The sequence below is a fragment of the Ascaphus truei genome, chromosome 4 (genome assembly GCF_040206685.1).
Source record: "Ascaphus truei isolate aAscTru1 chromosome 4, aAscTru1.hap1, whole genome shotgun sequence".
Lineage (NCBI taxonomy): Eukaryota > Metazoa > Chordata > Amphibia > Anura > Ascaphidae > Ascaphus > Ascaphus truei.
The window spans coordinates 395,756,301-395,891,231 of NC_134486.1; the positions used below are offsets into that span (position 1 = coordinate 395,756,301).

Consider the following 134,931-nt stretch of genomic DNA (forward strand, 5'->3'; position numbering starts at 1 on the left):
AGACCCAAACGTTACAAATGAGGAGCAACAAGAATTACAGGTGTACGAGAAACATGATGGCCTCCTGCACGGAGTTAGGAAGAGGAGGTAAGCGCATCTCATGCAAGGGGAGGCGTTTTCCGTTCTTGTGCACAGCTGGTCTCAGATCTTTCTCTTATCCTTTGGTTTTCTTTCACAACGGTTTCTGTGTTTTGCATCAGAGGAAATAGTCTGTGGAGAGCTCACATAATCCAGCACAAATTTTACTGTACTCCATCACTCAATTGGGCCATAGAAATTACCCTAGCAATTTTCCGTGAGATGGAGCAGTGGTTCTGAGTCTTCATTGGTCGTTAAATGATTTCAGGAGTGTAATGGGTAAAGACAAAATTCTCTAGGACATCTACAGATGTAACAGACCTTACCCCTGTAAAGGAGAACCGTCTCAATGGCACACGTTTAATGTTAAATATTGCGTTGTTCGCAAAGCTTCACGTTAATGGGTGCTGCTAACGTCTTCGACATCTGTGCTTTGCACATCCATCCCTCTCACACCGTGTGGCACCATTTGTGATTCTCCAGTTCATTGTTGCACCAGGTCACTTACTACATCAAGTTTTCTAAATGTCTACTGTCCAAATTGACCTTGGCTAAAGTAGGGCATTGGAACAGATTTATAGGGGGGGATAGTGTGAGGTCTCCCCAGTGAATTGGAACCAGCAGAGTAGGACATCTCTGCTAAAATGCTGATTTTTCTATATAAATACTCTGCCTACACTTTGGTGAATTGTAGATCGGGTTGCTAAACAATACTTGCATGCAGAAGCAAGGAGGTGTATTGATTTTGTCTATTAAATCTTCATAATCTTTCTCTACTTCCACAAACCGCAGGGAGAAAATGGTCAGCGCGGAGTTCATGCGCAAGTACATCCATGTGGCGAAAATCTTTAAACCCGTGCTCACACAAGAGTCTGCCAGTTACATTGCAGAGGAGTATTCCCGCCTGAGAAACCAGGACCAGATGAGCACGGATGTCGCTAGAGTAAGTATAGGAGGCTAGCGTGGCATGAATTATTGGATTGCATCAGAGGTGGCCAACTCCAGTCCTCGAGAGCCACTAACAGTTTGGGTTATCCCTGCTTCAGCACAGGTGGTGAGGTCTTCTACTAAGCTACTGATTTAGCCACCTGTGCTGATGCAGGAATATCCTAAAAACCTGACCTGTTGGTGGCCCTCAAGGACTGGGGTTGTCTACCCCTGGATTACATGTTTAATTGCCAACTAATTAATACTTAAACTTTTGCGAAGGTATAGTTAATTGGGCCGCATAATGTCGTTTTGCTACCGGACTCGAATTTCTCTCTAATTTAGACAGATTTTGTAGAACATTTTCATTATTTATAAATTGGCAAATTGAGTTTTTTTTTCCCTTTGCTTTCCTAGACCTCCCCCGTCACTGCGCGTACTTTGGAGACATTGATTCGTCTGTCTACGGCCCACGCGAAAGTACGAATGAGCAAAACGGTTGAGCTGCAGGACGCGGAGGCTGCCGTCGAACTTGTGCTGTACGCGTACTTCAAGAAGGTAAGGACCCCTCACCCCCGAAATGACTCCCGACACTAGTCACAGCTCTCATCAGGTTTTGCTTACCTACGGTTCTCGCCCCAGCAAACGGGCGGCACAGCATCGGTGTTCATAGTGAAACGCTGTTCTACAGTGTCTAAGTTGGTATCGTGCAAACATCTCACAATATCACCCCGACTGTCACACTACTTTAACTCGAGTTTGTCCGATGCATCGATTTTATACTGAAAGCTAAAGATATTGTTTTGCCTTTTGATATTGGGCCTTTATATATTGCTTGATATACTATCTTTTTGTTTTTCACAGTTCATGGTAAAGATTGAAATAAATATTTATAATTTTTACATGGACTATCAAAGTAAATGTTATTGGGTTGAAATGGCTTTAGGATTTAGGAAAGCCACATAAAGGTGCACGGTTTAGCTTGTGGTACACGTTGGACACCTGACTGATTTTGTTGAAAAGTCCATAAACCAAATATGTAAAGAAAAAAAATAATGCGTAAAACTGAACCGTGAAATCCCAAACTTGTCATCTTGTGACGTGGTAAATGTTCATAATGCAGCGGGGGGGGGACACGGACTCCCACACCAGGTAATTCCTGCTGTGTGCTTTCAGGTTCTGGAGAAAGAGAAGAAGCGGCGGAGAAAAGATGCCGATAGTGACACAGAGGGCGAGGAGGAGAGGACACAGGACAGAGAAGCAAAGAGGAAAAGGTCAGTTTATGCTGAAATGTCAATTAAGTTACTTGGTTCACTTTTGTGTTCTGGCTGATCTAGTCTCGCAGCCTTGATTCTGGATTCTGTGAAATATTGCACTAATGCAAACCTATAATTCTGTAATTGCAGACATTTAGTCTGTGGGCCCGTCTTCCCTGGAGAACTAAACTAGTTTACCCAACATCCTTGCATTTGTATTTCTGTTCCTGACAAAGTGCTATATTATCATTGGTGCTGGCGTTCCTACAGTCCGCAGTTCTAACCTCACCAGTTCACACAGCCACATGTACATTGAGGCTAAAGACTACATATCATTTCTTAGTCTCCTGTTCCCATTCCAATTTCCACAACCTCTAAACGTGCTCAAAGGCACCGGCCAGGGGTTATTTCCTGTGTTCCCTGCGACATGAACCCCAGCGCCCCCTTGTTTTGTAATTTCTATGTCCTTTATCTCCTTGGTTCAGTCGTCCCTACTCCCAACCCATATGCTTGGTAGACTTCATGCCAGTGCCAGGCAAGCAGCCGCTCCTGGTCTCCTCTGCTCACTGTATAATATGAATGTTTGTGTTTAGTAGGAAGAAGATGCGGTCAAAGGCTGGAAAAGAGTCACAGAAGGATGGGGAATCTCATGACCCATACGATTTTAGTGATACAGAAGATGAAACCCCGAATGGTTCGTTTATTCCCACTTGAGTGACATTGCTGCAACGCGTCCTAATTACATCTGAGTACTTATTATTCAGAAGTGTTTTTAGATATTTTTTTTAAATCTGTACCAAATAGTGTTAGGTCGGATTAAGTTTATTCTTTTGAATGTCAGAAGCCATAACATGTTTCTGGTCTTCAGCAGGAGACCTAATTTAATAGCTTGTTGGCCTGTAACTATTTTGCATGCAGAGTCCGATGCGCTCTCGTAGGATAGTTAGATTTGAGAGGGAGTTTGGGTGGAGGCACCGCTTGCTGTGGTTTGTTCTACAATCTATCGAGTAGGAAAAGCAGTGCGGTGGCCAAAAAATTGTTTACGTAATTGACCTTTTAGACGTGGTAATTCTTATTAAACAGTTGCAGATTATTAGTGCGCAAATCTAGCAAGGTAAGGGCAATGTATCCTGTTATAGCCGTGGGTTCTATAGCAAGTATAGTGATTTGTCAATTTAACGTAGGTTAAAAGCCACATTATAACAGCAATGCAATATAAGAAAAATAAACTCTTATAAAGTTTTCTAGTCCAGTCTCTGGATAGGAACCGATGTGGGTGTCCTGAGCTGTGCGATTATCCGCTCCAGGAAACCCCCTGATTCCAGAGATTCCAATCAGGGATGCTGCTGGTTTTATGGGGATTTAAATGTGTGGCCAATACAATCCCGCTGCCAGTGTGACGGCCAATGCCTCTGATTTGGCAGCCATTTCCATAAAGTGATCAATTTGGTGATGTACACTGGTCAGGGGCATGTCATTCATTTTCATTGCAGGAGAAAAAAATGTGACAAATGCTTTATGTAAGTGTGCGGTACAAGTTGCATTCAGTGTATTTCTTGTGGCTCTCGGTCCTTCTATTGCACTATAGTGCGGTGTCTGAAATACTGTTACAACTGAAATAATAAAGGCTCATTCAGCATCCGTGACTTCCTGGCCTGTTCTCCAGCGGCTGCTGTTTCGTGATGCAATGTAACTGATCCTTGCATAGTGCTGGGCGTGCGTGTGCTGGTTGAAAACATTCAAATGCGCAGATTCCTTCTGTTTTTACAACTAGTTCACCTATAGCCATATTAGTTTTGTTTAATTGCATATTTCCTCCCCTGCAGTTCTGACCCAAACCCCAAAGACCCCTGAGCATGTGGAGGAGCCAATGGAAACCGATTCTTCTAAAAAGACAAAATTGTCCAGCGAGAGGTGAGCTTGCACAAATGCACTCAGGGTTTTTTTACTGCTTATGAGAAGTCCTTTCTATAGCACTTCTGTAAATACCATACTGTATATAGCTTAAAAGTCAATATTAATTTTTTTGGGGATTCCAGATATATTTATCAATGCTTGTACTATTGTACTATTCCTAATATTTAATAATTTTCATAATAGAAGAGCAGGTTACTTGCTAGAAATGTAGATCTTGTTTTTGGCCGTTGCCTTGCTCATCGTTTTCATACTTTATGGTAGACTTAGTGTTAGATTTCCGGTTCGGCCCATTGGGGCCGGACCTAAGATGGCAAAATTTGGAGGCAGCAAAAAATTTCCGCCCCATATAGTTTTGCCACACTCGCTCCTATCGGACCGAATGTGAAGGAGGTACTTGCCTGCGGAGTCGCCTTTCCATGGCAATGCGGCGTCATTTGGCGCTGGGATGCCAAAGGAGAAGGTGGCCACACAGGCAAGTGCATTCCCATTATTTCTGATAGGACCATGGGTGCGGCAAAACTATATGGGGGTGGGAATTTGAACATGCATGCGGTGTGTTTAATGCTTTGTAACTGCCAATTAAATGCAAAGGATACTGGTATAAACATATCCCAGTCTATTTTTACAGGTGTGCAGTACATGGGGAGAGCTTTATGGTTACAATTGCAGACAAGTGTTTAATTCTCGTTTCATTTGCCAGGCTAAAGACTTTCAAGGTGGCTCTGCTAGATGCTTTCAAGTCTGCTCATGCCCAGTCGATTGGCATGCGAACAGTGATGGAAACGATCAACAAAAACAATGAAACCCCCTTCACGCAGGTAGAAGTGAAGGCCGCTTTGGACCATATGCAAGATGCCAACCATATTATGGTTTCTGACGAAATAATTTTCTTAATCTGATCATCCCACTCATGCATTGGTTCTCCTGAAGCTAGCATTGATCTCCTGGATTATCGCATGTAGATCCTGATTGGACGCATTTCGTGTCACCTAATCATTTTATCTCCAGGCCGTTTCCTTAGGAAAAATGTTTCCTTTAGCTTCTGTTGCACATTTTAGGAGCGTGTCTTTCTGCATAAATTCCAAGGGTTTCTGTACAGAAAGGTCTTTTATTACAATTTTATGATCCGTTTGGATGCAAATCATTTTATCCGCTTAACAATTGCCTACCAATTTTAATTCGTATCCTTGGGAACGTCCTACATGGAAGAGGGTGCGGCAGAGTAACGGGAGCTGTGTGTAGCTGGAGGCTGCGTGTAGTAAGAGTGGCAGTGACATGTTTGGTGCTGATCTCTTCTCCCCTCTGTTTAAATAAAACAGTGTGAAGGGTAGAGGTGCAGTGGCAGGTTAGGGGAGAGCTGTATTATTTATCCCAACATCCAGAGAAAAGGGGTTCTCAGGTTCTCCCGCAAGGAACTTGAAAGCGCCACTTTACTTTACAAAAAAGTAATGGTCTTATTTTGTACTATTTTTGTAGATCTTATTTACCTCATTCCAAGAAGGTATTAAAAATCCAGTGTGACATAATTGTTCACTTAATTTGAATGTAAAATAATGATGCTTTGTACGCAGCTGCGTGGGAAACATTACTAGCTTGTTGTGCACAGTTGCAATAGGTTCCTGATGGAGTTTATTTTGCCAGTACAGTTCTCTTGCAGTTACAGTGCTTCATGCAGGCTTCTGTTTTCCTGCGGGTATTATCGTGCAATCTTATTTACATTTTGTGTAACCTTTCCATGCCTATCGATTTTAGTGATGTCTTATAGTAACCAATTTATCAAGATTTCAGTAATCCAGTGACACTTCTGTATAATTCCTTAACACCATGCCATAGCTATCCACAATAAAACCTCTCCATGTGTTTCTAAGTCATTCTTTACAACTTGTCTTTGTTGCTGCACGTGAAACATAAAGACTAACCCTCTGCAATTTATTGCTGCGTCAAAAGCGGTCTGCAGCTTATGGAGGCCGTAACCTGCAGAGTTCCTCATTAGTAAGTGTGAGCACGAGTGAGGTGTATAGCAATCAGTAAGGGAGCGTGTGCCTGAGTGAAGATACTAGTGTCTGGATTTTGTTCTTGGTGACCAATTAAAACACACATGGAATTATGGAGGTTTCACCTACTTTTTATTTTTCCTGTACAACTACATAACTGCCCCATATTCCAAAGATGGATTTGTTTTTGTTAATGCTAAAGTGTAGCTATAAAAACAGTAATTGCTATTTCTGTCACTTGGACACAGTAGAGAAGGTTGAAAGTGTTTCCCTACCCCTGCACTCAGTGTGCTCCACACAACTGTTTAAAAATGAAATGTTATTAAACATGAACATAAGCCACAGTTCTGGATAATGTGCCAGAGACTAGTCACCAGAAAAGAGTTAAAAGCAATAAAAAATAAAAAAGCTGGGTGTGAGCTAAGGTCTCACTGCAAATAACTGCTGAAAAGATGGCAGAAAAAGCCTGTTCTGATTTTATAATACAAAGGTCAGCCTACAGATAATTTAAAGACTTTAAAGTAGTAGTCTAGTACTGGAGGGGCTGGTATTGCCTCTGGAAAATAACTTTTAAGAGTGTTGTGGTAAAAGCACAAAGTAAACCTTTACCAGCTGTAGCTGAATAAACTGAGGATCATGTCAGGCAAGGGAAGAGTATGTTGTATTCACGCAGTAGAAGTCTGAGTGGAATAGGACTAAAATGCAGTAAAAACGTGTCTGTCTGTCTCTGTCTGTCTGTCTGTCACCGTGGGGTGAAAAAAAAGGTCGCACAAGCAGGTGGGGGACGTTTCGATGGGTATATATAGTATATGCAAGTGATCCAATGCTAGGTAAAAACCATATCTGAATGCTGTTTTCTGTCTACCCCTAATCAAATTAAGTGTTGCCACCTAGGCAGGGAACACCCTGTGTAGAAAACCATTTGTTTGAATGTGCCTCAGATGTGCTAATTAAGCAGACAGAAAAACATTGTCAGGTGACTTTTTAGGCCTATATAAACCCAGTCAGAACAGCTAGTCTGCTTGCAGCCCATATCCAAGTGGCCCATTATAAGTGGCATGACTACAGAACAACTGAAGTTTAAAAGGAAGTTCAGAAGAAGTGGACACCCCCATCAGGCCCTGCATCATTACTGCTGTGATGCTGCCTTTACCATTTATATTTGCTGTGACTTCACTTCTCAAATTATGCACTTCTTTTTACCAGCCTCAGTATGTCTCTAACTCCATTCATATATCTCCATCTCCCCTTCCTTCACCACTTCTCTGTTAACATGAACTCCTTTCTTACCTGCGTCCTCTGACACCACAGATCTATATCCCCTGCACTAAAAAACACCCTTACAAATCATCCTCACACATCCTCTTTCTATCCATGCTTCTCCTCCTTGCTTCTGGGGATATCTCTCCCAATCCTGGTCCCTGTCTTATTCCTACATGCGCTAGTCCTCGCCTGCCAACTGCAACCTCTACTCCTCTACTCCTTCTGGTGTCAACCCCTCCAACCTCATACCCATCCCCTGCCACCCTCCCTCCTCTCTCCCTTTCTCCTGTGCCCTTTGGAATGCTCGCTCCCTCTCTAACAAGTTCCTCTCTGTGCATGACTTCTTTCTCTCTCACCCCCTGCTTCTCTTTGCTATAACTGAGACCTGACTCTGCTCCGGAAGCTGCCCTCTCCTACGGTGGCCTTTCCTTCTCCCACACTCCGCGCACTGATGGCAGGGGTGGAGGCGTGGGGCTCCTGCTCTCTCTGCCGTTACCGAACTATTCCTATTCCTCCATCTCTTGCTTTTCCCTCCTTTGAGGCTCACACTGTCCAGATTTTCTCTCCTCTCCCTGTTCATGTGGCGGTCATCTATCGCCCACCTACCTCTACTCATCCCCCTTCTGCCTTTCTCACTTTGAATCCTGGCTCTCTTTCTTCCTCTCCTCAGACTCCCCTGTTCTTCTCCTTGGGGACTTCAATTGCCACATTGACCCCTCTCTCCCTTGGGCTTCCCGCTTTCTTTCTCTAACTTCTTCTTTTGGCCTTAAAACAGTGGACTGCAGCCAGCACCCACAAGGATGGCCACTACTTAGACCTGGTTTTCACTAAGAACTTCTCTCTCTCTGATTTCTCCATTTCCCCTTTTCCTCTCTCTGTCCATCATCTCATCTCATTCTCTCTATCTTGCTTCTCCCCTTCTCCACCTCCATCTACACCCCGGTTCTGCAGAAACCGGCGCTCTATTCACTTACCTGACTTTGAGTCCACTTTACGCTCCTCCCTCTCCTCACTCAGCTCTGCTACAGACCCCGACAACCTGGTCAGGAACTACAACTCTGTCTTGTCCTCATCTCTTGATCTACATGCCCCGCTTTCTCTCTGCCGCACTCGCCCTTCTAACCCTAGACCCTGGCTAAATTCCCACACACGCATGCTGCGTTCCTCCACTCGTTCCTCTGAACGCCTCTGGAGGAAGTCTCACACTATTGCAGACTTCCTTCACTACAAATTTATGCTATCCTGTTTCAACTCTGCCCTCTCGCAAGCTAAACAAGCCTACTTTTCTGCACTAATCAACATGCACAAGTCTAACCCACGCCGACTGTTCTCTGTCTTTGATACTCTACTCAAACCACCCTCAGCTGCCTCTCCTTCCTCCATCTCCGCTCAGGACTTTGCTGACTATTTTAAGGAAAAGGTGGAATCCATACGTCAGAACATCCCCTCTGTTTCTTCTTCCCATCCTACACCTCTTCCTAACTCTCCTCCTGCCTTCCTTGACTCTTTTTCCACTGTCTCAGAGGAGGATGTCTCGCTGTTGATCGCCACTTCTCCCTCTACCACTTGCCCTCCTGACCCCATTCCCTCCCATCTCCTAAAACCTCTTGCTCCTTCTATAATCCCTACGCTCACACACATTTTTAACTCCTCCCTCTGCTCTGGAACCTTTCCATCCTCCTTCAAACATGCAACAGTCATACCATTACTCAAAAACAGCAAGCTTGACCCTACCTGTCTTTCTAACTATCGACCTGTCTCCCTCCTGCCTTTTGCCTCTAAACTCCTTGAACGTCTTGTATTCTCTCGCTTGCTCCATTTTCTCAACACCTATTCTCTCCTAGACCCTCTACAATCTGGCTTCCGCACTGCTCATTCTATGGAAACAGCCCTCACTAAAATAACTGATGACCTCCATGCTGCCAAAGACAGAGGTCATTACACTCTGCTCATATTACTCGACCTCTCTGCAGCATTTGACACCGTGGACCACCCTCTTCTCCTTCACATTCTCCATACTCTTGGTATTCGGAACAAAGCTCTATCCTGGATCTCATCCTACCTCTCCCATCGTACTTTGTGTCTCTTCTGCTAACACCTAATCCTCCTCTATTGATCTCTCTGTGGGGGTACCCCAGGGCTCTGTCCTGGGACCTCTTCTCTTTTCTCTGTACACACTCTCTCTAGGTGACCTAATAACATCTTTTGGGTTTAAATATCACCTCTATGCTGACGACACACAAATATACTTTTCAACACCTGACCTTACACCTGCTATACAGACCAAAGTTTCTGAATGTCTCTCTGCTATATCATCCTGGATGGCCCTCTGTCGCCTTAAACTCAACATGGCTAAAACAGAGCTCCTCATACTTCCTCCCAAACCTGGCCCTATTACCTCCTTCCACATTACTGTTGGAACTATGATCATCCACCCACTAGCCCAAGCACGCTGCCTAGGGGTCACACTCGACTCCTCTCTCACATTCGCCCCTCACATTCAAAACATTTATAAAACTTGTCGCTTTTTCCTCCGCAATATAACAAAGATACGCCCTTTCCTCTGTTGCTCGACTGCTAAAACTCTGACTCAGGCCCTCATTCTCTCCCGTCTTGATTACTGTAACCTCCTGCTGTCCGGCCTTCCTGCCTCTTACCTGTCTCCCCTACAATCTATCCTAAATGCTGCTGCCAGAATCACTCTACTCTTTCCTAGATCTGTCTCAGCATCTCCCCTCCTGAAATCCCTCTCCTGGCTTCCAATCAAATCCCGCATCTCACACTCCATTCTTCTCCTCACTTTTAAAGCTTTACACTCTTCTGGCCCTCCTTACATCTCAGCCCTAATTTCTCGCTATGCACCATCCCGACTCTTGCGTTCTGCTCAAGGATGTCTTCTTTCTACCCCCTTTTTATCTAAAGCCCTCTCCCGCCTTAAACCTTTTTCACTGACTGCCCCACACCTCTGGAATGCCCTTCCCCTCAGTACCCGACTAGCACCCTCTCTATCCACCTTTAAGACCCACCTTAAGACACACTTGCTTAAAGAAGCATACGAATAGCACTGTGAACATTCTGAACACATGATACATAAAGCTTGGCCCCCTGCAGACGCACTTACCAGAACTCCCTCCTCCTGTCTCTGTACGTTCTCCCTACCTACCAATTAGATTGTAAGCTCCTCGGGGCAGGGACTCCTCTTCCTTAATGTTGTTTGTCTAAAGCACTTATTCCCATGATCTGTTATTTATATTATCTGTTATTTATTCGATTACCACATGTATTACTACTGTGAAGCGCTATGTATATTAATGGCGCTATATAAATAAAGACATACAATACAATACAATTGGGTGAGCCCTTTCTTCTGGTCTGTTTCCCAAGATTTAAAGTAATCTGTGGTACTTCCTGAGTTGTCCTCTGGTGTGCCTCCCTCTGAAAAAAAATAGTCTTAAGCTAAAAACAAAATTGACATTCCAAACAGATGCTAAATAGAGGAGACTAAACACCTCACTAACCCAATGCCTAAATGTAAAGCATAAACATTACCTTTACCCAGAACAAGCTCGTGCAGTCAGTCAGCTAAAGCACACGATGCATAGTTAGGGCACAGGCAGACGATCCGAGCACTGTGGCTGAGGAACGCCTTATACAAATAAGTAGTGTGAGGCATATGCCATCAAGATATTTGTCTGTTGGGTTAAATAATGCAAACTGGGGTTTTAGTCAACACTTTATTTTGTTCATGTCGATTAAATAAGTGAAAATAAAATAATTTACATATGGTTATTGTTTACATTGCTTCAGACCAATTTTGTTTGCTTAATTAGAGAAAAGCTTGAATACATATTTGATAGACAACAATACGTACGACTGAATGTATTTAACAATGTTAATAGGTGATAACAAAAGCATCATGAAGATCAGGCTGCAATGCGTAGCTGGATCGCCATTTAGTGATTACGACGCAGACACCATTTTGCAGCCAAAACGTTATATGTTTCACAACTGAAAATAAAAATGTTCTCTTTCCTTTAACATTAGAAACCAAGCAACAGAGAAGACAAAATAAAGCTGTTTAGTCCGTTCCACAAGTAGGACAAACGTGAACATCGCCACATTTTTAGCTACGATTGAATATCTTGGGCTGCGTCCATGCTTGGCACCGAAAACAAAAGGCCTTACCTCAATGAGGACGGCGATGGTGCGCTGATTTTTCGCGCAACAAAATCATTTGATTTTGTGGCGCGTCGGTCGGGTCACGTGAGCGTTTCAGCCAATGAAGGCAAACTAGCACCGTGACGTCACGTACACGCCTTCCCGTCGCGTCTCCCCCAAGGCTAGAAATCGCTTCTGTGGCAGGTGCGCGCGACGCCACACGCTCTGTCACGCGCCTAGCCTCAGCCTTCTGAGGCATTGTCAATGCATTTGTGATCCCGTAAGTACAGGAAACACTTTTACATTCACATTGTCCCCAATCTGAGAATGTATTCAGTGTGGACATGCACAAGATAACACTTTTATTTTGCTTCCAAATACTTTTTTTTTTTTTTTTTTAAAGAACCATTTCAAACTTCTGCAGTAAGAAGCTCATACAGCAAATCCTGTGCTCCCTGCAGGGCCAGCAGGCGACTCGGATCTGAGCTTCCCTTATGGACGTCACAGTTTCTTTTGCCTGTGCAATATGATGTTTGTAGTCGGCTACACCCTAAACATACAGTAACAGTACTGCTGTATTTGCTGTTGTACAGCCGACTTAGGCCAGGTCCCCGCTGGCTTCTGCAGCGCCCGCTGTGGCGGATGCTGCAGGGACACAAGATACGCCCCACAATGGGGCCGGGCCCACTGCGCCGACAAACTCCTGTTCTCAAGGAAATTGAGAGCAGGAGTCGTGACTGAGCGCTAGGCCACGAGCCCGGCGGTTCAGTCAATGAAGGTGAACCTGCTGGGTCACAGCCCCGCCCCTGTCACGCCTCCCCCTGCAGCTCTGCAGACTGGGGGACGCGCTGGCCGCAGGGCCGCAGCCTTACTGCAGCAAGCTGAGACTTTAAGGGAAATCCTGATTACAATTAAATTGGAAGCCAAGTCCAAACAGAACTAAATCTCCTTTCTGCTGTATGGTATTTGTTATAAAGCTCTCTTGACTATTTTAGAAAGATTTAAAACTCTTTATGCTGTAAAAAATAAAGGGGGTGGAGGCTTTAGAAAAATAAAATTAAAAAAATCCCCTCTGGCAAAGAAAGCAGATTTGTAATTGCCCCAGGTCCAAGTGCTTTGAAGCCATTTTGCCTCCTTGAAATTGTAATAATTATGTTGTTACTTAACTATAATTTTCTGTTATTTCATGTTTTTTAGAGAGGACTCTTGCTATGCAAAGTTAGCGATTAGATACATTTATTTGGGATAGTAAAAAAAGTTAATTGTAAGGTTTTAAGACATCTTTAAAAAAAAAAAGCCTTTCTTAAAACTGATGCTTTCTGACTGCTTACTGGGACTAGTGGTGTGTGAAGAGGTCCAAGACAGTCCTATTATCCCTAAGGTTTCTGACCCTAGTGTGTAAATACCAATTTATACATACAGTATCATCCAGCAAATCAACAATAAAACACAGGTTGTGGGAAGCTCTGTGGATTTCTTAAAGCATTTTGTAAACAAAGATGCAACATGTTAAATTCTTATTGAACAATGCAAACGGTCTGTAAAGGAGATCCAGTTTACCTTGCAAGAGTCTGCAGTGTTTTGGAATTTATTGCTAGTCCACCTTGTTTGTGTAACATGGTCAATTTGTTGACAATACAGTTTTTGTTTTAACTGAAACGCTGACATTCTTATCTGGTGCGCATTGCTTTCCACTCGGCTGTTTCGCTAATTTACCTTAGTGGGGACTGCCTAATGGTATATTCCCAACACATTTTAAAGGGAAAAGTGTAAGAATGGAACCAAACCACGAGGGTGGGAGGGGGTGCAAATGCTCCCCTAGAGTGGGGAGATGGCAGGAAAGTCCCGATAACGTGCACTCATACCGCTTGCTAAAAGTATAATAACGGTCTAATCGTTAGGTTATTCATTAAGTGGCTGGTCGTGGCTGAAGAACAATATGCAATCACCAGTGATAATGACAATGACAGTGCCGGATGGATGGATTCGTAGGAATAAGGATGAGCCCTGGAAAAATGGAATCAGTTAAAGTCCCCTATGGATGGATTATGGAATATGAATTATATTCAAATCAATTTAATAGTAATAGATAAAAGGCAAGGGGCAATGAATAAGACCAAACTGATATATAGCTGTGTAGTTACATAACAAGTATCAAGAGTATCACATAGCTAGTGTATCGTAGTGACTCGTAGAAGACCAATGTGCTAGTGTGCCTATGGAGATCGGACAGTTAGATAACTTCCCCTAAACACATGGGGACAGTAGGACTGGGAGGGATGGAGTATGGAGCAGGACAAGGAGGAACGAGGGAAGGTACCCTAATCATTATAACTCAGCTTGCCCTCAGTCTGAATCCCAACCCAAAAGAAGTAGGTAATTACCCTCCAAGGCTAGGCTTCCACAACGGGCAACGGTATCCCCCTATGGAATCAGAATCACCTTACAGTGATAGCAGTGGATGAATGTCTATTGTTAGTGGTAACCAAAGCAGGGATTAATTTACTCAGCTGTAGCTAGCCACTGTTGGAGGTAAATCATTATACAAGCAGCCAGTCTGTATAATGTATACCTGATGCACACCAGGAATTCTACAAACTGTATGAGGGTAGATGAAGCATGCAGTTAAAATAGTGCAATGGAGATCAGAAGCGGAATGAAAACCACAATAACTCACCCTACATACATAACCTACACACAAGGGGAGGGAAGGGGTTGGAAAACCAGGAGGGAGATCCCCTAGTAACTAAGACTGAGCTTTCCGTTAGTCTGCAAAATCCGACCTGCATATGGTGAACCACTCATGGATTGCCTTTAGCCGGAGCTAAATGCTGATTGTATTGTATGTCTTTATATAGCGCCATAAATGTACATAGCGCGTCACAGTAGTAATACATATCATATAAATAACAAATAATATAAATTACAGATCATGGGAATAAGTGCTTCAGACATACTGTAAAAGTAACATTAAGGAAGAGGAGTCCCTGCTCCGAGGAGCTTACAATCTAATTGGTAGGTAGGGAGAACGTACAGAGACAGTAGGAGGGAATACTAGTAAGTGCGTCTGCAGGGGGCCAAGTTTTATGTATCATGTGTCCATGATTATCCACAGTGCTATTCATATGCTTCTTTAAGCAGATGTGTCTTAAGGTGAGTCTTAAAGGTGGATAGCGAGGGGGCTAGTCGGGTATTGAGGGGAAGGGCATTCCAGAGGTGTGGGGCAGAAAGTGAGAAAGGTTTAAGCCGGGAGAGGGCTTTAGATACAAAGGGGGTAGAAAGAAGACATCCTTGAGCAGAACGCAAGAGTCGGGATGGTACATAGCGAGAAATTAGGGCTGAGATGTAAGGAGGGGCAGAAGAATGTAAAGCTTTAAAAGTGAGGAGGAGAATTGAGTGTGAGATACGTGCAGATTCACCTGCATATAAAACTGCATGTGCTGATCCGCTTAGGAGGGGCCTTCTGGTGGAACCGGTTGCTGGTATCCCTTCATATACAGCTGCGTGTGCTGATCCACTCATGAGTAGCCTTCGGTTGGAGCCGGTTGCCAGTACCCTAGAATATACCAGGTCGTATGATCGATGACGTCGTAGAGACACCTATCTTCTGACACACGTTTCGCTCTCGCTTTCTCAAAAAAGGTACGAACAGGGCTCATCCTTATTATTCCTACGGATCCATCCATCTATTTGGCAAACACTATCCTTTGTCATTATCACTGGTGATTGCTGATATTGTTCTTCAGCCATGATCAGCCACGTAGTTTATTCATTAATGATTAGACCTTTATTAGACTTTTAGCGAGAGGTATGAGTGCACGTTATCAGGACTTTCCTGCCGTCCCCCCACTCCAGGGGAGCATTTGTCGAGACGACTCCTCTCTTTTGTTTAGCAACTCATTGTAAGTAATGATTTCATATAACTCCCAATAGAAAATAAATAGATAGGTGTTGAGATGCATATAAAGGCTGATTCAGTGAATGCCAACTTGCCAGAACAGCTTTATACATAGACATTTTGCTTGCATTTATTCGTTTAGGATTTTGTTTTACTTCCACATATACTAATTATTAGGAATGAGGCTGGGATACTATCTGTGGGAATGGATAATGCCTTTTCTCTCATTTCTTTATTTAATGGGAAATTATAGTAAATTAATGCTCCAGGCTTGGGAAAATTTTCCTTACAAAATCTACGCTTTCCCCAGGCTCCTTGCATCAGCGCTGTCCCAGCCCGGTCCTAAACTGCAACTAGCAAGGTCTTCTGGGATTCTAGTCAGATCAGTGATGCCAGTGCACTTATATCTAGCCATTTAAGGGCACTCTGACATCACAGACCTGCTGCAAGGGTTTATGGGAGTTGTCGTTTCTAGCCGGGAAATAAATACCCCTGCTAGTGTTGAACTCCCAGGAACCCTTGCGAAGAGGTCCGTAAACCCTTGACTTTTTGTTAATTGAAACTTTACGTCCGTATTCATTAAGATAACCCTCTAACATCAGCTTCCTGGGGATTTAAATTGATACGGTCGAAATGGAGTATCGTCTCCTGCCTAGGAAGTGTATGAAACTGAAGGCTTTGTTGAGGAAAGTTATGGGGCTCAAGAAAGCCACATTGAGGCGGTTCCAGTCCCTGCTGGGCCATCTCAACTTCGCAACCAGGCTCCTACCGATGGGAAGGGTCTTTGGGAGGCGACTGGCGTTTGCAATGTCGGGGGTAAAGTCACAGCACCACTTTATCAGGTGAATTGGAGGGACTAACTAATAAACCCTATAACTCAGCGCTATGACCAATAAATGTGAATATCACAAGTGAAATGTGTATGTTATGAATGAATGTGACCAAACTCTATACGTGATTGGTGAAGCTGCCGTGGGGTTCCTACCTAGCAAATTAACTCACAAATTCGTATACAAAATACAATGATATACAATATCAACCCCGGCGCTAAAGATTGCAGTTTACCCCAGTCCAAAGAAATGTCCATAAAGCTCTAAAAGTTCTCTTGATGGTTCAAGCGAAAATGAAGTGGAGAATCTGCTGCTGGCTGGCACCTCGGTGATCCTCCTATAGATGGATAGATAAGGGGAAACAGACGTTTTCTCCTAGACTCCACGAATCCCACGTGTGACTGAGGATTGACCACACGTGGGATTCGTGGAGTCTAGGAGAAAACGTGGGCTAAAGAACAGATTCTCTCAATTGAACATATCATCAATATTTTTGTAAGTTGACACCTTTCTAGTCCTTAGAACTGAAGCCTGGTGCTCGTTACTGCGCAATGGTCTGTTCCCCCTTATCTATCCATCTATAGGAGGATCACCGAGGTGCCAGCCAGCAGCAGATTCTCCACTTCATTTTCGCTTGAACCATCAAGAGAACTTTTAGAGCTCTATGGACATTTCTTTGGACTGGGGTAAACTGCAATCTTAAGCACCGGGGTTTATATTGTAGATCATTGTACCACTTTATCAGGGTTTAAAAGCAAATTAAGGGGGACCTCCAAGTGGGAAATACAATGGGTGTACGCTGGCTTTGCAGGGATTGAAGGCGAGCGGGCAGATAGAGCTATTTATGGATGCAGCTGAATCCAGGCGTTTTGTGGCTTTTTTCAGGGCCGATGGCGCGCTGAGCGATGGCCGGAAGAGTGGGGGGAGCAGGGGTTTATGGGGAACTTAACATTCTTAGAGCTCTTTCCGCTGGTGGTGGCAGTGGAGCTATGGGGGACGGAGCTGGCCAACAGGGAGGTCATCTTCGAGACGGACAACATGAGCATGGTGGAGGCCATGAACAGGCTATCAGCGTCATCTCCGGTGGTGGTCCGGTTACTGATGTTACCCAGTTCTAAATTGACTGGATCATAATATATGGTTCAAGGATAAGCGCGCGCTGGGATTGGATAACAAGATAGCGGATGCCCTTTCTCATTTTCAGTTCTCGGCGTTACGGGAATTGGTCCTGGAAGTGGCTACGAGGGCAGAACCATGCCTGCAGCAGCTGTGGCAGGAAGCATTGGTGCTGGTGAGTGCTTCTGTAGCTCTGGGTACATGGTCAGCATAAACCAGGACTTGGGACGAATGGCGGGCCTGGTTAAGTACAGATGGGAAGAACAAAGGCCCGAGGGTATACTGATAGAGGCATCTAGGTTCCTGGTAAAAAAAAAATTGTTAATTGGGACGATGAGCTTCAATGATAGCAAAAAATTTAGCAGGCGTCTCCTTCCTCAAGTTGATGGGAGGCAGAGGCTTTACTGATAGGGCCCGATTTCAACAGCAATGCTGAAAAAAGGGGTGACGCACGAAGCATGTTTTTTGAATTATGAAACGCAGCTATTTGGAAGGTTTTTTGCTTGGCCTTCTTTGGGGCCATGCGTATTAGCGAGATAGTGAGTACCTCAGGATGTAGGATCTGTGAGGTTTAGGTTCAGGAGATCTAAAACGGACCAGGCAGGAAAAGGAAAATGGGTTCACCTGGGGGGTGGTTATTGGGGCATTTTAAGGGTTATGTTATGCCCTGTACAAATTGTTAAAACAGTTCAGTGGTTTTTTTTGTTACTTGTTTTGTCCAGGTCAAGCCCCTCTGGAAGTCTGGGGGATTCCTATGTCACTGCGCAGGAAGGCGAGCTGAGCGTAGGCCAAAGGGTCGGCAATAGCGGCATTCGTGCTGTATTTAAGGGGAACTGCAGTAAGGCATGAGGACCTTGAAGGGGGGCTGATAGGCCTTATTTAGGGAGGATAGGACCATTTATCAGACATCAGGAACAATATCCTGATTTTAGCATGGCAAGGCATGCTAGAAAAATCAGTGCGGCTAGTGGCGACTCGTTTAATGCCTGTTCAATAACTGCTGGTGGCGGGAGTAATATTACTCTAGGAGGGGGACTCCGTCAGTATTGGCATCTTGACTATTCCATTGGCCCTTCCTAGATAAATGCTCAAAGAACTAGATTGGTCAACACTAGAGTCTAGGCGCAAAGTTCACCTTTCCTGTCTTGTCTTTAAATTCTTCATGGGCAAGCTACCCAGCTATCTGAACAAGCTCCTCACCCCTACCACATGCAGACCTATCACCTGAGATCAGACTCCAAAAGACTGTTCATGGTCCCAAGGCTCAACAAAGTATCCGGACGTTCCTCCTTCTCCTACCGTGTTCCCCAAAACTGGAACAACCTACCAGAGACTCTCACATCCACCACCAGTCTAAATTCTTTCAAATCTAAGGCTGTCTCACATTTTAACCTGGTCTGTAACTGTTTCATACGCTCATAATATATATTTTCTTTAACTGTGCACGAAATGTCTTGTATATAATGTATACCCTGTTCATTTATGTAACTGTACTTGTAACCATGTATTATTTGTTTTACTCTGTGCCCAGGACATACTTGAAAACGAGAGGTAACTCTCAATGTATTACTTCCTGGTAAAATATTTTATAAATAAATAAATAAGGGACACGCTTTCCTAGCTTCAAAATAACAAAAGGTGACCATACTTTACACATGAAGTTGCACATATAAGACATACTCTTTTCACACTATACCCTTAACACAGGGAGACTTCCCTCCTCGTGTGTCCTCCAGGAGCCAGGGGTCTGGAAGCTTCTGCAGCTCCTTTTATACTCCTGTATGATGTCATCATCCTACCCCTGTAACTGGGCAAGATACAGACACCCATAGCCAATTAGGATTCATACATGTCAGGTGACTATTCTAGCAGGTTCTGGAACTGCAGAGTGGCCAGACACCTGACAGGGGTTACTTTGGCAACATGGAATAAACTACATAGAGTTAGCTACGTGGAATAAACTACATAGAATTAGCTACATGGAATTAGTTACATTTAGCTAGGGCCTTTCCTAAATATTAACCTGCTAACTCCCTATTAACCCCTTCAGTAGACAATAGTAATCCCAGTAGAGGGTTACAGCCTTTTAAACCCTTGATAAGACCTAGTTGATAGGACTGATGAGTCTAGAGCAGTGTTTCCCAATTTCAGTCCTCAGGGAACCCCAACAGGTCAGGTCTTAAGGATATCCCTGCTCCAGCACAGGTGGCTCAGTCAAAATGACTGAGCCGCTGATTGACCCACCTGTGCTGGAGCAGGGATATCCTTAAGACCTGACGGGGTTCCCTGAGGACTGGAATTGGGAAACACTGATCTAGAGATAAGAATATCTGTTTTATCAGAGGTGGGAGTAAATTATGGCTCTGCAAATATGAACGTAAACAAGACCCTGTTTTAAAGGTACTTGCAAAGCATTTTCTGGAAGGTTCTGCAAGGTTCAGGGATAATGGCTAAGAAAGTATTCAACACAAGAGAGAATGTATTAAAAATGAGAACCTCTATTCTAAAGTATAACGTTCAGATATCACGTAATCGTTGCAAGGAGACGCATTGCAGTGAGGCCAGACGTGATGCCTCGAAGGTATCCATGGACAGATATCCATTTGTCACTCAAATTTAGGATCGTTGGTCATAATTAGTCTTGTTATGTTCGTCAAATTCGCCCGCATCTATTGATAGGACTCATGTGTATTGGGGAAATTATGTTATGAGTGTTTATATATTGAGTCAAGATTTGTAATCTGTAACACCCTTATAAGAGCTCTACTCTTCTGGGATAAGTGCCACATGTTACCGGTGTGATGGTGCATACCTGTTGGCTAACAGCAGACTGAGTGCTCCGCAGATGGTATGAGGGAGTTCTGCAGGGCAGGTTCACAGTTAGCTCTTCAGTGCAGCGCATCCATCTTGCAGGACTCCTGCCAGGGACAGAAGTTCTCCCCACAAACCCTCCTTCTCCACAAACACACACAGGCAGGTGCTGGTACAACCAGTGTTTATTTAGGGGTTACAGCCACTCCATTCTCCTTCTTCCCTGGATTAGGCCCAAGTGGCTTGAGGCCCCAAGAGGCCATCCTTAGCCCTCTTACCCCCTGATGGGGAAAGGTAGAATAGCTCCCACCCCACAGAGGGAGGGGAAAGAACCAATACAATTTAGTGGAGTTCCCGCTTTTATACCTGGGGAGGGGCTTGTAACACTGCCCCATAACAGGGCAGGTTCAGGTACTGACATGCATCACACCACTGGCATGTGCTCTAGTCAGTACCCTCCCAGGCATGATACTCCAAACTGCCGTTAGGCCTGCACCTGGATATGGTAATATTGTATCCTATCCAGTCTGCAACTCACATGCTAGGCCTCTGTGCAGGAGTTTAACCCCAACACTGCCTGTTCCTATCAGGACTTATAATGTTAGGGCCAAGGCAAAGGGTATAGCCAGGGGCACTAGGCAACACGTCTTTTGAGGAGTTTTTTTTTTTCTAAAGTTGTAAAACCGTCAACCTAGCGCTGATTTACGACAGGCGTGGGATTATGTTTTTTTCAATGGGGCTGATTGGGCTTGCCCTGGAGTTATGAAATCAGAATTCAACAGAGGTGTGTTTGGGATCAAACACATGAGTTATCATCTTTCTTTGCGAGTGACCTCTCTGGGAAAGACCTATGACATACTGTATGGTAACGTACTGTATAAGGATTTCTGTGTAATGTTTTATCCTGTTATTTTAAGAAACTGTTCTGCATTTATTGTAACTTGTAATAATCTTTTCTTTCTGTAATCTAAGCACTGTATTTTTATATATATATATATTAAATAATTCCTTAATAAGTGATGCTTTGGGGCTCTGAATTAACTGTTGCACGCTCTGGAGAGAGTATTTACATTTACGGACACATTTTTAACACAGATTTTCTGTGTTAAGGGCATAGTTTTTTCTATAATAAATAGAGATCTGAGACACCGGCAGATATATATTAATGACATATTTTGCATATTTCTCGGGTGTTAGCACTGCCTAGACATGATTGCAATTGAGTAAGGGGTTTGTCCTAGAACCTCTCTGCATGTTTAATTTCCCTATTCTGAGACTGCCAGCACTCCTCAGTGTAAGGCTAAGGTCCCGCTGAGGTTGCTGCACGGGCGCCTGGCGTTCTGGCGGCATGTGCACAGCTGACAACCGCGATCTGCGGTCTGCTAGCAGCGATCGGAGGTGCCAGGGGCGTGGCCCAAATGGGGCTAGGAGCAGAGTTTTTCCGATCCATACAGTTGACTAGAATGAATCCTGCAAGCGTGGATACAGGGGGGGTCACTGTTTGTTGGTCAATCACACAAGTTTGAACGTATTGACTCCAAAGACAGATTTTCTCTGCCCCTTTGCACCAGAGAGACACAAACAGACACGGTACCAGGTACAGGGTTAAACCATGACACTCTGGCCCTCACCTCCTCGGTTACCGGATCACTTAGTTCCCCGCTCACTTCACCATATAAAAACCGTAAAACAGGGATTATAAACAGAGTTTTACTGTAGTTTCCAAAATCCAGCCTCTGATTGGCTCCCTGGCGCACCATGTGACGCGTCGCCGCACGGGAACACAATCCTGTTGTAGCCCCTACTGGCTGACGCGTCACAGTGAGCAGTGAGCCAGGAAGCGAGGCGTCACCGGGGACAGCTAGGGAGAAGATAAGGGGCTGGTGAGAGGCGCGTGCCGCCGGCTGCACTGGGGACCTAGCTTAAATTGCAACATTGTTGCTACAAATATAGCCTCCCCATAGCCACTAGCCTGTTGCCTTGACCACCCTCTGCTAAAACTTCAGTTGGTTTGGCTGTACTCCCCTGCCATGTTTCATTAAAAGGTATAGTCCTTTCTGGCCACATCCTCTCCGACGGAGATTAGGTAGGCCAGGGGAGATCTGGCTCAGCCTACTCGGGGTTAGGTACCATTGAAATAATATGTTATATATATTTTCTTTTATAGTAGTACAAATTGAAGTTTTGGTTGCCGATTCCCAGATATCCTCCAAGTCATCTTTATCTATTTCCGTATTGAGGTCCCACATGATACATAAAGCTTGGCCCCCTGCAGACGCACTTACCAGAACTCCCTCCTACTGTCTCTGTACGTTCTCCCTACCTACCAATTAGATTGTAAGCTCCTCGGGGCAGGGACTCCTCTTCCTTAATGTATAAAGCACTTATTCCCATGATCTGTTATTTATATTATCTGTTATTTATTGGATTACCCCATGTATTACTACTGTGAAGCGCTATGTACATTAATGGCGCTATATAAATAAAGACATACAATACAATAAGCCCATTTTTTTCATATATCTATGATTGGCGGCTACTATTGGCAGTGATATTCCCGAGTAGATCTCCGATATCAGACCCTTCTTATATATACCGCTGGCACATAACTTTTCACATTTTGTTGGTTCTGTACATTTTGTTTTTTGGGAAATAGCTAATATAAAATGTCTGATCTGGAGAAAGCTAAATAGCGGAAAGGGATGGGGGTGGAATTTCAGTTGAAGGTCTTGGAATGATATTATTGAGCCTTTGTCCATTAAATCCGCCACCTTTTGGACATTGGCCTCCTTAAAATGTTTAAAATCATTAGGGGCGCAACCCGGAGGGAAATCCGGATTACCAAAAATAGGAGTCAACATGGAAGGAAAGGGTGTCAATTTATATTTTGCTTTGTTCTTGGTCCATATCTTCCACGTACACCTCATTGCTCCCAGGCCTGTCTTACCCGGAACCATCTCACCCCCTCCCTCGGGACCATAGTATCGCTACGAGAGTGAGGGGAGAGACATATCTCTCATGGTACATATCTGGTGGTTTTGTCCCCAGATCCAGACTTTCTGGAACATGATTAGAACTATGATCCAAGATGTTACTGGGGAGAGCTGGACCCGCTGTCCTTTCTACTAGCCAAACCCCTAGAAGGACTTCTGACCCCTCAAAGGAAATTGGCGGCATTCATTCTCACCGCAGCACGCTGCTCAACAGCAGTTGCATGGAAAAAACTGAAAGTCCCATCAAAGCAAACGGTTATCCGCAGAGTTAAGGAGGTCAGAATGATGGAGCTCCTCTAAGCCCTCCTAAGCCAGAAAACAGACCAGCAGTATAAGGTCTGAGACGCATGGCCTGAGAACTAGAAAAATAGAGCCCAGGAATGTATCTCAACCAAAGGGAAAACCTAGTACCGGAGCCGACACTGGGGAGATAAAGGGGACGAGCCCCTTGTCTCCCTTCCCCCCCTCCCTTCTTACCCTTTCCTCTCCCCCCTCTCTCTTCTTCTGTTCTTTTCACCCCTTTCAAGTAATAAAGCGATTAAAGACTTTGAAGGTAGCCGCCTCCCGATTGGAGGTCCAGAAGTATCTAAATGTTCTAAAGCTAAGATGGAGTTTGTGTTGGCTTTAAAGAAATGTTTTAAGACCTTATGACCAGAATATATGTTTAAATACAAAGAAAGATAGTTCTGTTGTTCGAACGAAATCTATGTACATTGTTCTTCCTGTTTCAAAGTCTTAATGTGATACCACAAAAAACAATAAAAACGTTTGAAATTAAAAAAAAGGTATAGTCCTTTGGTTGTTCCTGGCTGGACAGGTATGTGTGCTTTCGTCTGTATCCCATCCCTGGTAGAATCCATCTTAATTCACCTCTCCCCCACTTATGTCACTTACCCACAGTTCCCCTCCTTTGTTATTATTGTTTATTATAACGAAAAGAAAGAAAGAAGGACTCTGTGCATCTAAAGGGAGTGAGTGAACTACCTGCCTCTACCACTTGCCACAGTGTCCAGGAGTCAGAATAGAGTTAATATTAACTCATTGAAAGTACCTTGCGCAGCAGGAAGGTGAGTTAGCTAGAGTAGCCGTGTGTACTAACCTTGGTTGCATATCTAAGTCACATGCTCACAAGTGTCCTGTCTGTGACAGATGGTATATGGGGACGGATTGAGGGGAGATATTGTTAATTTGAGCGACCTCTGCGAAGGTGAAAAGTGGGCCAGCTAGAGAGCTGTGTATTAACCCTTGTCCCGTATGCAGGTCACATGCTCACAGGTGTGCCGTACGTGACTCCAGGTATGCAGAATGTGCCATTTATTGTTTCCGACGCCTTCACAGGTGACCGGCCTAGTAACAGCACAAGAGTAGACTTGGGAGGGGTGTTGTGCCTAATAAAAAAAAAATGCAGTTGTTCAGCAGGTTGGTGGGGTATTGTATTTGAGCTGTTCCATGCTTCACAGCTCGTGTGAGAACTGCACAGGAGAGACATAGTCCCGGAGCATGGTAAGATGATGGGTTATTTTTAGTTTAAGGTTGTTGGACATCTAAACATTATTTGGCCTTTGTCCCTGAAGGGGCCAGTGATGCATTGCATGCGGCGCTGGTCATATCTTCTGCATTGACATGTTTAACATTGATGATCGTGTATAATAGGTTATCAGACATACAGGATCAGCACTAGAGAGCAGCTTATTCACTACTCCAGGGGTGAGCAACCCCAGTCCTCAAATGCTACTAATATGTCAGGCTTTTAGGATATCCCTGCTTCAGCACAGATGGCTCAATCAGTGACCCTTTCCCAAGCCCGTTGTAACACTTGTATCATAGGAGTGAAATCAAGATTCAGAATAGAAAAGCGGATGAAATAATTAGAATGAAGTACTGTATATAGCATAAGGTTGTATTGTGCAGTGCATATATAATTATAACACGCATAGTATAATTATAATGGGTGTTATTAAGGTAGTGAGTGGATTTGGTATCCTGGTAGAAGGTGTGTGTTCCCTGGCTAGGTGGGCACTCTATGGGACGGCCTTCTACAGGAGTAGTGGGAGTAATACAACATTGTAAGTGAGTAGTGTTTAGGACGGGTACATGGCAACTATAGGTTTTAGCAAAGACCAGATAGGGTTTATGGTTGTACAGTAGTTAATCAAATTGGAATACTAAAGGGGTTTTTAGTGTCTCCTGGCTGCAAAACTGGAGCAAAGAACCTGCTGTACACCAGAGTTAACAAATAATCAATCCCATTGCTTTCAATGGAAACATTTTTCATGGATAAGTCTGGAGCTGTTTTTTGCCCCACTGTTGTAGACCCTGATAAATAGCCCCTTCCGTGTGTGTGTGTTCTTTATTTGCTATTACATGTCTGTGTATATAAGGTTGGCCAAATATATCTCATCCAACATGAGTTTCTATGGTCCTATGAAAATTAGGGTAGAATAATTTGTGAAATAACCAGATATATGAGAACCCCTTATTATATACTAATTTGAGGATGTGATGGGATTTAATTATTCAGAAGTTCCTGAGTGGGCAATAGAATACAATTTGGGAAAGGCTGAGGTGAGAGGCATGTTTCTGAGATTCAGCGCCTGCTCGTTTCGCCTCCGGTACTAAACTTACACAGTGATATCTTCGTGGTAAGGATGTATGGTGTCTTTGTTATACTTTACTATATACCAATAATCATAATACATTGATTATCAATTCCAAGAAAATACATTTTGTTACCTGTTTTTTCAAAATCTACAGTACAAGCTTTGTACACATCTGCAGATTTCAGAAAGATAAGTTTGGGATCCCACGGGAATAAAGATTGTGCTTTGTCCTTTCACACTTTGCAGACCTCGTAGTTACTCTAGTCTAGTAGATCTCTCTGATTGTATTCTCCATATTCAGTATGTTGTCAATGCATTATTGCCTCATTAGCAAAGCTAAACACTTAACAATGTACTAGTAAAGGAATGGTGTGTGTGTGTGTGTGTGTGTGTGTGTGTGTGTGTGTGTGTGTGTGTGTGTGTGTGTGTGTGTGTGTGTGTGTGTGTGTGTGTATCAGCAGTCTCTTAAATTGTGAGAAAAATACATTGATTGCAAAATCTATTTTATGGCCCCCAATACATTAGGACCTTTATCTTCATAAATGCCCTATTTTAGACCGAAACGTTCATTCTGTAATAAATCTAAGTATTTTTCTCACAATTTAAGATACTGATGGTTCCTGTTCTAGTCCGTCCCATTCCGTGCACCTCGATGTGACTGCTGTTTCAAGTCCTTAACTGTCGGATGTACGTGTATATGTGTATCTATCTATCTATCTATCGTATCGTATCTATCTATCCATCAAATAAACAAAGCCCTCACAGGTCTTAAAAAGTAGATTTAAAAAAAAAAGTTTAATGCAAAAAGAAAAGTAGCAGCACTGTATCACTATTATATATCTTGGAACAGGTCCAAAGTGGGACCGAAACATTAATCACACCCGTTTAATTAAATGTATTACATGTTTGATACAAGTCCCAGGGGAGGGCCGCCCACTCTTTTCTTCTCTTGCTAAATAATTGCCCATAACTCGTTGGACCTTATTTTCCAGAATGTTAGGCTATATTTAGACCAAGTGAGTGTTTAGTATCAGTTTATCCTGGATTTTTATTACCAATAGCTTTCCTGGTATACCATCTATGTAGAGTGATTGTTAAACGTCATTGGGCGCAGAATCAATCCACGTACCACCAACCTGTCATTGAGTTGCACATACAGTGATTATATCTATTAGCTTAAATATTATATTTAGTAGCAGGACACTGACTTGGGCTATTTATCAATACAGGTTGGGTGCTCGGTACGCTATGCCACATGACGCACAATACTCATACACAGGGTAAGCACTTTTGAGCTTTCTGAGCTGAGTAACCAACTCCCCAATTAAGGCCAATTTGGTATCACTGCTTTTGCTATGTACTATTAGGCACTAGCATACCTTACTATATACTTCGGCCATCTATCATCTCCTCATTCCCTCCCGCCATAGTACATTATATGTAGTTAATATTATCACTTTATGTTAAGAACTTATTTTATTCTATTCACCAATTAAATGTTAAGTTTTAATGCCTAGGAGTGCACTTCTAAATGAGCTTCTAGTTGCTAAGTGGTGGCAATAAATATGTCTTCACTTCTCAGCTGTAGTTAATTATATTTAGACCAAAAGGACAAAAGAAGAGACTGCTTAAAAATGTTTTCCCTATTCTGAAAAAATGTTCTTCTGTAGGTGGGTACATTTAAAGTGGGGGCACCCCGTACCCCCAACCACCACCCGACTCTGATCTAGCAAGACTATCATGAATTATTATTATTATTACTATTGGGTTATTTTATTATACAGTATCATAATACGAGATACATCTACAGCATTGGATAAACAGGACAACATACTGTACATGTATCTTCGTGTGTGCGTGTGTGTGCATGTACATTTGAGACATACATATATAAGTATGTAAGGGGAATTACTACCTTAAAGAGCTCACAATCGAAGTAGCACTGAGTCAAATACGGGCAATAACATGATATAAAATGTACAGTAAGCGCATATGGGAAGGGGCCCCTGAGGCTGATAGCAATATCACATGTGGGATATAATTGTAGGACAATAAAAGAAAGTGGCCGAATGATTGAGTCTCTGTAGGTCAAGATTAACTCAAGTGAAGAACAAAATCATGACTTACAAGTACATTGGTAGAAATATTTGAATGCCCCTTGTATGTTATCTATGCAATATAAATCAATACCAAGTAACACTGCTTTGTAAGTTTAAATGTATGACGCCTCCCATACAGAACAGAGAGAACCAGTTACTGTAACACTATAAACATGACATCTGCTGACCCACACGGCCAGTCTGTAATGTGGGTAGCTTCTTTAATCCTTATACATACAACCCCCTCCAATCGGAATAGAAGACCCTGCTGTGAAGGTCCGTTATTAGTGTGTTACTATGTGGTGGGAGCAGGCAACTCTCACCAAGTCCGTGCAGACTTGGCACCCACCGATAGATTGGCTTTAATACCGGCAGGCGTTATTTCTGGAAGAGTCAAAGACATTGAAGCATTTCAATAGCCCGGACTGTGCTCCCCACACCAACACAGAGGAACTTACCCCCCCCCCCCATCATGCTCTGGCTTTCACCCCTTCCCCTTCTGTCTCTATCTCCACTTAGATTGTAAGCTCTCTGGGGCAGGGATTCCCGTTCCTATTTTTTGCTTTTATGTAGGGGGCACTTATTTTATTGTATTTCACTGATACTTTAAAGCAGTAATCGTGCCAAAAATAACACTGGATTTATTACAGAATTGGAACCGGTGGGGAGCGGAGGGGGGGCGGAGGGGGGGATTGGATCCTCCAGAGACAAACTTGTGGGTTATTTTTTAGCTTGGAGGACCCCCTTGTTCCTGAGATATTACCAGTCTAGTTACCAGTGTTTCCTCTGAGAATTTAAATGTCCGTTCTATAGGACATTGAGACTTCCTAATGGACTGCGGGATCCGCAAATAATTACAGCCATTGTCTTTCCCCATGGAGGGCGCAAAACACCAGCAATTACACCAATAAGTATCTCGGGAACCGGGTGACTCCCACCTCGCTGGGTGACACCCACCTCCCTGGGTGACCCCCACCTCCCCGGGTGACCCCCTTCAGTTTTAATGCTGAAAGTGATCGGGTGGAATTGCTGCTTTAAGTGATTGGAGCTTTCTAAGGAAGCCAGTGAAATGAATACTTTGTTTCCACACTGAAAAAAATGCCTTAGGATGTAGACCCCCCACTGGTCACTTTCCCCTTCTGTCTCGATCCTCCCGTTCTGCCCATCTCCTTTTTGACCAGTCTGGTCTCTGCCCTCTTCCTCCAGCTTCTCACCAGACCACACATTTCCATGCACAAGTTCTTGCTGAAATACTGGAAATGTTATCTGTACAATCTGTGACTTGACAAACAACTTCTGTGTGTTACATAGTAACTCAGGTCCTTTGCATGAGGTGTCTAGGTAACTCAAACCCCGCATACCTGATAGTCACGCAATGTGTTGTGGCAACTCAGCAATTTGAGTATGCACTGACAAAGCAACTTGCGTATCTGTTTAAAGCAGCAGTCCGAGCTGCCGTTTAAAAAAATCCCTTTAATATGTGCATCAATACCATCCACACAATGATAAGTAATTAGCTTAAGATACAAAGTACTGCGGAGAAGGCCCGTTTTATAGTGCCGGGCGCGTGCTACGCCGTTCGCGCGCGGATTTTTAGTTGGCTGACGTTAGTCAGCCTTTCTATAGAAGGGCCGCGCGCGCACGGCAGGGAGAGGGGAGCCGACAGACAGCGGCGAAGATGAAGAAATTCATCTTTTCGCGCTGCTGCCTGCGCTCAAATGTATGTATTGGTGTGTATGTATGTATGTATGTGTGTATGTATGTACTGTATGCGTGGATGTGTGTGTGTGTGGGGGGAGGGGGTAAATAAATGCACACACTCAACAAAAAAAAATCTTCCTTACACTCACAACATATACACACACATACACACACATACACATTACCTGCAGCTCCCGGCACTATATACAGGAAAAGCATGCGGCACGTGCACGCACGTTCGCATAGGAACGCGCGGCCGCACGGCTGCATCCTGTATGTAACAGCCCGAAGGCAGTAACTAGATACAATTGATGCACTGCTAGAGAGAGGGCAGGGCTCAAAAAGGGGTGTGCCAGAACCTGTTTCAGAAGAGGAAGGGGATGTGACTTTGTAAATACTATAGACTTTGCTATAGAAACAAAAATGCTTGTTACATTATAATACATTAAGAATGTCATTCAGAGTTGATGTTTTTTTTTAAATAAAGTATTTTCTCATATTACAGAAAATAAAAAATAAAACATGTAGGATATTGCATAGTGTACAGCTTTAAAAGGAGCAGTCCACATAGAAAATTACTAAGCACAGTAATTAGCAAGTTAAATGTACAGCAGCTGAATGACACTTAAAAAAAAAAGTATAACTATTTAAAAATATTTTTTACAATTAACATTTTTATGATGAACAAATGGTTTTACGGTGTTTGCCAAATTATCCCATCATTAACACACATTATATAGCCATTAACATTCTTAGCTTTGTTCTTTGGTTTATAAAATAATCACAGTGCCACCATTAGTCAAACAGATAAACATGTGTAACTGACAGACTTACATCCAGTGTTCCTGCTGACTATATCCACTACCTATTTATCCCAAGCTAGAAAGAAGTAGGACCACAGGAAGAACTTTGTAGGTTTGTGTCCGGAGCAAGTTCCCTCTGACCCAACCACACAACCCCCCCCCCCCCCCCACTGTAATCCTGTACATTTTAACAGCATTTATGAATCTTTTGTATGTTCTCTCCCCCCTTTTGCACACACACATACACACCCCTCTCTCCCCCTTTTTTCTCTCACTTCACTTTTCTCCCTTCCTCTCACTCTTACTCCCCCCATTCTCTCTCCCCCCATTCTCTCTCCCCTAACCCCTCATTCTTTCTTAATCTCCCCTTCCTTGTTCTCTCTTTGTTCTCCTTCCTCCCCCCCCCCATTCTCTCTCTGTTCCCTTCCTCCCCCCATTCTCTTTCCCCTTCGAACTCCTCCTTCATTATCTCTCCTTTCCCTCCCCCATTCTCTCTCTTTCCTCCCCCCCCATACTCTCCTCCACATCTTCTCCTCTAATTCTCATTCCCCCCATTCTTAATCACCCTCCTTCTTCCCCCCACATTCTCCCTCTTTTCCCCTCCCCTCCATTCTCTCTCCCCCTTGTTCCCCCATTCTCTCTCATCCCCCCTTCTTCCCCCCCATTTTCTCTTATTCTCCCCCTCTCCCCCCCACCATTCTCTTACACCCCCCTCCCCTCTTGAAGGTGTTAACGGCCAGTTACAGAACCTTATCGAAATGATCAAATGATGCTATAGTGATGCAGTGATTTGACATTTCCCAGACAATTGAGAATAGCGGGTCTACATCTACTATACTGTTCTTCTGCATGCAGCTGCTGCTGGGTTTACTGATTCATTAATAGGTGAAAAGGTAAAGACAATTTCTAACACCGGAAGAGGCACTGGGGCCTTAAAGCAAAACTAAAAAATGACTGTCTGATAACAATGCCATTGTTGGCCAAGTCTTGACTTGAATTCTCTCATATTTATGTAACCCTGTTTCCCCCACCCAATCTCACATAGGGCCTCTCTGTGGGAAACTCGCTCCGGTTGCATGGCTTAGTGTGGTGCATACCTGATGGTAACAGGGGGCCCTGGGTCTCCCGCATGGTGGTATAGGGGAATGGCAGCACAGGCTTCTGGGGTCTTGCCCGAATAGTACTCACAGCGCCTTCATCTCGTGCAGCCCCCAGGTGTATGGGGAGAAGTCTCTGCAGAAGAATCTCTTCCCCTCCTAATAGACTTCACTCTCAGGCAGGAGGTATTATAAAACAAAGTGTCCTTTATTCTGTATTCAGCAGCAGCAGTTGATAGCAGCTTAGAGGGTGCCCACACTCAGGATGTCCCTGGACTCACACCCAGCCAACAGCACCGAGAGTGGTCCTTGCTCTTCCCTTATCCCCTTGTGGGATAAGAGGTATTGGTTTTCCACCGCTCCCCTAAGGGAGGGCCTCAAACTGCAAGAGCCCTGACAGCTTAGTTGGGTAAACCAGCCTCTATCATGGTAGAGGCAGACTGGCTAAATCAGGAAGTATAATGCATTAAGTACAGATCCAGTAAGCACCACCCTGTGCCTCTGATTGGACACAAGGCCTGATGACACTACCTACTCTGACTCACTGCATTGCAATTAGTGGGGAAAACCCATGATTACTCCTGGTATACCTACCCTTACCAGGCATTACTGCCAGGAGGAGGACAGAATAATAGCTACAGGGCTACATTTATTCAAATTATTTTCAAGCATCTAGTTCTACTATTCTGTATTAAATCTAGTTTTGTAAATAGATTTAATGTAGAAAGATGCATAACGGGGACATCGTGCATTGCGCTGTATTCACAATGGATATTCTGCATTCATTTGTGTTATCTTCATATCATTTTAATTTTATGTTTGCTCTTCTTCACTACAGGTCAATATCAAATTGTGCTAATCAATTCCTCGGACATCACACTCTTACCATGACTAAAGCAATTGTTAAATGTATTAGCGCTCTATCCATCAGTGCCCAGCAGATTTACCGCCTGCCCAAGCTCCTAGAAGATGGCCTTCCAAAGATGCCCTCTACTGTCAAGGACTCCGACGTCCCTCACCTTTTCCGAGAACCCTACATCCAGACAGGGTATCGACCAACAGATCAAGACTGGCGGTACTACTTCTTCAGCCTCTTTCAGAAGCACAACGAATCAATCAATGTCTGGACACATCTCTTGGTGGCCTTGGTGGTACTTCTTAGGTTCAGGTCATTCGCAGAGGCCGAGTCTCTTTCCTGGGAATCTATATCCTGGCCTCTGTATATCTATGTGCTAGCCTCGATCACCAATCTCACCTGCAGTGTCCTCGCTCACCTGCTGCAATCCAAATCAGAGTTAGCTCACTACACTTTCTACTTCATGGACTATGTTGGAGTTAGCACCTACCAGTATGGCAGTGCCCTGGTACACTACTACTACAGCTCCAACCAAGCCTGGCATGACAAGGCCTGGCCCTTCTTCTTACCAGGAGCTGCTTTCTTGGGTTGGATGTCCTGTGTTGGTTGCTGCTATGCCAAGTATCGGTACCAACGACCTTATTCTGTCATGAGAAAAGTCTGTCAGGTGGTTCCATCAGGTTTAGCATACATGTTAGACGTAAGTCCAATTATTCACCGAATAATCACCTGCCATATGGAAGGCTGCACAGACAATGCTATCTGGTTCCACTGTCTACAAATCATCTTCTTTGTCTTCGCAGCATATTTTTTCTCCTTTCCTGTTCCTGAAAAATACTTCCCAGGCGCATGTGACATTATTGGGCACGGGCACCAAATATTCCATGTGTTTTTGGGCCTCTGCACACTTTCACAGCTTGAGGCTGTGTTCCTAGACTACAAAACCAGGCATGAACATTTCACAGCGAGATACAGCCCAGCATATACCCAGCTGGCTTGTGCCTCCTTCTTCATGCTTATATTATGCAGTGCTGTTACTGCAATGTATCTACGACGAAGGATAAAAAGGCAACTGACAGGGAAAGATTTGTGATAGAGATGCAGGTGTTTTTATTATAAATGGACCATTTATTCCAAATTGTGAAGAAAGATAGGACGCGCTGCATGGTCACTGCTGAAAGGAGCCTTGGCTGTAATGAGTCCAAAAGTAACAACTCCCCAGGTTAATCCCCATTTTACAACCAAAGCTGGTTTGTGCTGTAACCATGCAGATAGAGCAGTCCTTGTTCAGGTCTCTTAGACTAATCACCTGCAGAACACATGATCTCAAAAAATATTGTAATAATCTATACATTTTACAATCGGCATATTACAGTAGCAAAGAGCTCAGACTAATGTGGGCGTATCTATGAAGCATAAAAAACAATACTTTGCACTAGTAGTACAGTATAGACCCAACTTTACCAGTTGGAGACCTGCATTTTTATCCCCCACCCCCTGTTGGAGACACTTTGTACTCGCAGTATGTTTTAACAAATACTGATATGTGAAGATGCTGCTAAGCAGGACATCTCTTTGGCTACTTGAACTTCTTGATCATTGTATGTTATGCGTCTCTATTATCACATGTTCAGCCGGCCTCAGTCTCCTTGGCAATGTTTTGCTTATAAAGTGCTGTACAAATTTGCTAAACAACTGGTTGGTTGAATCAATGAGACCAGCTCTTCAAAGAGACTCGGGGATATTCTCTGAGGACATTTACATGAGGTTAAAGGCAGAGACTGGTAACACTGTCACTTCCCTTGTCATTGAGCTGACAATGCACTGGTGTTTTACAAGTCATGTTTCTAACATGGTCTTTCTTTCACAAGAAGATGACCTACTGTAGCTGTGTGCTGTACTTGTATGAAGAGAAAATGCAAGCACATACCTTGGACCTGATACAGCGCATTGTTTTCATACTATAAATGTATTTATTGGCAAATCTATGTGAAGATCACAGTAAGCTTACCCACACATCAAAACATGTATGTACATTGATTAACATGGGCATTAAATATAATATTTCTTTACTTGATTCCTGCAGTTGGCCCTGAAACTACTTCCGTGCCTTAAGTTTTTGTATTCTTACAAAATTATGTTTGACATTCACCAGCTGATGGTTTTTAATCACATTACTGAACATTTGCTCATTAGATGGGTGCAAATAAATGTCCCACCTTTCAATATATATCAAATAGTCCATGATCCGATTCTTTTATCAATTTATTCACAGACAATTATTTATAGACAATAGAACACATCTTTTACAGAATCATTTCAGTCAGTTGCATCACTCAGGCCTATAGAATGCAGTTATAGAGTGGAGAATCGTTATCATTGTTCTTAGCTAGGTGTTAAATGATTCTGAATTCTATAAATCCAAATACACTCTTTATAAATTTCCTTAGCCAGTCTAAACATAGCAGTCACCTGTTTTTCTCAGTGTCAGCCCAAAATGTTTCGTTAATCATCAACATTAGAACACTTTTTCTTACTTTAGCAATATTACTTTGATTTAGAAGAACCTCTTTGTTCTGTCACTTAGTAACTATAGTGAATCCTCTGTTCCTAAGCTTTTTAGACCTATCTCTATTGTATTGTCTTACTAACTATTTAACTAACCTTTGATGCCAAACTGTTGCAACTCATCACACATACATTTCTACACCCGCCTGTCTTCAGACTGATTTATCTTCTTATCTTTGCAGAGGCAGCTAATCATTTTCCAATGTAATTTCTAACTTAACACTAAATGACTTATTTTAACTTGTTAAATGCTGAATATATATGCATATAGAGAATATAGCATAATTCTTATTTAGGCTTGAAATCGTCCTATCATCAATTACTTGAATAGTTCAGACTGCACAGAATATGTCAGCGTGTGTGTAAAACAACTGAAGTTGGCATCGGTCAGTTTTTACAGTCAGGCATATACTGTATATGGGGACCAAATAAAAGAATGCAAATGACTTTTCATTTTCTTCCTCTTTCATAGCTGTATGAACTATTCATTTTTATATAAATCTGATTATCCCAGTTGTTGGGTACTAGGTCACACAGCAAAATGGGATATTTTGCTCACCACAAACAATACCTGAGAAAAACACAATACAGCTCAACCCCGTTATAACGCGGTCCTCGAGGGCCACCCGATCCGACCGCGCTATAACCGGAGTCACGCTAATTTTTTTTTAAATGGCCACCGCGTGCCCGATCGGGAGGAGGTGGAGTCACAATTCCCCCAGCAGTCCCCGCACTCCCCCCAGCAGTCCCCGCAGCAGTCCCTGCACTCCCCCCCGCACGTACCCCAGCAGCCGCCCTACACGATCCCCCCAGCAGCAGCACACGATCCCCCCAGCAGCAGAGGTAGGGAGGGGGGTGCTGTGTGCCTGCCTGTGTGCCTGTCTGTGTACAGTGTGCTGTGTTCAGTGTGCTGTGCCTGCCCAGTGTGCAGTCTCTGTGTGCATTGTGCAGTGTGCTGTGTCTGTGTGCCTGCCAGTGTGCTGTGTCTGTGTGCTGTGTGCCTGCATATGCAGTGTGCTGTCTGTGTGCAGTGTCTGTGTGCAGTGTTTGTGTGCAGTGTGCTGTAAAAAAAAAACCTTTTTTTTAATATTTCGGTGTCCACGCTCAAACCGCGTTATAAGCGGATCGCGCTATAACGGGGTTGAGCTGTGTCACGGTAGCTTATGACAAGATATAATGAACACCAAATATCTGGGTTGAACTGAACGAGGCTTAGATATAATAAAATATAATTTATTCCTTAAAAAAGTGAACACAGCAATATAGTACAATTAACAGACAAGAAGGTAACACTTACTTAGGGTTGGGGGATGGAGAAGTATCAGCTAGCAATTCTCCAGCAATCCGGTGACATTCAAGATGGTATCAGAAGAAGAACTAAAAACTGTAGGGTTGACACAGTTTATATACCTGTGTAACCCTATTCTAAACATTGAATACAGACTATTGGTGAACAATTATCCCTAACGTGGAGACACAGATTAACCCATGCCCCCCAGCTAATTAGCCCGTGTACTGGGACTCTATGGGTAGCCCCATAATTAAATCAGGGGCGACAACCAGTCTATCAAATGAAGTATCTGCATTGTTTGTAGGTGTAGACATAACACTTACAAACCACTCCAGTTTGATGATTCTCCATCCTCAGGTAACAATTAGAGTGGCAGAGTCTGTTAATTAGTACTTGGTCTGTTGATTAGTACTTAGTGTAAACAATCCGGGCAGTTAACTTTTGATCACAGTGCTTAGGCTCAATCAGCCGGCTGCCCTTCATGACCTATTAGCATAGCAGATGGTCTGCATTTTCAGAGCAGATCCAAAATACCATACATATATACTTTAATATCTACACATATTAATAATTTCCATTCTGGTGGGCTCAGTGGGTCGAAATTTGCCAGTTCTTAATGCCTACAGTGACTCCACACATTGGCCAAATATCAACTCTCTGCAACCTCCAGACCTGGAGATACAGAAATGCACTTTAAAACATTAAAATACAGGATTATAATGAAACATGGGAACAGGGGAACATACATTTTTCATGACATGATAAGGTGTAAACCACATTCGTGGACCGCAGTCCAGTTAACCCCTTGCCTCCCTGGTGAGGTCAGGGGGTGGCCATATGGGGTGCAACCCCTTTAATACCGGGCCAACCCCCTCTCCCTCTACAAGCTGTAGCTGGAAAGATTTTTCCAAACTCCGTTTTTGTAACACTATTTAGAAGGCCTTTGACATTCACTTCATGCACATAATTAATGTTTACTTATATGGTGCCAACATCGTGTGTGGTAGAGGACAGTATGTCCGTGACACTCCTTGACAAAGGCTGCTGTGGCAGCCGAGCCATTGGACACTTTATTTGGCTTCAATAAATTATTGCATTTATAAAATCCGTGGAGCCTCTACTCTTCCTTTTATGTGTATCCTGTACCTGGGATTGCAGTGGGCCTATCCTGTGTATCCTGTACCTGGGATAGCAGCAGGCTTTCCCTGTGTATCCTGTACCTGGGATTGCAGCGGGCGTTCCCTGTGTATCCTGTACCTGGGATTGCAGCGGGCCTTCCCTGTGTATCCTGTACCTGGATTGCAGCGGGCCTTCTCTGTGTATCCTGTACCTGGGATTGCAGCGGGCGTTCCCTGTGTATCCTGTACCTGGGATTGCACCGGACCTTCCCTGTGTATCCTGTACCTGGGATTGCAGCGGGCCTTCCCTGTGTATCCTGTAAAAACAAAAAACAAAACTGTGCGCTACTACCTAACTACCTATTAAGTATAAATGTAGAAGTATACACAGTGCAGTGACTATACCATCAAATAAGTGATGAAAAATTAATAAAAAGTTAAACCACAAATCCCACAGTGAGATAATTATGCATTAAATAATAAATGCCACATAACCGTGTTGGGGATAAGGGCGTCTGCAGCTGTAAACACAGGGGTGGCTCAAGCACCCCACACACACTAAGAGAATGGAAACAAAAGAAAACAGCGCACAACGCCAAATAGTGAAACAAATTCAACAATATATTATCAAATTAAAAAGGGGGTAATATATCTGCGTACATGAAAAAGATTGGTAAAAGGCATGTAGTATGTATCACACTGTTTACCACTCGGCAGCTGTTAGCTGTAGATTCAGGTGCTTGTTTCCCTCTGCTGATGCAGCTCGGTTGATTCTGGGGCAGGACGTCAGTCTTTCACTCCCAAGGGGATTTCCCTTCATGCAGCCAGGTTCAGCAGCTGGTATTGGGGCTCGTTGAAATCGCTCCGGCTTCCTGGCCGATATGGAGCTGCTCCTATACCTCAGCAGGTATATCCTCTGCACAGAGGTAAGACCGCAGCTCACTGGGGTGCCCTCAGCGTGCCACGATGCCGCTCCGTCGCGGGACGCTGTGTAGTGACGTCACTGTCTCCACAGCAGTGGTGGATTCAATAGGGAAGTTTGAACAGTCTTACAAAGTCTCTCACAAGTGTCCAAAACAGCACACAGGATGAAATAAAAACAGGACAGGCCAGTGTATAGACAAAGGCCAATATAGGCAGATATAAGGCAATAGAGTGTTACATCCAACGCGTTTCGTAGAATTAACTACTACTCCAGCTGCTGAACCTGGCTGCATGAAGGGAAATCCCCTTGGGAGTGAAAGACTGACGTCCTGCCCCAGAATCAACCGAGCTGCATCAGCAGAGGGAAACAAGCACCTGAATCTACAGCTAACAGCTGCCGAGTGGTAAACAGTGTGATACACACTACATGCCTTTTACCAATCTTTTTCATGTACGCAGATATATTACCCCCTTTTTAATTTGATAATATATTGTTGAATTTGCTTCACTATTTGGCGTTGTGCGCTGTTTTCTTTTGTTTCCATTCTCTTACTGTGTATCCTGTACCTGGGATTGCAGCGGGCCTTCCCTGTGTATCCTGTACCTGGGATAGCAGCGGCCTTCCCTGTGTATCCTGTACTTGTAATGCAGCGGGCCTTCCCTGTGTATCCTGTACCTGGGATTGCAGCGGGCCTTCCCTGTGTATCCTGTACCTGGGATAGCAGCGGCCTTCCCTGTGTATCCTGTACTTGTAATGCAGCGGGCCTTCCCTGTGTATCCTGTACCTGGGATTGCAGCGGGCCTTCCCTGTGTATCCTGTACTTGGATTGCAGCGGGCCTTCCCTGTGTATCCTGTACTTGGAATGCAGCAGGCCTTCCCTGTGTATCCTGTACCTGGGATTGCAGCGGGCCTTCCCTGTGTATCCTGTACCTGGGATTGCAGTGGGCCTTCCCTGTGTATCCTGTACCTGGGATTGCAGCGGGCCTTCCCTGTGTATCCTGTACCTGGGATAGCAGCGGGCCTTCCCTGTGTATCCTGTACCTGGGATAGCAGCGGGCCTTCCCTCATCGATTAAGCAGGTAAAAGGTCTGGAGTTGATTCCAGGTGTGGCATTCGCATTTGGAAGCTGTTGCTGTGAACCCACAACATGCGGTCAAATTAGCTCTCAATGCAAGTGAAACAGGGCATCCTTAGGCTGCAAAAAAAAAATCCATCAGTGAGATAGCAGGAACATTAGGAGTGGCCAAATCAACAGTTTGGTACATTCTGAGAAAAAAAGAATGCACTGGTGAGCTCTGCAACACAAAAAGGTCTAGACGTCCAGGGAAGACAAGAGTGGTGGATGATCTTGAATCCTTTCCATTTTAAAGAAAAACCCCTTCACAACATCCAGCCAAGTGAAGAACACTCTCCAGGAGGTAGGCATATCTTTATCCAAGTCTACCATAAAGAGAAGACTTCACGAGAGCAAATACAGAGGGTTCACCACAAGGTCCAAACCATTCATAAGCCTCAAGAATAGAAAGGCCAGATTAGATTTTGCCAAACAATATCTTAAAAAGTCAGCCCAGTTCTGGAACAGCATTCTTTGGACAGATGAAACTAAGATCAACCTGTACCAGAATGATGGGAAGAAAAAAGTATGGAGAAGGCTTGGAACGTCTCATGATCCGAAGCATACCACATCCTCTGTAAAACACGGTGGAGGCAGTGTGATGGCATGGGCATGCATGGCTTACAATGGCACTGGGTCACTAGTGTTTATTGATGATGTGACAGAAGACAGAAGCAGCCGGAGGAATTCTGAAGTGTATAGGGATATATTGTCTGCTCAGATTCAGCCAAATTCAGCGAAGTTGATTGGACGGCGCTTCACTTTACAGATGGCAAATGACCCAAAACATACTGCGTAAGCAACCCAGGCGTTTTTAAGGCAAAGAAGTGGAATATTCTGCAATGGCCGAGTCAATCACCTGATCTCAACCTGATCGAGCATGCATTTCACTTGCTGAAGACAAACGTATGGCAGAAAGACCCACGAACAAACAACAACTGAAGACAGCTGCAGTAAAGGCCTGGCAAAGCATCACAAAGGAGGAAACCCAGCATTTGGTGATGTCCATGCGTTCCAGACTTCAAGCAGTCATTGCCTGCAAAGGATTCTCGACAAAGTATTAAAAACGAACATTTTATTTATGATTGTGTTAATTTGTCCAATTACATTTGAGCCCCAGAAATAAGGGGACTGTGTATAAAAATGGTTGCAATTTCTAAACGTTTCATACGATATTTTTATTCAACCCCTTGAATTAAAGCTGAAAGTCTGCACTTCTATTGCATCTCGGTTGTTTCATTTCAAATCCATTGTGGTGGCGTAAAGAGCCAAAATTATGAAAATTGTGTCAGTGTCCAATTATTTCTGGACCTAACTGTATATATTGAGTGCTGAGACCACTGCTGAGGATAGGTAGGCTGACTAATGAAGCATAGCTCTGAGTGCAATTCAAGAGATAATCAGTATTGCAAACCTGCCCTCATGAGACACTGGAATCCAGTTAGTCTTCCAAATCTCCATTGTCTGCACAGATACAGAACTTTTACTAACCAGAAAGGTGTCCGGATACCAATGAAAACAAAAGGATTTACCCGAAGCCTCGTGATAACATGGAAACGGTTTGGCAATACTGTCATACGGTGGAACTTAATTTTACAGCTCAGGGTGATATTTGGCACAGCAGCCATCCAGTAATCTGTAAAATAGCAACTTACATTTAGGGCCTCATTCTGTAAGCGTCGATAAGGCACTTATCGGCCAAAAAGGCTACTCGTATTCAGTAAGCCTCGATAAGTGGCCGATACCGGCCTGTATCGCCGCAAAATCTTATGACCCAAAGAAAATCGCCGATTGAGCGGCGATCAGCCACTTATCGACCGTTTTCGGAAGGATCATAAACTCGCGGAATTCTAGTACCCGCAAGTTGCATGTCGCCGCCTATCGCAGCCCTAAAAGTCGATCTTCTCCCCAAATCCAATTCACCTCAAAATTTAGGTAAATTGGTGGGGAGATGCGTCAATGAGCTGCGATATGTCGGGACTTAGAAAAAATCAGGCCCTTTTCCTGCCTCGGATTGATGCCGGGGGTCTCCGGAGCTGATAGCCATTAATAGCAGCTCCGGACCCCCCCGGCATGCATCCGAGGCAGGAAAAATGCATTTACAGCAACTTCATTACCTTAGCGGCTAACCGCTAAGGCAATGAAGGGGTTAAACACCCATGACAGGCTTACTGTGGCTAGTGAAGGTGGGTGAAGGGGGAATTTGGCCCTTAGTTGCTGTTTAGGCCTTGCGGGGGGGTTGCGGGGTCACTTAACCCCTTCATTACCGTAGCGGTTAGTACCGCTAAGGTCATAAAGGGGTTAACCCAACCGCTACCCACCCGCAAGGTCTAGACACCCATCCTTAGGGCTAATACACCCTTCACCCACCCGTGAGGCCTAAGCACCCACCCCGGACTGACTATACCCACCCTGTACCCATTGAGTAGTATAGTGGTACATCATACCCATATAATAATAATATGGGCATGATAAGCCTCTATAGCACTCAATGGGCACCCTAATTACAATACATTAATACACAAGACACACAATAATAAAACATAACTAAACTCCAAAAAAACACACTTCACTAAATAAAAACAGTAGCCAGCTAATCCAATGAATACAAGCAATAACATCAACAATGAATTAATTAAACCATTAACCAATCAAAACAATTAATTTATAAAACAATTCCGAATTATTTTATAAAGTAACCAATCAAACCAAATAATTACTAAACCAACTCAAAATTAATAGAAACAGTAACCAATCAAACCAATTAATTACTACAACATGAATGAATTAATTTAAACATTAAAATACAAAGAACTAAATTACTAAAATATATAACTAAAATACAGGAAAAAAAACAAACAATGACATCCACATAAGAAACTGTAATTAAAAAAACCAACAGCAATACCAAGCCAGAAATGCCCCCCAAATATTGTCATAATAATGTATTAATCTGTACCCTAAAGTGGTACAGATTAATATATTATCAGTCAATGTGCCTCCCCCAAAAAAATCAAAAAACACATCCAATGAAAAAAACTGTTAAAAAAAGACATTTACAAACATTCAATATATTACTTACCATTAGAAGCGGTGGCCCTACGACTCCCGGGGAAACAGGAAGCTCACGTACCTTGAAGGCCTCCAACAGCATCCGATGCCATCCGCCATGAAGATCCGGCTCAGGTACCCAAATCTTCTTTTTTCTTTCTTTAATCACCTATCTTCATCTGTCACCATTTCTTGATCTTCTTTATCTTCTATATACAGATTAATACATTATTATGACAATATTTGGGGGGCATTTCTGGCTTGGTATTGCTGTTGGTTTTTTTTAATTTCAGTTTCTTATGTGGATGTCATTGTTTGTTTTTTTCTTGCTTGATGGAAATCAAATGTTTGCGATTGGTGTTCGTTTTTAGTTAATGTTGTATTATGTTAGCTAATGCGTTTAATGGTTATTTCAGATATTGTTTGAATTTATGTCTTTGTATTTTAATGTTTAAATTAATTCATTAATGTTGTAGAAATTAATTGATTGGATTGGTTAATGTTACTGCTGGAGAAGGAAGATAAAATAAAGCATCCTGACCTTTTATAAAATACCTCCTGCCCGAGACTGAAGTATATTGGGAGGAGGAGGAGTGTTCTTTTGCAGATACTTCACCCCATACAGCTGGGGGCTGCACAAGATGGAGGCGCAGCACCGGTGAGTAGATTTTTGGGCAAGACCCCAGAAGCCTGTCCTGTTATTCCCCTTTACCACCATGCGGGAGACCCAGGGCCCCCTGTTACCAGCTGGTATGCACCACACAGAGCCATGTAACCGGAGTGAGTTTCCCCAAGGAGACCATATGTGAGATTGTGTGTGTGGGGGGGGAGGGGGGAGAAACAGGGTTACACAATATAATGAAGGACCCTGAGAGGTTGGAAAGCTTGTAACAGATCAACTACTTGTTGGTCCAATAAAGGGTATCACACCACCTCCTCCCTCCTTTGTTATTACATGGAAGAAAGGACCAACACGGCGACCCCACCCTTCTCTGCTTCAGGATAACTAATGTGTATAATGACATGATGTGCTGCCTGGAAGCAGTGACATTAAAATGTGGGTGTTTCTGGTGGGTGGAAGAGGGGAAGAAACCGCTCACGGTTTCTAGTTCACCTATTATGTCGTCTTCTCACAGGGTGCTCGAAAACTGTCCGTTCGCCATCATCACAGACACCAAAAAGTATATGTAACACCCCTTCCCTCCTCCTCGGGGAGATGTGTGTGTAACGGGTGTTATGGTGCTACCTGTTAGGCTCACAAGAGGCCTAAGCCTCCGCGCTTGGGGGAGCTTGGGGTGGCTGCTGCAGCGCCTCCACCCGTGAGGATCCATGTGTTGGCAGGATAGCCCCTCACGGGAACCAGTATGCCTATTTGGTATACCTCCAATAACCACAATCAGAACAAAGTATATACAGCCTATTTAATATGATCCAACAGTCTCAGAAATACAGTATACACAATAACCGTCCCCCAAAGTACTGAGAGTGCCCTGGGCACCCAAAACCCAATGGTCCGTCCAAGCAGTCCCACCCAGATATATGTGATGGCAGCGCTACCCTCCTGGTGTGCTGTTGGTACACGTGGTGGTACCTTCCTGGCTATGCGAGAACACCAGGGGATTTGTAGACAGGCGGCAAGCATGGTCCCACCAGAGCCTCCAACACAATCCCCTTCTCGCCTTACATCCAGTAGCACAGCGCGAGCGATTCCGCCAGGCCTGGGGAATCCTCCACTGCGGTTCCATCTGCTCCCCTGAGTCGTCGGTAAGGGGGCAAGTCCCTTACTATGGCCTTACTACAATACTCCACTACAGGGTAGGGGAAGCTAGCTGGGGCCTATGGGGAAAGGGTCTGGCCTAGTCCAGGGCGCTGACTTGCTCCCTGGACACTACCTCTCCCTTCACCGGCTCCGTCAGGACTGAGCATGCGGAGGAAATCCTGAATGACAGGCCCTCCCTTTCCAGCAGCGCCAACTTCAAGATGGCCACTGCCTTACACACAGTCCATATGTATGTGGCTGCGCCAACCACAACATGGCCGACAAAGCTCACCAAATCCTCCCACGCAATGGGACCACTGTCAGGGAGGCAAGGGAGGGTACCCTGCTACATATATATGAAACAAAATAGTTTCCGCACTCTCAACCACTCAGAAATATACTTAGAAAAATTCCCCTCTTTATTGTTGTAAAATAAAAACAAAGCTTAAAAACATTCTTCGGAGTCGCAAGATGTCAAAGTTTAGAAAAAAAAACAACTAAAGCCCCTATGCCATACATGTAAGACTACTGCCCCTGGGTCCGATAGAAGGGTCTATTGAGACCCGAGACGCCAGTCTTACACGCATGGCATAGGGGCTGTATCGGATTTTTTAAACTTTCCAATATATATATATATAATATTATACATGCACCAACAAATTAAAGATACCTCTGGGTGCGGAAACACAATGGTGAAATCCCATAGAAATTAAACAAAAAATACCATACCAAACTAGTGATCAAGTGGTAAGTATATATTCATCCAATGTTTCGGTCCAGCACAGCAGACCTTACGCAAGGCGAGGTCCGAAACGATGAATAAATACTACTTGGCCACTATTATGGAGATTGACTTTTTTTCGCTTCAGTTTTTCTAAACTTTGACATATTGTGACGTGTGTGAATGTTTTTAAGCTTTTTTTTCTTTTTGCAACAATAAAGATTGGAATTTTTGAAAGTTTATTTTCGAGTAGTTTGGAGTTTCGGGAACTATTTAGTTTCATATGATGAATGGAAGGAAAATGTCTGAGGCAGCCATTTTAAATGTTCCCACAGAAATGGGCACTCTATGTATTTCATTAAGACTAATTCCAGCACATTTACTCAACCCCTTTGCTGGTGGAGAGGATAACGAAAGATCCAGAGGCTTCAGCGTATTTTTTATAAGGGTAAGGCATTTTTTTTATAGAAATGGTAGACTTTTGCACCGCTCTATTACTCTCAGGAAATCAGAAGCCTCCTGAGATTAAGTTGCAGTCGTCAAAACTGGAACTTCAAGACAAAATAGCACCACCAGTGGAAATGCAGCACAAGTGGTATTTTTATTTACTGTACACTGCACGGGGGAGGGTTTTTGTCACTTTTTTTTTTTACCCATCATTACTTTTTTTAATCTGTGGCTATACCCCCGTACGGTAGCAGAGACAGCCACCAACCTCAAACGGATGAGACTCAAAAGGTCGAAACCATCTGTCTGTGAGTAGGGTTACTGGCTTTGCACTTCTTTACCCCAGGCTGTGCTGAAAAGCTGGGTAATACGGCAGTCATAAGCTTATAGGGGTCCCATGTTAAAACGGACAAGAAGGAATGAGTGACGCACTGTGCACATTTGCATGTCATTACCCAGAATCCCTGGCTGCAGCGGAAGCCCTGTTTGATAAGAGATAATGGGGAAAGACAGGGTTGCAGACCTGTCTGAGACATGCAAATGCCCCACAAGTTCTACTTTATTTACTGAACAGTTTAGGGTTTTTGTCACTTTTTTTAATGTAAGACAAAATAGCAAAGTATTGACTGCAAAGTTCAAACCATATGCCCTGCTTGGTCCTGTTCTTATATGAGGTGGCCAGTTACAGCACGTTGGGCATATGCTTCCTTCAACACCGTAGATAAAAGTGTTAAATCTGAAACCTCAGCGCAGGAGTTAAAATGTTATGTTCTGCCACCTAGTGGTTTTATAAGGGTAGTGCAAATACTTTTATTTTAAATTATCAGCACTCCTTCTGCTGCTCTTGTTGCTAGTATAAGGCTGTGTCCATAGAGCCTCAGCCCGCGCTCCTCCGCGCTGATGCTGAGACTTGCTTGCCCGGTCAGCAGCGATCCCTGGACTGGCAGGCGAACCAGCGTGCGCGATCGGGAGGCTGGGGGAGGCGGCACCGTGACGCTGACGCTGCTTTGCTGTGATTGGAGGTTTTCAGCCAACAGCGCGCTGAAAACCAGTTTCGGCTGTCGGCTGAAAATCCCAACGCCTCAGCACGCCTGCGGACGCTCGCGTGAGCCCCCTCTCAAGACATCCTCATTGAGGATGTCGGGGCTCATTGGGGAGCGTCCGCACGGTACAGCCTATGGCTGCGGCCCCGCTGCTGCTGAGCTCGGCGTGACGTCACCAGCTCTCCAAGCATGAGCGATCGGTGTCTTGCAAATGTTTTAGAGCAGGAGCAGAGGGGCGTGTAATTGGTTGTCTCTGTCTGTATGTGTCTGTTTCTTTGTGTCTGTCTGTGTGTCTCTCTCTCTCTGTGTCTCTTTGTATGTGTGTCTCTCTGTGTGTGTGTGTGTGTGTGTGTGTCTCTGTCTCCATTTTCTCTCTCCCCCCTTCTCTCCTCTCTCTCCCCACTTCGCTCTCTCTCTCCCCCATTGCTCACTCTCCCCCCATTGCTCACTCTCTCCCCCCCATTGCTCACTCTCTCCCCCCCATTGCTCACTCTCTCCCCCCCATTGCTCACTCTCTCCCCCCCATTGCCACACTGACCCTGTATTGAGACACTGACCCTACACTGACACCAGCTCTGAGGAGCAGCTGCAGGGAGGGGAGGGTGGTGTGTGTGTCCTACCTTTCACTGTGGAGTTTGGTTGGGGGTGGGGAGTCATCTTGGTTGGGGGGGGGGGAGCCACCTCACTTCCGGCTGTGCGCACGGCGCGGCGTGCGCTGTGCGTGTAAGCACTGCCCCTCAATGGGGCTAAGCCCAGTAGACACCGTCACGCTGAAGGTGCAGCCGCGCCGTGCTGCAAGGTTTTTTACAACTCCATCAAATTGAGTTCAAACCTTGCGACGGAGGCGTGGCCACGCCCCCACCGGCGGTTCACCCAATGAGGGCGAACCAGCCATGTGACGTAATGGCCACGCCCCCCGCAAATCCCCGACCACGCCCCCTCCCGTCGCAAGCTTCCCTCTCTCCTGGAGACTGCAGATCGCGGTTAGCGCTGTGCACGCGCCGCCCCTCCCCCCCCACCAGGTGTGCGTGTCACAGAACACACTGGGGACTCAGCCTCACTGCTGAGGCTCCGCTGCCTCTAACCCCGCCCCCACCCTCTGCAGCTGCAGTCAGACCGGCCTCTGCTCTCCTCCCTGCATTCTTGCTCTCTGCTGCCCCCACCTTCTCTGGTCAAAGCCGGGACAGCCACAAAAAAAACGGGACATTTTAAATTATGTCGGGCCACTGGGACAGACCTTAAAAACCAGGACTGTCCTGGCTAAACCGGGACATCTGGTCACTCTATCCACCCCCCACTCCCTCTGCATCCTCTCTCCACCCAACTGCCTCTCCATCCTCTCTCCCCCCCAACTCCCTCTCCATGCTCTCTCCCCCCAACTCCCTCTCCAGCCGATCTACCCCCCCACTCGCGCGCCAGCCAGCTCGCGACCCCCCGCCCTCGCCTAGCCGCGACCCCACGACACTCCCGTCTCCAGTCCGTGCCCCCCCCACGAGCCCTCTCCTCGCCATCGACTCGCCCTCCACACCGCCCTCCATCCGCTCCCCCACACTCCCTCCCTCTCCATCCTCTATCCCCCCACTCTCTCTCTATCCTCTCTCCACCCCCCTCCCTCTCCATCCTCTCTCCCCCACACCCCATCCCTCTCCCCCACACCCCCTCCCTCTCCATCCTCTACCCCCACTACCTCTCCATCCTTTCTCCCCCCACTACCTCACCATCCTCTCTCCCCCACACTCCCTCTCCCCCACACCCCCTCCCTCTCCATCCTCTCCCCCCCACTACCTCTCCATCCTCTCTCCCCCCCACTCCTCTCCCTCTCCATCCTCTCTCCCCCTCCCACTCCCTCTCTATCCTCCCCCCCACTCCCTCCTCTCCCCCCCCCGACTCCCTCTCCATCCTCTCTCCCCCACTCTTTCCTCTCCCCCCCACTCCCTCTCCATCCTCTCCCCCCCACTCCCTCTCCATCCTCTCCCCCCACTCCCTCTCCATCCTCTCTCCCCCTCCCACTCCCTCTCTATCCTCTCCCCACTCCCTCTCCATCCTCACTCCCCCCCCACTCCCTCTCCATCCTCTCCCCCCCACTCCCTCTCCATCCTCTCTCCCCCTCCCACTCCCTCTCTATCCTCTCCCCCCCACTCACTCTATCCTTTCTCCACCCCACTCCCTCTCCATCCTCTCTCCCCCCATCCTTTCCTACCCTCTCCATCCTAACCCCCCTCTCCCTCCTCTCCCCCCTCCCTCCTCTCCCCCCTCCATCCTCTCCCCCCTCCATCCTCTCCCCCCCTCCCTCTCCATCCTCTCCCCCCTCCCTCTCCATCCTCTCCCTCTCCATCCTCTCCCCCTCCATCCTCTCCCCCTCCATCCTTTCCCCCTCTCCCTCTCCATCCTTTCCTACCCTCTCCCCCTCCCTCTCCATTCTCTCCCCCCTCCCTCTCCATCCTCTCCACCCTTCCTCTCCATCCTCTCCACCCTCCCTCTCCATCCTCTCCACCCTCCCTCTCCATCCTCTCCACCCTCCCTCTCCATCCTCTCCACCATCCCTCTCCATCCTCTCCCCCCTCCCTCTCCATCCTCTCAACCTCTCCCTTGCCTCTCCATCCTTCCCCCCTCCCCCTCTCCATCCTTTCCTACCCTCTCCATCCTTCCCCCCTCCCCCTCTCCATCCTTTCCTACCCTCTCCATCCTCTCCCCCTCCATCCTCAACCCCCCTGCCTCTCCATCCTCACCCCCCTCCCTTTCCATCCTCTCACCCCTCTCTCTCCATCCTCTCCCCCCTCCCTCTCCCCCTCCCTCTCCCCACTCCCCCTCCATCCTCTCCCCCCTCTCCCTCCTCTCCCCCTCTCTCCTCTCCCCCTCCCTCTCCATCCTCTCCCCCCCTTCCTCTCCATCATCTCCCCCTCCCTCTCCATCCTCCCTCTCCATCCTCCCCCCCTCCCTCTCCATCCTCCAACCCTCCCTCTCCATCCTCTCCCCTGCCTCTCCCTCTCCATCCTTTCCCCCCTCTCCCTCTCCATCCTTTCCCACCCTCTTTCTCTCCATCCTCTCCCCCCCTTCCTCTCCATCATCTCCCCCCTCCCTCTCCATCCTCCCTCTCCATCCTCTCCCCCCTCCCTCTCCATCCTCTCCCCCCTTCCTCTCCATCCTCCCCCCCTCCCTCTCCATCCTCTCAACCTCTCCCTTGCCTCTCCCTCTCCATCCTTTCTCCCCTCTCCCTCTCCATCCTTTCCCACTCTCCCTCTCCATCCTTTCCTACCCTCTCCATCCTCTCCCCCTCCATCCTCTCCATCCTCTCCCCCCCCTCCCTCTCCATCCTCTTCCCCCTCCCTCCTCTTCCCCCTCCCTCTCCATCCTCTCCCCCTCTCCATCCTCTCCCCCTCTCCATCCTATCTCCCCCCTCCACTCCCTCTATATCCTTTATCCCCACCGCCTCTCTATTCTCTATCACCCCGCCCAATGCCTCCCCATCCTATCCCCCCCCCCCACACTCCCTCTCTATCCTCTCTCTCCTCATATATACACACAAACACTACACCATATACACACATACCAAAGATGCAACATTAGTTTAACACACATACCATCTACAAATACACATTTACATTCAACATATACAAACACTAAATATACAACATGTACATGCGCATAATGCATGAAACACACATATGCATTACAAATACACACACTTACCAGCACACACATACTGTACATACACACACACTTACCAACACACACACACACACACACACGGAACCGGGAAATCTATAGAGCAGCAGCTTAAAGCAGGAGTGCTCTGTAGCGCCACCTATTGCCCAGAAGCTGTAGCAGCCAACAAAACCCTGCTCTCAACCTACTGGCTACAGCTGTTCTTATCTGATCTGCTCCAACCTCTGCTCTCCTCCTACCCACCCAAACCGGTAGGGCACCTCACTAAAAACCGTGACTGTCCCGGCTAAACCGGGATGTCTGTTCACCGCAACAATTACTGCTGTTTATCTATACTTACAGAACAGCATTACATATTTGGGGGCAATATATTAAGCAGATAGTAGAGCTGTGTATTTACCATTAGCATGTATATCATACCATTATATACTGTATAACAATAGAATATATATATATATACTTCACCTCCTCTGCTTTTCTATTGCTACAAAAATCAGTATGCAGCTATTTTGTGACACTGGAGAATACCCGAACTATCCACTTGGATTTTTTTCAAATACATTTTTGTTTTTCCTACCTCAGGATATATATATATATATATATATATATATATATATATATATATAAACACACACACACACACACACACACAGTGGTCGACAAATCACCAAAAAATCTACTCGCCACCTAGTACCACACGTGTGCTGCTTGGGCCAATAGGAGCTCGCCACGATGTTAAATCCACTAGTAGCGCTAACTTCGTGTGTTGGTGAAAGTGGTTTGGGATAGGAGGATAATGAAAGTGAATAAAATATTAATACGGGATTCCTTATAAAGATGATAATAATAAATATTGATAGTATATGGTGTAGAAAGTGAAATGTGTTAAATCAAACCAGTCCCAATGAATGTTATGATGAAATGTCCAGTTCCAGAAGACAGTCCGCTATGGAGAAGGCTGTGGCTTCGTAAGTAAATCTACAGTAGCCTGATCACATGGATACCTACAAAACAAAGAAGAAAAGAAGCGCCAGCTTCTTAGCCCAATACTGCATATAACATGTATTACTAGAACATAGAGTAGTCACTAGGACTTGCACTCACAGTGGGTTAAAAAACTTTTAATTGAGACAAGCTGTAAGCTTACGTCACCAGCTGGAGGGTGAATCTGGCGATAATCCACCGACGATAAGTGCCAGTAGTGCTCAAGCTTTAGGGGATTCTCATCTGGGGCAGTAAAGTCCTTAGCAGGGCTCCCGATTCTCCCTGGCACCACTGATAGTAATCCTGCCCGACCGGCATCCCAGACACACCGTGGTCGGTATACGAGCAGAGCAACCTCTCGGCACTTTGTCTGCCCCTCCGCGCTGTGTGTCACTACATCACGAAGTCCCGGCACGTTTCGTCCCGTGAGTGACTTCCTCAGGGGCTCATTGGCTGACAGCTTCGATAGGTTTAAATAGTCAGCGCGATAGCATTGTAAGTGGCTAAATCTGTAAAAAGCAGCTATGGCAATGTACGTAATGTGCAAGCTTGAAAGTCCATCAGTAAAGGGTTGAAACGTTAAAAATACAGATAATAGCGCGGACATTACAAACACTGAGACTAAAGCTGTCTTCTGTCTTAACCCACTATGTGAGTGCAAATCCTAGTGACAACTCCATGTTCTATTAATACATTTTATATGCAGTATTGTGATATGGAGCAGGCGCTTCTTTTCTTCTTTGTTTTGTATGTGTGTGTGTGTGTGTGTGTGTGTGTGTGTGTGTGTGTGTGTGTGTGTGTGTGTGTGTGTGTGTGTGTGTATATATATATATATATATATATATATATATATACATACATATATACATATATATATACATATATACACACACACACACACACACATACATACAAAACAAAGAAGAAAAGAAGCGCCTGCTCCATATCACAATACTGCATATAAAATGTATTAATAGAACATGGAGTTGTCACTAGGATATATATATATATATATATATACACACACACACTGAGTGCTTATGAACTCAGTTGTTGATGTCGCTATTTGAGGTTCAGGATGTGTGTGTGTGAGTGTATCAATATTTAAAAATAATTTGTAAACTTTTTACAGGTCAATGGTAAACAAATATTTTTTGACGATGGTTGGCAAATGGTCTTATCACTAAATAACAAGACCTAGTCATTAATATTGCTGTCTTCACTGTGTTCTTTTGCTTACAAGTAAAGATGGGCAAATGTTTGAATCTGCTCAGAAATGTGGGAATTTGTTGAAAAAAAGACAGAGAAAGTGAGGGGAAATAGAGAGAGGAGAGACAGGAGACACTGAGAGGGGAGAGGGAGAGGAGAGATCGAGAGGGAAGAGAGAGAGATGACAGACCGAGGGGAAATAGAGAGGAGAGACAGGAGACACTGAGAGGGAAGAGAGAGAGGAGAGATCGAGAGGGGAGAGAGAGCACAGACCGAGGGGAAGAGAGAGAGAGGCAGAGGGGGGAGAGAGAGAGAGCCAGAGGGGGAAGAGAGAGAGAGAGGAGAGACAGAGAGGGAAGAGAGATAGACAGGAGATACCGAGGGGGAAGAGGGAGAGAGGACAGACCAAGAGGGAAGAGAGACAGGAGACAGAGGGGAAAGAGAGAGAGGAGAGACCGAGAGAGAAAAGAGTCCGAGGGGGGAAAAGGGAGAGAGGAGAGATCGAGGGGGAAGAGAGACAGGAGAGACAGAGGGGAGAGAGAGGAGAGAAAGATGGGGAAGAGAGAGAGGAGAGAAATATGGGGAAGAGAGGGAGGAAAGACTGAGGGGTAAGAGAAGAGAGACCGAGGGGGAAGAGGGAGAGAGGCGAGACCGAGGGTGAAGAGAGACAGGAGAGAGAGGAGAGACCGAGGGGGAAGAGAGAGAGGAGAGACTGAGGGGGAAGAGAGAGGAGAGACCGAGGGGGAAGAGAGAGAGGAGAGACTGAGGGGGTTGGGGAGAGAGAGAGAGAGGAAGGAGGAGAGAGGAAGGAGTAGAGAGGAGGTCTGAGCTGGGCCACTTTCCTCTATTCCTCACTGTACAGAGGAGAGCACTGAAATTCTGGGCTCACCTAAACAACAGGCATCCACAGTCTGACTGCTACAGAGCAATGAAAAAACAAGAGCTCCTCACTAAACCCTGTGCCATCAAACACCGGGAAATGCTATCCAGCGCTCACAGAAGCTGGATACGTACCACGGCCTACAGAGAAAATACACTCTGGCACCCTACCTACTGAAGGTAAAAGACCCAAAGCAGAGACAGACTTTAGGCCAGTACTGAATGAGCGCCCACAGCCTGGAAATAGAAACAAGAAAACACAGACAGAACTGGAAGCCCTGGGAGATGAGACTGTGCCAGCGATGTGAGCTAGAAGAGGTGTGTGAGAGAAACAGGCAGGCTTAGGCCTCGGCCAAGCTCCCCGCTGGCGTGCTGAGGCGCGCTGAGGATCAGGGAAAGCGGGTGCTTTCCCTGGCCTTAGACAGCGCGCCGTCAGGGGGCGGGCCAGTGACGTCACAGAGCTGGTTCGCCCTCATTGGGTGAACCGCTCACGTGACCGGCTCTGCGCTCCGGCGAGCGCTGAAATTTAAAAATCTGCTAAGACCTAAGCTTCAGCGCATTTACGGAAGTGTAGGCGAGCCCCTACTAAAGCCGCTCTAATTGCGGCTGTAGGGGCTCAGTGCTGAGCGGAAGCGCGCCTCAGCGCTCCTCCGCCAGCAAGCAGCAACCCTGGACGAGGCCATAGACAGAACTGGACGCCCCAGGAGATGAGACTGTGCCAGCGATGTGAGCTAGGAGAGGTAGAAGATGAAACACACTTCCTGCTGCGCGGCACACAATACGCTCAAGTGAGGAGTGCTCACCTGGAGAAACTCACAGCTCTTATACAGAATTTTCATAATATAGAAGAGAACCAAATAATAGCGATCCTCCTGGGAGAAGATAAACCACAGCAGAACTGGCTGCACACTATATCAGCACCTGCCACAGGCTGAGAGAGAGAGGAGAGAGGGAGGGAGAGAGAGGGAGAGAGGCAGACAGGGAGGGAGGGAGACAGATAGACAGACAGACATGTTTAGGGAGAGATTTTCTTGACTGCCAGGTGTAGCCCCTGTTTCCTAGTAAATACAGTACGCTACCAATGCTGTGTGACCTGTTGGCTCGCAGGGCCTGAGCCTCCGCCACGGAGAGCCTGGGGCACTCGTAGAAATATTGATAACCTCTTACTTGGTGCAGCGCCTCCACCTGCGATGGCTCCCACCAGAGGGGTAGTGGTTCCTCGCAGGACAAATATATATCACTCCACACACACAGCATGTAAAATAACCAATGACTTTACTAACGCAACCATAAGTATGCATATGATAAACAGGTGTCCCTCCCTAGAGGAGACACTAACTACTGCGTCTCGCAGGATGCTACCCCCTTCACCGGGTTACCCCACCCAGTGTCCAATACCCACACTCAGTGTTCCCCCACCCTCAAGGGAGATATGTGTGTGTGTGACTGCGCAGCCACTATGTCCTGATATAGATATATGGTATAGTTGGTGCACTTGATGACGTTACCTGCCGAGCGCTCCAGCGCCCGGGCCTGCCAAGGAACTTCACAAAGGGTCAGACGACGGATGCTTTCCAGGACTACCTTCTGGGGCGATTCCACCCGGTCGGCTGTTGCTGCGGCTGTTGAGGTCTGAGCCCAGACCTCTGGCTTGATAATTGAACTGTCTCTGTGGTTAAAGTCCTCCAGTGGCACTAAAGGGAGCTGTAACCTAACTGAGGGCCGGTCCCTATTTCTGCTCCAGTCTACAGGGACTCAGGGCCTAACTGGGCAGAGGTATACGGCCTAGTGTAGGGGCTACTGGCCTTCCCACATGTAGAGCTCCTTCTCCTTCCTCCTCCCGCTCGGTTCTGCCAAGCATGCAACCCTGCGCAACCTCTAACCTCCTTCCCGATATCCTGGCCACCCTATAGGCTCCCTGGTGTCACCTGGTCTCGCTATGCCTGCTGGGACTCGTAGTCCCGTGCGCTCCACCCTATAGGAGCCGCTCCTCTCTCGCGGCTTTGCAACCTCTGGTTGCGCATGCGCGACCTCTGCTCCATCGCCACCTCCACGGCCTGCTGGGCTTTTGCGAGCACCCAACATGGCGGCGCCCTGATTGCTCGGGTAACTGCGGAGCCTCCGGTACGTCGGAGCGCTTCCTGCACTCGCTGCAACCGTCCCTGCGCATACAGCGATAGGGATGAGTCTGGGGAGCCTGGCAACAAACTCCCCCCTGTGGACTCCAACGTCCCCGCTTGGAATACTAGAACATCAACTGGCACAACGATTATATAATAAAAATGCATGAATACGTAAACGATACATTTCACACTCTATATAAGGTTATACATCTCACTGAACATAACGATAACTGACTTTACTCGGTTGCGAGCCCACTGCTGAGCCTCATAATGGGGTGCCCCGAATTGGTCATAGGTCATCCTCATTGGAGGCTGCCCAACTCTCTGACTTCGTCTTAATTGTTCTTCAGTCACTCCCTCGGGAGAATGACTATCACAGTCCTGAGGCTCGGCCTCTTCCCTTGTGGGAGTTACAGTCTCTGCATGATCATTGAAAGGCAAAAAACATGGACTCTGCGGGTCCAAAGTAGAATTCTCGAGGACCACCGTATTGGGCGTTTGCTTGCCGAGCTCTTTACCTGTAGCTCCATGAGATGCTCGCTGCTTCTGAGGGCCCCTTTGAGAGAGTCCCTCCTGTGGGTCCTCATAAGTCATATTTTTGTCAGTCTCTGAACCACCCTCACCCTGGGTCGTCTCTCCATCCAATGAAGTAGCGGGTAGTTCGGCTTCATCCTCCCCCACTTGCGGGATAGGAAGCAAATGGTTTCTATGCCATACCTTTACCCGACCCTCCGAGTCCTTGATACGATAGACCGGGAGGCCAGGCATCTGCGACTCTACTTCATAGACTCCTTCTCTCCACCGGTCAGCCAATTTGTGTTTTCCAGGTACTCCCAAGTTGCGGAGAAGTACCGCATCCCCCGGCTGAATGTCCCGATGTTTGACCTTATGGTCATAACGTCTCTTGTTACCAGCATTCAGCTTTTCTGTAGATCTTTCAGCTTGCTGATAGGCCTGTTGCAGGTTCTCTTGTAGTCCCTGTACATATTTGAAGTGAGTGGCATTATGAACTCCATCAGTGGAGACCCTCAGCCGTATGTCTACTGGCAGTCGGGCTTCCCTTCCGAACATCAGGAAGTAGGGCGAAAATCCGGTAGATTCATGTCTGGTACAGTTGTAGGCGTGTACTAGCGTTTCCACATGTCTACTCCACTCAGTCTTTTGCACCCCCGTCAAGGTGCCCAGCATGTCCAGTAAAGTGCGATTGAACCGTTCAGGCAATGCATCCCCTTCAGGGTGGTACGGGGTGGTTCGTGATTTGGTGATGTGCAAGATCTTTAGTAATTCCCGTATAAGTTTGCTTTCAAAGTCTCTGCCCTGATCAGAATGTAGTCGGTGGGGAAGCCCATATTGTATGAAGTATTTTTCCCACAGCACCTTGGCTACTGTGATGGCCTTTTGGTCTTTTGTCAGGAAGGCTTGCGCATATCTCGTGTAATGATCGGTGATAACCAGCACATTTCAGATCCCCCTGCTATCCGGCTCAATACACAGGAAGTCCATGCATACTAAGTCCATGGGACCCGTACTTTTCAAATGACCCATTGGAGCGGCCCTGGTGGGCAGTGTTTTGCGTTGCATGCATCGGCTACACCGTCGACAATGATGCTCCACGGCCTCCCTCATTTTTGGCCAGAAGAATCGATCTCTCACCAGTCCAAAGGTTTTGTCGACGGCCAAATGGCCATGTTCATCATGTAATGACCGTAACACCAAGTATTGTAACATTTTAGGTAGAACCAGCTGCCGCCTACTTGGATGGTTATGATATTCCACAACCCGGTGTAATAAATTGTCCCGTATTTCAAATGTATCTGCTTCTCGCATCAGAATACCTCCCACATCGCCTGGGGCGTGTTTGAGTAGATCATTACGGTTTCTCTGGATAGCGTGGCGGATGGCGCCGGCTATCGGGTCACGAACTTGATAACGCACCATGTCTTTCCAGGATATCATCTTGTCAGGGGTGATGTGCATGCCGCTGGGGTCCCGGTACGCATCCGGGATGGCTTTGGACGCACACCCTAAAGAATCCGCTACCCTTAATTCGGAGAAGGCTACTTGATCATTCACTATGGCTGTGGTGCAGCACAGAGCCCGCATCCCAGGGCCAGGGATTTCTTCCCATTGATCGTCGTCGGGGGTTGCGGCCAGCCCCGGTCGTCTGGATAGGGTATCGGCCCCCACATTCAGGGGGCCATATTTCAGGGTGAAATTGTAGTTGCACTGTCAGCTCATGTAGATGTTGCTGTTGACCATGAACATATAATATCCGCTGATGACATGCTTTTATCAGTAAGGCTAGTCTTGTGTCATGTAGATAACAAGAATCCTATTCTATCAGTAGGAAGTACATCTTTGTTGTAGACTTTCTTCTTCCTTGTTTTGTAAGACAATAAGTGGAACTGGCGGTGTGTAAAAAAACTTCTGTTGCCGATGCTTGCATTGTCTATCCAGGAAACCAACAAACATAAGAGAAAGACGTCTTGACAAACATTTCCTCAGTCTTTCTCACACACTCAGCAGAAATTGTAGTGGATCAACAGCTTGAAATCAGAATGATATTTCTCTATACTTTATAGAAACATTAAATATTTCTTACACTGAGCCACAGACTTTCCCAAGGTCACAAGGTGTTGACACCAGGATTTGAACCAGACTCCCCTGCTTCAAACTCAATCTCATTGTTTTCAGAGTCACTGTCTTTACTCACTGAGCCGCTCCTTCAGCGGAGAAGGGGCCCGTCCCAAACAGCCACTCAGCCTGCTCCCAAACCTCAGCTCGGCCTGCCGCAAACCGCAATTCGGCCTGGCCCCAAACCACAGCTTGGCCTGTCCCAAACAGCCACTCAGCCTGCTCCCAAACCTCAGCTCGGCCTGCCGCAAACCGCAATTCGGCCTGGCCCCAAACCACAGCTTGGCCTGTCCCAAATTGCAACTCGGCCTGTCCCAAACCTCAGCTCAGCCTGCCACAAACCTCAACTTGGCCTGCCCCAAACTACAACTCAGCCTGCCACAACTCGGCCTGCCCCAAACTACAACTCGGCCTGCCACAAACCTCAACTCGGCCTGCCACAAACCTCAACTCGGCCTGCCCCCAACTACAACTCGGCCTGCCCCCAACTACAACTCGGCCTGCCCCAAGCCGCAACTCTGCCTGCCCCCAACCTCAACTCAGCCTGCCCAAGCCACAACTCAGCCTGCCCAAGCCACAACTCAGCCTGCTCCAAACCTCAACTCGGCCTGCCCCAAACCTCAACTCGGCTGCCCCAACTCTGCCTGCCCCAAGCCGCAACTCGGCCTGTCCCAACTCAGCCTGCCCCAAACTGTAACTCAGCCTGTCCAAGCCGCAACTCGGCCTGTCCCAACTCAGCCTGTCCCAAGCTGCAACTCATCCTACCCCAAACCGCAACTCGAGCTGGCCCCAAATCGCAGCTCGGCCTGCCCCAAACCTCCAAAATAAAACCTCCAAAATAAATTCAAGTTACACTGATAAACACTGCAAACACACTCCACAGTTGGGCCTGTATTAGCGTAAGCACGTGCGCGCATCAATGAGAAATACCTGTCTCCCTATTACAGTGTATCTAGTGCAGACGCGCACGGCAGAGAGCGTTGGTGCAGCAGCTGTGTGGAAAGACAAAGAAATTTGACTTTTCCAGCGGCTGCCGTGGCACGTGACACTGTGAGCCAATCACAGTGAGGCCTTCCCTTGTGACATCATGGCCATACCTCCTAGTCACGCGCACGTCATGCACGCGCGCACAAGCTATAATACAGGGACAGGGGCGGTGAGAGGCAGAGTGCTGCAGAATTTCCGGAGCACATTTCCGGAGCACATTTCCGGCTGCTAAAGGGAGCAGAGCTCCCGTGCGTTCCTGCTCCACTAAATGGCAATTTTCAATTCTCAAAGTCACACCGTGGCAAAAGTGGGGCAAATAAACTGCACCAGATTTATTATAGAACATCCCACAATGAAACCAATACGATGTTATTGTTTGATGTAGCTGGTACTTTTTGGTGACAGGTTTGCCCTGATTTTGCAGCCGGGTGACTTTGATAAATTATCACCATATGATGCCGACTTTTTGCCCCAGAATTGCACTACTTTTGTCTTGAAAAATATGCTCCAAAATATTTAGTTGCTGCCCCTGTATGCCCCTCAGCACAAGCCTGTGAGCTCTGCATTCAGACACTGCATCACCCACACAGGCTGCACGCACTCAGGTGGCGGGGTTTTGCTTTCTCTCTCTGCTAGAACACTTGAGTGACAGCTGCTACACCGCCTCGCGCTGCTCTGGGATGCGAGCTCTCGCGCAGACAGAGATTCGCGCATGAACCCCCTGCCATGGAGGAGGCGGGGTCAGAGCGCGTGCTGTTGTTGACTGTTACCTTGGAGACGGAGACGGCGCGCGATCTTCTTGTTGCCTGGAGACGGAGAACGATGGCAAGAGACAGATACAAGAGAGAGAGACAGAGATAATCAAGAGAGTCACAGAGAGGGGATAGGAGGGAGAGGGGAGAGGAGGAAGAGAGAGGAGTCACCGAGAGGGGAGAGAGAGGAGCCACAGAGAGGGGAGAGGGGAGAGGAGGAAGAGAGAGGAGTCACCGAGAGGGGTCACAGAGAGGGGAGAGAGAGGAGCCACAGAGAGGGGATAGGAGGGGGAAGAGAGAGGAGTCACAGAGAGGGGAGAAAGAGTCACAGAGAGGGGGGAGAGAGATAAGGAGTCACAGAGAGAGGGGAGATATAGAGGAGTCTCAGAGGGAGAGGAGAGACACAGACAGACAGACAGACAGACAGACAGACAAATAGCAATAGGTGGGAGAGGGAGGGAGAAGAAAGGGAGAGAGGTAGATACAAGTGGAGAGGAAGGAGACAGAGGTGCAAAGAGAGAGACCAGGGGAAAAGGGGGGTATAGGAGGAGGGGGGATAGAAAGAAGGAGAGAGAAAGGGTGAGAGGGGGGAATAGGGCAGAGAAAAGGCACAGAAATATACAGACACACTTAGAGATAGCAGAGAGGTCACATTGAGACACGGCCAGGTATTAAAGCCACCGCAAACATGGCCTCTCACCCTGTCCATGGACTGCCCTTCCTGCCCGGCAACACGTTCAGAGACCCCACGGTAAGTGACCCCGCAGCACCCGCAATGCTGGGGGCACCAACCTACCGGACAAGGGAGCACCAAAACCAGCCATTTAAACACCAGGGGCCCTTCAAATGTAAGGGCAATGGGGTCTTACGGGGGGGCCAGTGACCTGAATTCAAGGGGCAGCCCCACCTGGGACAGATGTGAACTAAGCGCAGCAGGATGTTTAGTTGGGTTTAAATGGAGCTGGCCTACGCCACTTATTTTTAAAAAAGTTCAGCTTTTCCATGGAAAACAAATGCTCTAGAGCAGGGGATGTCCATCTCCAGTCCTCAAGAGCCACCAACAGGTCAGGTCTTAAGGATATCCCTGCTTCAGCACAGGTGGCTCAATCAGTGGCACGGTGTGCTGAAGAAGGGATATCTTTAAGAGCTGACCTGTTGGTGGCCCTTGAGTACTGGAGTTGGCCACTCCTGCTATAGAGGGGTTTTTACAAATCATTGATTCAAGTTTTTGAAGTGAAACTTCCTTAGTGGCACCTCATTCGTGATGGGGCAAAAAAGAATTGTGGAGACAGAAATGAAACGGATGTGACGTCAGTGCTGGCAGTTGAGGCCGGGCTGTGTTCTGGCTCAGCCCAACCCCAACACTGACATCACACCCGCTCCACAAATCAGATGCGGCGGCGGCGGCGATAGCCGCCGGCGCCGCTCCTAATCACCCCCCCACCCCCCCCAGCCCCACACCCCCCACACACCGTGACATATGCGGCGGCGATAGCCGCCGCTCCTAACGGCCGCTGCCATGCCGCGCAGCCTCTCTCCTCCCTACCTCCGCTTTCCTGCGTCCCGCTGACTGAGCGCCGCCGGGGTCGAGGAGAGGAGCCCAGGGATCATGGAGGGTATCCGCCGCCGCAGCTCCTAACGAGCTCTGCTCCCCCCACCCGCTGACATGCGGCGGCGGCAGCCCTCAAAATTTAATTGCCGCCACTCCTGCTGACCTCCCCCGGGCGAGGCATGGAATGGGGGGGAGGGGGGTAGAGTGAGCTGCGTTCCCCACAGCACCATCAGAAGGGGATCGCTGCAGCGCTCCCCTCGAAGCCAGCTCCTGCTGACGATGACGCGCTGCCCCCCTTTCCCCGCCGATACTGCCTCTGCCCACGCAGCACTTCCGGAGGGGGGGGCCTTTATTAGGTATCTGCCCGTTGCCCGGTGCTGCCGCGTCTCGCCGGGGGGTGGGAGGGGCGAGGAGAGTCTCAGGCAGAGCCGCCGCGGGTCCGCAGCTCTGCCTGTCTGTGAGGGGAGTAGGAGTCTCAGGCAGAGCCGCCACGGGTCCGCAGCTCTGCCTGTCTGTGAGGGGGGGGGGGGAGGAGAGTCTCAGGCAGAGCCGCCGCGGGTCCGCAGCTCTGCCTGTCTGTGAGGGGGGGGGAGGAGAGTCTCAGGCAGAGCCGCCGCGGGTCCGCAGCTCTGCCTGTCTGTGAGGGGGGGGGGGGGGGGGAGGGGAGGAGGAGAGTCTCAGGCAGAGCCGCCGCGAGTCCGCAGCTCTGCCTGTCTGTGAGGGGGGGGGGGGGTGTGAGGGGAGGAGGAGAGTCTCAGGCAGAGCCGCCGCGAGTCCGCAGCTCTGCCTGCCTTTGAGGGGGGGGGGGGGGAGTCAGGAGAGAGGGGGCAGGACACAGAAAGAGAGACACACATACAGTGACAGACACACACACATACATATACAGTATACACACACAGACACACACACTGACTGACACACATACACACACACACACTGACTGACACACATACACACTGACTGACACACATGCACACACACTGACACATACACACACACTGACTGACACACACACACACACACACACACACACACACACACACACACACACACACACACACACACACACACACACACACACACACACTGACTGACACATACACACACACACTGACTGTGAATAGGTTAGGGGGATGTGTGAGGTGCAGGGGGGCTGCGCATACGTCACACGGTCACACGCACGCACACGGTCACACACACACGCACACGCACAGTCACACGCACACACACACACGCACACATACACAGTCAGTCGCGCACACAGTCAGTCGCGCACACAGTCAGTCGCGCACACAGTCAGTCGCGTGCACACGCACTGTCACGTGCACCGTGCACTGTCACGCGTACACGCACTGTCACGCGCACAGTCACACACAGTCACACAGTAACACGCACAGTCACACGCACAGTCACACAGTCACACAGTCACACGCACACACACAGTCACATGCACACACACACAGTCACACAGTCACACGCACAGTCACACAGTCACACGCACAGTCACACAGTCACACAGTCACACGCACACACACAGTCACACGCACACACACACAGTCACGCACACACACACACACGAGGAATTCACGCTTAGTGCAAATACAAGGGATGTGTACGCATGTTCTAAGTCAAATTTATTTGCGTTTTGTCAATGAAATTGTATTTTGATTTTTAATTAAAACATCACCAATACAAATACAATTTCTGTGACAAAAGTCAAAGAAGTTTCACTTACTATGCGCGTGCACAGCACACACAGCTTTTTTTTTATTTTAGTGATCAGATTTTTGCCAGCCATCAAAATGGTTAGCTCTGCATGCAAAGTAATCATGATCATCATTAATAATAATAATAATAATAACGTCATATAGTGCTTTTCTTCTAATCTGACTCAAAACGTTTCACAATTACAATGCAGTGTGTGGATCGCGGCCCGTAGGCATTTTTACAGACATAGTCCCTGCCCAGGCGGTCTAGGTCGTTTGGCCGCGACCGAAACGCAGCCGGTGTTTCCGCTGCCGGAACACTCCACCATGTGTCCTCTCCAGAGGCCGACTGCCGCGCCACACCAGACAAATGCATGTTTAAACGTCCCTCGCGGGACCGCTACACTGCCTAGACAAGCCACTCTGACGCACCATCTTTAAATGTCCTACGGTTAAACATGCAGTTGTCGGAGCGGGAGGTAGGGACATGCAGTTGTCGGAGCAGTATACGGGCACCCAAAGAAGAAGTATGTAAGATGTCAAGTGTGAATGTGGCGCCCATCCTTTAACATCGCTACTGACATGCCCAGCCTGCACCAAGTCCATGACCCCGAGAAGGTATGAAGAGAGACAGGGAACCACTGTACATTCACTATATGATGTATCACTCCTTTGGTGCCGGGTAAGGAGGGGTTACACTCAGTACAGTGCTTGTAGGCTATTCCCAGAAATAACGCTGTGATAATCATGGTCTGGATGTGGGTAACGGCAGGTTTTGGTGCGACCTAATTATCCTAACGTTCTTTCCATGTGCTAACATGAACGGCGGTTTGAGGATCTGCGTTGTTAGGCGAATGGCTCATGTGCATATGTGTACGCCAGATGTCCGGTAAAATTTATAGATTACATATTTTTTGCGTTAACGCAAGGGTATCGTAACGCACGTCACCTTTGTGGATGTGTGTTACGGGTATCGACACGATAAATGGTGGTAACGTAGCGATAAAATATTTAATGAACGTCTGAGGATCTGCCCCTTGGAGAAATAGTAGGAGGGGGTTATGGTAAGTGAGTACACAAGGGGTGAGTATTTTGGAGCTACGGATATCTTCGTTAAAGAGGTGGGCTTTAAGATAGGCCTTGAAGGGGGAGAGGGAAGATGCTTGTCGGAATTACTATGAAGCATCCAGATTTAAGTCTAAGGCTGCGTTCATGCTGCTGAAGACCGTGCGGAGGTGTCAGCGCGCGAGGCGATCACATTGCCTTAAGGCATTGATTGTACCCATAGACCGCGTGGGCGACAGCAGGAGGGGGCGCGCGGTGCGAGAGGAATCAGTTGAAACTGATTTCTTGGCGCGACGGGCAGGTCACGTGAGCGATTTGCCCAATGAGGGCAAACCAGCTCTGTGACGTCACAGGCACACCCCAAGACATGCCCCCACCACGGCGCGTCTACCATGTCCATAAAACGCACCCGCTTCACGCGGGTGACGTCACGCACGCGCACGCCTCCGCGCAGTTGAAGGCTGTATGGACATAGTCTTAAGAGTAGCAATGACTTTTGCAGTTGCAAAATTTTGGTTCTTGGACATCCATCCATCTATCTGCATTTCCAAGATTGGTCTTCAATTTGTATAACTAGAATACACCTGAAGTGCAGATGTTACTTAATTTCTTAACCTTTTTGTAGGTGGATGCAATGTCTATGGAAAGGTGTCACTGTCTTTTGTCTGTACTGAAATCTATATATATATATATATATATGCAAATGTAAATACAACTGTATGCTCATCTGCATGTCTTAGGCAGGTCTGCAACCCCGCCTTTCCCCATTATCACCCAGCACACAGCACTTCCACTGCAGCAAGGGATTCTGGGAAATGACATGCAAATGAGCACACAGTGCCACTTTTTGCTTCAAAAACCATTTTTAACATGGTTCCCTATAGGCTTAAGCTTGCTGCATGGTCACAGCTTTGAGCACAGCCAGGGTTAAGGTGCATACCCAGAAAACCACCCACAGACAGCCGTTTCGACCTTAATGGGTCTCATCAGTGTGGGGTTGATTAACTGGGTATGCAAAGAAGCTAAAGGATGGGCCAACCATAATACTGAGTTAAGTTATGGTGAGTAAAAAAAGTGACAAAAACCCTCCACAGCAAAGCAAATATGCAATATCTATCTATATATATATATGTTAAGAAATTAAGTAACATTTGCACTTCAGGTGTACAGTATTCTAGTTATAAAAATTGAAGACCAATCTTGGAAATGCAGATAGATATATATGCAGATATATATGTATTTGACCACGCAAATTGCATATAATTTCACATGTACTGTGTAGTACTGAAACACATTTTACTCTTCTTGCTTCAGAAAACCGCTTACCAACGTTCACAGACATTGACGTACAAGAATGGCTACACTCGCCCTCTGCTCCCAACAGTAGGAATCGGACGGGATCCCATCACAGTCAACCAGTTGTCACAGGCTGAACTGGATGAGTTGTCCAACAAACGGCCTACTCTGACTTATGGGCAAGCCAAGCAAGCCCCGCCATCTGATTTCATCCCAGCTCATGTGGCTTTTGACAAAAAGGTAAAATGTAATGCCAGACTGTTGTGATCATGTCCGATGTAATGATGTTAGGAAGGCTGTTATCCGATAAAAAAAAAATGAGTTCTAGAGTAGGACCATATATACAGTTTATAATACTAATACTTGTGCATCATATATACATAATAAATCATAAGTGAATGCTAATATTTTTTATTACTGTGCTTTTCTAATCAGCCATCCATGGGAGGCTTTGACATTTTGGGTCAGATAGTGACATGCAATTAATGACTTTGTCTCTATGATAATGGTTCTCTTCCTTCCCCACAGGAATCCTATATCTTATGTGTGCCCCCTTCCTCTTAATGCTTTCCCTATCTCCATCTCTGGGATATAGAGTGAGGTAGTAAAGGGTCTGGATTAGGGAGAAGTTAGAGGATTTTATGTATTCATCCATCTAATAGTATCCATCGTAATTGAAGGTCCATCTTCAATGTTGTTTGCCGTGTCTCCTCACTAGCCTGTAGAGTAAACGTTAACCTTACCAGCCTCTGGTAGGCAAGGGTAGTTAGGCAAAGGGGGTAGTTGGTGTAGTTTGAGCTTTATATTAGCCCTTAGTGATCAGCTAGTCATGGGTTGCCCATGGCTATCTGGCGACTTGGGCTACTAAGTGGTTTCTATATTTCAAAGCACAAAAAAGTCCATGCACTATTACCTACTATTGTAGGTATTCACTTGGTAATAAGTCATAGCTAACGCCAAGTTTACCTATTATTTATTTAACATAACGTTATTCCTCCGCTTAATATTAACAGGTTAATGGATAGCTTATGCCTATGATACTGGCATATCATTTTCACTAACCGTTGTTAATATTAACGCTGGGCTTTTAACATAACGTTAACCTTACTTAACATCATGGTAATTACTTTAGTGAATACTGTGTTAGCATTAATGTGATGTTACCTGCGGTTAAGGTAAGTTCCCTAAAGGAGAACTTACTGTGCCATAGAGTAAGAATAGTCAAAGGTAACATTTATATATGACAAAGTATAACCACATTGCAGTCAATGGCAAATAAGCCACACGATGCAGTGTTTTGAGTTTGCAATCCCAATCGCTCTCCTTTTTCCTAATCAGAACATGATAAACTGGGACCGCCAGGAAAACACGCGCTTCAATGACAAATCATTGTTGTGGGAAAACAGATCAAGCCTTCCACCGTGATTTTAATGCTGAAAAATAATTGAAATTCCCTGCTGTTCGAGTCTCTAAAATATCTTTAACCAAGAGAGCAAAATCATTACTTTCTGATAAATAACTCCCCATACTGTATACTGTGCAGACAGATATCACTGGACTACTGATTAAAACTAAATACAATCTCTGTAAAAAGAATACAAATAAAGCAGATATTTCTGGAGTTTTACAACTTAAATAAAATTAATTTTCTATAGAAGAAAAAATGAAATTTTCATAGAAAATAAAAAAAGTCTGTTAAAAGGCCACATTAACACAATGTGTTGTTTTGGGTGGAGATTCACAGATTACCTTTTGAAGGTATATTTCCTGGTATTTACAGAGTTATGGTTTTTAACTCAGTTCCTGGCTCTCTGCAACGTTGGTGACCTGACAATAGGGAGACGTGATTAGCCCAACAAGAAAACATACGTTTTTGTAAGAAAGTTCCAAATTTGTATATTACTTATTCTCTCACTAGATATAGTAGAGCAATACAAACAAACCGGGATAATTCCTATTTTAAGATTTATTTCGTTCTCTGCATTGAGCTAGATAGAAAATCAGACTGGAAAGCCAGGACTGAATCTTGTCTTATACCTATCACACACTCAGGATAGCAGCTGCCAAGGAAAAAAAGGGGGTTAAGCATCAAACTCAAAAACTGTATTCTTGTCACAACAAAGACATTATAAAAATCAGTGGTGTGGCCCAATTTCTATGGGTGCCCCCTGTTATCGGCGGCAATATCTTTATCCTTGCTTTTATGCCACAGGGTCAGAGGCAGCAAAGCGAGAGGACACAAAGTTAAACACAGTTTATATAACATTTCTCCATCCCAACTCATTTTACTTGATGTGATTTGTTTCACATTTGTCTCACATTTGTGTACATTTATTATGCAGGTGCAATGCAACACGTGATATAATGGTTGTCATTTTCCATCCCCACACACTGCAGGTGCTAAAGTTTGATGCCTTCTTCCAAGAGACTGTTCCCACCTCCCCCGATGAACATTACAGAGTCCGTAAGGTGTCTGTGTATTACTATCTGGAGGACGACAGTATATCCGTCATAGAGCCTCATTTGGAGAACTCTGGTATTCCTCAAGGCGCTTTCATCAAGCGCCAGAGACACCCCAAGAATGACGCGGGAGATCACTACCACTGGAAGGACCTCAACGTGGGCATTAACATCACCTTGTACGGGAGGACATTTTGCATTGTCAACTGTGACCAATTCACCCAGGTAGATTAAAATGTCATAAAACCATTTCTATCAGATAAATGTCACTTAAGTGACAAGGTGCTACTATCTGTTCAATTGTGGCACATGCCATTCATTATTTGTATTTGAGAAAAAGAGGCTGAAGTTGACATCGGGAGTGCAAACAAGAAACGGTGACAAGTACCTTTAAAGCAGAGTACAGTGTCTAGTTAACTACCATACATAATTCTCTTATTCCTCTAAAGATATCATCAATCATCTCCACTCCTCTCCTATCATCTCCACTCCTCTCCTATCATCTCCACTCCTCTCCTATCATCTCCACTCCTCTCCTATCATCTCCACTCCTCTCCTATCATCTCCACTCCTCTCCTATCATCTCCACTCCTCTCCTATCATCTCCACTCCTCTCCTATCATCTCCACTCCTCTCCTATCATCTCCACTCCTCTCCTATCATCTCCACTCCTCTCCTATCATCTCCACTCCTCTCCTATCATCTCCACTCCTCTCCTATCATCTCCACTCCTCTCCTATCATCTCCACTCCTCTCCTACGTCCCATGAAGAAGTATTTCCTGGCATTTCCCCTGAGCCTTCCACTCAGCAACTTCAGAGCATCACCTCTTGTTCTAAAACAAGGGTAGATAACTCCAGTCCTCAAGGGCCACCAACAAGTCAGGTTTTCAGGTTATCCCTGCTTCAGCATAGGTGACTCAATCGACTGAGCCACCTGTTCTGAAGCAGGGATATCCCCAATACCTGGCCTGTTGGTGGCCCTTGAGGACTGTAGTTTGCCACCCTTGTTCTAGAACTTCTCTTTCTCCGAAATATGCTTCGCTCCTGTGCCTTGTTCATACCCTTTAAACAAGTTTAAATCCTTTTGGAGGGGTGCACAGCATGAGAATTTTGCCCAGCCCAACTTTATTTAAATCTAACTAACAGAACAGATTTCCTTGCTTGGCTTGAATAGGAATTTCTGGAAAGCCAGGGCATCGAAGTAAACCCCTCTGAGGAAATCCCAGACGATCCGTACACGTCACTCCGCAAGAACCCGGACCGTACTTATATCACCCCGTCTGACTTTGACCAGCTCAAGCAGTTCGTCACCATGGACCGCAAGGTAACATTATCTGTAAAAACAAACATTTGTCTGGAACAGTTGATAAAGGCATTCCTCAGGAATGTCCCAATCTCGCGTGTTTATGACTATACCAGTTCAGTGACGCTTTTCCGATGTAGACCTGCTGAAGAATTCTATTCATCCATACATACATCAATAGTATTTGTTTTCTTTATCCTGGCCCTGCAGCAGCCACACTCCCCGCAAAGACTGTTATGCAGGCAGTCCTCGTTTTACAACGCTTCGCTTTACAACGAATGGCTTATCCAACGCTATGCAATGCATACCTATATTCATTTTTACAACGCCAAAATGGCTTATCCAACGCTCTTACGACGCTTTGCAACATTGTGTATGTGTGTATAGATATATACACATTCACATAAACAACGTTGCAAAGCGTCCTAAGAGCGTATATATATAATACTATATAATATTATATTATACTATATAATATATTATTTATTATGTTATATTATATATATAATACAGTATATACACTATATAATGTATGTGTGTGCTGCATATCTTTTTGCCTGCATAAAATATTTGGTGTATTTTAGTGTTAAAAATGCCTGCAGGAACGGAACCTTTCATTTAAACAGTGTTCCTATGGGGAAACGTGTTTTGCTTTACAACGTTTCGCTTTACAACGCCATTTTGAGTAACGCATTGTGTCGGATAACCGAGGACTACCTGTATATGTTAAATGTTTGCATAGTTATAGTCAGGGGCCGCCTAGCACTTTCATAAATCATCATTTGCAGACGCTTAGAATATCTGACCTACAGTCGGCAATTGGATTAGGCTAGAACAGGGGTAGCCAACTCAAGTCCTCAAGCGCTACCAACATTATGATTGAGCCACCTGTGCTGAAGGGATATCCTAAAAACCTGACCTGTTGTTAGCTCTCGAGCGCTGGAGCTGGCCACCCCTGGACTAGAAATAGGGGAAATTACAGATCATTTTTAAAATACCTTCAGGTATAAATTATAAGGTAGAGAAGGGAAGCTTTCTGAGACACCATAGCAAGGTGTCAAGTTTGAATCCTGGAGGGTGGTAGACTCAGGTGATATGTGACGAAGGACAGAAAAATAGTAAGTGCTTGGAACCCGTCTTCCAGCATAAGTGGTAGGTGCAGATGTAGTTAAATAATGAACATGCTTGAGAGTACCCTATTGAGATAGAAAGTACTTGCTGGATATTAAATCTGGTAGAGTCCATGATTTTGCAGCAAATAGGAAAAATAGCTCTGCTGCCCAAATCATGTTTATCTTTCCCCCGTATTTGTGTAATTCGCCCTTTGGCCTTTTTTCTTGCTTTACATCCACTTGCCATCCAGGCTTCCGTTGAGATAAACTCTCTGCTTCAATTTTGCATCACTATAAAATATAAATCTGTCCATCAAACTACTTCCTGCTTAATTGTGCGTCTATCCGTCCTTTACTGTTTATATGGTTAAATGCCAAATAAAGTTTGAGCCAAGCTGCTTTTTAAAAATAAAATCTGCAACATACAAAGAGCAATTGGACTCTGACTCTCTGACCAGTGCATTACAAAAACCCAATGTTTGTTTGCACGTTTATTTTTTGGGTATGCAAGTTACCATTTTATGTCTGCAAGTGAAAATAATCTGTTCCCTTTGTAGGTTCTGCGTTTTTTCGCCATTTGGGACGACTCTGAAAGCATGTTTGGGGATGTACGGCCTGTGATTATTCATTATTACCTTATGGATGACACTGTGGAAATTCGGGAGGTCCATGAGCGAAATGATGGAAGAGACCCCTTTCCAGTGCTAATGAAACGGGAACATTTACCCAAATCATTGAAGGACGTAAAAGGTGAGAAGGTCTGGATGTGTGGCTGGCTCTATGTAAATAAAATAATATGTTCATTTGACTCCTCAGGTTCTGCAGAGCCTACATACAATCTAGTCTCAATTAGGAGCAGAATTCACTAAAAACCTCTCCTCGTGATTTGCGGCCACACCGGGTTTTGAAAATAACCAATGCACTCGCATCTATTTGAATGCACTTTTTTTTTGTATATTAACAGAATGTTAATATAATGCCTCAGAAACTTGGTGTGGCCGCGAGTCATGAGGAGAGGTTTGGAAAAAACGTGCCTTAAAATATCAGACAACTGCAATTATTTTTACATCATTTTTTTTTTTTTTTTTTTTTTTTTTAAGTTTCAACATTTTCCATTGTTCTCAGGTTCATTTGGGACTATATGCTGCACATGGGAGTGTTTGTCAGTCTTATTTGCTGTAGTTTAATGACACTGTAATCAGATTTGTGGATGCCCATTTCTAAGGCCATGTTAGCAAAGAAAACATTAATCAATTAGAGGTTAGTTAGTGCAATACAATCCACCTGAACCAAATATTACAATGTATACAAACATTGTGAGGATAAACTTTCAGAATTGATACCGTCTATTAAATCACCCATTAAACATATCACGGTCATTAGTTAAATTTGGACAACCCAGGCGTTTTTGATGTACTGCAAGTGAAAGTTATGAAGGGCTATGTATAATCATTTTTGGAAAACAAATTGAAAGAGTTCATTGCGTAAACAAATATATTTCTCTCCTAAAACCATTAGCGCCATACTGTATGATGGTACAGCGTACATATGGCTGTGTCCATACAGGGGCAGACCGCGCGGACGCACGCTGAGCGATCAGACTGCCTAAAGGCAGTCATCGCGTCTATACAGCGTGCGGGAGGGGGTGCGCGATGCGCGTGAAATTAGTCAAAACTGATTTCTCGGGCGGTCATGTGAGCAGTTCGCCCAATGAGGACGAACAAGCTCCATGACGTCACTGGCCCGCCCATAAACACGCCCCCAGACGGCGCGTGTACTAAGGCCAGGGAAAGCACCCGCTTTCCCTCAGCCTCCGCGCGCCTCCGCACGGCTGTAATGTCTATGGACACAGCCTTAGTCAGTATTCATGTTCTTACATGTGGGACACCATTTTTGTATTTTATGTATGATGCGCTATAATACATTATTTTATTTATATATCCACACAGATACCTTCCCGAAGTGTGTGTTTGAAATCTCAGATAAGGAGGTAACGGAGTGGTATTCCCCCAGTGATTTTTGCGTGGGAAAGCACACTAGCATCCTGGGGCGCAAGTTTCTAATCTATGACTGCGATGCATACACTCGGGACTTCTATCGTGAAAACCTTGGAGCTCCCGATTTCCAACCGGTCGATGTGACAAAGAAGAAAGAGGAGGAAGTGCCCCAGGTACACCGCTAGCAATCGTTCTAAAGCACGTAGAAAAGCAGGGAACCGTTTTAAATGTCTGGCTACATGTCTCTCCTAGTTTTAATCACTTTTACCAAAAGCCACCATATGTCCATGTACTAGTGACTCGGACATGCAGTCCGCCAAATTGTTTGGCTGTGCGTTTATACAGAATAATTGGCACAGAGAATTAGGACAATCACACGTTATTAAGCTATAATGGTGATATTTCGAGGTTGTTCACACCAATGATAGGCAAACATTGTTATACATCTATAAACCTATCCACTGTCCTTCAGAAAAGTAATAATGGTCCCAAAACATTATCACAACCTGCTGACTTAAAGATGCAGTCCATGGGACCAAAGTAAAGTAATGGCAATGGCATGTTTAATAGATTAATTATAGATAATTTACATTATTTAAACCATCAGACAAGTATAGTTATTTTCAATTATTTTAAAATGTTTCCATTATTAAACGTTTAGGTCAGTATTTACTAAGAGGTTCTAAGTCAAGACACCTTACAGCCCATTCAAATAAATGGGCTGTAAGGTGCCTTTCTGCTCAAAAAGGTGTATGATGGTGTAGCACTGTTTAGTAAATATGGCCCTTAATGTCTTCATGTTAAACAAATGCTTTGGAGTGTTTTTATGATCTTTACCTAATCTCTTTTGAGGTAAGACTACACTTTTTGCCCGCTAGGTGGGACTGCCTCTTTAACGCTATGTAAGTCTTCTGCATGTCTTCATTTTTTTTGCTTTTGCAAGACGTTAATGTATGTAGCGGCGAGCAAGTTCGGATTGTTGGTGACCGATCCCCCCGAGGTTGTAAAATGTAGTCAATACAATCTCACAACATTTGACTCGGATTGCCGAGGTTCGGGTGTCGCATTCCAAAAATCCAAACGTGCTCCTCTCTAGTTATATGTAAAGGAAAGAGCAGCATGGGATTAGAGTGCACAGGTAATAAAAGATAGGAAGATGGTCTCAGTACATTATGAAAGTCATTATTTACATCCAAAACATGAATTCCAAGTCCTCGTGGCAGCAGGGACATTGCGCTCTGGTGGATGTACAATCTCACTGGCGCCCCATAATTATTTGGCAATGGTGTAGTAATCACTATTGACAGAATGTGCTTAAGTATTCAAAAATAATAAGAAAAAAAAAAAGAATTGTTAATGAATTTCAAGACCTACCAGACAATTTCAATACCATATTTGTGTTTTAATATATTATTATATTAGCACATTAGGTGGCTGTCAGCTTTGGTGTTATCGATGATCTTTTTTTATATCAGTTAGGCTAAATTCTAGAGAGAGGATCTTTTTTTTTTTTACACTGGTTTTGCCCCAGTTTTGCAGCTGGGAGACTTTAGTAAATGACCACTACAGTTTTTATTATTTGTCCACAACATAAAGCTGATCCAACAAGTAAATGTTTGTGGTCTGGAGCTCAGGTCCCATGTGCCTCCCAGTTGAGTGGACCCTTGATGCACAGTTTTGCCCCTTGCTCTTCAGATTGTCTTGTTCGAAGGGAAAATAGACTATATTTCTCCATATTTGGACCTCTGCAGCTATTTATCATCATCATGTCTCTAACTCAGGGGTGCGCAAACTTATATTCATGCGCCCCCCTTTCTCCTCTCCGGCCCGCCCCCACCCCCCCCGGCGTCAAATGACATCGCGGGGTCGTGTGTGACGTCACATGAACCCGCGGTGTCATTTGACACCGGTTGCCATGGAGACGTATCGTTGGAACCAAGGTAAGTAAACCGGTTACAGAGGCTTCACGCGATCCCCGGCATTTATTTTAAATGCCTTCGGGGAAGCGTGGGGCCTCTAACGCCCGCGCCCCCCCCAGACAGACAATATAGCGCCCCCCCCCCCACTGCTTTAACTCATACTAAACATTGGACTAGTATTATATTTTTGCACTCTAACGTCACAGATATAGAAGTGGTTGCACTAATATATATTATTCTCTAGAAACACTCAATTACCCAAGCAATATTGTACATGTTTTTTTTTTCTTAAATAAATTAGTTCTGTAGCATTAGATAATACTGCATTTTTGTTATTTTGTTATTCAACTCTTAATGCCATTTTTAATTCGTTTTAATATACTGGGTATCCTTTGATTTTTAGAGCAGGCTTTAGCACACATCCCCAGAAGTGCAAGATATTTGCAACACTTTCCTGTTTGTGATAATTTGTTGCCAATGTTCCCAGCAGTTTCAGCTGCAACAAGTGTAACAATCGATAGTGTTACCTCAGTAATATAAGAATATATTGTAGCTGCTGAGTTACACTGACTGAGGGATTGTTTGAAACTGAAAGGCAGCAATTTAGTGAACACTGGGAAGTGTTCACAATCTTTGCTGATTGATCACGAGAGAACGAATCGACTGGCAGAGTAGGTAATTAGTTTTCAATAAAGGTAATCAAAGGCTGCATATATTAAAAAAAAAATTTTTTTGTGAAAGTGCTGCTTGAATTGCCTCTTTTAAAAAAAATTAAAAAATAAGGCAACTACAGGAAGGCATTACTTATAACAGGTATTTTATTGTTTTATTTACTAAGCAGCAAAACATTAAAACTCCTATGGTTTTTTTTAAAAATCAGTTCTGTAGTATTGAATAATACTTACTGCTTTTTATTTTTCAGCTCTTAATGTAATTTTGTATGTTTTAATGTACTGAGCATCCTTTCTAGTGGTTGCTATAGCAGGCTCTGGCACATCTCTTGTTGAGCCCAGCAGTACAAAAGCTTTGGCAACAAGTGATCACAAACAGGAAAATGTTGCAGTGTTCCCAGCAGGAGACTGTGGCTGAGTTGAAAGCTGTAATAATAAACAATTTGTTATCTTAGTAATATAAGGTTACATTGTAGCTGTTGCATTCCATTGACTGAAAGATTCATTAAAAGTCGGCCATTAGGTACATACAAACAAAAAAAGGGGCGCAAAAAAGATATACAAAGATTTAGTTTAATCACAAAATAATATATATATATATATATATTAAGCCATAAAAACATATATAACTTCCACATAAAAGAAAGAGATCATAATGGGTATAAAAACCCACCACTAAATCATACCTCAGAATGGTTTTAAAGCAAGTAAAGTCCAGCAGCCAAGACTAAAAAATAGCTACCAGTCTTAGTTAGTTAGTTGGCGTTCTCATGGAGTTGCTCCGCTAACAGCTTCCGGGTTCCGTCGTCACGTGTCTCCCATCGCTGCTATGACCTCACCGCTCAACGCGTTTCGTGTCGACTGGACACTTCTTCAGGGGGTTGGCTTAGTGGTCCCATGATACCTATTAAGTACCTTGGCAAACTAAGTACTTAGCCAATCGGGACCATACCGCAGAAAATACACACAAGCCGTCCAATTAGCTTACCCTAATGAGCCTAGCAAAATGACCATAAACGGCCCAAACAAACAAAAGGGTGGGATACAAATGACATACACACAAATTAGTAAAAACATATTAATTAACAAATGACACATATACCAAACTATATGTACAATGTACCAACGGAGGGGAAGGGAAGAGAAAGGGGGGGGGGAGAGAGGGAGGGGATGGGGAATAAAATAATAGGCCATTAGGTGCACCCTGGGAGCAGGATATTCTCTGATCGGCAGCTTAGGTAATTCATTTAATTAAAGGTCATCAAATGCTGCATATGTATTTTTTTTTAATAAAAAGTGCTGCCAGGATTGCTGCTTCAATGTTTAGTCCTGTTTAAGTTCGGCAAGCTATAAACAATGTTATTTGAAATGAAGTGGCTGTGCCTATTGTACAAGGTATTGAAGTATTATGGTCACTATTTACTTTATCTCTACATTTGCCTCCTCTTTGCTTGCAGGAGATGCCGCCCTACAATGGCTTTGGATTGCTCGAAGACTCTCTTCAGAACTGTCTTGCTCTTGTTCCCAAGCCTCCCAAGAAAGACATTTTTAAAATGTTGGAGAATGACCACAAAGTACTGAGATATGCAGCTCTTCTGGTAAGATGTGTTTTACTTTCAAATAGTTTCAGTGCCAAAATATCACGTGGTTGTGCCCGCAAAGCATGAGATACCATCATGGTTATCAAGCTTCAAGCTGAGTGTGTGAGATGTGACATGACAGGGTTCCTCTATGCTATCATGTTTGCAGACACTGCAACATTTGGCACATGAAAATAGGTACATTTTATTTTCTACATCACTGTGGGATAGAGGAGTTTACAAGCAAGTAACACCTTCTAAGGGGCCTATGTAACATGTGCAATTTACTATATGCAAAGGTCATATGGATTTATATGTGTATACTTATTTACATACACACAGCATACAAGGGGTGTTACATTCTTCTTACCCAGCTGATTATTATCAGATTGGCCATCAATTCCCCAGCTCCTTTAACTAGCTGAAGGTTTCGAGCTTCAACCACTGGCTGAAATAGGCACAGCTGAATTTAATACAGTATGTACAGAATATAAAAATAAAAACAGATACAGTACTTGCTAAATAGATACAGTTGGAGGTGTGTGTTTAAATTGCCTGCATAATATCACCCGGTTTTGACAGCTCTAGATATCTCTGCTAAGATTGTTAGAAATGACAGTACTGAGTACAAATATATAGGGATTATGCGCCACCATATAATATACCTTAGAGGCTATCCGCTATGGTAATGAAGCAGCTTTAATTTAATTTGTACTAGCTGAGAGACCCGGCGTTGCCCGGGATGTAATGTTCCCGTTCCTCTCTCTCCTCCCCCCTCTCTCTGTTTGTCCCCCATTCACATCAATCCAGTCCCCCCCCTCCCTCCCTCCTTTACAGCTTCATGTAGCGTGTGTGCGTCAGTCACTGTGTGTTTGCTCGCGCGTCAGTGAGTCTGAGGCAGAAACACAAACACACACAGACTGACTGACGCACACACAGTCAGTGTGTGCCTCAGTCAGTGTGTGCGTGCGTCAGTCAGGCTTTGTGTGCGCGTCAGTCAGTGTGTGCGTGCGGCAGTCAGTCAGTGTGTGCGCGCGGGGCGTCAAAGGCAGGGGGGGGCGTCAAAGGCAGGGGGGGGGCGTCAAAGGGAGGGGGGGGGCGTCAAAGACAGAGGGGGGGGCGTCAAAGGGAGAGGGGGGGGCGTCAAAGGGAGGGGGGGGGCGTCAAAGGGAGGGGGGGGGGCGTCAAAGGGAGGGGGGGGGCGTCAAAGGGAGGGGGGGGGCGTCAAAGGGAGGGGGGGGGCGTCAAAGGGAGGGGGGGGGCGTCAAAGGGAGGGGGGGGGGCGTCAAAGGGAGGGGGGGGGGCGTCAAAGGGAGGGGGGGGGCGTCAAAGGGAGGGGGGGGGCGTCAAAGGGAGGGGGGGGGCGTCAAAGGGAGGGGGGGGGCGTCAAAGGGAGGGGGGGGCGCCTCAAAGGCATGGATTCCTCCCCCTGCATTTCCTGCAGTGGACAGGAGGGGGGAGGCAGTGGACAGGAGGGGGGGGGGCAGTGGACAGGAGGGGGGGGGGCAGTGGACAGGAGGGGGGGGGCAGTGGACAGGAGGGGGGGGGGCAGTGGACAGGAGGGGGGGGGCAGTGGACAGGAGGGGGGGGGCAGTGGACAGGAGGGGGGGGGGCAGTGGACAGGAGGGGGGGGGCAGTGGACAGGAGGGGGGGGCAGTGGACAGGAGGGGGGGGCAGTGGACAGGAGGGGGGGCAGTGGACAGGAGGGGGGGGGCAGTGGACAGGAGGGGGGGGGGCAGTGGATAGGAGGGGGGGGCAGTGGACAGTGAGACACACACACACACACACACACACACACACACACACCTCAGTTGATGCGCCCTTTCTCAGTTCCGTTTGGCGCCGGAGGTGGGGAGCGACACCTACCTGTACTTCCGGGCGCCGCCACCGTCTGACTCGGCGCCGCGAGGGAGGAAGGGGGTCCGCCATCTTACGCGCCGCGTGGCAGCTGCGGGAAGCTAGGTGATTTGGAGCGGGGAGGGGTGATTTGGAGCGGGGAGAGGTGATTTGGAGCGGGGAGAGGTGATTTGGAGCGGGGAGAGGTGATGCCGCTGGGGAGGGGGAAGAGGTGATGCCGCTGGGGAGGGGGAAGAGGTGATGCCGCTGGGGAGGGGGAAGAGGTGATGCCGCTGGGGAGGGGGAAGAGGTGATGCCGCTGGGGAGGGGGAAGAGGTGATGCCGCTGGGGAGGGGGAAGAGGTGATGCCGCTGGGGAGGGGGAAGAGGTGATGCCGCTGGGGAGGGGGAAGAGGTGATGCCGCTGGGGAGGGGGAAGAGGTGATGCCGCTGGGGAGGGGGAAGAGGTGATGCCGCTGGGGAGGGGGAAGAGGTGATGCCGCTGGGGAGGGGGAAAAGGTGATTTGGAGAGGGGAGAGTGTGTGAGTGTGTGAGTGTGTGAGTGTGTGAGTGTGTGAGTGTGTGAGTGTGTGAGTGTGTGAGTGTGTGTGTGTGTGTGTGTTTTATTTATTTTTTTGGACCTTTGGCCCGTCACTCCGCCTCAGGCCAATGAGAGGTGTGGGGGGCGGGCCAAGGGGGTGGTGTGAGTGTGTGAGGCCAATGAGAGGTGTGCGGGGGCGGGCGGGCCAAGGGACCAATGAGATTGCCGCTAGGGACACCGGACATCCAGCAGGCAGGCATGCATGCAGGCATGCAGGCAGGCAGGCAAACATACAGTGCTTTCACTAATATAGTATAAGATTAATGGTGCACGGGAGCAGGGGGTCTCCTGAGATTAACCGCATTGATTTCAGCCTCGGGACCCCTGCTTCCTGAGTTACAGGCCCTGGTATGGGGTGTCGTTATCTTCTCCAGTATTTAAATCCCGCGGTCACGTGACGTGGACGATTTAAAAATGGCAGTGATACCAGGACGCGATGCCTCATACCGGGGCCTGTATCTCAGGAAGCAGGGGATTCCTGAGGTAGAAATCAAAGCGGTTCAGCTCAGGAGACCTCCTGCTCCTGTAATAAAATTGACATTAAAGCAGCTTCATTACCTTAGCCGATAGCCGCTAAGGCAATGAAGGGTTAAGGCACAATAGCAGTTTTTTGGGAGGCAATTGCCCCCAATAAACATTGCAATATGTACTAGTCACCAATACACAACCCACCCCCTGTGCCCCCAACAACCCCTATAACGCCCTAACACACATACAAGCAATTTTTTGTTTTTATGCACAGGAATGATACCAGAGGTTGGCGTGGGCCCTCAGGTGGTCCCCGCGGGTGTCCGGGGGCCCTCGGATTGTTTCCGCGGTCCTTGGGTGGTTCCCTCGGGTCCTCACTGGCCTGCGATAACAATCCGGTGCCTAAAAAAATCAATAATAATATGCATACATTCAAATAACTACATCCCCCCAATACATACAGTACAGTAATAGGCAAAATTACTATTAAACAACACAGAGAACCCCAGCAAGCTCTTTTTGGGAACCCCTGACTATTATGATATGGATAATAGTGCATTTGCCCAGTTAAAATAAAACATTAACCAGCAGAAATAAAGTAAATAAAACTTGCACTCACCTCTGCCAGCCTGCCACGATGAAGGCCATCCTCATCACCGTCCAAATCCCCCGTTGCCAGAGACAATGCAATAAAAAATACAACCTAATTGCCCCTAACCCCTTAATCACCTTAGCGGTTAGTAACCACTATAGTAATTAATGGGTTAACCCACCCTCCCCCACTACCCACCCAGGAGGCCTAACCACCCTCCCCAGGCAACTACCCCCACACTTTCCACCCATTCATTGGTACAGTGGGTACATCATGCTCATATAATATGGGCATCATTTGCCACTATAGCAATAAATGGTGACGCTAAAAAAAACAGGCCTAAAATAAAACCCATTACATAGAAAAATAAACACATTACAAATGCCAATAAATGAATTGATTGGCACAGTGGGTACATCATGCCCATATAATATGGGCATGATTTAACACTATGGCAGTAAATGGTCAACCTACAAAATAAACAACCACCAACAATAGCCAATACAATCAAAACAATCACCAAATAAACAACAATAAACAAGTAAACATCACAACATTACCAGCAATCAATTAAGCAAATACCAAATAAACACCAGAATTAACCATTGAAACACCAAAAAAACATCAATAAATAAAAGAAAACTCCAAATAAACACCATTATTAAAAAGCAAAAGACCAAAAATAAACCACAATTAAAAAGCAAACAACAAAAAGTAACAGAAATAAACAATTGAAAGCACAACAAAAAATGCCATAATTCAAAATCAAAACACAAAATAAATAGCATTAATATTTAAAAGCAAAGAACCAAAATACATTTAAAAGAAATAAAAGCAAGCATTTTCCAAAAAAAAAGTGGACACCCGAGAGGACCACCGGACCCCGGACACCCACGGGGAACCACCTGGAGTGCCCAGGACACCCGCAGGGACCACCCGGAGATCCCCCCCCCGGCCACAGTATTAATGCTGTGCAGGAAAAAAAATGCTTTTATGCATTCATCTCCATCTCTTTTGCGCCAGCCTTTAGCTGGTGAAAATAAATGGTGAGCTTTTATAGTACGATAAAGTTATCACTGCTTTGTGAATAGCAGTTACTGGCAAAAAGATTTGCCATTTTTGGGCATAGCATACGACTTTTTTTTCACTTGACTGTTTATGGGTGATAAAAAGCCATTATAGCGCGATACTGCACTGTTATCACTGCTTTGTGGATAGCAGAGCAGGCAGTATCGAGCTATAATGGCATTTATCGCACTTAAAACCACTTATCACTGCTTTGTGAATAGGCCACACAGCGAGGCTGGATCGCTGGCAGCTAAATGAAATTATCAAGGAGATTTGTCATGGTCTTTGTTTATCCTGGGAAATGTAAACACAACATCTACTCACTATGGGGTCAGAGCAAAAGTTGAGCAATTCCGGGGCAAAAAAAGCTGCACAAGATATATGGAAGTCATTTTTTTTTTTATTACTTTCAGGGTTTTTTATGCGTGATACTGTACATATTTGACAGAGAATTACACCACTTTTGCTTTCATATATAAGTCACTGAGACTGTAGTAAATATATAGAAAAGTTTATTTAGCAGAGGTAGGGTTACAAGGTGGCTTCGCCAAAAATACTGGACAACGGTGACAAGTGCGACACACACACACACACACAGACACACACACCTCAATGCCGTTTCCTCCTCTCCTTGGCCCCACCATGAGGCTCATGACCCCTCCTCCTGATTGGCTGCTGCTGGGTAATGCAGCCAATCAGGATGGAGGAAGCTGACCAGCCCCCTAGCCACATCCCTGCTCTAGGAAATCCTGCGGCCCCCCAAGCCGGTCAGATCACTACTGTATGTCCTGATTGATAATACTGAACACATACATGTTCAGTATTACCTCTCAAATACAAGTACAGGGGCGCATAAGAGAAGAAACAAAAGACACAATTAATAATATTATAAACACTTTATCAGTACACATAAAGAGTGTACAACTTACTTAAAATATGTAAGGTGGATCACGATAATCCCAAACGTCAGCAACACCCTCGAGGAAGGGGCCCAAATTCCTCTGATCCCCACGCCAAACAGTCCCAGTGTCTTAATGGGACGAAAAGTTGCACAGTCTCTAAGATGGTATGAAAAAGGCTGAAGGCACTAATCCTATGGCATCCTCGTGGGTATGCAATCTGCAGCTTCCGTAGTCCGTCGTCACGTGACTACATCGCTGCGTATGACACCACCGCGACGCTTTTCGTGTCTCAAAGACACTTCTTCAAGGGCCCCTTCCTCGAGGGTGTTGCGGATGTTTGGGATTATCGTGATCCAATTTACATATTTTATGCAAGTTGTACACTCTTTATGTGTACTGATAAACTGTTTATAATATTATTATTAGTAATTGTGTCTTTTGTTTCTTCTCTTATGCGCCCCTGTACTTGTATTTGTTCGTTGGATATTCCCCGCTGATATTCCCCGCTGTACTTGTATTTGTTCGTTGGATATTCCACGGGAGACTGGGAGCTGCAGGGAGAAATACACAGACTAGGAGGAGATAGAAATTTAAGGACAGTGTGCACTATACCTTCTCCCAGTATTACCTCTCATACAGGACAGTCCGGTTCAATACTGGACACCTGGCAATCTTAAGCATAGGTGGTGATAGAAAATGCAGAAATACATTGAAAGGTTGTTTGGCATCTCACAGGGGAACAATAAGTTGTCATGACAGAAAGCTGGTGGTTACTTTTTGATATTCATCATTAACCTGCTAGGTTCTGCTTTTTAGCAGCAGACACATTGCGCATCTGCAATCTAAGGCCGGGGCCATAGAGGCTTGATCAGAGTGGAGGCGCGCTGACGCTGAGGCTCACCTGCTGAAGTCTGCGCGATTGCATGCAGGCGAGCACGAAGGGAGCCGGGGGGAAGGTGGTTGGAGGCGGGGCAGTGACGTCGCTGGGCCAATCGCCCGCGACGCACTGACGTCAACGTCACGGCGCCGTGACGTTGACGCTGCTTCAGGCTGATTGGATGTTTTCAGCCGACAGCGCGCTGAAAAACAGCTTGGCGCTCGGCTGAAAATTCCAAAGCCTCAGCACGCCTGCGGACGCTCGCGCGAGCCCCCTCTCAAGGCATCCTCATTGAGGATGCAGGGTCTCAGCGCGGAGCGTCCGCACGGCTCAGCGCGGCCTGTCCTTCTATGGACTCGGCCTTACAAAAGCAAAGGCAAAATCGTACCTTTTTGTCTCCAGAGAATATTTTGTCCATATTATCATATATTGCTACCGATCAATAAATGGTGTAGACCAGTAAATAGCCATTGCAAAGGTTGATTGTCCATAGAATCCGTCTAACGAGCTAAACTTATAGCAGTGATTTGGAATCCTCATGAACCAGTCAGATCATTTTTTTGAGGGTAACTATGCTATATTTAATTCAGATATAAAACTGCATATAGAAATGCAAGGGAAAAGGGGAGCACAGGTTTGAGAGGTGATGGGAAGAAATGAATTCAATGTGATTAAGTCAAATATTCCTAAGCTGATAGGAGCGGGGATAGTGGTGTGTAAAATAATTGTAAACACTTACAATCCCATATTTATTGAGAGTCTGATACACTATTTCCCTAGGACTCTGTGAACCCCGAGGACAAAGGCCGGCGCTTTATCATCTCCTACTTTCTATCCGATGACATGATCAGTATCTTTGAGCCACAAGTTCGTAACTCGGGTGTCATTGGAGGGAAATTCCTGGGCAGGAGCAGGATACCTAAGCCAGGCTCTTCCGTGGACAACCCCTGCTACTATGGGCCAGCAGACTTTACCATTAGTGCTGTTGTTGAAGGTAGGTCACTCTGATCAGATTGATGTCATTAAATGTTGTTGTTTTACCTCAGTGTTAACAAACCTTGCCACTCTGCTCCACATTGAAAGGCCAGTTCATTCAGCGCTCATTTTTAACCAGGCTTATAGACATGGCATATATTTTGATGAGACTCATGGACATGGCTTATAATATGGTGACGGGTCAAATAATGTATTTAATTTTAGATGCTTAAAAGTGTAGTCCCACATGGCAGCCAAAAAAAATGAAGCAACATATCAATGTAATCTTAGATTGTAAGATCTACGGGGCAGGGATTTCTTTTCCTATTGTCTGATCTTGTTTGTTGCACTTATTGTATTATAACACCCTGTACTGCATTGTGTAGCGCTAAGGACAGCTGTAGCGCTATATAAATAAAGGCATACGGTATATACCTACGGTTCTCTAGAATGATTCAGTCATCCTTAAAGTAAGGCGAAAATCCACGTGTGGGGAGCGAAGCACAGCCGGTCTAGGAAAAAACAATCCGGGGCTAGGCAAATGAACTAAAAATATTATTTATTGTGGGTGTACAGTAAGTAAGTCCACACATTTTTGTTTCCTGTGAAACATGTATGTGGTTTTATTTTATCCTAGACAATTCTTTTTACTCCGTACTCTTTGTGCAACACACTTATTGAAGTGAAACTTCTTTGCTGGCAGGAGTTCATTTTCTTAGCTGGAGACGGAAGTGACGTTATGTGGGCAAAAGAGGCCGTCAGTGCGGGCAAAAGAGTCTGTTGCAGCCGTTGGCGTGACGCACATGCGCAGAAACCGGCCTTAGTACACATGCAGAGGTACAACACTTGCCTCCACTTTGGAGAAGACACACACACACAGGCACAGAGAGACACAGAGAGACACACACACACAGGCACACACACACACACACACACACACACACACACACACAGAGACACAGAGAGACACACACACAGATACACACACACACACAAGGAATTCACAGTTGGTATAAATATAGAAGTGCAAATAGCTAAAATGGGATGTGTGCAGAGCACGCACGTTCTAAGTCAAACTTCTTTGCTGAAATTGTGTTTTGAGTTTTCATTTAAAAAATCACCATCACAAACACAAATTTCAGTGACAAAAGACAGACGTTTCACGTAAAATGCACGTGCTCGACCCACACACAATTTTTTTTGTTATGGAATCACAAGTACTTTACAAACAAAGAACAAAAGAAAATCAGTGGGGATTGTCACGTGACCACAAACAACAAAAGTCCACAAACCAACAAACATTTATTTATTGTTACAGCTGTGAGGTTAAAGCAGCAATCCCATGGGAACCTGGGGGTCCCCTGTAGCCGACTGTCCCAGTTTCTGATATACTTACCAGTGAAGTTATCGGCATTACTTCCTGGTTATTAAGGGGGATTTAAATGGCTGTTCAATAGAAAACTGCAACTGATGTAAGTATCTCGGGGAAGGGGGAGTCCCCTGTGCTAAAAATATCTTGCTTCAGCTCTGGGGGGACCCCACAGTTCCCCCAAAACTTTGTTTTAGGCGTCTGTCTCCTCTCCTGAGGAGATTCAAAATGACCGTCAAACCACTGGACTAGTAGGAAGCCACAATGGATGACGTTGCGGCTTCCTATTGTATGGTCATGGGTGCCATCTAAAAATTCTATGTTTATAGTCCCTAGTAAACTTGCCCCATCAATTTCTGGGGGCACTCTTGGCTCAGGGTGCTTTAATGAACTCATTGGGCACCATGCAGCCAGTCCTACCTCATTTATTACATCTCAGTTATAATATACCCTCCATCTATCACTCACAAGACTCTACAAGTGTGACGTTTTCCAGACAGACAAAAGCACGGTCAAGGTTAGAAACTGGAGATCACACCAGAGTGGGTGAGAGAGATAGCACTTTGCTGAGGTTTGATGGTGTAGTACAGCATCTTCTATGCTCGGTGGATGAACAAATACGCCAGTACAGTAGAGACTAAAAAAAAGTATCTTCCTGCTATGTACACTTGCAGATTATGCACATAGAATGCCGTTAATAATGAAAGTATATGTAACGGGTTTCCCCCCCCCCCAATCGCAGATATAGTGTGGGGTGCAAGGGAACATACGATGTTACCATAGGTGTGGTGCATTACCTGTTGGCTCACAGGAGGGCTGAGCTTCCGCCACGGGGAACCTGGGACATAACACAATACTAGGGGTGATCACTTACAACGATGCAGCGCCTCCACCTGCGATGGCTCCCACCGGAGGGGGAGTGGTTCCTCGCAGGACAATCACTAATAATCAATACACACACAGGGATATATAATAACGGATACTATTTACTTAGAAACATAAAATAACACATATCATGACAGGTACCAACATAACCGGTGTCCCTCTCTCGAGGAGACACTTACCACTGCGTCGCGCAGGATGCTTTCCCAACACTAGGTGATCCCACCCAGTGTCCCGAGAATCCCACCCAATGTCCCCTCTCTTGGATAGAACGTGGGTGACTGCGCAGTCACAGTTACACTAAGGGCCCGGTGGTGCACTTATGACTGTAGGTACCTGCCGAGCACTCCGGTGCTCGGGTCAGCAACACTTCACAAAGGGTCAGACGTGTGATGAATCCGTCTGATCCTCCAACCGAACTCCTGGCACGCGCGCAGACCGCCAGGGGCGATCCTATTCTGATGAAAGTCTCTGTGGACCCCAACGTGGGTCCGAACTGCTTCACAGGAACCGCAGCGTCCGCTGAGTTCCTAACTAACACTTGGCACTAACACGACAGGATCCCTAACCTAGGGCCTGTCCCTGTAGTACCACAAACTGGGGGGGTGAGGACCTCTCTGGGATCTAAGGGGTTAATAGCCTGCTCCTCTCCCCTAACTCTTCCCAGTCCTGACTACCACTAATGACTAACTAATGGGGCAGCTGCTCGCTACCATCTACTGAGTGCGTGCAGCAACCGTACTGCACAAACCCTTTGCCTTCTTGTCAGACTCCACAGCACTGACAGCCTCGACTCTGACAAGACAGCACCATTAACCTCACTAAGGGCTGCGTCCCTATCTTGGGCCGTCCCTAGCAATTACCCACTACCTCTGGTGGGGAGTTGGGGCCTACCTGGACTGTGGGGGACCTTACACGGTGCAGGAGCTTCTCTCGCTCCCTGCACCTTTCCTTCCCCCTCTGCTTCCCTGCTCCAACTGCCAACCCTGAGTGACAGGATCCCTTAACCTAGGGCAGTCCCTGGCAACACTCACTATATGGGGTACCTCAAAGCTATCTCGGGCCAAGGGGGTGCTGGCCTAGTACAGGGAGTCCCTGAGCTCCTGTACCCTACCTCCTTCCCTTGTCTGCTCCTCGCTCTGACTGCCCACGTAGCTGCAAGCCCGCCAAATGTATCCTTTACTTCTCCTGGCAGTCCTACAGCCCTATTGGCTCCTATGAGGCACCTGGTGCCTCCCTCGCTAAGCCCTATGGGAATTGTAGTCCCGGGGCACCTATAATAACATTGGGGCCGCGCGCACGCCTTCCCTCTGCCTGCACTAACCCCTAATGGCCGCCGCAACATCTCCCTACCTGTCCCTACTCTCGCGCGACTCCTTCCTGCCCTCGCGCGCTCTTCTGCGCATGCGTGACTATCTCGGCCCGCCAGGGGCTTACCGCGCATGCGCGTACCGGCGCAACATGGCGGCGCCCTACGCGAGAGCCGCCGGAGATATCCTGCACTCCGGTGCGCTCCCTCCTCGGCCCCCACGCTCCGGAATGGCTGTCGGGTCTGCCGCTGGCCTCCGGCAGTACCCAACATCGGTCCTGGCCATGGAGGCTCCATGGGAGGTCGAAGGGGGCAAAGGGTGACAGGGCTACACTCTCCCCCTGGTGAAAAGCCCAACGTCCTCGCTTGGGGAACAACATAACCTGGCATCAGTTTACACAATAAAAATTTACATTGCATAAATGGCACACTTAACAGGTCGACTGCAACAGCCCTGAAACCTGACACATCACACCCATTATTACCCGAGGCCAGCTGAGTATCAGCGGCTTGCTGAGACCATTTGTGGGGTGCCCCTAACTGATTATGTGGGGGTACCTCACTTTTGCATCCGTGAGCCTCCCCAGGGTGAATCTCTCGGAGAGCACACTCTGAAATAACAGTCACTGGTTCAGTACTACTTCCTCCCCCTGGTGGAAGGGATAGCACAGTGTCCTTCAAACCAGCCTTTACCTGGTCATCCATGGCTTGGAAGCAGCAGGCCAGGCGGCTAGGACCTTTCCCGCGGGCCACTACTTGGCGAACGGGCCACTTCTTTTTGGACACAAAGGAGGCAACTTCTACTAGCTCCTTTGCCACACAGTCCTTGTCCCTACGTACGTTCGCCGCTTCCACTGAGAAGCGAGAATTGGACACTGTCTCTTTACTCAAAGTCTCTGCTTCACCTGGCAGGGGGTAAAGGGTAGATACCTTACCACTGCGGTGACTCCCGGTGGCCAACAGGTCCTCGGGGACGCTGTTAGTTCCCACCTCGGCTGTCTTGGGGCCTGTCCACAACACGTCTGGGACAGTCCACTCACTGTCCTGAAACTCAGGAGCGTTGGATCCCAGTCCTGGGACCAATTGTGTTAGAGCGCACGGGCTCTCGCGCAGTTCAGGAACCGTAACTCTGGCCCTTTTCACAGCCACCTCCATCGGAGCCTGTGGGGAGCAAGGGGGCTCCTTACTACTCTGCGGGCTGGCGATGGGTATCTCTTCTTCTGGAACGACAGGCGGCGGGTACTGGTCCACTCGTACTGCGGGACATCTATCTTCTAGGGGGGACACCTCCGCCAGGACGCGATGTCGAGTGGAGCCATTCGCCCTGGTGTCCAGACTTAAGAAGCTATCGTGCTCCGCGGTCACCTGGAGGCTCACACCCAACACCCCTGGGGCAGTCAACTCACCCTTGTCATCGTCGTCAACAGGTACTGATCCCAAGCCTGGGACCGAAGGTACCTCTGTAGGCCGGACTGGCCGTTGTAGGGCACACGGGCCCATATCAGAATTCACTGTCACTGAGATAGTTGGCTTGATGACTTCACTCGCGTGGTCTGCCGGCAGGCGCATCACCACGAGTGGCTTGTCGCTGGGATCACTAAAGGAAGATGGGGGCATAGACACCTTACCCTGTGATTCCTCTGTCTCTTCTGTATCATCGCTGGGGTGGTTCGCCGGTAGGCGCATCGCCACCGATGAGACATCAACCTCTTCACTGGAGAATTCTGCAGACGGCAGCAGTACGGGCTTCATGAACTGTGCCCCGCAATCTTTACACCTGTCTCCCCAGGCCAAGGTACAAAGTGGGCAGTCAATTCTGTTACAGGCACACCGTAGACACCCGTCCTCGCTCTCTCGTTCCACCTTAAGTGCTACCATTCGCTTGTATACATCATACGCCCTGCCACCATACATGATAACGTCATCTTGTAAGCACTGACACAAAATAATGGATACATCCCCGGCCTTTGTCCGCCAGACTCCAAACTGCAGAGGGGGTATATCGCTGCACCCGGTATCTCCTTTATGGTGAACAGAAGTTACTGGTTGGGGCTCACTGAGCTTGCTCCCCCTAGTGGACGGTAAAGGAGGGGCGCTTTCTATCAAGGACTCGTTCTGGCTTGGTGCTAAACCACTCGTGCTGCAGGGGAGGGGCTTAGGATTTCCCGCCAATCCCGGACAATTTTCTGGAAAGTTATTCTGCACCTTGAGCGCGGTACCACGTGCAGGCTGCTCACTTGGGGGAAGTTGCCAGGGCGCGGGGTCCGCGTATACTAAAGGGTAACCCTCAGGGGGGCACCCGGGCATAACCAACTTGGAGGGGGACTCTGACAGGCATATATCCCACCCAGAGGACACCTCAAAAAGCATCGAACGCCACTGGGAGGTGGGGTCTTTATCTTCATCTAATGGACAAGCGTACGACCACCCGGGGATTTTACGCATATGCTCCCAGACCTCCTGACATGCTATATGTGCGGGAAGGCCTCCGACGGCCACCACACGGCGGGGACTAAAGTCTTGCCTCAAAGCCCAGGCAAGGACCTCGCGTCCGGACTTGACAAACATGGTGGACAAAATTAGGGACTGGGCAATTTAGTAAAATTGAAACAGGGCACCCCCAGGTCTATCTCAGCAGCGCCTCCAAATGTAATGGGTTTCCCCCCCCCCCCAATCGCAGATATAGTGTGGGGTGCAAGGGAACATACGATGTTACCATAGGTGTGGTGCATTACCTGTTGGCTCACAGGAGGGCTGAGCTTCCGCCACGGGGAACCTGGGACATAACACAATACTAGGGGTGATCACTTACAACGATGCAGCGCCTCCACCTGCGATGGCTCCCACCGGAGGGGGAGTGGTTCCTCGCAGGACAATCACGAATAATCAATACACACACAGGGATATATAATAACGGATACTATTTACTTAGAAACATAAGATAACACATATCATGACAGGTACCAACATAACCGGTGTCCCTCTCTCGAAAAGACACTTATCACTGCGTCGCGCAGGATGCTTTCCCAACACTAGGTGATCCCACCCAGTGTCCCGAGAATCCCACCCAATGTCCCCTCTCTTGGATAGAACGTGGGTGACTGCGCAGTCACAGTTACACTAAGGGCCCGGTGGTGCACTTATGACTGTAGGTACCTGCCGAGCACTCCGGTGCTCGGGTCAGCAACACTTCACAAAGGGTCAGACGTGTGATGAATCCGTCTGATCCTCCAACCGAAGTCCTGGCATGCGCGCAGACCACCAGGGGCGAGCCTATTCTGATGAAAGTCTCTGTGGACCCCAACGTGGGTCCGAACTGCTTCACAGGAACCGCAGCGTCCGCTGAGTTCCTAACTAACACTTGGCACTAACACGACAGGATCTCTAACCTAGGGCCTGTCCCTGTAGTACCACAAACTGGGGGGGTGAGGACCTCTCTGGGATCTAAGGGGTTAATAGCCTGCTCCTGTCCCCTAACTCTTCCCAGTCCTGACTACCACTAACGACTAACTAATGGGGCAGCTGCTCGCTACCATCTACTGAGTGCGTGCAGCAACCGTACTGCACAAACCCTTTGCTTTCTTGTCAGACTCCACAGCACTGACAGCCGTGACTCTGACAAGACAGCACCATTAACCTCACTAAGGGCTGCGTCCCTATCTTGGGCCGTCCCTAGCAATTACCCACTACCTCTGGTGGGGAGTTGGGGCCTACCTGGACTGTGGGGGACCTTACACGGTGCAGGAGCTTCTCTCGCTCCTTGCACCCTTCCTTCCCCCTCTGCTTCCCTGCTCCAACTGCCAACCCTGAGTGACAGGATCCCTTAACCTAGGGCAGTTCCTGGCAACACTCACTATATGGGGGTACCTCAAAGCTATCTCAGGCCAAGGGGGTGCTGGCCTAGTACAGGAAGTCCCTGAGCTCCTGTACCCTACCTCCTTCCCTTGTCTGCTCCTCGCTCTGACTGCCCACGTAGCTGCAAGCCCGCCAAATGTATCCTTTACTTCTCCTGGCAGTCCTACAGCCCTATTGGCTCCTATGAGGCACCTGGTGCCTCCCTCGCTAAGCCCTATGGGAATTGTAGTCCCGGGGCACCTATAATAACATTGGGGCCGCGTGCACGCCTTCCCTCTGCCTGCACTAACCCCTAATGGCCGCCGCAACATCTCCCTACCGGTCCCTACTCTCGCGCGACTCCTTCCTGCCCTCGCACGCTCTTCTGCGCATGCGCGACTATCTCGGCCCGCCAGGGGCTTACCGCGCATGCGCGAACCGGCGCAACATGGCGGCGCCCTACGCGAGAGCCGCTGGAGATATCCTGCACTCCGGTGCGCTCCCTCCTCGGCCCCCACCCTCCGGAATGGCCGTCGGGTCTGCCGCTGGCCTCCGGCAGTACCCGACATCGGTCCTGGCCACGGAGGCTCCATGGGAGGTCGAAGGGGGCAAAGGGTGACCGGGCTACATATATATTCAGTAAACATTATTATTACATTGATTGCAACCCTTAATGCAGTGTTACATAATATTCTATTCCTCAAGTATACCATACTTATATATAAACCAATTGCAGGGACATCTCATTAGATTTGTATAAAACTGGTTTGGAACTGAAATTAAATACCCAATTACGGCTAAATGTTATATTTACAATTGCAATTCCAGTGTTATTATACAAGGATAGCAAATACAGTTGTAAATTCCTAATTTGTTTTCACAAAAGCCTTTGGGCTAGTCTGAGGCACGGCATCCTCATTGAGATACACTGCCTTGCTATTCAGAAAGATATTGGAGTTAGAACACTACAGCAGCACAATTGAGGCGAGTGCAAGGGCTGTGTGTGTGAGGAGGAGAGTGCGAGGGCTGTGTGTCTGGGGAGGAGAGTGCGCGGGCTGTGTGTGTGAGGAGGAGAGTGCGCGGGCTGTGCGTGTGAGGAGGAGAGTGCGCGGGCTGTGCGTGTGAGGAGGAGAGTGCGCGGGCTGTGCGTCTGGAGAGGAGAGTACGAGGGCTGTGTGTGTGAGGAGGAGAGTGCGCGGGCTGTGTGTCTGGGGAGGAGAGTGCGCGGGCTGTGTGTGTGAGGAGGAGAGTGCGCGGGCTGTGCGTGTGAGGAGGAGAGTGCGCGGGCTGTGCGTGTGAGGAGGAGAGTGCGCGGGCTGTGCGTCTGGGGAGGAGAGTACGAGGGCTGTGTGTGTGAGGAGGAGAGTGCGTGGGCTGTGCGTCTGGGGAGGAGAGTACGAGGGCTGTGTGTGTGATTAGGAGAGTGCGCGGGCTGTGTGTCTGGGGAGGAGAGTGCGCGGGCTGTGTGTCTGGGGAGGAGAGTGCGCGGGCTGTGTGTGTGAGGAGGAGAGTGCGCGGGCTGTGTGTCTGGGGAGGAGAGTGCGCGGGCTGTGCGTGTGAGGAGGAGTGTGCGCGGGCTGTGCGTGTGAGGAGGAGAGTGCGCGGGCTGTGCGTCTGGGGAGGAGAGTACGAGGGCTGTGTGTGTGAGGAGGAGAGTGCGCGGGCTGTGTGTGTGAGGAGGAGAGTGCGCGGGCTGTGTGTCTGGGGAGGAGAGTGCGTGGGCTGTGTGTGTGAGGAGGAGAGTGCGCGGGCTGTGTGTGTGAGGAGGAGAGTGCGCGGGCTGTGTGTCTGGGGAGGAGAGTGCGTGGGCTGTGTGTGTGAGGAGGAGAGTGCGCGGGCTGTGTGTGTGAGGAGGAGAGTGCGTGGGCTGTGTGTCTGGGGAGGAGAGTGCGCGGGCTGTGCGTGTGAGGAGGAGAGTGCGCGGGCTGTGCGTGTGAGGAGGAGAGTGCGCGGGCTGTGCGTCTGGGGAGGAGAGTACGAGGGCTGTGTGTGTGAGGAGAGTGCGTGGGCTGTGTGTCTGGGGAGGAGAGTGCGCGGGCTGTGCGTGTGAGGAGGAGAGTGCGCGGGCTGTGCGTGTGAGGAGGAGAGTGCGCGGGCTGTGCGTCTGGGGAGGAGAGTACGAGGGCTGTGTGTGTGAGGAGGAGAGTGCGCGGGCTGTGTGTGTGAGGAGGAGTGCGCGGGCTGTGTGTGTGAGGAGGAGAGTGCGCGGGCTGTGTGTGTGAGGAGGAGAGTGCGCGGGCTGTGTGTGTGAGGAGGTGTGTGTGAGGAGGAGTGCGCGCGGGCTGTGTGTCTGGGGAGGAGAGTGCGCGGGCTGTGTGTGTGAGGAGGAGAGTGCGCGGGCTGTGTGTGGGAGGAGGAGAGTGCGCGGGCTGTGTGTGTGAGGAGGAGAGTGCGCGGGCAGTGTGTGTGAGGAGGAGAGTGCGCGGGCTGTGCGTGTGAGGAGGAGAGTGCGCGGGCTGTGCGTGTGAGGAGGAGAGTGTGCGGGCTGTGTGTGTGAGGAGGAGAGTGCGCGGGCTGTGTGTGTGAGGAGGATGCGCGCGGGCTGTGTGTCTGGGGAGGAGAGTGCGCGGGCTGTGCGTGTGAGGAGGAGAGTGCGCGGGCTGTGCGTGTGAGGAGGAGAGTGCGCGGGCTGTGCGTCTGGGGAGGAGAGTACGAGGGCTGTGTGTGTGAGGAGGAGAGTGCATAGGCTGTGTGTCTGGGGAGGAGAGTGCGCGGGCTGTGCGTGTGAGGAGGAGAGTGCGCGGGCTGTGCGTCTGGGGAGGAGAGTACGAGGGCTGTGTGTCTGGGGAGGAGAGTGCGCGGGCTGTGTGTGTGAGGAGGAGAGTGCGCGGGCTGTGTGTCTGGGGAGGAGAGTGCGCGGGCTGTGCGTGTGAGGAGGAGAGTGCGCGGGCTGTGCGTGTGAGGAGGAGAGTGCGCGGGCTGTGCGTGTGAGGAGGAGAGTGCGCGGGCTGTGCGTCTGGGGAGGAGAGTGCGCGGGCTGTGTGTGTGAGGAGGAGAGTGCGCGGGCTGTGCGTGTGAGGAGGAGAGTGCGCGGGCTGTGCGTGTGAGGAGAGTGCGCGGGCTGTGTGTCTGGGGAGGAGAGTACGAGGGCTGTGTGTGTGAGGAGGAGAGTGCGCGGGCTGTGTGTGTGAGGAGGAGAGTGCGCGGGCTGTGTGTGTGAGGAGGAGAGTGCGCGGGCTGTGTGTGTGAGGAGGAGTGCGCGCGGGCTGTGTGTCTGGGGAGGAGAGTGCGCGGGCTGTGTGTGTGAGGAGGAGAGTGCGCGGGCTGTGCGTGTGAGGAGGAGAGTGCGCGGGCTGTGCGTCTGGGGAGGAGAGTACGAGGACTGTGTGTGTGAGGAGGAGAGTGCGCGGGCTTTGTGTGTGAGGAGGAGAGTGCGCGGGCTGTGTGTCTGGGGAGGAGAGTGCGCGGGCTGTGTGTCTGGGGAGGAGAGTGCGCGGGCTGTGTGTCTGGGGAGGAGAGTGCGCGGGCTGTGTGTGTGAGGAGGAGAGTGCGCGGACTGTGTGTGTGAGGAGGAGAGTGCGTGGGCTGTGTGTCTGGGGAGGAGAGTGCGCGGGCTGTGTGTGTGAGGAGGAGAGTGCGCAGGCTGTGCGTGTGGGGAGGAGAGTGTGAGAGCTGTGCGTGGGGAGGCGTGTGTGCGGGCTGTGTGCGTTGGGAGGAGAGTACGAGGGCTGTGTGTGTGGGGAGGAGTGTGTGCGGGCTGTGTGCGTTGGGAGGAGAGTGGGAGGGCTGTGCCTCTAGGGAGGAGAGTGCGCAGGCTGTGTGTCTGGGGAGGAGAGTGGGCGGGCTGTGCCTCTAGGGAGGAGAGTGCGCGGGCAGTGTGTCTGGGGAGGAGAGTGGGCAGGCTGTGTGTCTGGGGAGGAGAGTGGGCGGGCTGTGTGTCTGGGGAGGAGAGTGGGCGGGCTGTGTGTCTGGGGAGGAGAGTGGGCGGGCTGTGTGTCTGGGGAGGAGAGTGGGCGGGCTGTGTGTCTGGGGAGGAGAGTGGGCGGGCTGTGTGTCTGGCGAGGAGAGTGGGCAGGCTGTGCCTCTAGGGAGGAGAGTGCGCGAGCAGTGTGTCTGGGGAGGAGAGTGGGCGGGCTGTGTGTCTGGGGAGGAGAGTGGGTGGGCTGTGTGTCTGGGGAGGAGAGTGGGCGGGCTGTGTGTCTGGGGAGGAGAGTGGGCGGGCTGTGTGTCTGGGGAGGAGAGTGGGCGGGCTGTGTGTCTGGGGAGGAGAGTGGGCGGGCTGTGTGTCTGGGGAGGAGAGTGGGCGGGCTGTGTGTCTGGGGAGGAGAGTGCGCGGGCTTTGTGTCTGGGGAGGAGAGTGTGAGGGATGTGTGCGTGGGGAGGAGAGTGCGCGGGCTGTGTGCGTGGGGAGGAGAGTTCGCGGGCTGTGTGCGTGGGGAGGGGAGTGTGAGGGCTGTGCCTCTAGGGAAGAGAGTGTGAGGGCTGTGCCTCTAGGGAGGAGAGTGCGAGGGCTGTTGTCTCTAGGGAGGAGAGTGCGCGGGCTGTGTGTCTGGGGAGGAGAGTACGAGGGCTGTGTGTGTGGGGAGGAGAGTGCGAGAGCTGTGCGTGTGTGGAGGAGAGTACGAGGGCTGTGTGCGTAGGGAGGAGAGTGTGAGGGCTCTGCGTGGGGAGGAGAGTGCGCGGACTGTCTATGTGGGGAGAAGAGTGCGAGGGCTGTGTGTCTGGGGAGGAGAATGCGAGGGCTGTGTGTCTGGGGAGGAGAATGCGAGGGCTGTGCGTGTGGGGAGGAGAGTACGAGGGCTGTGTGTGTGGGGAGGAGAGTGTGAGAGTTGTGTGTGTGTGTGGGAGGAGGAGAGTGCAAGGACTGTGTGTGGGGAGGTGAGTGTTTTGCATGGGGAAGAGTTCTTTGCGTGGGGTTGAGGAAGGTGTGTGGTATAGGGAAGAGAAGGAGGGTACATGTGGTGTATGATACAGAGGGGGGGATAAATGAGGGTCAATATAGAGTGTTTAAGAAGAGGGTAGCTGATTGTGGTGGGTGTGCTTGTGAAAATGAGGGTGAGTGTTACATTTAAGCAAGGAGGGGGATGAGTGAGATCTGAAGAGCAACGGTATCATGAGATCTAAAAATCCGTCAAGGGTGACACTACTCAAAAAAAAATGTTGAGAACCTGCTGTTCTATGGTACTGCCTTCTGTGTAAACATTAAGGTCTCAAAGGGTGGCTAGATACCACTTAGCCCTTCACTGCCTGAGTTCACAAACAAGAGGTTGGCGTAATCAGAATGTTTTATTGCCACAAAACAAAGCAGTATAGACGGGTTCAGGTTTGCATTCATATATTTCGTATGTCAAGAAAGAAAAGGATTCTGTAATTGTGTGAAATGTGCAATACGCAAAACCAAAAATGACCTTACTTTGCTAATACAGGAACATGTAGCGCCAAGTGAAGTTGCGGGGTGCTCAATAAAAGCAGCTACAGCTGCACACTGTAAGCACTTCACAATGAGAATATAGTATTGCACACTACTTTTGAAGTTTAAAACATAATCTTTACTCAAGTATCAACGTTTCGGTGTAAGCGTACACCCTAACCTGTCTTGATGAAGCCTACTTCAAAAATCCGGGGAGCATGGGAGAAATGCAAACCACAAGAAAGAAGAAAAAACACAGCTAAGTGCAGATGTTTTTCTAATAAGTGACTAGATATTCTTATCTTGGCTCCTGTGTAATTCCTACTCACAATGTAGTAATATAATTAGGGCATATCACAAACATCGCAGTCTTTGGAGTATCAGGGAGTTGGTACCTCAGTAAAAAGAGAGAACAGGGACCATTGCGCAGATTGAATTAAAGTATTTTTATAGATTAAGACAGATAAGAAATGCACTTACATGGTGTGCATAATATAAAAGCATGTCACACAATTTGTGTATAAAATGCTTGCCGTCACGATAATCTCACCGCCACCGCTCTGTCGTGGGTTGCTGATACCGGCACCGGGTCCCCAGCTGTTATGGTCATTCTCCTCAGGGTCCCCGGCGTCTCTATAGGCGTCTCCTCTGTGCCTCCAACTTGCCTCGCTGGTATCTGGCTGCACTGGCGTCTCCCTGGGTTCCGACACGTCACTTCCGGTAAGGGCAACGTCACATCCGGTCACGGACTTCTGGCTGGATAACGCGTCTTACTGTTGCTATGAGTGTCTGAGAGGTTCACACTACGCGTTTTGCTTTTCCAAGCTTCGTCAGGAGTCTGATGAAGCCTACACCAGAATGTTGATACTTGAATAAAGAAGATTATGTTTTAAACTTAAAGATTGGTTAACCATATCATAGCCTCATTCTGCATGGTTCAATACGAAAATACGAGCAGCAGCACTTTTGTCAGTGAAAAGTAATTCCTTATTTATGGCTATAAGCATTAACCACTTTTCCTGTCAGAAGCAGAAGAACAGTTTATTACACTGCTATTAGTATACTCATTGATGCACATGGTAGTAAAAAGGGCACCACCAAACACTGTGTCAAAGAGCTTATGATCTAATTTTAAGAACCAGATGACATAGGAAATAAAACTTCTTATTTTACACAGGAATCAAACTTTTCTAGCGGGGACTCTCACTTCAGAAAACGATGTGTGTTTAATCTTAGGCTGCTGTGGTTCAAGAAAAACTGGAGCATAAAACATGCATTCATTACAGAGCAAAGTGCAGCTTCTCCCAATCACGCCCTCAGAATAGTGGATTCTTTGCCGTTTTTACGAAATCGAAGTATGCCCTGAAATAAAAATGTTCACCATGCTGCACAGAAGCAGCCTCTGTGTCCTCTGGCACAAATACCTGATTGGATATTTCTACCTCTGTAAAACTCTTCTCTCTCTCCAGTCTTTAGCCACCGATTCATCATCACCGACGCCGATGAGTACGTTTTAAACTACATTAAAGCTCACGATGACGTGTTTCCCGCTGAAGTGCTGAATTCCCTGCAGACACACATACATCCACATCCAGAGGAAGCACCCAGACTGAAAAGGTAGTGTAAGCTGCCTTTATGTTTCCACGTCTCCTGTAACCCCTTCACTGCTGTAAAGCAGAAGGCATCAGAGATGTTCAAAGAGCAAAATTTACAATTGTGTACATGTGTGGTATTTGTCTTGGTTTTGCTATTTTACCTGGCCCATTTCTGTAAACATAGAGGGATTTCACACTACTGTATGGTGTGATACCCAGATAATTAATAGGCATTCAAATAAATGCTTATTAGTACTTGTAATGGCTTTTGCAGCTTAGTTAAATAAAAAAATCTCAAGGTTTACAGGCCCCGGCTGGGCACGCAATATGGCAGTTTAAAGGTCTTGCAGGCCAATAAGAAGCTGAATGATATCCCTTGTGGCTTCCTGCTGGTCCGCATGGTGCGGGAGCTTTAGAAAGGATAGCGATACCGGCAGCACCTTTAGAGAAGTTTTACCCATTTCTTGCAGGCCTTCTGGCAGAAAAAAAGGTCTGTTTCAGGTATCCAGGCAGGCGTAAGGTGATGCAAAAGCTTAGGTCGCTATAAAAGAATACATCGAGCTGGGCTGTAAGAGCCCAATTGAACTACTTTAAAAAGATAATTGGTGATTTTTTTATTGGTCATAAGGGAGACAGCTGGTTGCCACTTTTGCCTTCAGACATAAACCCCAATGTGTAAAACTGTAAATGATTCAAAACAGTTGCTCACACCAATTGTTGCCGAGTATGGAAAAACATGCTATATGTGAAGTGATTACACCGCAGGCTCCCTCTAGTGTTTACATACGTACATAGCTCAATAGAGCAAGCAACTCTGGACCCCGCTGCATAATGACGGTGTGTACAGTTTATTAAGAACACAAAGCTTTTAATTCTGTAATACTCTGCCATTTATAAGATCACCATTACTTATGTAGCTGCTGTTTTACATTCCTTTTTAGAGGAGCTCAGTGTTAAGGTTACAAACCTTAGGGCAGTAGGGACACTGGAATTATTGCTGACACAGACTGAATCTGAGACGGGGAGGGGGGGGTGGAGGGGTGACCGGCTGGCAAACCTTTTCCTTTCTTGATAAAGAGCCTGCCAAGCTCCTACCATACCTTCTTCATTATACCTCTCTCACTCCTAAATGTGTACATCTTCACTACCTTATTACTGAATTCAGAAGAAAGCAGAGAAAGACAAAAGGTCTCAGAATTGTGGACATTTGGTTACCTTAAGGCACTTGAGTTGGGACATTTTGTACAAATGCAGAATAACTGGCCAACCTATACCAAGTGGTTAAGAGTTGGTGACTACACTGTGCTCATTCATATACAGTGTTATATACAGCACAGGTAGGAAGGCGATACAATCACATCTATGTTGATTAAGCAGGGGTGAGCAAACTGGGGGGCGCGACGGTTACAGATACCGTTCCCCAAGGAATTTAAATTAAATGCCGGGGGAGGCTTGAGGCCTCTGTAACTCCCTTTCCTCTCTCCGCCGACTCTTCAGCAATGCATCGCCATGGCAACACGGCATCAAATGATGCCACAGGGTCATGTGACGTGATCAGTATTGCTCGCCATAGACCTGTATGACTGCAGGTATGTTATTTATAAATGATCTGACTGTTACGTCATTTTTTCTAAATTTCACTCCAAGTATGCACCATTTCATATTCTATTTCGTATTAAAATTCTGGGGAGGGCGCTCCTTACCTGTCATCATTGTGTCCAGTATTTTTTAGACAAGCCCATGTAGAAAAAATATTTGTGGTATACGCGCTCTAGCGCCGAATCCATATGATGTGTTTGTAGAATAATCAGAAATAATCAAAGGCACAGGATATGGGGCTAAAAATCAAGTGAGTCAGAAAAACAACTCCCAGGTGGGGTGGAGTCCTTAACATAGACATAATGACCCTGAAGGAAAAGAGAAATGGGTTATAAACCCACTCCCCAAAACCTCGTTGGGATAGTCCCAGAATCACTATTGAACCACATGAGTTGAATGATTCTAAATATACTTACATATTTAAAGAGCCTCCATCCTGTACCTTTGGCAAAGCGTGCTGCAAATGGTAAAGTAGAGATGAGCAAAATGGTAGATATTGCGTACAGCAAGGAGAGTCGGTCCAAAATAGTATAAAAAATAGCTTTGTACAATATAATTTAATCTATAAAGAACCCCCAAAATAGTATCACAGCCTACAACGAATCTCCATTTCTCCGATACATTACGGCTACTAGAACTCGGACGTACATACAGTTCAGGGAGCGGCTAATTCACAGAGTACAATAAAATGTACAGTATAAAATGATTCTAAGAGCGTCCAAGTTTTCCCTTTTTGTTAGTGTCAAAAAGTCTGATTTTCCGTAAACATGTCTAAAAAGTGTAAGACAATTAATATGTTTCTTATACTTGGTGCACCTTTTGAGCGTGTAATAAATTGCCCCCAGTAGTATAAATGTTACCTGGATTTAGTTGAATTGCTGACATATGGGAGAAATAATAACATATATTGTTTTGGGTATTCCATCCCCCCAATCGCAGATATAGTGTGGGGTGCAAGGGAACATACAAGGTTACCATAGGTGTGGTGCATTACCTGTTGGCTCGCAGGAGGGCTGAGCTTCCGCCACGGGGAACCTGGGGCAATTATACTAGGGGTACTCACTTACAACAATGCAGCGCCTCCACCTGCGATGGCTCCCACCAGAGGGGGAGTGGTTCCTCGCAGGACAATCCCAATAACCAAATACACATACGTGATATAACCAAAGAGCTTTTAGTTGAGAACACAATAACACAGATATATCACACTTCATATAACACGTGTCCCTCTATAGAGGAGACACTAATCACAGTATACCACACCACTCAACCTCTGCACCACGGCGGGTGACGACACTTTATGCGTCACGGCGGACGCTAACACCATATGCGTCACGGCGGACGCTAACCTTCCAAAGAGTGATCCCACCCTGTGTCCAGTAACCCCAACCCAATGTCTCGCACTCCCAAGTCATATACCAATGTGTGTGACTGCGCAGCCACTATGTCTGGTGATAGGCCTTGTTGGTGCACGTGAGTTTGTGGGTTACCTGCCCGGGCTCCAGCCACGGGTGCCGCTATACCACTGGGGTTGGATCCGCCGGGATATCCTCCTACGCGTGGGGTGAATTCCAGCGTGGATAATATCACCGCAGCTCCGCACTGTCTGTACCTTGGCGAGGGTCTGTCTGCTGCCAGCAGGCCGCAGTCACTGCTAGCTTGGTCTCCGTGGAGATAGTCCAGCTCTCTCTTAGCAACCGATCAATGTTCGTGGTACACTACTAGCCAATAGATAATGGGGCAGGGTCCCTAACCTAGGGCCTGTCCCTACAATACTCAGCTAGGATGACTCAGGGCTATCTGGGGCCTAGGGGATTGCTGGCCTAGTGCAGAGAGTCACTGACCCCTGCACCCTACCTCCTTCCCCTAGCTGCTCCAGTCACCAACTCCAACGTGCTTTTTGCCCGGGAAATGTATCAATCTCCCCTCCAGGGAGATTCTTCAGCCCTATTGGCTCCCTGGCGTCACGTGGGGCGCAGCTGAGGCTCATGGGACTTGTAGTCCCTTCCAAGAGCCTGTCCCTGGTAGGCTAGGGTTCGCGCGCTATCACTGCGCATGCGCAATGTCCCTGGCTTGCCACCGCACCAGGATCCACACTGCGCATGCGCAACCACTTAGAAACTGGCGGTGCCCTCGCCGCCCTACTTCGAGAGCGCCGGGAGCCCTAACGACGCGATCGCGGCCCTGACAACCGGCCGCACGCGTCCCCGGCAATCCCCGAGCAGGACTCTGACCGCCTCCACACTTCCGATCGGCCGACGGGACCGCCATTGAGCTCGGCGGCACCCGCGATCGCCGGGAAGGTGAGGGGGCTTGGCAGGCAGGGGAACCTGGCTACATCCTCCCCCGGGTAAAAAAACCAACGTCCTCGCTTGGGACACAACTCATTATAACTATATACACAAGTTATATAATGAAAATGCATTTGCAAACATAACTTAGCGCATGCATGACTCTACACGAGATTACACAATTCTGTGAGCATCACAATCACAGATTGGATCTTGCTCCGAGAGCATTGCTGAGCTTCATAATGGGGTGCCCCCATCTGATCATAGGTTACCCGAGTTGGAGGGTACCTGATTCGTTGGCTCCGTCGGAGTTGTTCTTCTGCAACTCCCTCGGGGGAGTAATAAGCACAGTCCTGAGGCTCAGCCTCTTCACTTGAGGGGAGAAATGTCTCTGCACAGTCTCTGTTAGGCACAAAGCTCGGGCTCTGTGGATCCAAAGGCTGGCCTGTTGGTGCCACCTTAGTAGGCGTTGGCCTACGGGGCCCTTTATCCGTAGCTCCTCCGGGAGGTGCCCCTTCTGTGGAGCAGTCCCTTTGAGAGGGTCCTTCCATAGGATCTTCAGGAGTTTCAGAGTGGGTCTCGTTATTGACAGTCTCTTGACCCAGCTCTGATAAGTCGGGCTCACCGTTGAGCGGTGTAGCCAGTATCTCTGTCTCTTCATCTTCCACTTGTGGAATGGGGAGAAGATGGTTGCGGTGCCATACCTTTACCCGGCCGTCAGTGTCTTTGATGCGATAGACCGGGAGGCCAGGCATCTGGGATTCTATTTCATACACTCCGTCTCTCCATCGATCGGCCAATTTGTGTTTGCCTGGTACGCCCAAGTTCCGAAGCAACACAGCATCTCCTGGCCGAAGTTCCTGATATCTGACCTTATGGTCGTATCGCCTCTTATTGTCAGCATTTAGATTAGTGGTGGATTTCTCTGCCTGCTGGTACGCCTGCTGCAAGCTGTCTTTGAGTCGTTGCACATATTTGAAGTGGGTAGCATTATGTACCCCATCCGTTGAGACTTTAAGACGCACATCCACTCGCAATCTCGCCTCTCGCCCAAACATGAGGAAGTATGGGGAGAATCCAGTTGACTCGTGTCTGGTGCAATTGTACGCATGCACCAAGGCTTCCACGTGTCGACTCCACTCCGATTTCTGAGCACTCTGTAGTGTCCCGAGCATGTCTAGTAAGGTCCGATTAAAACGTTCGGGTAGCGCATCCCCTTCGGGGTGATACGGGGTCGTTCGGGATTTGGCAATGTTCAGCATTTTGAGCAGTTCCCTGATCAATGTACTCTCGAAATCCCTTCCTTGGTCAGAGTGAAAGCGGTTAGGAAGGCCGTAATGTACAAAGTACTTTTCCCATAATATCTTCGCCACGGTGAGGGCTTTCTGGTCTTTAGTAGGGAAGGCTTGAGCATACCGAGTGTAATGGTCTGTGATGACCAGCACGTTGCATATTCCCCGGCTATCAGGCTCAATACACAGAAAGTCCATACACACGAGGTCCATAGGACCAGAACTTTGAAGATGGCCCATGGGGGCGGCTCGGGTAGGTAGGGTCTTGCGCTGAATACACCTAGTACAGCGGCGACAGTGATGTTCAACGGCCTCTCGCATCTTGGGCCAGAAAAAGCGATCTCTGACTAACCCAAAAGTCTTGTCTATACCAAGATGTCCATGATCATCATGTAGGGACTTCAACACCAGGTATTGTAAGTTCTTAGGGAGGACTAGTTGTCGCCTATCCGGGTGGTTGTGGTATTGCACCACCCGATAGAGCAAGCAATTGTCTATTTCGAATTTGTCCCATTCCCGCATGAGCAAGGCCACCAAGTCATTGGGCGCGCGTTTCAGAAGGGCTGGGTTTTTCTTTTCAACGGCGTGCCGGATGATACTAACGACCGGATCTCGTATTTGGTAGTCTACCAGATCTTTCCACCGGAACACCTTGTCGTGCGTGAGGTGCATCCCTTTTGGGTCGCAGTAGGCGGCGGGGACAGCCTGCGACTGGCATCCCAAGGAATCGGCCACTCGTAATTCGGAGAAGGCCACTTGGTCATTAACTATGGCGGCAGTTTTACACATAGCCCCCACTCCGGGTCCTGGAAGTTCTTCCCATTCCTCATCATCTGGGGTAGCAAGTAGTCCTGGCCTTCGGGAGAGGGCGTCCGCCCCGATATTCAATGGTCCCGGCTTATACTTCAAGGAGAAGCTGTAGTTGCTGAGGGCGGCCTGCCATCGGTGGCCTGCTGCATCTAATTTGGCCGACGTATTGATGTATGTGAGGGGATTGTTATCCGTCCTTACCTCGAAGGTGACACCGTACAGGTAATCGTGGAGCTTCTCGGTGATAGCCCACTTGAGAGCCAGAAACTCCAACTTGTGGACGGGGTATCTCTGCTCACTGGGTGTCAAGCTGCGGCTGATGTAAGCTACAGGCCGCAGACCCTCCGGGTGCTTCTGGTGCAGGACGGCGCCTAGTCCATTTAGACTGGCATCCACATGCAGGACGTATGGCTGTTCGGGATCCGCATATGCAAGCACGGGCGCTTTGGTCAGACACTTCTTCAGTTTCAGGAAGGCCTGCTCACACTCAGATGTCCATTTGTCACCGAACGGTTGGCGGGCCGATACAGCCTTCTTCCCGGTCTCTGAAGGGTATATTTTCAACAGATTGTTCAGGGGTTTAGCCTTGCTCGAGTACCCTTCCACGAAGCGGCGGTAATACCCACAGAACCCCAGGAAGGATCGCAACTCTGTGACATTCTCTGGGCGAGGCCAGTTCACTACGGCCTCTACCTTGGCAGGGTCGGTGGCGATCCCTCTGGCGGACACTATGTGCCCCACGTAGGTCACCGAGGTATGGCAAAATCGGCACTTGTCTAGGGATAATTTCAAACCTTCGTTCCCCAGACGGTCGATCACCTTACACAATCGCTCTTCGTGCTCTTCCAGAGTCCTTCCGAAGACGACAATATCATCCAGGTATACCAGACACTCCCGTGGAATCATGTCCCCGATAGTCTCTTCCATCAACCTTTGGAACGTAGCAGGCGCCCCACATATACCTTGGGGCATACGGGTAAATTGATAGAATGCCAGGGGGCAGACGAAAGCTGTTTTCTCCTGGTCTTCCGCATTCATAGGCACCTGATAGTACCCCGATCGGAGATCGAGCACGCTAAACCAGTGACTTCCATTCAGCGCATTCAGGATCTCTTCAATGCGCGGAAGGTTGTACTGATCTGGGATCGTGCGATTGTTCAGAGTTCGATAGTCGACACACAGTCGTACGGACCCGTTCTTTTTCCGCACCACCACTATGGGCGACACGTAAGGTCCTCGAGATTCCGTCACAATCCCAGCGGTTTCCATGTCTTGTATGGCGTTCCTCACATCGTCCACATCCCGAGGAGCGATGCGACGAGAACGTTCCCGGAACGGAGTGGCATCACTCATTCGAATGGTATGTTGGGCACTACGGCTGCACCCCACATCCATCTCGCTCGTGGAGAACACATGTCGTCGTTGAAGCAGCTGGGTGGTCAACCGTTCTTTCCACTCGGTGGACAGCGTCGACTCGCCGAAGTTGAAGTCCAGATCGATTACCCGCTCATGCGCGGCCGCCGCCTTCACCTGAGGCATGGCTCCCACCGGGCTGACCGGATATATGCATCCCAACTTCTGATCGACATCAAATTCCATCGGAAATGGGGAGAGATTCTGCACATACACGTGGGTTCGAACAGGGATCTTAGCCGTCCATTCCCTCATTTCGGGTAGTACTCTATACCCTCTATGAACCTCCTCTTCTTCAGGCGCACTCTCCAGCGAGAACAGTTGGTCGTTCTCGTCTCGGTCGGGATAACAACACCAGACGGCCATCTTTTGCACTCTCCCTGGTAATATGGTTGTCAGTCCGCGTTGACGATTGTACAGGTCCCCATGACGCTCCAAGGCATATACCCGGTGGCACTCTTCTCGTAAGATGGGGTCTAGGAGCGAATCGGCCAGCGGCAATTCGTTGGTCTCTTTCAAGTAGGCTCGGATTATAGCTTGTACTATGTCCGCATTGGTTCCCAAGATGATTGGGTACTTGCAATGGTCTTGGGGCTCCGGGCATACCATGGCCGCTACCTGCATGGGGTGCTTCTTGCCGGTGTTCAGTTGGAGTATTTCCAGCTGGACCCTTACAATCCCATCGATGGGGTAGTCTTCATTACTTAACCCCCTAACCTTCATATGGTCGGCCGGCCTCAGGGGGCAGTGTTGAAGGTGCTGGTCATAGAACTTGCGATATATTATGGTTACTTGTGACCCTGTGTCCAATAGGGCCGATGCGTATATCCCTTCCAGTACCACGGGCACGATGGCCGCAGGGCCCACTTGACTGTAAGCTTCACAAGGTGAGGCGTCATCACTGGGGCCAGCGTCAGAAGGGGCATCCGTGGTTCCAGAATGAGGGAGTTCGGGGTCAGCTTCTGCCATAGGTACACTGCAGACCATTGATCGAGCTGAGTTCCCTCTATCGGAAGGGTGTTCCTCTGTATGACCTTCTCTTTCTGGACAGTTACGGAGGACGTGACCCTTCTTACCGCAGTTATAGCATACAACCGGGCGGCTCTCCGGACGACTCGGGGACGGGGAAGGTGGTCGGTCGGGGGGTCTTGGTTTGTACCCCTTGGACGAGGCAGCAGACTCTTCCTTCTTTTCTGTAGAGCCCTTTCCTTTGGAGACAGAGGGGCTCTTAGGTTTAGCGGTTGAGTGTAGCATAACATGAGCCTCCTGTAGTTTCACTTGCCGCAGCAACTCGGTGAACTTATAGGGGCCCCCGTCCATTATCTTGCTGCGGAGCATGTTGGCTATGGGGTGAGTGGGGCTTGATCCCCGCAGATACTGCTTATGGAGTGCTACATCCATCCCAGAGGCGGGAATCAGCTTACGATTGAGGAGGGTTCCCAAGACCAGCTGTAGGCGGTGAATAAAAGCCGACAAGTCCTCTCCCTCCTTCTGATAAAGATGGAAGTACTTCGTCCAGATCGCTCCTTCGTCTTCTGCTAGCCCGTATGCTTCCAACAGGAACGCCACCATTTCCAACGCCGTCAACTCGGGGTGTTGGTCTCTGTGGATGGTCACAATGGTAGAGGCGGGAGGCCGAAGACATTCCATGATACGCTGCCGCTTTACAGTGTCAGTGCACGACCATTCCTCTACGACTTTTACTGCATTCTCCCTCCAAAGGTCTATTCCCTCCTCCCCCTGGGGTATTGGAAGTACTCCCGAGAAGGCCTTAAGTTTCCGGTAGCCTTGGGACTGGGAGGCCAGGGTGAAAGCTTCTACGAATTGAGGTAGCGTCTCCCCCATTATGGAACCTTCGTTCGTTACCCTCTCTCTGGTATGCCTGGGGTGCACCTCGCTGGGTACGGGGTCGGGGGAAGAGAGCGGACTGTCAGCCCAACTATTGGCTTCCATGAGGGCGCTTGGGGTAAAGGAAACTTTGGGTTGGGGACGGACACCCCGGTTTGGGGTACTTGACACGGGTGCAAGTGGTGTCCAGGTACTGGTGGACGGTTCATCTGGATCTTGAGGAAGGGCTCTTAGTGAGAACATTTCCCTTATTACTGGTAAGTCCGAGTATATAAGGGGGTATCCTTCTGGCGGGCACTCGGGAGCTACTAGAGTGTTCGGGGCCGCTTCTGGGCATATGTCCCGCCCCACAGTGAATAGTAGGGCGCTCCAATGACAAGTAGAGTCGAACACCCTGCCACGGTACCATATTTTATCTGGCCCTAAGAGCTTTCTCAGTGAGTCCAGGATGTCAGTTTCTGCCACTAACGCCGGGACGTTCCCTACGGCAACAACGTGTTTAGGTGGTTCACGGACGGTGATAGCCCACGTGTGGACCTCTTGACGTGAGGGAATTACCATGTTGCTGGTCTTCGGTGATACTGTTTTGAATAGGGCACCCCAGGTCTGAAATCTCAGCAGCGCCTCCAAATGTAACGGGTATTCCCCCCCCCCAATCGCAGATATAGTGTGGGGTGCAAGGGAACATACAAGGTTACCATAGGTGTGGTGCATTACCTGTTGGCTCGCAGGAGGGCTGAGCTTCCGCCACGGGGAACCTGGGGCAATTATACTAGGGGTACTCACTTACAACAATGCAGCGCCTCCACCTGCGATGGCTCCCACCAGAGGGGGAGTGGTTCCTCGCAGGACAATCCCAATAACCAAATACACATACGTGATATAACCAAAGAGCTTTTAGTTGAGAACACAATAACACAGATATATCACACTTCATATAACACGTGTCCCTCTATAGAGGAGACACTAATCACAGTATACCACACCACTCGACCTCTGCACCACGGCGAGTGCCCACACTTTATGCGTCACGGCGGACGCTAACACCATATGCGTCACGGCGGACGCTAACCTTCCAAAGAGTGATCCCACCCTGTGTCCAGTAACCCCAACCCAATGTCTCGCACTCCCAAGTCATATACCAATGTGTGTGTGTGACTGCGCAGCCACTATGTCTGGTGATAGGCCTTGTTGGTGCACGTGAGTTTGTGGGTTACCTGCCCGGGCTCCAGCCACGGGTGCCGCTATACCACTGGGGTTGGATCCGCCGGGATATCCTCCTACGCGTGGGGTGAATTCCAGCGTGGATAATATCACCGCAGCTCCGCACTGTCTGTACCTTGGCGAGGGTCTGTCTGCTGCCAGCAGGCCGCAGTCACTGCTAGCTTGGTCTCCGTGGAGATAGTCCAGCTCCCTCTTAGCAACCGATCAATGTTCGTGGTACACTACTAGCCAATAGATAATGGGGCAGGGTCCCTAACCTAGGGCCTGTCCCTACAATACTCAGCTAGGATGACTCAGGGCTATCTGGGGCCTAGGGGATTGCTGGCCTAGTGCAGAGAGTCACTGACCCCTGCACCCTACCTCCTTCCCCTAGCTGCTCCAGTCACCAACTCCAACGTGCTTTTTGCCCGGGAAATGTATCAATCTCCCCTCCAGGGAGATTCTTCAGCCCTATTGGCTCCCTGGCGTCACGTGGGGCGCAGCTGAAGCTCATGGGACTTGTAGTCCCTTCCAAGAGCCTGTCCCTGGTAGGCTAGGGTTCGCGCGCTATGTCCCTGGCTTGCCACCGCACCAAGATCCGCACTGCGCATGCGCAACCACTTAGAAACTGGCGGCGCCCTCGCCGCCCTACTTCGGGAGCGCCGGGAGCCCTAACGACGCGATTGCGGCCCTGACAACCGGCCGCACGCGTCCCCGGCAACCCCCGAGCAGGACTCTGACCGCCTCCACACTTCCGATCGGCCGACGGGACCGCCATTGAACTCGGCGGCACCCGCGATCGCCGGGAAGGTGAGGGGGCTTGGCAGGCAGGGGAACCTGGCTACATACGTTACATAAAATATGCACAGCTTCACTTTAGATATAAACCCCCAATGCTGCTTGAACACAATATTGTATATTAAATGTTTTATTGCACACGTTTTGTCATTGTGAATACAAGATATCTAAGATGAGGTAGTCACACTGATAATAGTAGAGGAAGTAGATACACATTCAAGGGATCTTTTCTATCTGCAGCAAGACATGTGTAGACAATAAGTAGCCAGAGAAAGAGCAGTTGTTAGAAAGGTTAGTATTATTAATTCAGGAGCAGATGAAACGGCAGAGCTACATGTGTAACTTTAACCTGCGGGAAGCATTTCTACGTCACGACAAGGACGGCTCGGGTTATGTGGACAGAAAATAGTTCATGATGTTAACAAGGTCAGGAATAGGCTAAGGGAGGTTATGTTATATCTGTGTGCTGTGAGCACAGAAAAGCTATCACTACAGAAGATTAACTCCTTCAGTGCCCTAATGACATACGATTTAGGTCAAGAAAAGTGCTACACCAGGGACCCTTATGACGTACACCGCATGTCCGTGGCTCATTTTTGGGGGGCTGTACACGATTGCATACCACACTGTAGTGGGAACCCCACCACTTCACCATCACAAAATAGAACTCGTCTTGTGGTCCGCCTGAAGAGAGGTAATGTGATTCCGAAGTGCTGGAGGGTTCGTGGCCACAGAGGTGGCAGGATTTTCTGGCACTAGAGGGGTTAAGCCATCAAATTATATTTCTAGGCAACACTCAAAATTTGGAACAAAAGTCTTGTAAATAAAATAAACATAATTGCAGACAATCTCCCCCCGCACATCTCACATCACACACAGAGACACAGACACACACACAGTCCCGATCCAGGCAAGGACACACACCTCCCATAGTAGCCACGCCCCTGCCCCAACAGATTTTCTGGACAGCCGAGGGAAACTTAGAATGTCCATAATTTGGGAGGCGAGTCCCTATGGAAGCTCAAAATAGTTGCGTTGACCTACAAATCCGCAGCAGAATGTACAGTGAAAGTTTTGTTTTGCTACGTGGTGCCGTTTGTGAGATTTCAATGCTTCGGACATACAAACAAACAGACGGGATCCAACTTAGAATTATAGTATAGATACATATGAAAGCATCTGCATGTCTGCACAGGTCTCCAAACCTTCTTGATATGCTCTATTGGCACGTGTCATACAGTGGTGAACTGCAGATAAGGATTCATTCAAATGAGCACGCAGTGGGTGTCTGGCTTTTAGCTTCCTATCCACTTTCTTAGCTGTATTTCCTAGAGCCAGTGAATGTTTCAGTTAGTGTATTGGCTATGTATTTCAGAGTGTTTATATCTCAGAAACTAAGGGGTGGAGAGGCTTCCGGATTTTAAAAAAAGAATGCAATTCTGCTCAATATTCTCCCTTTCAGATGATTAAAAATAAAATACAAAAGTTGTGAATGACCGAGATTGCGGCTTTGCAAAAATAAGCCAGGAACCGTACAAAAATTAAAACAGAGCTTTGTGCCCTCGTATTGTTCTGGCTAATGCTGCCATACACACAGTCAGAAGATGCAGCTTAACCATGCACTTAAAGAACATATCCCAAGAGTCATTTTCTCTTTACACCAAGTAGGAGCTGGAGAATACAAAAATGTGATGTTAACCATTAATCTAAGCAGACATGGCTTTAAAAATGTGCTGTTAACCATTAATTTAAGCGGACGTGGCTTGGAAGTTTGAAAGTAAACTTAGGTTGGAAACAATCATTTTTATAAGGTGACTCATCACTGGAGTCGAGCTTGAACAAGCCATGGGTAGAACAGACAATGTTAGCAAAGCTACTGCACGAGGGAGGGGCACTCAGAACACAAGGCTAGTGTAAAATGAACACTTTCAGGAGGGATACTAAAGAATTCATGTTTAACGAGGGAAAAACGTATATATATAAAAATAAAATGGGAGACCAAATACTTTTTGATCCAGTTTTTTTAAGGTTTATCCTACATTATTGCAAATACTGTAGGAATAAAAAGGGAAATACCCCATGAAAAAACATATTCATTGTTACACATTTTAAATGGAAGTGTAAGTATATCACTAAAAATATTATTCTGTCAGGAAGCATTAAAGATGTGCAAATGTGCACATTTTTGTTTAAAAACTAGCCGAAATCCCAAGTTTTTTTTTTGTTTGTTTTTTTTTAAAGACTTTCCTTTTATACATGAGCAAACTTTGGCAGCATTTTCACATTTCATTGGTAGATCTGCACAAGTTGCGATATAAACCTTCAATTTCCTGCAGTTTTATCATCACATTTGAAGTATTATGATTTTTGGTGAATCATCGATTTTCTTTTATTAGTGATTTAAAAAAAAAAAAAAGATTCCGCGATTATATTGCCTTGTACTTTTTATAGCGAGTCCCTCATTAATCCATAAGAAAGCGAGGAAAAAGGCAAAATGTGTGGTGCTCTGAAAAAAAAGCCTCAAAAATTGTACTAGACAAAAAATAAAGTTCAATGAAATTGAATGAAGATTCCTGAAGTGTAACCCCCTGAATGATGAATAAGGGATAGCCAACCCATAACACGTGGAACAATCGTATTGTAATCACTACTCCATTGTAATCCGACTAGTAGGATAGGGTCCCCACAAGCAATGCAGTAAGGGACCTCACAATAAAGGTGTCCCAACATATGATATCAGAATGGAGAATTTGCATGTGATATTAAATAACTCACGTCAGAGTTGGTGATGTCCTTATGACTGTCCAGTCTTCTTCCACAACAGGGGGTGTGCTTCTGTTTTTTCTGAGGTAATTGACACGAAACAATAGGAAAAGGCAGGCACTAAAACTCAGGAAACAGAAGGGTAAATGATATCCAAGAGAGCGTGTGCCCATTAAAAAAATTATTTAATGGATACTACAAAAAAAAAATCTACATTACGGGGTACACAGACCCCCACCAACGCGTTTCGAGTGTAAGCTCTTTCTCAAGGTGACTGTCTAAAGTACTCACCAGTCTGTTTAAGTACCCATGAGGCGCGCTGCTGTCCACTCGTCGTTCACTTCCTGAAACCCTCAGGAGTGACGCGAACGTGATGACGTCAGCGCGTGCCGTGGGACATACAAAATACTACAACTTTATTAACCAAAAATCATTAAAACAATTGCAATACAGAAAACACACATATGAATACTTGGTATAACTTTCAAGGATGATAGAACACTGAAAAAAAAGTACATATTAAAAAGAAACATCATAAACTAAATGAATATCTCTATTAAAAGAAAGAAAATAGCTAACAAATGGATGGACTAGTTGACTAATATATCAATACACATAAGCACATAATGGTACGAATTAATGACCATTATAGACATATACACATATGCATAAAACGTCAACATCCATTTGAAAAAAGAGAAATCGTATAATGAGCTGTAAAGAACCTGGGAATGAAATAACTAGGGCTGACTGGTATATTCAATGGTATAATGAATGGAAACAAATAAATATATCAATTGATCATAAATACTATAATGAAATATTGTATATCAATTAGTACACTATTGACGTGAACAGCCATATGCTTGAACCAAAATTCCATTTATACTCTAAGTTATTAATGAAACTATAAATATAACACACACAGGGTAAATGTAAATGAGGGCAATGTACAGAACAGGGAAAGTTGATAAAGAAATTAAATGAGAATATGTATGGACACCTATAAGATATAGATAGCTAGTCCAATTTACTCATACAATAAAGAAATGATATATGATCATAATCCTCCCTTCTCAGGATTTAACCTGCATGAAATGCAGGACACCCCCCAGAGGCATAAGGAACAGGGCAACAAATTTTTATCAATTATTAATCAACGTAGATAGGGTGCCAGATCCCAATCAGAGTTAAGGCCATAAGGAGATCTTACTCACCCAGTGGCACAACATTTTACCAACTGCAGATTGGGAAGTATTGATACATTTTCTTATATGGGGATAGAGCAAGTGCCAGATCCCATCAGAGGGGGCAATAGGGTGGAACTTCTAGACAAACGAGAACTTTACTGGATATTCACATTAAAAACCAAAATACCTTATGGCCTTAACTCTGATTGGGATCTGGCACACTATCTACATTGATTAATAATTGTCTTCCTCTGCAACATTTGTTAATTAATTTGTTGCCCTGTTTCCTTATGCCTCTGGGGGGTGTCCTGCATTTCATGCAGGTTAAATTCTGAGAAGGGAGGATTATGATCATATATCATTTCTTTATTGTATGAGTAAATTGGACTATCTATCTATATCTTATAGGTGTCCATACATATTCTCATTTAATTTCTTTATCAACTTTCCCTGTTCTGTACATTGCCCTCATTTACATTTACCCTATGTGTGTTATATTTATATTTATAGTTTCATTAATAACTTAGAGTATAAATGGAATTTTGGTTCAAGCATATGGTTGTTTACGTCAATAGTGTACTAATTGATAAATACTATAATGAAATATTGTATATGATCAATTGATATATTTGTTTCCATTCATTATACCATTGAATATACCAGTCAGCCCTAGTTATTTCATTCCCAGGTTCTTTACAGCTCATTATACGATTTCTCTTTTTTTCAAATGGATGTTGACGTTTTATGCACATGTGCAGTGTCGACAAATCACCAAAAAATCTACTCGCCGAACAAAAAAATCTACTCGCCACCTAGTACCACACGTGTGCTGCTTGGGCCAATAGGAGGTCGCCACAATGTTAAATCCACTCGCCCGGGGCGTGCAAATGTATAGGTTTGTCGAACACTGCATATGTGTATATGTCTATAATGGTCATTAATTCGTACCATTATGTGCTTATATGTATTGATATTAGTTAACTAGTCCATCCATTTGTTAGGTATTTTCTTTCTTTTAATAGAGATATTCATTTATTTTATGTTTCTTTTTAATATGTACTTTTTTTTCAGTGTTCTTTCATCCTTGAAAGTTATACCAAGTATTCATATGTGTGTTTTCTGTATTGCAATTGTTTTAATGATTTTTGGTTAATAAAGTTGTAGTATTTTGTATTTCCCACGGCACGCGCTGACGTCATCACGTTCGCGTCACTCCTGAGGGTTTCAGGAAGTGAACGACGAGTGGACAGCAGCGCGCCTCATGGGTACTTAAACAGACTGGTGAGTACTTTAGACAGTCACCTTGAGAAAGAGCTTCCGCTCGAAACGCGTTGGTGGGGGTCTGTGTACCCCGTAATGTAGCTGTTTTTTTGTAGTATCCATTAAATTATTTTTTTCATGGGCACACGCTCTCTTGGATATCATTTACCCTTCTGTTTCCTGAGTTTTAGTGCCTGCCTTTTCCTATTGTTTCGTCACAAGAAAGCGAGAGCACGTGGTATACAATATATTCTCTTTGCCCATATGGACATAAATCGTCAATACTTACTGATCATCTATAAGCATCACAAACGATATATCCCAACACTCCTTCCTCATTTTCGTGCACAATAAACTGGGATTGTTATTACAGACACAGGATATCTATCAAGCTTAGAAATGCCATTCACAGCTGGTTTGCAAATGCAGAAGCTGATGTGTCCGGAACAGAAGCCCCTGCTCCTTAAATCAAATACCAGGTACTGTAGTAGCCAAGAATTAGAAACTTCAAGTCAGACTAGACACCTGAAATAACATAAAATCATACAATGATACATGGAATATTTTTTAACATGTTTTTACCATTTTGCTTGAGTGATATACCAGTTACACAAGTTCTTGTACGTGACAAAAATCCTCCACCTTACAGAGTTGGTTTGCGGGTCGTGCACTTCCTTAACCCAGGTTTTGCTCTAAAAGCTGTGGAAAACAGCAGGCATTAGCTTAAAGGGATCCGAGTTAAAAGTGGATAAGAAGCTAAAAGTGATGCACAGAGTGCTCATTTGCATGTCATTACCCAGAATTCCTAGCCCCAATGGAAGCACTGAATGCTGTATGGTTATGGAGTAAGGTAGGTTTGGGACACGTCAGACGTGAAGGTGCTCATAAATGTTCTTCATCATTACTGCTTGAGTGATAGAAATACTTCCAAGACCTAATTTTTTCAGTCAAACATTTGACAAAGCAAAAGTAAGCTGCTGGGATATTCATACTCATTTCTGCAATGGTATACTGTAGATTTTAATGTTCTGCATTTTTAAAAAAAAGTGATTGGTTTAAGTCAGACTTTATTGAAGCCCCGATACCATTATTGATGAGAATCAATGAAATGGCCTTGCAAGGAGTAAAATGCGATTCAAACGAATGAGGTTTGAAAATCAAAAGCCACGATGGCAACAAAATAGGCCTGATGCATTAGGTAAACAACTTCAGAGCAATGCATTGCTCTGCTCATCTAACACTGGAGAATGAATGGGAACAAAATATATGTAGGTGGAGCCAGCACTTCTGGATGTATTGTATGAGATGCCATCTCTCCTTATGGTCACTGTCCTTAACTGTAGGCATTTCATAATACAAAATACAAAAGGAAGAAAGGGATGCAAAAATTAGGACAAAATAAACGTTATTCTTGGCATGTAAAAAGAAAGCACCAACATTTCGGGTATAGACTTGCCCCCTTCATCAGGTTGTTTGTGAGCTGTGTGATGCCTCCCACTTTCTTCCTTCTGAGTTTCCATTCATTTCATGATATAAACACATACTCAGATTCACTTTTCATCACGGGACATGTGCACTACTTGTCTAGATATGTCACTTTCCTTGTTTTTCAGCTGATCGACAGGTCATCCAACGGAGACAACAAAATCAGCTATAGCAACTTCAAGCTTGACTACCGACCTGCCTATGAAAACTTGGATAACGTGCATCACAATAGTCAAACTTCCTTGTTCAGCCATTTTATTTTTCTGAGATCCTATAAATGTGGTTTTATTCTAAGAAACACAAAACTGAAATAAAATCGATATTTATTCTACAGTCACTTTTGCAATACAGCTGCATTAATCTCTTATTTAATGGGCATTTTAAATGGTGCCTACATGACACATATTGTTTGTGCTCGTGTGGAATTAACTAATTCTGTTACCCAGGATGACAACAAAAAAAACACTGCTTTTCTTATCAAACAAATATTAATGCAAGATCAGACACACAAGCTTAAAAAAGGCAGAACAGGGATACGTACAAATTCCAAGCGCAAAACAAATCTCTGTGAAAGAAGTGAAAACATATTGTATGCAAGGACTGCATACGTCCAATTCTTTTAGTGGAAGTCCAAAATTCTGTCCCTTTTGCGGCTTTCTACTCTGGAAGGACGTTCATACAAAAAGTGTATAAATAAGGTACGCGGTAAGATGGCAAAAGAAATGTCATAAAAGAAGAAAGATACTTATAGCCAGGGTAGACCCTCTATCTGTTTTGTAGATCCACATAATAAGAGAGAATCAGGGCACTTCGGATTTTCAAAATGAATTTATTATAAAGCCAAAGGGTGAACCCACGTTTCGCCTGCCTGTGCAGCCTTTTTATCCCTTGACGAGGGCTGTGCAGTCAGCCGAAACGTGGGTTCACCCTTTGGCATATAATGTATTCATTTTGAAAATCCAAAGTGCTCAGATTCTCTCATATTAAAACAAAACTCAGAACATTTACTTAGGTAAATAAGGTACATAAGATGGCAAAAGAATGGTCAGAACAATGGGGCCACGCATTGGAACTAGAGAGGAGAAATATGAGAAATGTGAAAAAACGATGCATGAAACAGCTTTGCAGCAACGAGATGGGAACTCCATCATTACCAGTAGCCATAGTTTCTGGAAGTGAACACAAGAGAAACACGGAAACATTAAGACCACATTGTATTTTCTTATGTGGCAGAGAAGAAACTTCCATTAGTTCCTTGCAGCCTCTCTAGTCACTGTAGATGATAAGCGTCTTCCGCCTTGTGGAAGAGGAGTTCAACATCTTGTCATGGGAACAGCACTTTTCGAAGGAAGTACCCAACCGGACACTTTGGTACAATACCTAGAGATTGACATATTCTTTCAAATTGCCATCTTGTCAAGAGTTCCTGCACAATGTCATGTGAACCGTGTAGTGAGACAGGCATCAAAAACACCACAGAAACATTGGACAGCGTTAAACAAACTTTTACACTGAATCCTGTTTCGATGCTTCTACACCATTTTATTTTTTAAATATCTGGCAGTTTGCAAAACAGAATTTAACAATCATCTGAATAAAATGTACTGTTTTCTTGTTTAGTTAATAAAAAATATTTGTAGTAACCAGGGGAAAAGGCACTTTAGAAAAAAATATGTTACACCACACAGCCAAACACTGATATAATATGTTTTCCCTTGAGTCTGTCTGGTTCACTAAAGAATGATAACAGCCAGCTTATCTGTGCATTGCTTTGAAATACCAAAATTGTAAGGAACAAAATGAACATACGCTCCAAGATAACAAACTCCCCAAGCAAGAACGTTAGAGCAGCGATGCCACTTATCAGATGCAAATAAAGCAGAATTATGAGCCTCTGTGTATAAAGTAGCATTTGTTTAGCAATGCCACATAACCGGCACATTGGCTTCTGTTCACTGTGCTGCGATGCAGTCTTCCCCTTGCTCAGGAAAATGTAATCCGATTTTAAACCAACGAGGAGGATGCATTTGACTTTAAAATTACAGCTGCCTGACCAGCAATGCATTTCATCCCCGGCCTATACAGCAACAGAACTGAGGTATCGCAAATGTAAACTAACCTCAGGTTAACAGACTCACCCCACATGCCAAACAGAAAGGAATGGATTAAGGCATAGTTGATTGAAGCCAATGGTTTCCTTGAAATAATTTATATTTACTAATATATTGAACAGTAGAATTATAATGTTAGTCAATCACTGGGAATTTCCCATCCTTTTTCCTGGTTGGTTATGATTTGTCATTGTGTTGTTCGCAGGGAACCTACATTCACTTCATTGTCTCTCCAATTTATCCAAGTAAATGGCACTGCCGCTGTAAAGTAACAAGCTCACATACAGAAGTCATTCAATGAAAATCAAAATAGCCACAAAAGCTCTCAATGAAACATATATCCGTTTGTTCAGAATGCAGCAATATGCAGCTTTGCTGTGGCGTATTCGCTTAAACATAAACCCCAGTATTTTACACGCATGAAGGCTGTGTGGTCTTGAGTGTAGAACATGTTGTGTTTGATTACAACCACGACCACTTAAAGCAATGGTTTCCAAACCTTATGTAACGGAGCCGCCCTTTGTAGGAAACAAATTGCGCCCCCCCCTTTAACTTCTCCAGAGTGGCCCTCCTCCAGCAGTGTCGTGTTGTCATGGCGACCCGACGTTGTATGAAGACGCATTGCCATGACATCACGCCGCCGGGACACTGCAGGAGGAGGAAGGACGTCAAGGAATCACCCGGCCCGGGAGGTACGTACAATCCGCCCCTGCATACAGTGTACATGTTTATTATTTGCCTGTGATAAAAGTTGTTTTTTTGGACAACACTTTGCGCCCCACTTGAAACAGTGTCGCCTCGCAGTTTGGAAAACGCCTACAAAAGCAGCAACCGTCCAAGTGGACTTATTGCCTAAGTAGAACCATGGGGTCCCGTAGAGCTCACTCTGATGCTCCCAGAATTAGGGACCCCTCAGTTCCTGGGAAATGTTACCATAAAAATATTGGCACATTTTGGCAAAAAAAAAAAAAAAAAAAAAAAAAACCTAGTATGGCCAACAGTCACCAATAAAAAGCTGCAATGTCACCTCTCAGTGTCGCATCTATTGGCCGCAGTAGCCAAAGCTGACCTGGTGGTCACGTTGGAAGTATTTTTTTTACCAGGAGAGTTAAGGGTTCATTTATCAGTGTGTGTGTGTGTGTGTGTGTGTGTGTGTGTGTGTGTGTGTGTGTGTGTGTGTGTGTGTGTGTGTGTGTGTGTGTGTGTGTGTGTGTGTGTGTGTGTGTGTGTGTGTGTGTGTGTGTGTGTGTGTGTGTGTGTGTGTGTGTGTGTGTGTGTGTGTGTGTGTGTGTGTGTGATCACTGAAATGGGAGCAGTGCAGTTTAACTCCACGTGACCTCCCAAAACCTGCACACGTTGCAGACCCAAGCACTGGAACTTTGCAGCTTAGAGGCTGCATAAAGGCATCTAACAAATAACTGCAAAGCGCTTTGGAGCAGGAAGGTGCTGTACACCAAGAGGGTTACTCATTAAAGTGCGATAGTGCCGGCTGGGCACTACCAGATTAAAATGCTCAAGCAAGTCAATGCGGGTTGTGCAGTACCACACTTTATTAAATAAAACCCCAGGGTGTCTGAGGCTGCATCCTCACTACAAAGTCTCCTGTAAGAAGGAAGTACAAGTGGAAACGTATATTGAAGACACTATACAGTATGTAATCTATGCACGACATTTAAATCCCACACACTGTAGTGCATTTATTACAGTCAAATTACTACAACACGTATATGTTTCAGTAATTCATGAGCGTTGACCTCTAAAGGCTTCCTAAAGGCAAACAAAGTCCTTAATAAACACCCAACTTTTTGGAGTGATACAATGCAATTCAATACCTCCAGAAAACTCGCGCTTGACTTCTCATCACTTGTCAAAACAGGTCAGAAATATAACAGATACCAATTTAGCAACATGTTACTCCACTGTCACCGGAGAGTTTAAATTATTCCCGTTTCATACACGTATCTTCCCAAATAACACAACTACCAGTAATGCTGTACCACTGCAAAACGAGTAAAAACGTGGATACGCTCACAACTCCTACATCAGATTGCTACTGTACAGATCTGTCCTTCAACCTGACAACGCAGACTCTAAAACGGAGCTCTCTGATCGGCACAAAGGTTTGCAATCTGGTTATTCAACAACAAACCAAAAAACTGTTCGTAAAAGCTGCAAATCACTCTCATGCTCGATCATAATTATTTAATAACAGTTAAGTTGTACTCCGCATTCAAATGTACAGTATATGAATATCTATGTACACAGGTTTGTATCTATGTATACATGAATGTATATACACAGTACACACACAAATATATAAAGACTGTCACATATCGATTTTTTGAGAATCCTTACAGTAGTCTTATTCTAGAGTAATATTGTATTGAATTCTATGCAACATACATTTTTGGTGATGTTCCTCTTTGGACCAAATAAACTAAATTACAAATTGAAAAATCTTTTTTACACCTCAACTTGCAAAACAAAAAAGAAGAAATATTTAAGTGAAAAGCTGACATGTTGCTAAAAGATTTCATTATACGGGAACCCCAACGTCTGCTATGTGGGAATGCACTCTTCATTTTCTTTCATCATTTAATATTCATCTTTCCAAAAGGAGACCTAAAAAGCAATAACTGAGGCGTCTGTGTATAATCCACCTGCTGTCCCCACACTGGCTACTCACTCATTCCCTCTCAAACTTTCTGAACACATACAAAGCGCTCAGCGACTTAACCAGGGACACAAATGTGGGACTTTGTGTGATGGAGAAAGAACATCTGACACCATCTTAACGGTGACTCACTTTTCTGTCCCAGATTCGCCATTTTACAAGGATTGTACAAAAGCCAAATATAGGTGACCAGCGCATCAGAAGCAGATTGAATCCCATAAAGTATATATCTCTGCTTGGACCACTCCACTGTATTTGGGTATTAGTACAGCATCCCTGCTGGCAAGGGATAAGGGACTAGTACCTAGTGCTCACTGGCACCCCTAAATAGCTCAAAAAGCACCACACCTACGCGTTTCGGGCCGTGTGCCCTTTATCCATGTGTATCACCTTGATAAAGGGCACATGGCCCGAAACGCGTAGGTGTGGTGCTTTTTGAGCTATTTTCGATCCATTTTAGGAATAATTAATTTTATTTGTGAGCCGCCACCTGCTTTTTTTATGGCAGTGCGCTGCCCTTCTTTTTGCCATTTTGTGTACAAAAGCCACCAGGAATCCACAATATTTTCTTTACAATGCTTTGCTACAAGTAAAAGTGAATATTTAAGGGATAAACCGCTAACCTAAGCACTGACATTCTGGACCCATTGGTCAGAGTCTTTTAGTGACTATTGTGTGACCTCCCCTTGGACATGTGAAGCCTCCAGCGCTAGAACTTGTATATGTTTTATTCCATTGCTGGAAGAGAATTGGTATGTTAGGGCTGTAGGAAACGAAAAATTAGGGCAGATGTGATAGCTGTAATGTGTAAGGTATTCACTATTCAGTTGACCCATAGGCTTTCACTCAAGTACTGGAACCTTTATTGCACAAATAGCAGAGAATAAAAGAAAAAAAGGCTATAGGCAATTAATACTACATGGTAGTGGGTAATAAGGGGATCATTAGCATTATAGACAACACTTGATAATAGTGCCTTAATACAGGGGTGCTCAACTCTATTCCTCAAGCCCCCCTCCCCCCCACCAGGTCAGGTTTTCAGGATATCCCAGCTTCAGCACAGGTGGCTTAATCAGTGGCTCAGGATTGAGCCACCTGTGCTTAAGCAGGGACATCCTTAAAACCTGACCTGTTGGGGGCTGGCCTGAGGACTGGAGTTGAGCAACCCAGCCTTAATATACAAGCTTAGATGGCAACACTCATTGCATATACCTAGGGTTCTCTTGTTGCCAGTCCTGCATTCACTGGTGCTGCATAAATAAGTTTCTAATAGATTGTAAGTCGGTGCTTTATTAGCCCACTATTGTTTTCTACTGTGCAGTTCTATTTACATCCATATGACAGGCTTGTAGCTATAAAATAAGCAGCAGATCTGAACATATACAGTATGATGCTGCTGTTCTTTTGTCTCACTTACATAAAACCTCGTAAGGTTTATTGGTTACTCAACATATTCGATTTGGAGAAATATAAAAGTTCCTTTTTCTAGCTCTGTTATAGTACAGCCTTACTGCCAAGTAAAATCACATATGCTTGGAGATTTGTTGCATGCAACAATTCTTTCTCTCTAATAATTAATAGAAATATGGAATTGCTTATTCACAATTGGTTACAAATATATTGAAACTAAAATTTGACACACAAAAACTACAACTTTCAACTGAAAACATGCCAGCTATTCGCTGATGCTTCATACGGTCAGAGTAATACCTGTTAATGGCACTCATGCAATAAACTTCATGAACATAACCATTGCACACTTTCTACGTCTCAGAAACATGGATCTGCTGACATTCTGCGTTCATATCTTTGACATTCCCTGTCTTTGGCTCAAGAGCAGTGACACAGAACCATGGCATGCTATGCACAAGAGCAGTGACACAGAACCATGGCATGCTATGCACAAGAGCAGTGACACAGAACCATGGCATGCTATGCACAAGAGCAGTGACACAGAACCATGGCATGCTATGCACAAGAGCAGTGACACAGAACCATGGCATGCTATGCACAAGAGCAGTGACACAGAACCATGGCATGCTATGCACAAGAGCAGTGACACAGAAAAATGGCATGCTATGCACAAGAGCAGTGACACAGAACCATGGCATGCTATGCACAAGAGCAGTGACACAGAACCATGGCATGCTATGCACAAGAGCAGTGACACAGAACCATGGCATGCTATGCACAAGAGCAGTGACACAGAACCATGGCATGCTATGCTCAAGAGCAGTGACACAGAACCATGGCATGCTATGCACAAGAGCAGTGACACAGAACCATGGCATGCTATGCACAAGAGCAGTGACACAGAACTATGGCATGCTATGCACAAGAGCAGTGACACAGAACCATGGCATGCTATGCACAAGAGCAGTGACACAGAACCATGGCATGCTGTGCACAAGAGCAGTGACAGAACCATGGCATGCTATGTACAAGAGCAGCGACACAGAACCATGGCATGCTATGTACAAGAGCAGCGACACAGAACCATGGCATGCTATGTACAAGAGCAGCGACACAGAACCATGGCATGCTATGCACAAGAGCAGTGACACAGAACCATGGCATGCTATGCACAAGAGCAGCGACACAGAACCATGGCATGCTATGCACGAGCAGCGACACAGAACCATGGCATGCTATGCACAAGAGCAGTGACACAGAACCATGGCATGCTATGCACAAGAGCAGTGACACAGAACCATGGCATGCTATGCACAAGAGCAGTGACACAGAACCATGGCATGCTATGCACAAGAGCAGTGACACAGAACCATGGCATGCTATGTACAAGAGCAGCGACACAGAACCATGGCATGCTATGCACAAGAGCAGCGACACAGAACCATGGCATGCTATGTACAAGAGCAGCGACACAGAACCATGGCATGCTATGTACAAGAGCAGCGACACAGAACCATGGCATGCTATGCACAAGAGCAGTGACACAGAACCATGGCATGCTATGCACGAGCAGTGACAGAACCATGGCATGCTATGTACAAGAGCAGTGACACAGAACCATGGCATGCTATGCACAAGAGCAGTGACACAGAACCATGGCATGCTATGCACAAGAGCAGCGACACAGAACCATGGCATGCTATGTACAAGAGCAGCGACACAGAACCATGGCATGCTATGTACAAGAGCAGCGACACAGAACCATGGCATGCTATGCACGAGCAGTGACAGAACCATGGCATGCTATGTACAAGAGCAGCGACACAGAACCATGGCATGCTATGCACAAGAGCAGTGACACAGAACCATGGCATGCTATGTACAAGAGCAGCGACACAGAACCATGGCATGCTATGCACAAGAGCAGTGACACAGAACCATGGCATGCTATGCACGAGCAGTGACAGAACCATGGCATGCTATGCACAAGAGCAGTGACACAGAACCATGGCATGCTATGCACGAGCAGTGACAGAACCATGGCATGCTATGCACGAGCAGTGACAGAACCATGGCATGCTATGCACGAGCAGTGACAGAACCATGGCATGCTATGCACAAGAGCAGTGACACAGAACCATGGCATGCTATGTACAAGAGCAGTGACACAGAACCATGGCATGCTATGCACGAGCAGTGACAGAACCATGGCATGCTATGTACAAGAGCAGCGACACAGAACCATGGCATGCTATGCACAAGAGCAGTGACACAGAACCATGGCATGCTATGCACAAGAGCAGTGACACAGAACCATGGCATGCTATGCACGAGCAGTGACAGAACCATGGCATGCTATGCACAAGAGCAGTGACAGAACCATGGCATGCTATGTACAAGAGCAGCGACACAGAACCATGGCATGCTATGCACAAGAGCAGTGACACAGAACCATGGCATGCTATGTACAAGAGCAGCGACACAGAACCATGGCATGCTATGCACAAGAGCAGCGACACAGAACCATGGCATGCTATGCACAAGAGCAGTGACACAGAACCATGGCATGCTATGCACAAGAGCAGTGACACAGAACCATGGCATGCTATGTACAAGAGCAGCGACACAGAACCATGGCATGCTATGCACAAGAGCAGTGACACAGAACCATGGCATGCTATGCACGAGCAGTGACAGAACCATGGCATGCTGTGCACAAGAGCAGTGACACAGAACCATGGCATGCTATGCACGAGCAGTGACAGAACCATGGCATGCTATGCACAAGAGCAGTGACAGAACCATGGCATGCTATGCACAAGAGCAGTGACACAGAACCATGGCATGCTATGCACAAGAGCAGTGACACAGAACCATGGCATGCTATGCACAAGGGAAGTTTGTTTGAGGGGGTACCCGGGCGCTATCTCTGTAGAGCTATGTCAGATATGCGGAAATATAAAAAAGCGGAGTATGATACTGCCTGAGTGTGATTTTCAAGTGATGTCCTCCTGTGACTCGGAACCCCAGCAGGATCTATCCAGGACCCTTGTAGGCAATGAATACAGAAAGGATGGGGGAGCACAGTTGTGGGAAACAGGCAGTGTAATGAGTCTAGTAATTAACACTTAAAATATAGCGGTTATACCCTGAGCGAACGTAATGGCTCAGGTGGCTGATGTCCAATTGAAAGGGCGAATATACATAAATGTGTATTATTGAAAGGGCGATTTTATGTATATACATTTTATGATTTTATGTATATTCGCCCTTTCAATTGGACATCAGCCACCTGAGCCATTACGTTCGCTCAGGGTATAACCGCTATATTTTAAGTGTTAATTACTAGACTCATTACACTGCCTGTTTCCCACAACTGTGCTCCCCCATCCTTTCTGTATTCAATGCTATGCACAAGAGCAGTGACACAGAACCATGGCATGCTATGCACAAGAGCAGTGACACAGAACCATGGCATGCTATGTACAAGAGCAGTGACACAGAACCATGGCATGCTATGCACAAGAGCAGTGACACAGAACCATGGCATGCTATGCACAAGAGCAGTGACACAGAACCATGGCATGCTATGCACAAGAGCAGTGACAGAACCATGGCATGCTATGCACAAGAGCAGTGACACAGAACCATGGCATGCTATGCACAAGAGCAGTGACACAGAACCATGGCATGCTATGCACAAGAGCAGTGACAGAACCATGGCATGCTATGCACAAGAGCAGTGACACAGAACCATGGCATGCTATGCACAAGAGCAGTGACACAGAACCATGGCATGCTATGCACAAGAGCAGTGACACAGAACCATGGCATGCTATGTACAAGAGCAGCGACACAGAACCATGGCATGCTATGCACAAGAGCAGTGACACAGAACCATGGCATGCTATGCACAAGAGCAGTGACACAGAACCATGGCATGCTATGCACGAGCAGTGACAGAACCATGGCATGCTATGCACAAGAGCAGTGACACAGAACCATGGCATGCTAAGCACGAGCAGTGACAGAACCATGGCATGCTATGCACGAGCAGTGACAGAACCATGGCATGCTATGCACAAGAGCAGTGACACAGAACCATGGCATGCTATGCACAAGAGCAGTGACACAGAACCATGGCATGCTATGCACAAGAGCAGTGACACAGAACCATGGCATGCTATGCACAAGAGCAGTGACACAGAACCATGGCATGCTATGCACAAGAGCAGTGACACAGAACCATGGCATGCTATGCACAAGAGCAGTGACAGAACCATGGCATGCTATGCACAAGAGCAGTGACACAGAACCATGGCATGCTATGCACAAGAGCAGTGACACAGAACCATGGCATGCTATGCACAAGAGCAGTGACACAGAACTATGGCATGCTATGCACAAGAGCTGTGACACAGAACCATGGCATGCTATGCACAAGAGCAGTGACAGAACCATGGCATGCTATGCACAAGAGCAGTGACACAGAACCATGGCATGCTATGCACAAGAGCAGTGACACAGAACCATGGCATGCTATGCACAAGAGCAGTGACACAGAACCATGGCATGCTATGCACAAGAGCAGTGACACAGAACCATGGCATGCTATGCACAAGAGCAGTGACACAGAACCATGGCATGCTATGCACAAGAGCAGTGACACAGAACCATGGCATGCTATGCACAAGAGCAGTGACACAGAACCATGGCATGCTATGCACAAGAGCAGTGACACAGAACCATGGCATGCTATGCACAAGAGCAGTGACACAGAACCATGGCATGCTATGCACAAGAGCAGTGACACAGAACCATGGCATGCTATGCACAAGAGCAGTGACACAGAACCATGGCATGCTATGCACAAGAGCAGTGACACAGAACCATGGCATGCTATGCACAAGAGCAGTGACACAGAACCATGGCATGCTATGCACAAGAGCAGTGACACAGAACCATGGCATGCTATGCACAAGAGCAGTGACAGAACCATGGCATGCTATGCACAAGGGAAGTGACACAGAACCATGGCATGCTATGCACAAGAGCAGTGACACAGAACCATGGCATGCTATGCACAAGAGCAGTGACACAGAACCATGGCATGCTATGCACAAGAGCAGTGACACAGAACCATGGCATGCTATGCACAAGGGAAGTGACACAGAACCATGGCATGCTATGCACAAGAGCAGTGACACAGAACCATGGCATGCTATGCACAAGAGCAGTGACACAGAACCATGGCATGCTATGCACAAGAGCAGTGACACAGAACCATGGCATGCTATGCACAAGAGCAGTGACACAGAACCATGGCGCGGCGTGTAAAGAAAGCATGAAGCAGCGTAAAGCGATGGCTACATATGGCTGTGGGTTTGAGCCTCTTCTTGGCCACCAATAGTACAAGACTGATTGAAAATTATCCTCCCCAACGCAACTTTATCCTCGATTTTGCACTTTGCTCTGCAACTGCATAGTAAACGTAATCCGCAGAAAATGTACCAAGTTAGTGTGGGGAATACAGTAATTTCTCAATCAGTAACATTTTTATCATCTGTAGATGCTGCAATCACGAAGGTTGTGCTATGAATGTCTCCAATGCCAAGTGACATCTCCAAAACTAATTATTGAAATTAAAAGGCCCCGATATAACCATTGGTTGAAGCTTTGGAGTCGTCACATATAGTTACAGTAAAATAAAATAAAGCACGGCAAGAATTGGATTACTATACCCAGTAGTAATTATCTGCTGGTAGTCCAACCAATCCATGTACACTAATCTCAGGTCTATACACAATTTTGTACAAAGCGTTTTATTATCAAATAAAATAGTTACATCTGCAAAGTAAAAAAACAAAAGTGTTTAGTTTCACAAGATACAGATAGGTAGCCGATGTTATCACACCCGTTAACGAGACATGTTGTGTTAACGCTGATGCAATATTTGACACTGTTAAATGTGTGCGCCATTGAAACCAATGGTAATATGTGCATTCTCCTTAACGCATGCGTTAGTTCATGCGCACTTCGGCGCTAAACCGGGGCAATAACGCCTGCTACATCTGTACTGTAGTCCCTTTTACAAGTAATTAGAACATGCACCAATGTACAATACGGTCGCCCTATTATACTTACACACATAAATACAGGTATATGTAGGTATCTATACAGTACATGGAGTATCAAACAGTCTATGGCAACATAAGGCACTTATTACACAGATGTATAATGCCGCTAAATCAGGGGTGCTCAACTCCAGTCCTCATGATCTCTCCCCCCCACCCAACAGGTCAGGTTTTCAGGATATCCCAGCTTCAACACAGGTGGCTCAATTAGAGGCTCAGTCTGATTGAGCCACCTGTGTTGCAGCAAGGACTGATTGAGCCACCTGTGCTGAAGTAGGAATATCACAAAAACCTGACCTGTTGGGGGGGGCTTGAGAACTGGCGTTGAGCTCCCCTGCGCTACATGAAGATGTGTAGGGATTAAAGTTTTAGGGTTTATTCGGAAAACACCACCGACCGACAGTCTTACACTTTCAGTTAGAACCGATAAAAACCTGATATGAAGAATTTTCCAACGCGTTTCACCTCTAGTAGCAGCCCCGCCACGGCTCGGAGACAGAGGCAACACAAGGGGACCACGGAAACGAAAAAATGTGGACCAACAAACACCAAATTCAAATGGTTGCCAATGTTTTACTTGTTATCACCAAAACACTGTTTTTAATCAAATGAAAATAACAAATATAAACACTGATTTGATAAAAATATATATATATTCAGCACCGAATACCGGAATACTTAAATATGCGAAAGAATAGGATTTGCAAAGAAAGGCTGCTGCAAACAAATCCATCTCTGCCTGGCTGAGTTACAGTGCATTAGCAAAGAATACAAAAATGTTAAAAAAAAAAACAAGACATACTGTAAGCGCCTATTTTTTAATACTAGAAAATAATGAAGTGAGAGAACTAGGCAGCAAGCAGCATGTTACCGTTACATTGGGACAAAGAACGTGATATTGAACAAACCTCTCTGAATGTCTCTCTGCTGTATCATCCTGGATGGCCCCCCGTCGCCTTAAACTCAACATGGCTAAAACAGAGCTCCTCATACTTCCTCCCAAACCTGGCCCTACTACCTCCTTCCACATCACTGTTGCAACTACCATCATTCACCCAGTAGCCCAAGCACGCTGCCTAGGGGTCACACTCGACTCCTTTCTCACATTAGCCCCTCACATTCAAAACATTTCTAAAACCTGTCGCTTTTTCCTCCGCAATATAACTAAGATACGCCCTTTCCTCTGTTGCTCGACTGCTAAAACTCTGACTCATTCTCTCCCGTCTTGATTACTGTAACCTCCTGCTGTCCGGCCTTCCTGCCTCTCACCTGTCTCCCCTACAATCTATCCTAAACGCTGCTGCCAGAATCACTCTACTTTTTCCTAGATCTGTCTCCGCATCTCCCCTCATGAAATCCCTCTCCTGGCTTCCGATCAAACCCCCCATCTCACACTCCATTCTTCTCCTCACTTTTAAAGCTTTACACTCTTCTGCCCCTCCTTACATCTCTGCCCTACTTTCTCGTTATGCACCATCCAGACTCTTGCGTTCTTTTCAAGGATGTCTTCTTTTTACCCCTTTTGTATCTAAAGCCCTCTCCCGCCTTAAACCTTTTTCACTGACTGCCCCACACCTCTGGAATGCCCTTCCCCTCAGTACCCGACTTGCACCCACTCTATCCACCTTTAAGACCCACTTGCTTAAAGAAGCATATGAATAGCACTATGGATATTCTGAACACATGATACATAAGCTTGGCCCCCTGCAGACGCACTTACCAGAACTCCCTCCTACTGTCTCTGTACGTTCTCCCTACCTACCAATTAGACTGTAAGCTCCTCGGGGCAGGGACTCCTCTTCCTTAATGTTACTTTTACGTCTAAAGCACTTATTCCCATGATCTGTTATTTATATTATCTGTTATTTATTTGATTACCCCATGTATTACTACTGTGAAGCGCTATGTACATTAATGGCGCTATATAAATAAAGACATACAATACCACCTCTCTTTTTCCTGTGTGCATCAGCCTCTGATTTGGGCAACATCTGTAGGAGCATTTAAGCAGAATATAAGGTAATAGGACATATGACATTCTGTGTTTGGGTCATCGTGCCCTTTTCTTAGTCTCCAATATCTCTGGCCAATCTGAAACAGAGGACACCTCTGTAATGACCGGCATCCAACAGAAGAACTGTGAGCTGACATTTTCTGACATAGATGCCTAACAGCAAAGGGGAAAAGTTCGCTCTGCAGCCAGATGCACCCGTCAGGAGCTTGACACTTCCTACAGTCCCATCCCTGTGCTGCGTTACTAGGGTGTGCACACAGCTCACACGCAGATAAAGTAAAAGCGGGATCACTGATCTGTAGGGGGAAAAAAGCTATAGACACTGATGGGATTAAAAACAGCACGGTCCAATATGTATGGGTCGAATGTTGCTCTAAATATCAGCTGTGTCCAACATGTATCCTGGTTCTCATGTATATAATATTATGCAGTCGGCTTCTCCTCTTTGACTTACTATATAAGGCAAAGGTAAAAATGCGGACAAGATAGGTATGATTTAACTAAAATTAAGGTAATTTCTCTCTCCTCAATTTGAGTTAGTTAAAGACCTATTTCAGGGTCTGGATGGCCACATTATTGGAAGATAACTCAACTTTTGCTACAATAACGTGACGTTAAGCCTACGCCAATGAGATTTAAAACGGCAGTTCTTCATTATAATTAGCTTTGAGGATACGGGTTAACCTCAGGAAACATAACATTATGTCCCCGTTTTGGGTAAGGCCTTGATTTAATAGAGCTTTGTGGATTTAGCCCTAAATCGTTATGGCTGAGGGACAGACCATCTTCAAGCTGTGCAGCTACTCTCTGTCCTTATACCCAACTGAATCATTCATGGCTAGGAGGTGGCTTCCCAAGCACCATTAGTACTAATGAAGGCAAATTACAGCAATGCCCACCTTCACCTCCATTCTACCTCAATACCCAGTAATCAAAACCACTGCACCTGGCCATTCTGATTATGGGCAATTTATGACATGAATTACGCGTTACTCATTTATTCAAAAGGAAGTCATTACAATTAGCACAGCAACAGCCATGCAGGTCAGTGACAGACAGCAAGAGCTCTGCTGGTGAAAGTACTAGATCTGCATGACTGCACAAAGCAGGTCAAATAAATCCAGAACCCATATACAGGTTACACCCGCTTCACATAGCAAGTTCAGCCTCCCCGCAAAATACACCCTGTCTCTAGACAACACTTACACAATTAGATGGTAAGGAATTTTTGGGGGAATGACCACTGCTGCACAAGTCCATAATGAGTAACACAGCTTCTAGACCGAGGCTAGTTCATACTCTATTATTGTTATGGAGTGCAGAAGTGAGTAGAGGAACAACAAATGGGGCTCAAAGTCTGTTATAAATGCAAGTCCATGGGAACAAGAAGTGGTCTTCACAGACAGCATGGCTGTTGAGGTAGATTTAACCACTTCTCCCATGAACAGCTCCCATTGGTCCTGTCTCTAAAATCAGTCCCTTGCGTCTTCTCGAGCTCACTTTTCCATCTTTGGTAATCACACAATACCGAATTTGTTTTCTCTCCGTAAAATAATATAACAGAACTGGAAGTGAAATGGTTTGTGGTCAAAAACTGTATGAGGAAACGTTCGTCCTAATCTGGTGTCATGCATTTAAAACAGAAGTTCAACTAAAGGTTTCCCCTCCTGATAATGAACGTGTTCTGGTGTTTTTCAAATTCTGACTACCCCAATACACATACGTAACATTCCTACAGCCTCTTCAAACTAAAGAACAGAGGATAACTGTATCACACTACTTTGAAAGGCTTCAACAACTACGGATGCTCCAGCATTCACACTCTCGAAAAGTAGAAAATCGGCATGGAGTCTGCCAGATACGACCAACTCTCCTATTACGTTTAAAAGGGTAACGTATTGGGGTAAATGGGCCAGTTCGTAACAGATGGCAACCCTAACACGAGCAAGAGTCCGGGTTTTTTGTGTATTTGAAGTAGAGCTCCATTCTTTAATTGGAGTTTGGGGGGTTGGTTTAGGAATATTTAGTATAGCTATCTATAGCAGCGGACTCCGTGTAAGAAAGGGCAGCAGCAGGGGTAGATTACTCCATTCATAGTGACCCTACAGCCTTACCAGTAGTCCAAAAAAGGCAGAAAGATAATGAATACAACATTTGAACTGTATTTTTTAACAAACTACATGTTCCAATGGTGGTGACCTTTATGGTTTGGTGTGTTTTGTATCAATATGGTTCTCCATCCTGTCATAAAACGTTGCATACCATATTTATAGGATTGTAATATTTCACCGATTTCTTAGCAAATCAGACTGTGGCAATTATTATGTTGGGATCCGCTGATGAAAAATCATTTTGATGCAAAACGCATCACAAACAATAAAAGGCGACTCTCCCGTTGCTTTAAAACAAAATGCTACATGTTTTATTCTTATTGCCCTTTTTTTAATGCATTTAGTGTCTATTAGGCAGTGGTGCCGGTAAATTGGGCCCCTGCTGGGGATATCACATTATTGCAGCTAGGTTTACCACTTGACCGTTGCGTCAGATATAGACTGTTACAACCACTCTGTCCAGACAGTAATTTATAGCTTTTCTTTGGGAAGGAAGTGGCTCGGTACAATACTTTCAATAAGAACATCTTTCACACAGGTACCTATAGAACAAGCAAGGTTCTATATAAGTGTCTGTGTGGCACTCGCGATGTACTATTTGCCACACCAGCTGATAATAGCGGTCTATGACTGCACACATGAAGAAGACCAAATCTTTGCACATTAAGATTCCATGATCATGTTTGGTCATCTAAACAGGTATCGCACCCTACAACAAACCTACACTGCACTACACTAGGACCAGCATGACTGCTGCAATTATGAACTGGGCCAAAAGAGAGACAGACGTGCATTTACTAAGAGACGTTCAAACTAGCTGCTAAAATCTGCTTCGATTAATGTAACTGCACAAACGTCTCTAGATCAGTCATAGCTGGAATTCTGCTCGCACTACAGTAGAACGCTGGTACTTTCAGCCCAGCTCAAGAGAAGATAAAAGAGAAAGTGTGCAGCCTAAATATATTATAGCGGTCTCATAAGAAATATGTGGAGTTAATGGTGACAGGTAAGGTTGGAGCATATAGCTTATATTACTATTCCATTAGAGCATCATCAGCATTTTGAGTAGCTATGACTATGTAGAGCCCTTGTAGCAGCACTGAATAACACTGCAGAAACTGCTATGCCAACCTCAAAAAAGGTCTCATAAAGAACAGTTTTTGAACGTTACACACAGAATATATATATATATATATATTATAAAACGATCACTTGTGAGCACATTCACATGTCTTAGACAGGTCTGTAACCCTGCCTTTCACCATTATCACCTAGCATAGTGCTTCCTCTGCAGCAAGGGATTCTTGGAAATGACATGCAAATGAGCACACCATGTCACCTTTTGCCTGAAATCCATTTTACATGGAACCCTCACACACACACACACACACACACACACACACACACACACACACACACACACACACACACACACACACACACACACACACACACACACACACACACGCACACGTGTGTAACACAAACACACAGAAAACCGCATGCACGCCAGAAATATCTAGTACCCAAAAGCTAGCATATATACAATACAGGCAGTCCTCGGTTATCCAACACAATGCGTTACTCAAAATGGCGTTGTAAAGCGAAACACGTTTTCCCATAGGAACACTGTTTAAATGAAAGGTTCCGTTCCTGAAGGCATTTTTAATGCTAAAATACACAAAATATTTTATGCAGGCAATAAGATATGCAGCACACAAATTATATAGTGTATATACTGTATTATATATATAATATAACATAATAAATAATATATTATATAGTATAATATAATATTATATAGTATAATATTATATATATATATATACACGCTCTTACGACGCTTTGCAACGTTGTTAATGTGAATGTATATATATACACATACACACATACACAACGTTGCAAAGCGTCTTAAGAGCGTTGGATAAGCCATTTTGCCGTTGTAAAAATGAATATAGGTATGCATTGCATAGCGTTCGATAAGCCATTCGTTGTAAAACGAGGACTGCCTGTTATGTAATAGTAGCCAGCGGTGCTCTAGGGATAAGGATAATATGAGAACAACAAAAAAGATTTCATAAGGGAGCACACAGGTATACCAAAGAATATAACAATTTTATTGACTGTAACACATAAAAGCAGGTGAGAAAGAATAAAATAGAGGGCGACCCCAAACAAACTCCTCAAGGGACAAAAAGGACCAAGTTAGAAACACTGGGATATACCACACAGAAATGGGACTGAACCTAAAGTGAGACCACTCCCAGAAGAAGACTGCCGTCGAAACGTCGAAACGCGCGTCGGAGTGGGAGCTTGGCTGGGGGCCCCTCTCTTCTCCAGTTTTAGGGATCACGTACGGTATCACACTTACCGCCATGATCTGTACGGAATGGTGATGTATTGTGGACTTTATGTTAAACCTGGACCGACCTTTTTGAGCTATTACTTCATACAGTACCTTGCAACAGGACCTGAACTGTTTGAACACTTATCTATAGCCATCAGCTAGTATGATCTGCTCCTGGTATTTTCAGT

General features: G+C 46.4%; 3 protein-coding genes across 9 annotated transcripts in view; all 3 read left to right on the forward strand.

Annotated features, from left to right (window-relative positions):
• MCM3 (minichromosome maintenance complex component 3) overlaps nucleotides 1-6,045 on the forward strand; it is an 18,339-nt gene extending 12,294 nt beyond the window's left edge. For 3 of the 5 annotated variants that reach the window (XM_075598590.1, XM_075598593.1, XM_075598588.1), the window contains exons 11-17: nucleotides 1-87; nucleotides 871-1,021; nucleotides 1,423-1,563; nucleotides 2,182-2,279; nucleotides 2,855-2,955; nucleotides 4,088-4,175; nucleotides 4,879-6,045. The exon at nucleotides 1-87 is cut by the window's left edge and continues 40 nt beyond it. In XM_075598590.1, coding sequence (XP_075454705.1) covers nucleotides 1-87; nucleotides 871-1,021; nucleotides 1,423-1,563; nucleotides 2,182-2,279; nucleotides 2,855-2,955; nucleotides 4,088-4,175; nucleotides 4,879-5,077 — 865 coding nt within the window. In that variant the 3' untranslated portion in view covers nucleotides 5,078-6,045. The remainder of the gene's footprint in view (nucleotides 88-870; nucleotides 1,022-1,422; nucleotides 1,564-2,181; nucleotides 2,280-2,854; nucleotides 2,956-4,087; nucleotides 4,176-4,878) is intronic. The other 2 variants (XM_075598591.1, XM_075598589.1) reach the window with 1 other exon arrangement.
• An 18,312-nt stretch (nucleotides 6,046-24,357) lies between these two features.
• LOC142493892 (membrane progestin receptor beta-like) lies at nucleotides 24,358-35,398 on the forward strand. Of its 2 annotated transcripts, none has more exons than XM_075598596.1 (2): nucleotides 24,358-24,537; nucleotides 32,380-35,398. In XM_075598596.1, exon 2 carries the CDS (start codon nucleotides 32,429-32,431, stop codon nucleotides 33,488-33,490), a length of 1,062 nt encoding a protein of 353 aa, XP_075454711.1. In that variant the 5' UTR covers nucleotides 24,358-24,537; nucleotides 32,380-32,428; the 3' UTR covers nucleotides 33,491-35,398. The 2 variants fall into 2 exon arrangements, with proteins under 2 accessions (XP_075454711.1, XP_075454710.1); XM_075598595.1 differs by lacking the exon at nucleotides 24,358-24,537 and adding an exon at nucleotides 24,622-24,744.
• Nucleotides 35,399-59,724: 24,326 nt separating this feature from the next.
• On the forward strand, nucleotides 59,725-116,276 carry EFHC1 (EF-hand domain containing 1). 2 transcript variants are annotated; one of them, XM_075598597.1, is made up of 11 exons: nucleotides 59,725-60,419; nucleotides 65,306-65,527; nucleotides 67,685-67,972; nucleotides 68,923-69,072; nucleotides 70,721-70,913; nucleotides 72,113-72,333; nucleotides 76,208-76,348; nucleotides 83,454-83,667; nucleotides 97,862-98,009; nucleotides 114,828-114,933; nucleotides 116,068-116,276. In XM_075598597.1, exons 1-10 carry the CDS (start codon nucleotides 60,357-60,359, stop codon nucleotides 114,919-114,921), a joined length of 1,734 nt encoding a protein of 577 aa, XP_075454712.1. In that variant the 5' UTR covers nucleotides 59,725-60,356; the 3' UTR covers nucleotides 114,922-114,933; nucleotides 116,068-116,276. The 2 variants fall into 2 exon arrangements, with proteins under 2 accessions (XP_075454712.1, XP_075454713.1); XM_075598598.1 differs by lacking the exon at nucleotides 114,828-114,933 and having other exon boundaries at nucleotides 60,224-60,419.
• The last annotated feature ends 18,655 nt before the right edge of the window (nucleotides 116,277-134,931 follow it).

Bases quoted from the DNA above. Each gene is read 5' to 3' on its own strand.
- LOC142493892 (XM_075598596.1), top strand. From the start codon at position 32,429: ATGACTAAAGCAATTGTTAAATGTATTAGCGCTCTATCCATCAGTGCC.
- EFHC1 (XM_075598597.1), top strand. From the start codon at position 60,357: ATGGCCTCTCACCCTGTCCATGGACTGCCCTTCCTGCCCGGCAACACG. The intron at 72,334-76,207 runs GTACACCGCTAG...CTTTGCTTGCAG, and splicing joins AAGAGGAGGAAGTGCCCCAG to GAGATGCCGCCCTACAATGG. The intron at 76,349-83,453 runs GTAAGATGTGTT...CTATTTCCCTAG, and splicing joins TGAGATATGCAGCTCTTCTG to GACTCTGTGAACCCCGAGGA.